The sequence below is a fragment of the Pseudopodoces humilis genome, chromosome 5 (assembly GCF_049639895.1).
Source record: "Pseudopodoces humilis isolate 2021_Gansu_Grassland_sample_001 chromosome 5, ASM4963989v1, whole genome shotgun sequence".
Taxonomy (NCBI): Eukaryota; Metazoa; Chordata; class Aves; order Passeriformes; family Paridae; genus Pseudopodoces; species Pseudopodoces humilis.
In genome coordinates this window covers 58,324,831-58,429,196 of record NC_142204.1, presented here as the reverse complement: position 1 = coordinate 58,429,196, position 104,366 = coordinate 58,324,831, and the positions used below count along the sequence as shown (strand labels likewise).

The following is a 104,366-nucleotide window of genomic DNA, read 5'->3' as shown; positions in this document are numbered from 1 at the left end:
AATATATGTCCTGTACATAAGAACACATTATTGTCTTCTGCATTCCCACTGCTGTTCCTTCTGTTTGCTATGAGCTAATCAGGTGTCGACATTCAGGTTCTCTTGCCATTATTTTGATGTATTACCCGAGATCAAGCATTGAACTTGAATTACAGCAGCAACAATCTAGAAATTAAATTCAAAATGAATGTATTTTGATGTGGCTTTGGAGTTATTTTTTTTTTTTTACAAATAAGCAGATTAAACTTTATTGCCATATGTAAAACTATTAACAGACAGAAGAGTAGAGAAATTCAGTACATGATTTCAGTTTGATATCTTCGACCTGTCCTACATATTGTGCGGCTACTGACATGGCATTTAATTCACCTGCGCTTTAACTTCCCACCTTGTGACATTCTTCAAACTGCTATGATGAGAAATAAATACTGGGGACTACTTAGATGCCATAATAAAGGATACAAATTAAACACATATATAAGATGATGGAGCTGTTGTATTGTCAATTACTATGAACAGAAAAAAAATGGAAAAAAAAAATAAATAATAAGTCCGCGCACGTGTGAGGGAGTGACACCCCCGTTCTTCAGTGTGGCAGTGCACACAGTGACCAAGGTAACTTCACCTCTCTTCTCTCGACTCCTTTGCAATTGGAATGCCTGTTGCCTTTCCGAGTGCAGTTGCCACCGAGCTCTTCCCCTTTCCCGCCCCGAGGAGCGCCCGCCCGGCCCTCAGGGCCGCTCCGCCGCGCCCCCTGGCGGCACCGTCCCTGCCCCGCGGCCCGCTCGTACCCGCGCTCCTCGCGCCTTCGCCGCCCGGGACTTTCGCGGCGGCGGCCCCGGGAGAATTACCCCGCGCCGGGCCTGGAAGTTCGGCCCTCACGCACTGTCCGCAGCTGCCGCTCGCTCGGGCGCGGGGACCCGTACACGCACTAACGCGGAAGGAGGGGATTCCCCGGACAGCTTGCGGAACGGGACGGAACAGAGCGGGAGTGCCCGTGACAGTGCCAAGGGGAAGGCACCGGGGAGGTTCCTCATTCGCTAACGCGTCGGGAGGAGATTCCCCGGACAGCCTGCGGGACGGGACGGAGCGGGAGTTTCCGTGCAGGGACATGGGCAGAAAAGATCAGGAAGGCGCGGGAGTGAAATCGCTCGGGACCGCACCCTAGGCACGCCTCCAGCGGGGCACTTCCCCGCCCCGCACGCTTTGGGGTCGCGACGGCTCCGGTGCCGCATTTCCCCTGAGGGCTCCGGTGCGTCCCGGCCGTCGGGGTCCCCGCGCCCGGGGCGGGCACGCGCGGCTCCCGCTCGCGGTGACGTCACGGCCCGCTCCCGCCCCGCCGCTCCAGTCGGCGGGCGCATCCCGCGGTTGCGGAGCGGAGCGGAGCGGGGTTCCGCGATCACCGCGCTCCGCAGCTCGGGCAGCAGCGGCGTAGCGCCGTGGAGGCCAATAGGCGCCGCCTCCTCCCTCCCTCCCTCGTTCCCGCCCGCGCCGCTCTGTCCCATGTTCGGGCTGGAGAAGCCGGCGGGGCGGCAGGAGCCGGGCAGAAGCGGTGGGCTTCCGAAGATGGCGTCCGTGGGGGATTTTAACGTACTCAGCTCCAGCATCCCGGCCACCAAGGTGGAGCTCTCGGTGTCCTGCAGGTACGGTGGAGGCTTCTGACCGCGCCACCCAGTCTCCCCCCGGCGTCGGAGGGGGCGGACGGGCAGGGGTCCCCTCGCCCCGGGCTTGTCGGCGGAGCGGGGAGGAGAAGGGCAGCACGGGACGCCCTCCGTATGCCCGGAGCTGTGCGAAGCGCTCCCTCTCCTGCCCTCGGGGAGCGCCGAGCCCGGGGAGCTGCCAGTGCATTCTCGGGCAGAACCGGGCGCAGCCCGGGGCCGGCTGCCAGCCCGCTGCAGCCCGCTGGCCGCACACCGGGCGTGTCCGCCGCAGGGGGCTGCCGGCGGACCCCGGGGGCGAAGCGCCGGCCCCCGCGGCGGCTGCGGGTTCTGCCGAGACGGGCAGCGGCCGCTGCCGCTCCGTATCCTGCCCGCGCCGCTGCCGGGGAGCGGGAGTCGCGTCGGTGAGCGCGCAGGGCGCCTTATCCGGCAGGTATTTAACTTCTGGAGCTGTCCCGAGTGCCGTGGTAGGGACGGAGACCTTCCGTCCGGAATTACCCTGTCGTGGGTTCTTCAAGGCTCTCTTTGCAAAACTTAGCAGTACGGGCGTGTTGCGTCGCCTCGTCATGTTTTATCGTAACGCTGCTGCCGAGAAACTGATGGAATGCCAACCCGTAACACCAAATGTAGTGTCTGTGGTTTTGTTTTTTGACGCTTGTTTATCGGTATTTCAAAAATCTTGTTTTCTTCCGTGGTGCGGAGATTTTCTCATTAGATGTCTAAAAAATACTTTTATTTGTGCGCTTTTTTTTTTCATGTCCTCGTTCACATTCTGCGACTTCCTTAAGTATTTCCTAGTAGTTGCAAAGCGGTGACGCCTTTCAGCAGCAGAGTTGGCAGCTTCTAGCGGAAAATTTGAACTGTCAGTGTGTTTCCTGATGGGAAATGAGACAAGAGTTTCTTCTACAATCCATTGCTTCATTTTGTAATGTAGCTTCCCAGAGCTGTTCCTGTTAACCAGTACTACTACCAGGACAGAACGGCAGTGCTCTAAACTTAAATTGTCAGACCACTCCCTCTCTTTCCTTAGTAAATAAAGTGTGATTTGGTGTTTTATTAAGTGTGGATCTCAAAAGAATTCTGAAGCAGTGAGAAATAGAGTACAGTTAAATTTGTAATACTGAAACAGTCACCAGGCTGACATAAACACCCCATTGTACTTGCTGGCTGTCTCTGCCAAGTTCACAAGCACCAACTGTTCGAGGAAGGATGTGCTGTGATGTGTAAAAGCAATCCAGGACCTTTAGTATTACTTTTAAGTTCTTCAAATAGCCTGTCGCAGTTACAGGTGTCAGAGCATTTATGCTGAATTTGACCCAATTCACTTAATATGGGAGTTCCTCTAATTCCAGGTATAATTTGTATATACCTGCTATGTTTCACAGTGGTTTAAGAATCCATCAGATAGTTACAAAGAAATGCAGGTATAGAACATAGGCAATCGATTCTGACCTTACTTGTAGCTCATTTCAGTATATAGTTTACAGCGGCACTTTCTCTGTAGATGTCGTTAAAAGCCATGTCAGTTTTGTTAAAACTCTTTCATTTGTCTTGATGTCAAGTGCAGAAAGATGGGAATTTCCATGGAGATTCCTTTCTTCTGTATGTGCTGGGTGACAATTTTTGATTACAAAATTATGCTTCAAAGCAGAGTATAAAATGAGTGACACTAGGGCAGAGATTAATGATTAACACGTTTGTGATTCATCTGTAAACACATTCATTGGCTAAAGCTTGTGAAATGCGGTGTCAAATGAAATTGTGAAAGACTGCAAGAGCAAACTGCAAAATTCAGAGAATGCTGAAAATTCTGTAATAATTAGCAGTTGTGTATTCATTAATACCTGGAGAGAAATGCTTTTAACAACAGTTTGGATCATGGTGGTTTTTTTCCTTGATACCTGAAGAGTTGTAGGACCAATGTGGTCACTAATTTACATCAACAATTGTTAGTTGATAGCTGATTTTTATTCCCAGATCATTTTTCTTGGTTTTTTCTTTTTGTTTGGCTTTGGGGTTCTTTATTGTTGTGGTGATGTTTTGTGGCATTTTTGGGGAGGGTTGTTTGGTTTTTTGTGGGTTTTTGCTTGTTTTCCATATAGGACATGAGGGAAGTTCTTCCCATTTGTACAGGTGGTGAAACTTGATGAGTGAAGCAGTGCAAATGGTGCCATAAAGTAAACTTGTGACTCTTCTTTCCTTTGTTCTGTCTTTCTGTCTGTCTTATTCAGTAAGGATACAGTTTCTGTTCCTTTAGCTTGCAATTCCATGTGGTTTCTCTGTCAGTATTTCCCAATTTGCCTGCATGCTCATACTGCCAGTGTTGCCAGAGTATCCAGATTCACCACTATGCAGATGGCATTACATAGGTGGTATTCTTCAAGGCACCCTGGTTTAGCCTCAGGGTCACATCAGGTAGCCTTTAGGAGAAATGCATTTCATGGGATGAGAAACTGTGTAAAAATTGTAAAATCAAGAAATATTTTGGTTGTCAGGCAATGCTCTTTCTGGGATTTCTTTATGACTAAAAGTTTTTTATATAATTCCCATGGCTTTTGAATGCCAGCATTAGCTGTAATTTAAAAAATGCTAGAAAAGTAAGAAATTAATTCAACTCTAGTTATTACTACTCAGTGCCTATGAAATAAAAACTTGACAATTAATTTCTGACTCTGTAAGATGTAGTTTATCAGGAAGCAGAAGTCTTTGACTCAAGAGCCAGCTCTAATAGAGCAGGAGAACTTACGTGTGTATCCCAGAGGATCCTCTGGTGCTGGTAATTGTCCACGATTGTCTGGATCAATTGTTCTGGTAACCATCTCCCCCTGCACCCTTCATCACATGGTCTGATGTTGCTGTCACCTGCCATGCAATCTTTATTTGTTGCTGCCTGGCATAAATTCGCACAACTGTCTTGTGGTGAAGGACCAAGACCTTGTCTCTGCAGTCTGTACGAAAGAGTGGAAATAAGCTGCGCTCTATCCTTTTATTCACTACTGTTTTCCAGCCCAAAGGTTCCTCTTCTTCTGCAGGGGTGTTTGCACTGCATGCTGGCTATAGGTCTGTGTCTAGACACAGCTCTTCTCTTACCAGCTGTGTGTGTAAGCTTATGGTCATATGTGAGCTTCAGGTAAGCTTCGGGCCATGTCCCTGTCATCCTGTTTTCCCTCTATTGATGTTCTCCACTGATTTCAATCTAGTTAAGTCTTGGAAAAACTCCATATTCTGTTCCCATCTTCCCTCTGTTAGTGCTGTTACTGTGTGTTGACTGAAGTAGTTTATCTCATGCTGAGAACGGCAAGACTGGTGATGACGTATCTTGAAGATGGTGCTCTGTGTAAGCATACAAAGTTCAGTGTAGTTTAATGGGTTCAAGTTTTTAATTTTTTTGTTGTAATCTATATAATTATGATCTCTGTTTATCATGATTACTATGTGGACAGGCCTAGGTTTTTTTCCTGTAGTACCTGATAATTCTGTAGCTGTTCTGCAGTTTTATGTTAATAAAAAGGTCAAGAGTTTCGTTATATCCCACTTTAATGTTTATTTATGGACTAGTCAATCAGAATTATCTTTTTGAGAGTGTTTTTTTAGTATCTATAGGAAACTAGAGCTGTAGTTTTATAATTCTATGACTTCTGGTAGAGTATCCAAGATAACATGGTTGTTGGAAAGATGGTAGAGTTGTTGTAAAATAGTGACACCATGCAGGGTCACTTTGCTAATTCATAATGTTTGTTGTGATAATACTGCTTTGAAAGGCTTTATGTTCAATCAGGCAGTGTCTTTACTGGTCTGGGTTTATGTAGGATAAACTCTATACTGCCTCTGTTCCCACAACGGGCATTGTGTGCGTAAAGGCACTATAAGCGCCTTGTAACAGTTAATTCAACAGAAATAGTTGTTTGCTCATGCCTTTTTTGGATCAGTCCCATGCCACTTCACAACTTGTACAGAAATCTAACATTAATGAATGAGCTGAATGGAATTAAGCAACCCCTGTTCTCAGTAATTGAAATAATTCCATTTCAAGTTTCTTGCACAGTGGAACAAAGCATACCACTTCAGAATTTTTCGTTTCCTTTGTCAGTCTTTCCTTTTCTTCTCTAAAGAAAAGTTTCCTTTTCTTTAAAAGTCTTAACCAGCCACTTCTGAGTGTTTGCAATACCTAAAAGTATGTTTAATTATATCTTTGATTGTCCTAGGCATTGATTTCTGGCAAGATCATGTCTCTCCAGTCATCATATTTACCTTCTGGGTTTTTTTAAAATACTAACATTTTTTTAGACATCTCTATCACAGAAAGGTACAATGATAAAAAAGATATTCATAATGAATTATTCGAGCTTGTAACTCTGTATAGTACAAAATACAGAATATAAAATTAATTTTGATTGTAAATCTGGTTTCTATTTTCCTGCTCTCTTTGTGTATGTGTTTCTAGGTTGGATTAAAAGTCCACGGAGTTATGTGTAACTGGCAACAGAAGGTTGATCCTACACTTTTTTTTTCTGAAATGAAACTGCCTAGACAACCATTTGGTTTCAGATGAGGAAAAATATAAGTGGTTTACAGTGTTCATAGTCATGGAGATGCCTTCCTGATAGAGTTTAGGGTTTAGTTTTCACCTGTGTGTCTTTGTTGTTTGAAATTTAAACAAGCAGACATGTGAATGAGAAAATTTAAAGCAGATCATTTGCACTGGAAGTTCTGTCTTTCGATAGCTAGTGATGCGAAAGATGGGTGCTAATGTCTTTACGAGCAATTCCATGGGTGAGTGCCTTAAGGGGAAATGGGTGTTGATGTCTTTGAAGTTGGTCTTAGTGCCTCTGCCAACCTCAAGCTACAGACCCCAGACAGTTTGACTCCTGAACTTAAGGGTAATAGACAAATGGGTCAGCACAAAGTCTATGGCAGAACTCACATAGCCCAAATTTCTGAACTCTGGAGGAAAATTCCTTGTTCAAGGGGGGAACGTGACAGTCGGTTTGGGAAGGCTGTACCTTCCTAGTACCGCAGCCAGTGGAGAAAGGAAGAGGACAACACGCAGCCAAGATTTTAGGATGAAAGGAGGCTGCGCCCTCTGAAACCTCGAGAGAGAAACCCCACGGGCATATGGCCAGGTGGACTCTCTCCCTTTATTCGAATAAAGCAGTAGGACTCCTCTGTCTCCTTTGTGGACAGTGGCTTTTCATAGAGTGATTTTTCACACACTGGGGGCAGGCTGTTTTAACCCACCCCTGAGATGGTGTAACTGAAAGTTCTTACTAGATCCCTTGGAGTGAATTAAGGTGAAACAAGATTGAATGACCAGTGTATGCATCTGAGAGGTTTATTTCAGAGCAGTTTGGTTACATTGGAAAAGATGTATGTGTCTGCTTTGGTTATTATTTGTAGGAGTATAATTACGCAAAAGTATAAAAATATCACTTAGGAAAATATACAAGGAAAAGAAAGAAAGGGTAAGAATACAAAAGGAGAGGAAAGATATCACTACCATCCAGCACCGAGATTTCATTGTTGCAATTTCAATGTCTATTACCAAAGTTGTGGTCACAGTCTTTATTTGTTGGGGGTTAATAAAAATCCCTGCTGTGTTAGAGTAAATAAAAATCCCCCCCAAAAAAGATTCAAAGGGTTAATACACATTCAGGTGGGAAAGCCCAGGTGCCTCCCCTGGGAGTGGAGTTTTACTCTGTGGAATAGTGTGGATCATGTCCTGTCTGGGGGTGCTTCAGGGGTCTTTGAAGATTTGTGGCCTTTTCTAAGACATGACCACTGTTTCTCATGACTGCACAGGTTGAGCCAGTTGTGGCTTACCAGAAGGAATGAATACCTTCAGGCTTACCTGTGAATGTCCCAATACCTCCCCCAGGGGGTGGTTTTATACCTGAGTCTCATCAGGAGAGGACATTGGCATGATAAAAAGCATTACCCCAGTGTTATGATGCTTGTATCCCCAATCATCTGTTCTGTTTATGCTGGATATTAAGTTCTGCACCTTTAAGACTGGTTCTGAGAGCGAAGGGGGAAAAGAAGCGCTCAGTTTGTTTTCAGAAATGGCACTGGGTCCCCCTAATTCCGGCTCTTGGACTGTGTTGTCTGCAGCACAGACAGCGTGCTCTTCTTTGCTTTTAGTTAGTTTTCTAGCTAGCTGAGGCAGACAAATTCCCCAGACTGTGGCTTTTCTTTTTCTTGGACCTGACTGGCCCTGCTCTGGGCCAAAAACCCAGACAAACCCCAGGAGCTCACACCTTGGGCCCACCAGGGCCTAGGATACTGCATTTTCCAGACAGGAGGGACTGATGAAAGACTGAGCGAGCCGAGCTGCGCCTCGTGAAAAGGACTTTATGAATTTGCCATCTTCTCAGAACAGCAAGAGGTTTTATTGCTTAATATTATTCATTTTTTATGCTTGTCAATACTTTGCTTGTTAAATAAACAGGTTTTTTTGTTTTTATCCTCCAAGGAACTCTTTTCCCCAGCTGGGGGAGGGGCCGCTTGAATCTGCTTTCTCGAGGGACCCATTTGGAAGTTTCTGCCGAAATTTGCCCTAAACCAAACCTCATATTGCAGGATCTGCTTCTTACTGGCCTTTTCCCTTATCTGGCTTAACAAAGGAGATTGTTGATAAGCAAAACTTGGTTTGTAGCGGTCATCCTCTGGTGGGTGAGTGTGCACCTCCTCTGCTCTGGGCTGTTCTTAGGAAGATAAGCGGTTTCACCACACACCCAAAAATTCCTCTCCTCCCCTCTGTTTAGGGGTGCAAATCCGGCCTCAGCAAAGTAACTATTGCTTTTACAAATCTGATTTTTGAGTCATTAACCTTTAACATTTCAGTTCTCATGCAGGCTTCAGGTTTCACATAACCTCGCAAGTCTTATGACTTTTCAGGTTATGTCTGAACATGCCTTTGCCTATATGGAGCCTTGTTTGGTTTTACTTAGCTGCAAACCCAAACCCGGTATCTTTCTTCTAGTTACTGGGTGGCTACTGCTTTGTTAGTTTCCCTTTGGCTTGTCCTTGTGTAACTGTGTGGTATAACAATGTTTCTTTCAGCAGATAGTAGCAAGTAGTTATTATGTGTAGTGTGATGTATTTGTGACCCTCACAGAATGGTATAGTGCAGAGGAGCATTGTCATGGTGATAGCAGAGACTTTGCATGTGGTAGCACAGGATGGGAGTGTGGCAGCAGAGGGTGAAAGAGGGTACTCAGGATGTCCCCCTTACTGGGGACCCCAGTGCTGTAGAAAGATCACCAGTGGCTGGTAAAGAAGTGCAGTTTGGGAGCTGGGCAAAACCAAAAGTGATGAAAGAGCAGGTCTCAAGCAGGTGTAAGGTGTAATACAGGCTGTGTATGGTGTACAGTAAATGCGGATGTAGAATGGAGTTGCAGATGTATGAAGTCAGAGCATGTTAACTCAGGGTGGGGGTCCTTGGAGTGGGGAGGAAGAAGTCAACATCATACTCCTTCTGAGACCACCTCTTCCACCCCTGCCACCGCTGTAAACTTCATGTTCTCTTGAGACAGGAGGTGGGACACTGGTGGGTGGCTCGCTGTAACACCCTCCCTCAGCTGAAGCCCACTGTCCTAGGCCTCAGAATGGTAGCATACAGAATTTTATTCCGAATTGTACAGAAGGGAATTTTTATTCCAAATTGCCAGGGAAGCCTGGCGGCAGAAAAAGATCTAGGAAATGTGCAATGACTGTGGATTTTTATGAAGACTTTCTGTGGTATTATTTTCCTCATTTTTTTCTCTGCCCATCTGAGCAGTGGCTCACTCACCAACAGTTCTGCACTGGCAGAGATGAATATTACACTGATGGTATATATTTCCTCTTAAAATTACTTTTTTGAGGTATATCTTTTAAAGAGTTGTTTCAGAAAAAACTGCAAAACTGATTAGGTTTTATATGTTGTTATACATTAATGAAACACTGTATTAATTGTATTATACATTCCTAAAGAAATCAGATCTCAAGGAGGGCAGCATATCCATAGGTTTGGATGGTCTGGGTGAAAGTAACTGGAAAGGAGTGGTGAGTTGACACTAGATTGAAAAGCTCTTTTGACCACCACCAGTCCTTAATGCCATTTCCCGGGATACATCACCAGAAGCTCAGAGCCAGAGGCTGTTTACCTTCCCAGCCTTAACAACATAAATTTGGATGGTTTATGCTGTTGGTTTCACATAGAAATTAGGTTGGTACTGAAGCAGAGTTCCACCAGTTTGTGATAGTACTAATTGGTCTTTTTTTTAAAAAAAATTTAAACTGGAATAGTCTAAGATTGTGTTCCGGTCTGTTTCATCTGCACAAGTGTATTTTCATAACCCAGTACTTCCTGTCTGATTCAACAGAGGTCCTGTAAAACTTGCTGTGTTAGAGTAAATAAAGTTGGCCATTCCTTTGGGGTTTTTTAACCCTCAGGAGTAATCAGCAGTTTTAATAGAGGTTTCATCCTAAAATTGCTTGCATACATCTAGCCAGAGATGGCTTTCTGTGGGTTGTCTTGAAACTCATGGAAGCACTGCTGATCTTACCCTTCTCATTGCTTCTCCCTTTCTTTTTTCCCTAATGGCTTCTGAACCAATCTATTCGTAGCTTGACTGTGAAAGTTACCGTGAGGCTGAAAGTTATTTGTTTCCTGGTGAATTACTTCTCCAAAGGTTATGAAGAGGTATTGTGAATGTTTTCTTAGGCTTGCACATCAGAGATGTTTGCTTTCTTTCCAGTTCTTCTAGTGCCCTGAAGAGTGGGGATGGTTTGAACAGAAAGGAACAGGTCCTAATTGCCTGTTAGTCAGTAGAGTCACTGTTGTCTTACCTGTGAGCCTATTCTAAGAGAACCTGTTATTTTGACAAGAGGGTAAAATTCTGAGAGATTGTCTGATCTGCTGCTAGGTTCAGGGAATTTAGAATCTAGAGATGTGGAGGCTAATAGCTGGCTTTGTTGTGCTCTGACAGAATAGAGAAGGAGAGAGTAAATAGCTGTGGAAAGGTGACTACTTAAACTGCCACTGCAATTTGTGAAATTACTCTGCAGGTAGGTCAAGTGGGCTCTTCACTTAAGTGGACTCTTTGGATCGTACGTCATCTTAGGACTGAGTCTTGCAAGTTCAGTGATACCATGAAGGCTGAGGAGCAGTGCCTACTAGATTAATACAGTTATGTTACAATTAGCAGTACTATGGGTACTATTCTGCACATTAAAAAGTGATTAGCATACTCCTTTCTTTATCAGGATCTTCCATGGAAAAGTGATGTGGGCCCATCATTAAGTGAGGGAAGATTTAATGAACTAGGGACAACTCCTTTTCCCATGGATTGATAAAAGTGTGAGAGAAGTAGTGTATGCTTGTAGTATATAATACAAATACGATATACTGAAAATGTATATTTTCTAAAAATTATTTTGCATGACTAATCAACTTCTGTGTTTGCAAACTGCTGAGTGCTTTATTTAGTAACCAAGAAATATTTGCATGCATTTCAATGTAATCTAAAGAGGAAGAGAAACACAAAGACATAGCACCCAGAGAGATTTTGACAAATTGATCTGAAGTGACCTATATACTTATCATTAGAGATTTCAGAGCTGTTGAAAGCAATGTATAAGTAAGTTTTTTCCAGTCAACACAGATTTTTAATTTTTTTTTTAAATTTTGAAACTAAAGAAACAGATCTTAAACTGCTCAGTTCTGTAGTTACTGTGGTCTGTTCTTCAAGGCTAGAATTCTGTAATTTCTGACGGGGGAATTGGTTTTACTTCTGCTTAGCAGTTTGGTGTAACAAAGGTTAAAAAAAAACTTACAGAGAAGGAAGTTCAGATGCTGATGAATAAAATAAAGTAAAATTTGAAGGAAAGTATATGCTACTTTTTAGTGTATATCTGGCGACATACGTACAGCGCATATAGTGGGTGAGAGCTCGTAGGAAGCAGCACGGGCTGTGATGGTTTCTGGTTAGCTACCACTGCTAACTAGATCAGTGAATCTTGAAGCATCTGATTTATACACGTGACTGGTTTTAGATTAAACAGTACAAAACACTCGGCATTAGGAAGTATTTCTTTACTGAGGGTGGTCAGATGCTCGAACAGGCCTCCTAGAGAGCTGCCCCAAGCCTGGTGGTGTTTAGGAGGCATTTGGACAGTGCCCTTAATAATGTGTTTTAACCTTTGGTGAGCCATGAAGTGGTTGTGCTGCTGGACTAGATGAACATTTTTGGCTCCTTCCAACTGAAACATTCTATTCTAAAAAATCTCCATGAGCACTGGACTGTTTTTTCCATAAGTTTTTATGGAGTTTATGAATCTATGTGAACAAAGTGATTCTGTGAGGCATAGTGAAAAATGTTTTAACTTTATCTGTTTACTGATAACTTTCTTTCCCACCCTGGGGAAATTGCTCTCATTATACAGAAGAAAAATTATCCTAGCATTTCCAGCATTATTGCCATGGCTGCTATTAATTTTTTTTTCCCTTAGAAGAAATCTGTGCTGTTGCAACTGTTTTGGAAGGTCCACACCGAAATGGGCAGGTGCAAAATGAATTCCATCAAGGTCTGTGCAGGTAGAATAATGCTTTCTGCACAGATGTTCCTAAACTTGCTTGCTATAGGTGTTTGATATGCATGTTTCTCAAGAAAAAAGTTTTGGGGTTTTTTTCCCCTCTCTCATAATTGATAGAAATTTCTTTTCTTTTTGCATGCTTTATCTGGAAGGCTTAATGGACATAGACAAAAAATATACTCACCAAGCTCAGTTAAAATAAAAGTCTATTTCTCTCAATGCTTTGATTAGGAGAAAGATAAAGAAGTTTCAAATATTTCTGGTTTCTGAGTTTGTGAGCTTTCCTGAGACAAAATGTTTTACTACCAAAGACAATGCTTTTCTCAGGGAAAAAAAAACAAAAATACACTCTGTATTGCTCAGTGTGATTGAAAATTAAGAGTACAAAGACTACCTAAAGTTCTAGACATACATTCAGCCTGCTTTCTATTTTGTGTTGCCATTCCTTGTGGCTGTAGTTTGGCCTATGCTTAGGTACTGTTACATTTAAAGGAGCACTTTGATTGTTATCCCCCTGAAATGAAAACACAAATGAAATTGAGCAGCCTATTGAGGTGTTAGGTGATTAAGTGGACAAATCAGACTCTTCTTTTTTATTTTCTTTTTTTTTTTTTCCTATTGGCACTTTAAAGTTCCTTTTGAAATTGGCTGCATTGCTTGTACAGCTTGCGAAGTTCATATGTTGGTGTTTTGGTTGGCTCTTTATGATTTGGGCAATCAGACATGCTGCAAACTTTGCTGAAGACATTGTTTATTTGCAGGAAAGTGTGTGAAGGGTTGAATTGAGGGTGTTGTAAGTTGTAGTTCAAAACCATGAGTTCATTGCACAAACGGACTGAATTACAATGTTAAACTTGTGTGTCTCTCCCCTTGCAATCCTCTCAGGGATACTGCTTCTGTAGAAATGTTCTTAACTTATTAAACATTCTTTATCTTTAGATTCTTTAAGAACCTGTAGATTGTCATCTACAGATTCTTACCTGCTTTTTATGCTGTTCCCAGACTAAGCTTTACAGTATCAGGCCACTCTTCATGTTAGTATGTATATGGGAAAATAGAGGGGAGCAAAACTTAAGAAGGAACACAAGAGTAGGAAATATCTGAAGAACTCAAAGTAACTTATCTCTGTATGAGCATGACTAAAATTCCTTAATCCTAATATACAGTGACAAGCACTAACATACCAATTATAATGTCACTGTATAGTCATCATGCAGAGCATTTAAAATTGTTTGGAATTCTAATGGTGAGTATGGGAGGCCTGTTCCAAAAATCTGATGTACTATTTCTTACATATAAGTCTGATTTTTGCAGTTTTATTGTAATTAATTTTGGGATAATCCAATTCTAGTTACCAGGAATTAATGGTGTATCTAGGTATATATAATTAAGAAGGAATAGGAGGCAATTTTCATTTTGGCAATTCCAATATTGCAGAACTTGCTGTACTGTCTTTTAAAGCAGTTTGTAGTAGTTGTTGTCAACTACTGACTTGGGTTCACTGATTTTCCTGGGTTTCTTAATACTTCCAATTTATATTTGCATGATTTTCGTTAAGGTAGGATACAGTTTCACTGAGTATAATTGTATGCATAAAAATCACACTTCTGGATGGACTAGGGAAGTTCAGAAGAATTAGTGTGTACAGAATTCAGGTGTATTCACAAGTAGTAATATTAAAGCTAGTGCCTACTTTGACTAGATTGAATAAAACAGATCTGTCCAATGTTCTTTTCAAGCTATTTTTTTTTTTCATATTGCTTGTTCTGGAGTGTGAACTTGGCAATACTTAAATTTGGAATACATATCTTTTCATTGCTGAAGTCTTAATTGAACTTCTTAGAGCACCTGTATTGAACAAAATAGTAATCCACATTTAAGCACTGCTCAGTAGCACAAAAATAATGTAATTTAGATCTGAATGACAGTAGTTAATGGTGACCCTTGAAGAGGCTCTACTAGTTATTAAAATAAACAGCTACAAGGGATGTAAAATTTAATCCTTCCTTTTGCTCTGGGGTAGGGTCAAAGACCTTACTAGTAATTGTAGCTATCTGACATGTTCTTGAAGACAATGGAGATTTCACATAATGTCTCCCACCTTTAACAGTGAAAGATAGTAAAACAGTGGACTAAACTTCAACTTCTGTGCCTGCGGTGCAGAAGATTCAATTTACGGTTGAACCTGTTCCTACTTACTCTGTCTGCATCGAGGTCGGTTTCAATTTGTAGCAGTATTTCCTTCATAGATACAGTCTATATACTTCAGATTATTTCCATTTTCACTGAACTCTGGTAGCTCCTTGTGTGTTTTAGATTGCAAGAAATCAGAGTGTCCAAAACATTATTGCTTGAATTGAGTGTTTATCAGTATTATGAAGACCAGACAATTAATCTAACGTGGACAAAATTTTTGTTTGTATATTCCATTATGCCTTTTTCCCAAAGGTACAAGACTCCTGACTTGCATTCAGTTTGTGGTCAACTGTGATGTCTAGGACTATTTTTGACATAATTACTGTATATCCAGCTTCATGTAGCTATGCTGCATTTTTTCTGTTAATACCTTCCAAAGTTTATTAGCTCTTTCTTGTCCCTTTTCAATGGCATCCTGTTTTCAGAACATTTTTCTAGGCTGTCGAGACAATTTAAAAAATTTGTTTATTTTATTTTTATTTTTTTTTGAATGATGGAATGTTGGTAACTACTCTGATAATGGTTTCTGGTCAGTCCTGATTCTTTAGAATTGTTAATTTAAGTTCATTCATCTGTGCATGATTCTCAGCTGGCTGGAGTGTGGTTACGGTATTGGGACTGCATTCCAAAACAAAATTAAAATTTATTCCTATGTGTGTCCTATGTATGGATAAGTTCTCTTTACCTTACTTGTCTATGACAGATTCTTAGAGATACTTCCTGATGGCTCTGCAGTCTCATAGCCACTCTTTTAAGTAAAGTCTAAGGTTTTTGGGTTGAACTGGCAAGTTAATCTTTGGTAGGCCTTTGTGATTTAAAGGTATTTCTCTTCCTGGTGCCTGTTACATGTATATATAATGTACATTTGGTTATTCTTTGATTCATGGCATTGAAGTGTATGAGCACAGTTTGCTCAAATCCAAAATGGATAATAAAATGAAATGTAAACTGACTCCAGCATTAGTGCTGACTAAGTCTTGTGTATTAGGAGGGGAGAAGACTAAGCTGACTCTTGATTAAAAATGTTGAAAACATATGTGCATTGGTATCTGATTTGCATATTTCACAATTTTTTTATACCTAAGATTATTTTTCTCTTTTTTTTTATAGAAATCTTTTGGACAGAGATACATTTTCTAAATCTGATCCAAGTGAGTATATAGTATTTTTTTGTTTCTTCTTATTACATATTCTAAATGTGCAAACACTGCAGTAAAATTAGGTGGGTGATCTTCTTCAGTGTCAGTTAGGTTTACATTGTCTTTGTGACAATTACTTAGAATAATTAAATTACACTTAAATAAGTTACACTTATAATTAATGTTATGTGAGCTGGAATTTTAAAGACTGTTTTTAATACTACCTTCCTGAGCTAGATAGTCCCTTATGTAGTATTTAACCTAAAGGTTCCTGAAATTAATAAATTCTGTAAGGTTAGGTTGTTTCTTTTTTAATAGCTGTTGTTTTAGATCTTTTTCAAAGCTATTAAACAAAATACTAAATGAACTAGAAGCATTTGTTGCTGCTAGTACACACTGTCCACTAAACTTAGAGTCAAATGCTGAAAAATAAAATTAAGTTAATTAATCTCTGGGAAACACTGTCTTTCCTGATCAAAAGTGGTATGATGGTTTTAGAATTAATCTTTTCAGAATTGTAAGCTAGTGACACTCACTTTCCTTGTAAGCTGTATTATGACCGGATCCTCCAGAACTCTCATGTCTATGAATTTATGATGGGACTTTCAATTTAAAAACCATTACAATCTTCCTGTGTTGGATGCTTTATGAAAACTTTAATCAAGGAATGAGATCACAAAAAATTTCATTTTTTTTCTGATAATATTACTCAGAGGAGTTTCGTACTGTTCATAGTTCGGTCCTTAGGTTGTGGTGTCATCTTTTCTTCTGTACAGCTCTCCATTTGCTTTTATCCATAAGTTCATTTCCTTTCTTTAAGCCTGGGGTTTTCTTCCTTAGGTTACCATATATTGTGCCTGCTGGCATTGGAAATAACCCAAGACACATATGCTTGTATCAAGTCTCTAGACATGCAACCATGCCCTGATATTTGAATATTGAGTTATGTAGGGTTATGAAACATTTGAGTAGTTTTGTTAGAGTGTATGTTTCCATTCTGCATCAAAAATTTCTTGAGAGAGATTCCACAATACACTTTTGAAGAGAAAAGCTTCTACTTCTTGGAGAAAAGCTACAAGAAATTAGGAGTACCTTTGGTGTTTCTAACCTGTAAAGCTTTTTTTAAAAAAAAAACGAAAAACAACCTTAGGAGTTGCATAAGCAATACCGTGCCTCTGGTGTAGGGAGATCACACAGAAACAAAACTGAGTGTTTTACATATTAATAAAAAAACTTTAGTTGGCTAAAAATGATGGTAAAATTTAGTTGGGGGTTGGATGGGATGATTTTCAAAGGTCCCTAACAATTTTGTGATTCATTTAAAAAAACCCTCAATTAAACTGTTTTGAAGACTGCTCTGTGACCCATTGCCCATAATGAATTCAGAGATCTCTCGTATTGGCAAAGGTGATATGGTGTCTGTAGTTCTTAGGCTCAAATATTATTAATGACAAGTGCTTCAAGTTTTTATCAGATAGGACACTATATTAGATATAAATTGGAGGATTTGAGTGGCAGGGGACTGCAGTGTGAGCTGTGTGGGAGAAGGCCATGAACCACCTTGTGACAGTCACAGCTGATTCCTGTCAACTCTGAAAGCCATGTGAGTAGCTCTGGCCAGTTTTAGTACTCTGCGGGTTTTTTAATACCCAGTTTAGTTTGTTTGCTTGTACTGTCCTTTAGCTGGGCACAGAGATACGGCCCTACTGTAAAAGGGGTGAGTAGTATAAAAGGTTCTTGTTCTTCTGTATTTGCAAGTACAGCAGGACAACTTTCCTCAATGTCTGTTCACTTGGACAAAGGCCATTCTCTAGGCTGGTCTGTATACAGTAAGTTTAATCTGTAGCTAAGAAGGTGCCAAAATCAGCATCCTGCCACTGTCACAAGATCCACTTTTACAGCCACTGAATTTGCAGCCATTAGATTTCATACAAGATAGAACCATGTAGAGTCATTCTGTATGCTGAGGTCTCATTGCTTTTGACTAGGCCAGTTCTAATATGCTTTTCATACTCCAGTGCATTTATCTAAGGATCATAGTGGTAGTGAAAATCCAATTTTATCTTCTTGGTCTTTTTCTCAGAGGGACTCACAGGAATGCAGCTGACTTCCATGTTAATATAAATAGCCTTCTCCTGAAATTAAAAAGGAATTTGTGATTTTCCTGGTTCTCAGGAGATAAGCTTGGCCTTTTTTTGATACTGTAATTGCTACTCAGTATTCCAATTCTGACCACTTCCCTGAAATCTAGAATACTCATGCCAAGAGGAATCTATCACTTTGCCTCCCCAGAGGCAAGTGACAGAAGTAACAGTAGAGTAGAGATAGTAGATACAGATGGGATAGGCTTGGATAGCCGTTATTCATGAAGTATTTTAAACAATACTGAAGCCTCTTACTGACAGTGCTTTCAGCTCAGTGGAGTCAAAGCAAGCCATATGTACTGATTTACTGCAGTGTTGGGAGCATTCTGCTCTCCCAGTTTGGAGACTGTTTTTTCTAGGAATATTTTTTTTTTTTTAATCTATGGGTTTTATTGTTTTTTTTCTTGTAGAAAGCCGAGCTAAAGTAGTGGTTCCCTGATGAGGCAGGGATAAGACCTGCCGAGGAGATACAGATTAATGATTTTGGCATGTTTCCTCTGTCTAATAACAGGCAGAATTCTTTTCTTCCCAGGCTCTGATGACTCAAGCTGAGTCCTGCAGAGCTGTGCTGGCAGCAGCACAGTCAGATGAAATGTCCTCCTGTGGAGCCCTTGGCTCCTGAGTATTGATGATCAAAAGAGTCCAGGATGAATGAAGACATAAGAGCTCTTCCCTGGGGAATCTCCCCATGGAGAATAATAACAATAAGAAGAATCTCTTGGTGGTTGGGACAAAGGGATGTTAGGGCACCTCTGCCTGGAAGGTATAAAAACTGGTTAGTGAAGAGTGTTGGGGAGCCCTGCTAGAACTGGTACCATGAAAAGATGTAGGTAGCATGGGGAAAACGTCAGTGTCATTGAGGATAAGTCTTCCTTGGAATGGAATAGATGTGTTGTTGTGTTTGGGAAAGATGGGCAATGTTGATGTAACAGTAATTGCCAGACTAAAGGATGAGCATACATGCATTGAAAGGGAAAGGACCAGAGCAGGTAAGGGAGGCCCAGTCTACCTGGGAAAACAGGAAGGAGCAGGCTGTAATAATCAATAATATTTTGGCAACTGTATCTACAACAGAGTAATAAGCATTGACATTTCCACCTTCGTCTTCATTGCAAGATTTAATTAAATTTACCTTGAATATGATGTTGTGGTAGCAGTGTCCAGAGTTAAAAATTACTAAATATTAATATTCCTGACTACAAATGTAGCTGTATCTTCTCTTGGAGCAACTCATACAGCAAAGCCTTCCAAAAGGGTTTCTCAATTATTGTTCATCAGTGTACTGCTGTGAACTTTCTCATTGCTCCCTCAATTTTTGAGATTATGAGAGAAAAACTATTTTTTCAGCTGTCTTAGGATGTGGCTGCGTAATACAATGGCTTTTGAAATATTATTTATTCCCCTTTATTCCTTCTTCTCCCTCATGACAATGCTGTTAACTGTTTTCTTCCAAAAAAATGGCTTGCCTTATAGAGCCTTTAGTATTTGGTTTGAGCATTCCAAATGCTTTATATCAACTTTACCATGTTTATATGCATTTTTCCAGTTGGATATGAATTTGATGAATGAAGTTTTTGAGTGATTATTGCAATTAGTGTATCAGGATCTTTACAAAACCCTTTCCAAGAGCCATTCGAGATAGTGAACCTTAACATTGATGGAGACCAGTATCATGGTTGGTTTCCTAAAATTTGTGGGGTGCATTTTAGAGGAAAGATAGAAGAATTTTAGAAATTTTTCTCAATTTACAAAGTATTTATCAGAAAGACTGAAAATATGCCTTTTCTATAACTTTCATTAGGGCTGACTTTGTTTTTGGAATATCAGTGTGAGATGCACACGTGTATGTATCCCTGTCAGACTTGCACGTTTTACTTACAATAAAGTGTTGTATGAGGTGATTGCTTATTAGTCTATATTTTTATTATATTTAAAATATTGGCCACATCTGCAGCCTAGAGGGGGAGACATTATTTCAGTCTACAGCTTCCTCTGATTTTTCTCTGTGGTGTCCAGTGACAGGAGATGAGGGAGTGGCCTGAAGCTGTGTTGGGGAGGTTTATGTTGGGTATTAGAAAAAGGTTCTTCCCCCAGAGGGTAGTTGGGCGCTGGAAGAGGCTCCCCAGGGCAGTGGTCACAGCACCACCCTGACAGAGTTCAACAAGTGTTTGGACAATGCTCTTGGGCAGATGGGGTGACTCTTGAGGTGTCCTGTGCAGGCCAGCAGTTGGACGTGGATCCTGATGGATCCCTTCCAGCTCAGCATATTCTGTGATTCTACAATCCTGGATGGATAGTCAGAAGTTCAGTAACCTACAGAACTTTTTTTAGCTAATTTCATAGCTTCTATTTCATTCTGTTTTCTCACATTTTCCCATTTCACTTCATTCTTCACTTAATACACTCCAGCAGCTTACTTCAGAGTGTGTTGTAAAAATAGGCTTTTTGGTTTGGATTCACTCTACTGTCTCCTGAGAATTATTTTTAATTTTTTTTTTTTGTAAAAGCTTTTTTTCATCTATGAAACATCTTACTTAAAAAATGAAAGTGTTAACTTTTAGTTTCTGTGTGAGCTAAAATATTGAAATTGCTTTTTCCTGTTTCTCCTCTTATTTGCTACTGCCTAAGGGGATTTTTTTTTTTTTTTTTGTGTGTGGAGCAAATGCATTTTAAGAAGAAAATGTAATTAGAATGTTGGCTTAATTTCTGCTTTTGTCTGTTGATGATTCTGACTTCACTGAGAACAAAATCAAGCCTCTACCTTTGTTGTTCAAGGCTGCAACCTAAAACAGTATTATTTTTACCTTCTTTTGAAAAATAATGATTGGTACAAGAAAAGAATATGTTGACAAAAAAATGTTGAAATATCTGTATTTCTGTTATTTAGAAAGGATTTGAAGAGGAGTTTCAGGTAAAAATTGCTTTATCTTAGTTACCTGCAACTAGTTCAAGACTGTGGAAAATAAGGTTTATAGTGCTCCTTCAGTGCAAATGGCCTGTACTTAAAATAGTGTTTAAAAGACCTGATTTTAATCACTGCACCCCTGTTACCAGTCCTTGTGATGAAAGCTGCAGTGTAATATGTAGTGAGTGCTATACTGGAAACAGAGATCTGAGTGACACCTGTGGGATAGTTCTGCTTGGTCTTTCAAATTCAGGTTAGGTCAACAAATTTAATTGATTCCATATTTTCAGGCTTTAGTTTAAAAAACTAAAGTATGTGTATGTGAGATGCTTAAATATATATAAATAATGTGAAGTAAAATTGAGGAAGAAAACTCGAGAAATCTTTTTTTATTTTTTCCCGGTTCTATTTCCCCTGTTTCTTTTCAGTAGGGTCCTCATTTGTTTTTTTTACTTTAATTTTCGTCTCTCTTGAAGGAAATGTATTTTAGAGTAATTATGCATTAGATTATCTAGAGTAGTCTGACTACCCACATTTAAAGAACACCTGCTCTTATTCAATTTTACTTTTAAAGATTGTCAAGTGCTTTGCTGGAGGTAGGTGCAAGTGCTGCCTCCCTTTTTAGAAGCACTACATTTATTAGCTGATTTCTGCAACAAGTACACCACATGGTCACCGCTCTGGTTAGGCTTACTGACAGCTGAGGGAAAACATTACCATTTGATTGTCCTAGTTAGTAATTTCCACAGCACAAGAGACTACAAAATTAGTTCACTTAATTTAAGGATATGATAAAGTTTGAAAATAACAAAACTTTTTTTTTTTCTCCACAGTCTGTGTTTTGTACACACAAGCAATTGGAAACAAGGAATGGAGAGAGGTAAGATGCATATTCATAGATGTGTAAACCTTTTGGGTGTATCTAAGGTTGGTCATTTGTCCTAGCAGAAGAGGGCATGTCATAGCCTCTTGAATGCCATGCTAGGTGTATGGGGGTCCTATGTACCAAGAAACACTTAAAGTACAGTTACATTGATCTCAATTTCCATATCTGTATCACACATTTCCATCAAAAAAGAAAACAAAATAGAGAAAATACATGGGTTTCCCATTTTACAGTCTCCCTCAGATAAATTAAACCAGACTTAGCTGTCAATTTGGTTGAGGTTTGTGGCTCGAGAGAGAGGGAGACATTCAAACATGACTGAGCTGTGGTGAGGGTCAGTGTCAGCAAAACTAGCCTGTAGCTGTTAAAGATGTACCTTTGTTTGCTGTGTAGTGTTTCAGACAATTTAGATGCTGCTGAATAGAGTGTACATTATTGTAGGCAGCAAGGGAGGGAGGATATCATGCATAGGTTGGACTTTATCTTCTCTGTGAGTGTAAACACTCTAGAGAGATGTCTTAAGAAACTAAAGCAAGTACCTCAGAACCTGGAACTCTGTTCCAGTACTTAGTCATCTAATTTTTCTTCTCTAATGTTACTCTTTGAAAGAACTGATAGTGTTGGGGGGAGGATGGTCATCTTTCTATGATAAAATACAGTTTACCTGCCTTCAGAGAGGCTTGGTGGAACTTGTTCACTGCAGGTGTTTTTCACTACAGGTGCATCACTCTGCAGCCTTGGGCTTTAAGAATAGAGCCAAGTGTGGAATGTACTATCTTAGTATTTTTCCCTGTAAAAGAGAGGAGGTTTGATACTGTTGTTTTCAGAACTGATATTTTATATGATTTATATGATGCTGTGTAAAATTTCCAGTGGGAGGTGACCAGGAACACAGAAAACAGACCTCTTCTCTTATATTTGGTGTCCTTGCCTGTTGGCCAGAGAATTGTATTTTCTGCTTTGCTGAAACATGGTGAATATGAGTTTCAGTCTTGTCAAGAAGAGATAATTGAATTTATCTCATGCTTGGGGAAAAGCTCATATAACTTTGCAATACATAAAACAGTGTACCTATTTAATTTGTATGTTTTAGCTAAATTGCTGCTCTGTGTTGTTCTTAAGTGGATACTAGGCATCCTCTCAGTATACCTACTGGATCACATTCCTCTGATGATTCGTGTAAAGAAATGTCAGTTTAAGGACTCATAATGGGAATTCCCTAATCAAAGATAAATTAGGAGTTGTACATAAACAAGGTTCTAAATGTCTGGATAGCAAACTGTGAAAACAGCAGATTCTTAATTCATACAAGTGCCGAGGTAGCTTGGAATAGTTTGGTTGTCAAGCTTAGATCATCACTCAAGCATTTGGGTCCTCTTCTGGTCCAGGGTCAAGATGATTTTGTCAAAATTTTGGCTTTTATTATTGTCTAAGATTCATATGCAACTTTATGCAATTTTCATACTTCTCTTGTGTAGCTGTTAAAACACTTACCATTTTTAATATTATAATTGTCCTGATGGTAGAAATAAAAAAAATATCTTACCTAGAAGTACATAGAATTAAAGAGGAAGGTTAGGAATTACAGGCATTTAAACAGACTTTTGACATTGTAGTTGCTAGAAAATCTGAGTTTTTTGTTTTAAATCATAATTATCTCCATCTTGTCTATCAGGAGGTTCAGGTATAAATACTTTCAACTCAGTTTTCTGTTTACAGTTAGTGGAAAAAAGTAACATCCTGAGGGCAGTTCACCAGACCTAATTTAGATGTCTGCATTAGATCAGATGAATCATTCTATATAAATGCCTCCAAGAGATGAGCAAAAGCCTGAACTTCTATGTCAGATGTAGAGTTCAGTGAGTAGAATCCATTCCTAGTATCTGTTACAATAGTCAAAATTTAGAGGTTGGCATTGTGGAGGGGCTTAATCAACATTGTGTTTTATGTGTTCTGATGTATTATATTTATACCATCAGTAAAAAAAAAAAAATTAAGGCGGTAGGTAGAAGATCAGTCCATTTAAATATTTACATTGATTCTGTTACTCTCCCAAATAGTGTTTCTGAAGGCTTTTGCTTCTTGGCCATGTTGAAATTTTAGCTTTATTCAATTGTTATTGGGGAAAGTAGGCCATGTGGAGAACTAATTAATCAGTAGCTATGTTGTTAGTCATAAATGACTGGATTATAGAAGTAATCTCTTCTGTTTACAAAGGCAATAGGTAATTGGGAAAACAGATTTCAAAAGGTGCTTAATTTAGCTGAAAAGTGTAGACTAGTGATTTTTAGAGAACAGCATTTTAATGCCACAAGTAAGGTAAATTCTATTAGTAACTCATCAGTTAATTAGTTATAGTAGTTTAATCACAGAAACATTTAAATTGGAAAAGGCTTTTGAGATCATTGAATCCAAGCATATGGGAAGGAATCATTTGTGTCACCATGTAAAATAAGTAAACGGACAAAAAACTGAAGCCTCAACTAAAACCCAAAACAGTAATTTAAAATAATTTAAAGAAAAGTTAGTAGTGCCACTGAATTCAGTCTCTCAAGTTTTGTAACAATCTAAGTATAATTAGTGGGAGATGAATGGGTTTTCAGTTAGGCCTTTTCTGGTCTCACTGTAATTTGATCATCAGTACATTGCATGTTTATCTTTGGTTACTGATACACGTCTGTAATGCGTTGTAAATCAAGTCAGACAGACTTCCCAAGGGTAACATGGTTGTAGTGTAAAATGAAATATTGCTTATTGAAAAAAATACAGAATTGAAGAGATGAAAAGTATTTAAAAATTTATGATGTTTTGTTATTTAAAAAAATTAAAACTGACACTTAGCCATTTTATAATTTCTTTTTCTTTTGAAGTAACTTTTCCTTTGGATTCATACATAATTCTATTTCTAATGGAGCTATAAAATTTAAACCCATGATATATCGAATATGACAATCATGGATTAATTTAAGAGAATGAACCTGTGTGTTATCCAGCCTTCTATTCATCTGCTGTCTCTGGTTCATCCTCCTGATCCATGAAAAGCCATCTCCAAAGTCAGGCCAGGTTGCTCTAGGCCTTCCCCAGCTAAGGTTTGAATTTTTTTAAAATTAAAATACAAGCTTGGCAGGGGCTGAGGCACCTCCTGTAAACTTCAAGAAGGAAAAGGCATTTTGCCAAAGCTCAGAGAGAAGAGTGATGAAGAGAGAGCTGAACTGAGGTGAAATAGGAGATGGACAGTGCAAAAATGATACATTTGCAATGGAAATACTGTGTTCCCTAATATTTAAAGCTGTCTGAAATAAATAATATATGCAAGCTTTTGCTTGCTCTTGTGTTTGGTTGGGGTTTTTTTTGGTGTGGTTTTTTTTCAGGAAACAGGATTTTGTTACTGATTCAAATTTTTGTGGATTTTAATTGGCTTTGGGAGCTGATGTTGATGCCGTTTAGTTCAAGGTATTTCTCTGTATTGAAATATGAGGTCTTCTGTCACTCTGTCTTCATCCACAGGTAACTGATCTATTATTGTGAATGCAGTAATTTTCTTTCATGGCATCTGTTCAAGAGAAGTTTTTACAGGCTGTCCTATATCTCACATATTCCTGATATTGGCAGTTTAATTATTCTTCCTTATAGCATGTAGCTTAAACTTGCTCTTTTCTTTTACAGTTTGGAAGAACAGAAGTAATTGATAATACTTTAAATCCAGATTTTGTAAGAAAATTTATAATGGACTACTTCTTTGAAGAAAGAGAGAATCTGCGATTTGATTTGTAAGTTAACAACTTTGACTCCAATATTTCAGCCTCTGTCAGCATGTAAAGTTTTGTCCAGCATAAAATTAACTTGGAGATGGTATCTACTGACATAGGATAAATTAATGTAATAAACATGACTGATTTAGCATTGCATCCTCAGAAATAAATGTGTAACATGATAATGACCAAGTTTTAAGAAACTGGCAGATGTTAGCTAGTCAAAGTCCAATTATGCTTACAATTATTATTTTCAGAAAATAGAAAGAAAAAGATGTCAAAATGTTAAAATATTCTTGCAGCATAGTCAGCAAAACAGGTACAGATATACTGTCCAGAAATAAAATACTGTACAAGTAGCACAGACCCAAAATTTTCTTTACTATACATCTAAATATACTGAATTTTAGATTTTAAAACAACAGCAGTTGATCTAGAAGTAGATGGCTTTTGACATTATTCCAGATGTGCTCATTTCATTCCTCTGGTAGAATTTTGACTTTGACTTTATTCTTTGGAAAAGAGAATTGAGAGTCCAGTCACCAGGTCATGTCACCATTGCACGTCGTCTCTTACATTTCAGTCCTTTCTGATTATTTCAGTCTTTGTGGTAATCAAGGTTGTCTTATCTTCCTTAATTTTCCTCCTCTTTTTTTATTAGGAGTTCTTTCTTAACCTTGCCCTAGGAAAGAATATGAATAACCCTCATAGATAATTAAGTTTTTTCTGCAGTTTTGAATCCCACTGTGCATTGTGGCCACAAATTTTTTTTGTATGTCCTTTTTTAGTTGAAGAATCCTTTCCCTGTTTCTTTTCATTTCCTTTGTAAGATGTCCTAGACCACCTATTTCAAGGAATGAAAGGAAATATTTAAAGCTAGGAAGATTACAGGGTGCTTTGATGTGGCAAGGTACAAATTCTTCGACTTCAACAATGGAAGTCTGATGCAGATTTTATTTGCAGTTTTAAGAGTTGGGTTTAATGTCATTCAGTCTGTGGAGTATAACTATAGTGGGTTATTTAAAATAGGTTTTAAGTCAAAACTAAGCAATTTGTGAAATAAGGGATTCTTCTCCAAATACAAAGCATTGCTGAAATAGCCACACAGTGGGGGCTGTGTGGAAATCTGTATCTATTTGCCTCCTGCTTTTCATAGGATGCATGTCCGTTATGGGGAGGGGGCAGTGCAATAGAAATGAGAAGTGATAGAAGTGAACTGAGAAAGCCAAGCTCAGTCTGCAGAAAGAAAGGGGAGTCTGTAAAGACCTTCTGGGTAAGTGCTTTCTGGAGAGGACTTGGACCTGGAAGGGAAAACAGTCTCCTGTTTAATTATTTATGTAGTCAGAAAAATGGATTCCTGTCTGTTAATGAAAAGCTGTAAATATCACACATTCTCTGTAGTTATCAGAAAGACCTGATGGCTTTCTGCTGCTGTCCTGGGTTACCTGGGCACAAGTCTGTTCTGAACTCAAAGCTGAATAGCTGTTACTGTCTTTGCCTGCAAGTGATCATATTGTGGCCATATTATGTGAATTTATTGTAGAGCCCTGTAATAATGATAGATGAAAAATTAAATATCTTAGAACTCTGAGTTAAAAATGTGGATCTCATATAGCCACTAATGGATTAAATCCCAATTCTGAAACTTTAGAAAGTTTTCTGTATTCAGTTCCTTGGTGAAATTGTGTACTACTGTTGGCCAAAGTGTTAGTTTTCAAAGAAATTCCTTACATGATTAATATATTTTGCAGGGGGAAAATAAAAGTGGCAAGAATAGCTCTGATATTTTCTGCTTCAATAAATGTGCATGATCCTCCCCCTAAAATGTACAGCCACCAATGTCACAGGCCCCTTTCTGCTCACAGCTGGTACTTAGTAAGTGATTTTGCCGGTGAAGTCATTCTTTGTTTTACTTCTGTAGCTATCCCTCAGGTCAACTTTTAAGTTGTGTCTTCCTGTTCAATTTCACCAGCGTTTGCTTTTAACTGGAGGATGGAACTTGTGTTAATGGTATTTCTAGGAATTTCTTTTCTTAATAAATATGTTTCTAAAGCTTTGACTGTGCTGCACCACATCCAGCTATGTTATGGTATCTCTGTAATCCTGACTTGTGGTCTGGTCCAGATGCATCCCAGCAACCAGTTGTGGCAGCACAACCAAAGGGATAGCATTCCATGCAGTGGGAACAGAAACATGCAGGGGAGCCTGAGATGGGCAGTAACATAACAGATAAAAACCTTTTCAGTTTTGTTACTGATATTGAACCTGAATGGATTATTCGATAAAAAATATTACTTGGATTATCTGATAAAGATGAAAGACTATTATAGAGATTAGTAATCTTGTATGAATTTCTTACATTATTTTTTTCAATCTCTCTTAAATTTTGAGAGTTTTTTTTTAACTCTTGACTTGATTATGGAAGGGAAACTATGATATTTTCTAGCTGGAGGAAGGTGAAGATGATGATAAACTCAGAAGAACAAGTTGAACTTCTACTAAAAGCAGTTTAGTTTATTGTCAGTTACTTCTATTTGCTTATTCAAATGACTGAAAAATTGTATAAGAAAATAATTTACAAGTTAGTTTGTTTTCTAGGGTTCCTTTTTAATTTTTGGTCTGCTTTTTGTCATCTTTCATTGTTCAAACAGGAATATCAAAAGAATTTCTCTTTAAAGCTTGCACTTTGTTCAAAATTATTTAATTTCAAATAACTAGTGAACCATAGTCCTATAATATGTGATGATTCAGTTTGTGTTCCTTACTGGGGAACTCCCATTCACAAATCTGTTTGTGTAAATTTAATATATGGCGATAGGCGAAAGAATTGTTTGATTTTTGTTTCTTTACATAATTGTCATCAGAAATATCTGAGACACTGGCAACTCTGATATGAGTTTTCTTTTTTTTTTTTTCCTAAGCTATGATGTTGATTCAAAGAGTCCTAACCTGTCAAAACATGTAAGTTCTTCCTCACTATTATAATTTTTTGTGCTAAAATGCTTCCAGTTCTTCAGTATGTTTATTTTCTTTTTACTGTAAGTAATATCAGATACACAGAGACAAATACAGTGATTGTGATATGAGTGAACACATAATCCTGATAAGTATAATTTTAATGGGACATTTCTCTTGCAAAGGACATATTTTTGCATGCATGTATGCCTTTTCAGATATGTAATATGCTGCAATTTGCTGATACTTTTCTGGGTCCTAAAATTGAAGTTTTGATTATGTCTCAATGTTAGAAGAAACATTTTATACTCATGTTGTCTTGAAGTGGGAGTGATGAAGTAGTAACTTTAAAATTTAGAGAAAGGTAGAATTCAGAGGCTTCTCAGTGATGTTTTTAAAAGATAAATACAGGAAGGCTGTGGTAAGAGAACCTTTGAGAACCTGGAGCAAACTAAGAGAGTAGTAGAAGGAATGCTGTGTGTGTGCTTCACAGTGAAAAGATGAGACTTTTAGCCATTTATCTCCAATTACATGCTCCCTGTAGTGACTTAGAATTACATCTGTAAATGTAACCTACTGTTATGTCAAATAGGTGGTAGTGTGTCTGTTTATGATTCATTATTGCATAGTTATTTCTAAGATGTGGTGTTCAGCAGAACCTGTTCTTCAGTAGGGAACAGCTCAGATAAATGGGAAACCAAATTTCATTGTGTGAAATATGAATTCTGAGTTTTTATGTTGTTGCTTTTCAGGATTTTTTGGGACAGATGTTTTGTACACTGGGAGAAATAGTGGGATCACAGGGGAGCAGACTGGAAAAATCAATTGTGTAAGTATTCTGGGATGTTGGATGAATGCATACTGCTGCATGAGGCAGGAGTTGTGGAGCTTTTTTGCTGTGAGGTATCTTGATCTACAGAATTGACAGATATGGCTTTTAAGAGAGGGTAAATAGTTACATGCAAAAGAAGTCTTTCTTTATATATGCGATGATAATTTAGGTTTCATTTTGGACAATTAGCAAAGGAATTGACTAATCCAAAGATTTTGTCAACCTTGTTATGTTTTGCATTAGAAATAGCTTGAGTGTACTAATCTAAAAAATGTTTTTTAGTTTGCAAATTAGCACATCATAAAAATTGTGTTACCTTTTGTTCAAGCATTTGAGTTCCTGCAAAAAAAAACCTTCACAAAGAAACACTGAAGAATCAGATGACCAGATTATCAGATTTCTAATACAATCACTCAAAATTATTAACATCAGCAAATGTTGTGGTTTTAGACAACAGTATTTTGTGATTCTCCCCTTAATCTCATTCTAGATATTAAACTTTTAAAAACATGTCTAGGAAATAACCTTGAGGACCAGTACAGTAAGTGTCATAATAGAAAAGTTGTGTTAGGTTATGTGATTAAAAAGGTTGTGTGCAAACAAATGAGAATTGTCCCAATGGTTGCTGGGGGAGCCCAAATACCTTGCCCTGGCTCCTTTCAGACCCATCCCAGGAGAGTCATCAGCTTATGGAAACCCAAAGAATCACAGAGGTACAAGGCACAGGCAGGGGCATTCCAGTAACACAATTGAGGAAACAATCCCTGCCCAGCTCCAGGGCTGTCCCAGGAGAACCAGAGTCCCAGCACTGTGCGATGGCAACACACAGTCACTGCTTGTTCTGGACATGTTTTTAGTTCTTGATGGCTGCACAGTTTGAGCACAGAAATCCTGTCTTGTCAGTTGGAAAAGGTTGGACCTGTTTTACTTCTACTAAAACAGCAGCTCACTGACTTTTCACTGTCCTGGCCTAGCTTATGCTAGCAGTGAATTGCACTGTCACAACTCCAACCCAACTGGGTTGGCTGATTGCCAGTTGATTATACTGGAAGCCTGTGGTTGACAACCTCTACTTGGTCAGAGAAAGTGTTGACTTTGAAGACACTTATATTTAGTAAGATCTTACCTGACTTTTTGAAGGTCTTCAGATTTGTCTCTGTCCTCAATTAGTAAATTATTCAGTTCAGTACACTTTTTTTCCCTGAGAAAATTCCTTTTGAACATGTAGATTAAAAAGCATCCATTCAGCAGTTAAAATTTGGTACAGGTTAAATGAAGTCTGAAATGAGTAACAGATGAAGTTTAAAGTTTGAAATTCTCTATGAGAAATGGAAAAAAAAATCTCTGAAGATTCTGTGGAAAAAGGGTCTTCGTAGTTGTGTTGGCCTGTGTAATATATTTTCTCTTGGGTAAACAAGCATTTCTCAGGTCTGGGTTCTGATATTCTCTTGTGTGGTAGTTACTAAGTGGACCCAACATGTGGGTATGCACAAGTTAATGAGAAAGTGTTTGACTTTGTATCAGTTCTTCATAGTGTCCCTGTTTTATTTTGTCACTGGTACTTTTGACAGTGCTGTGATTTGACAACTGTGCCGGAGTGATTGTCCATTCTGGACTCTCTGAAGTCTGGACATCTTGGTGTCTAGGAGACATTTCTGTTATTCATTTAACTATTGCATTGCATTTCAGGTTTGTTTGGTTATAGAAGTGTGTTTAATGTCTTTAAATATTCAAACAATGAGAATTAATTAAATAGACAATATTGCATGTCTTCTTAAGGCTATTTACTGCTTTGAATTTACTATTCTCTTTATGACGTCAGGTCTGTGTTTTCATAGCATGAATGCTCTTTATGATCTATGAGTTACAAGAGCTTTATCTTTTCGCCATATTTCTGAAGTTCATTAACATTTTCCCTCTTCAGTTCTCTGCCAATGTATGTACAAATTAGAGAATGCTTGGTGCCATTTTAGTCCAAATCAGCTACCCTACAGAAGTAGCACTTTTTATACTTAAGCAGTTTGAGAAGCTTGAATTCCATTCTCTGATTGGCATTCAGGTAAGCTCTGATGTTCTTTCAAAATTAAAATTAGAAAGACTTGAAGCTTATTCTTCAGCTCTATCTATTTTAAGCATTTACAAAAGTCTTACACAATTCAGGACTCTGTGGCTGCTGTGAGCTGTCCAGCTTTGAGTCTGATTGTGTATCATGCAGGAAAGTTCCCTTAGGAAGTCTACAATGAAAGGGTAGTCTTGTCCTTCCTCAGAGTCAAACGTCTCAAGCCTAGAGGGTCACCATTGCTGTGGTCAAGCAGGAAGGCTAAAACACACCTTGCACTTCTTCATGCCAAGTACAAAAGTTCACAGTTCACATTTTTCCTTGCCTACATGGCATGCATGCCGTGCAATTTCATTGGTATTACAAGCAGCAGTGGATTACAGCTCTGAGGCATGAACCTGATAGTATTTCTTCTTGGCAATTGTGAGATTGTCCCCTGAACCTCCCTCTCTGTTTCTGATGCCATTAAGGACTTGGAATTTTATGCAGTCTGTTACAGGAGAGTCTTGCTCCCAGTATTGTAGTGTGATAGCCTGTTGCACTTCTGACAGTGAGCATTTTTTGTTCAAGGACATACTTCAGTGTTGCACTTTATTTTACAGACTGGTCAGGTACATATGTGAACATCTCCTTTGGATAATTTCTATTGGAAAATAATTCTAGTAATTCAAAGATGAAATGGATAATGTGACATTTTAATAGTAATGTTTGTTCTCTTTACCTGTTGGGTTACTAGATTCATTAAATGCCTTCTAAAAACAGGCTGTCTGTGTAAGATTTACTCTGACTGGCCTCGCATGTTCCAGCTGTATTGACATGAAAGGATAATGTGCAGATACATCTACTTCCAGAAATGGTGTGGTTTCATTTTTCTCTCACGAAAATGTCACCTGCTCAGACATTATCCAGAGTTAGATCTTTGCATGTTCTGTTTTCATAGAGAGAAGATGCTAGCCACATTTATAACTGAGCAGTGGCTTTTTTCAGGATCTGCTAAGTGCATTTCTGTAGGAATTCCCTTTGATTAGGAGATAGGGCTATTGCAAAGCTTAATGAGTGTTCTATGCTAGTTATTCACATCTGAATGTTGCCTGCTGATGAGGCTGTACTGGAGCCAGCTGGCCTCTTATGTAAAGTTCTTTCTCCTGTCATCTTGCTGTGAACATAACTGATAGAAGAACACCTGAACTGACTTCCTACACATATTTGTCCTGTCCTTTTATCTGTGGATGTGACTATCAGAGGGCTAGACTCTGCAAATTCTGGGATAAGACTGTAAAATTTTGAATGACCTGAAAAATGTTCCATCCACTGCCTCATTGCAATTCCAGCTTGCAAAATTGGACGCTCTTTTTCACCTCTCAGATTTGAATTTCCACATAAATTGTCATCTTTTACACAGACTCCTTTCAGTCCTTGTTAAAGCACAAGTACTCTTCAGAGTGTCCTTTTAAACTTCTCTTGGTGCAGCAGATGTGGTGTGTCAGTTGTGGAATAATTTGTTCTAAGGAGACAATAGTTACTTCTTAGGACTGTATCTTATCTAGACATGCAGGTATTGTTGAAGACCTTTCATTTGATAATGGTTGTCTCTTCTGTTCCTCTAACAGTGAAATTACCTGCTCCTTCAAATACTGTGCAAAAAGAGGTGATCATTGTAGAGAAAATTACAGGTTCTGGACTCTCAAGTCCAGTAGGACCCACTGAAATGTAGATTTTCCTACTTTGTTTCCCTTTATTCAATTTGCACCCTGTTCACACTTAGACTGGCACATTTTCTATATCTGCATTTCAGATAACTAGCTCTGAATGGTGGAGTTGACTGCAGTTATGCTATACAGATTACAGCTAATATCTATCTATCTATCATCTATCTATCTATCTATCTATCAATAATTAGTACCCCAAAAACCATGATCTGTAACTCTTTCCAGAGAAACCCGAGAAACTAGTCTGAACATAAATTTTCTGTTGTAATTTCAGTGCAATAGAGCCAGTTGCAGGGTTGCTCACTACCAGCTATCCCTTAGAGCTATGGAAGATGGGCAGTGGCACTGCATTCTGGATTTAAACAGGTGGAACTCTTACATGCTTGTCTTCAACATAGTATTAGTCAATATTTCTCTGGCAATTGGATAGACTGGTCTGTAATGATGAATCACTAAGTAATGATTTTTTTTTTGTACTTGAAATTTCAACCAGTTTGAAATTATTTTATTATTTTCTTACAGGGCCTAATTACTAGTTAAAGTTTGTTCCATTTGCCTGATCTGTGACCACTGAAGTTTTTGTCACAGTGCTTACTTTACATTTAAGGATTTTTTTCTTAATGAATGATTTGTAAGGGAATTTATGAGAGAACAAACCCTTTGGTGTCTGCAAATGGTCCAGTACTATTTTCATGCATATATATTTAAGCATACAAAGTTTGTACCTAATAGTATCAAAAGCTGCACAAGTCACTTGGTAGAGTTTTTAGTTCCTGAATAATGAGAACTTTTTGTTCTGTAAAGAAATTTTGTGCTAATCTTGAAGAAGTATTTCACCTCTTTATCAACCATCATGTTAATATTGTCCTCCTTTTATAAGGCCCATGGCCTTCTGTGTTGAATGTTTTCCCCTCCAAAAGGCTGCTGGCACTGAATGCTATCAGATTATGTGTGGGTTTTCTGTTTCTCTGCTGTTTTTTATGCTGAGGAACTGTTTTGGGCTTTCTGGTGTGCAGCATATATTTTAAATCGCTGCTTGGGTGAATAGTAATTTATTTTGCAACTCCTGTATCAGATATGATGGTGAGATAATTATGTGTCTTCTTCAGTAGACATTTCAGAATAAATGCTGTAAAATAATGCTGGTGTTTACTTTTAACTATATTTTAGATATTTTGTTTAAGTAAAGCTTGAAATAGGATGTTTTTCACAAATCAATCGTAGAGTCATCTCTAAAGGATACATCAATGGGAGGCTGGACAGTAGAATTCTGTTACTATTTCAACCTATTTAAACTTTTAATGCTGTTTTCTTTAATATTAAAACTGATGTGTTTCTTTCTAGTTAGAATAAATATGCAACTCATTACCAATTTACTTAAGGTAAATCAACTTTTTTACACAGATCAAGTGGCAGAAAAGGGAAACTGAATTACATTCCATCAGCTTTGTGACTTGAAAACTTACCATGTGCTCTCTGTGTCATTTGTAACTTTCATACATTATATTAAGGAATTAAGGTGATGTGGTTGTGTTTTCTTGCAGCGGAATTCCTGGGAAGAAGTGTGGAACTGTCATAGTAACAGCAGAGGAACTAGGATGTTGCAGAGTAAGTGTGCTCATTGCTTTTCATAAATAAAATGAAATTTATTCCAAAACTCATTATTTAGGAATCACTGAGTTGCTGAGATTGGAAAAAACCTTGGAAGATTGTCTAGTCCAATACTCCTGGCTTTCTTAGGGAAGGTTACTGAGGGCTCTTTGCAGTTGGGTTTTGGGAGTCCAAGCAATCTACACAATTACTCTGTTACAGGGTTACTTTTCAGCACACTTAGAGTAAAAATTTTCCTTATATTTAAGTGGAATTTCTCATATTTCAGGTATATACATATTGCCACCTTTGCTTCCACTGGATGCCACTAACCATAGGCTGTTTATGTGTCATATACTTACACAAATTGATAAACCTTCTGTTCCCCAGGCTAAATAATTTCAGCTTTCTCTGCCTCTCCTCAGATGAGAGATGGTCCAATCCCTTAATCATTTTAGCGATGCTTTTTGTGGAATTGCTTCAGCATGTTTGTGTCTTCCTTGGGGAGCCTAGAACAGTGCTCCAGGAATGAGCAGTACTTCAGGAGCAGCCTTCACCAGAGCAGGGTCACTTCCTTCAACTTTCTGCTAGCACTCTTCCTAATGTAGCCCAGCAGGCTGTTGGCCTTTCCTGCCAAAGGCACATTGAACAACTTGGTGTTCACCAAGCCCCTTCAGTCCTCTTCTGCCAATCTGCTTTCCAGCTGTTTGGTCTGCAGCCTGTACTGGTGCATAGGGTTATTCCCTTCCAAGTACAGTACATATCCTTTCACTCTGTTGAACCCCATGAGGTTCATATTGGCTAGTTTTTCCAGCTTGTATCAGATATCTCTGAATGGCAGCACAACCTTCTGTTGTATAAACTGCTAGTTCTAGTTTTGTATTGTTTGCAAACTTGCAGAGGGTCTACTCTGTCCGTCACCCAGCTCATTGATGAAGATGCTCAACATTCTTGGCCCACTTTTGATGCTTTGGATACACTGCTAGTGGCTGGTCCCAGGTGGATTTTGTGTCACTCAATATGACCCTTTGAAGCCCAGCAGTTCAGCCATTTTTCAGTGTCCCTCGCTGTCCATTTGTCTAGTCTATAATTCATTAGTTTGTGAACAAGGGTTTATGGGAGACGGTGTCTAAGGCCATGCTAAGATTAAGAATAAACAGCATCCACTAGGCTCCTCTCATCCACTCAGCTTCTCATTCTGTGAGGAAAGGCTTCCAGTGGATCAGGCATCAATTTCCCCTTTGTAAATCCTTGCTGATGTCTTAGCCACCTTCTTCTTTTTCATGTCCTTGCATATGTTTTCCAGGATTATTTGCTCTATCATCTAAGGGTTTGGGATAAAACTGGCTTGGATCCTCTTGCCCTTTCTCAAAGATGTGAGTTTTCCCTGAATATCATAACTTTATAGAGATAGCTGAAAGTGGCTCCACAGTGATATTAGCCAACTCCATCAGCACTCTCGGGTGCATCCTACCAAGTCCCATGGACTTCTGTATGTCTGTTCTGTTTTAAATGCTACCTTTCCTGGTCCTCCTCTACCAAGTGCAAGTTATCCTTGTTCCAGACTTTCTCAGGTCTGGGTCTCAGGTTCCCAAGAGTCTTGAAGGCAAATCTTAGCAGTAAGACCAAGACATAGAAAGCTATGAGAAACATGGACCTTCAATGTCCTTTGTCACCTGGTCCCCTGCCCCACTCAGTGGTGAGTCAACATTTTCATCCTCCTCTAGTTGCTATTGCATTTCCAGGTCCATGTATGGAACAGTCTTCCAGCAGGCCCTGCCTCAGTTAGCTGGTGAGTCTGCAGGTTTATCTTTGCATTTATAATCCTTTTCTCATTCTTGACTTTGCCCAAAATGTGACCTCTGTGACTTTCAGTTTGCCTGATCACAGCAAAGAAACTTTTCTCCTTATTTGTTGTCCGATTGGATGAACCATTCAGGCTCATTTTATTGAAAGTTCCAGATTCTTAAGAGCCAGCAGCCATTTGCTGGACAGGCAATAGGAGCAAACAACAATAGGTCTAAGTCACTGAAGGAATGACACTGAGTCATGTCTGACTTGAGTTTTTAAAATTAATTCTAATATAATTTCCTTGTCAGTGCATCTACTTCTTTCAGAATACAGTTTTGGATGTCAGGAAATCCTTGAAAAATCCTGAGCCATTTTAGCGTAGAAAATTGTTCTTTTTCTGGTGTCCCTACAAAGGAATTCTTGGTTCCAGCCATTCAAACTGCACTATGAAGACATTGCACAAATGTGAATATGTAGAGGGCATTCAGAAGACAGACACTCCAGTTTATTTTGTTTTCTGTTTGCATAGTTCAATGAATTTGGTTTTTTTTAGTGTCATAGACTGCTTGCTGTATGTAATTTTTCTTTATTACCGATTTCAGGATTCAGTTCTAATGCAATTTTGTGCAAACAAGCTAGACAAGAAAGACTTCTTTGGGAAATCTGATCCTTTCCTTGTATTTCATCGAAGCAATGAAGATGGCAGGTAGGTACCTGTTGAGTATTTTTGCTGCTAATCATTAGTCAATTATTTACAGATAATATAGTTTTTATTTTTTTTTTTACACTTTTCAGATTAAGCTGTGTTTCTTTTATAGTGTTTGTTGGGTTTCAGTTTGTCATGTTGTGCAGTACAGGAATAAAACTTGAAACAAATTGATCAAATACTGCACTTTAGGGTTCTAAGAGGTACACGTCTCATAAATGTAGAGCACTATGACAATTAATTGTAATAAAATAGCTAAACAGTGCTACTTTTTATAAGATATAGTATCCAATTAAATTGAATTATCAAAGGAAATTGGAGCTGCAAAATAGGTTCTTGCTTAGAAATTGTGTTAGATACAAACATTGTATACTGCAAATTTTAATTAGGAAATATCTTTTATCTTTTTGACAGAGTTCTAGGAAATTGAATTTAAAAATCCCCAAAATAGAATTTATAATTTTTACGAACGGCTGTTTGCTATATTCATGCTTTAATTTGTTAAAGTAGACTAATCTCTTCTGTTCCACTGCTAAGCCTTGATGTGCCGTGGTCAACCCAACACTCTGCCTTTGTGGGGCTCTACTGGCAGGTTAAGATTTCTTGGAAACTGAAAGTCCTCACATCTAACATACATCAAACCTAAGGCTACATGTATGATACTACTTTTTTTCTGTAGCTTAACTGGAACTGGTGACATAAATCTGTGTATGGGTGTGTGTCTGTTACCTGCTCTTTTTCTCTTGGAGGAAGATTACAGGGACAGTTTCCTGAGTAAACACTGCCTGTGTAAAACTGCAAGCCTAGAGGAGTTACAGCTCCTTTGTGAGTGGCATTAAGGTCACTGGTGGACTTTCTGTGGGTATTACTGGGAGTGCTGGTACATGCAGCCTCTCTTGCCCTCTTCCTTCTAAGGGGTGAGTGTTGAGCCACTGATGCTTTATGGGGTCTCCTGAATCCAACAAGATGTTGGGGCAGTACTTCTGCACCTGTAGCAAAAGGATGCTTCATGCTTCCTTTTTTAATTTTTTTTGGCTTTGGTCATGTCTTATGAATCACAGCCAGGATAAAAGTGTAGGCATTTGGGGCACAAGGAGGACATTCCCTCAAAGGATAGCTTTAGTTGCAACTGCATGAGGAATTTCAGTAGTAATTTCACCAGTGACCTTGTCTCTTGTTTTCTTTTGAACGATTCAGTCCCCAAGATGGGGGTTCAAAAGAGGTATTTTAATTTTGCATCATTTAGAGAAAGCAGAATGTGCTAATACAGCTCATGAGTGATGGTGATAATGGAATCTCACAGAGGCATATATGTTTTACCTAAGACAGCTCTGGTTAAAAAATCATGGACAGAGTGGGGAATAAGAATGTGAAAGTCACCATTCCCTTGGATCAGTTTCTTAATATCTAAGCAAGAGTTAGATCCTCACAAGATCATTTTCTTTCTGGATCTGTGACTAATTCCTGTATGTACAAGGTCTGTTTTAACAAGTGGGATGGAAATACTCACCGAATGGTTAAGTGGCTGTTGAAGTTTTGGGTAAAAACATTTAGATAGTTGTTTAGCGCTCTAGTCTATACTATCTCTCCAGTGGATCCCTTCAGTCTTTCCTTCCTTCCGTTTTCACCATATTTCTTTTTTTCTTACCTTATATTTTATATGGACATTGTAGGTATGAATGATTACAGCTCTTTTAATTCCATCTTCAATGACACAAAAGAAAAAGTAAATAAATACAAAATGCATCTTTATTTTTTGTTTTAATTACAGTTTTACAATCTGCCACAAAACAGAAGTTGTAAAAAATACATTAAATCCAGTGTGGCAGGCATTCAAGATTTCTGTCAGAGCACTGTGTAATGGAGACTATGACCGGTAAGCTGTGGCTAAAACTTTTTTAGCATATACAATTTTTTACTCCCTAACTCGTGTGTTCTTTTGTATGTAACTTTTTCTATGCAGTCCAGGCCCTGGTGTTATCTAATCAACATTTTGAAAGGATAATAGCTGCTTAAAACAGTTCATCTCATTAGAGAATTTAGAAAAATAAAGCAAATATGCTAAATCTGTAGGAGATGCTAGTGGTGTTTTCTGGAAAAAATTCTTTGCTCTCTATGGTGTGAATTAAAAAGAAAAGACTAATTTAAAGCATGGTCTCTGTGACAAGTGTACACAAGTATTTTTTAGTGTTTCAATGAAAAACAATGATCATGTGTTTTCCTTGGGTGACAATGTAATGTCAGAGGATGCTGATAATGGAAAGCCTTTAAATACATAAATCAGTAGAAGAGAAACACAGAAGGTAGTCATCTTCAGATCTGAAGTTTTCAGTGGTTCCATGCAAAAGGATCTATCTTTAGGTGGTAATACTATCGTACTTTTAATCAACATTTTACCACTAATAACAAACAAATTAGTTCAGTGGAAATAGGTATTTTTGGACTTCTTAAAAATGGCCATGTTGGTTGCTCTTTCACTTAGATGCAGTAAAAATGAATCAATTTTGTAATGAGCATATTCAGACAGAATTTTTTACTTGTAATTGGGTTAATGTGCATAATGCATAAGCAAAATAGTATTCATTAAGCTAGTCTCTGGACTCTACACTGTTTATCATATTTTTAAAAAATCGTTTTCATAATAATTAGAAAAGATGTGTGGGTATATTGAAATAACTCCAGCATTCCAAATTAAGGGAACTTAAAAGTGCAACAGCACTCCTCAAATTATTACTGTGTATCTGCTGTTGATCTGCTTTCAACATAATGTGTCCAGTGAATAAAGGTTCCATGAAACTTCATAGTCCTTGCATGCAACAATCATGTTTCAAATTAAGAAGTAGTCATTAGCGGTTATTTAAATTAACCTGCTGATAGTCCAGAAAAACTTCGGAGGTTTGAGGTTTTTTAATTAGAAAACCCTTCTTTCTACAGGTTAGGATTAACTTGCTAACATCCTCGTGATAATGCATAAAAACAGAGTCCCCAAAAGTCTCTTTAAGATAGTGATAGTTTCACAGATAAAATTTTGGTGCTCTGGATTCTGTGATAGATGTGAAAGGTGGGAATAATGTCATTAGTAGAAACATGTCACAGTAAATGTTTATTCTAGTGTTGTGGAGACTAAATCTTCAGCTAATGCATGCTTCTGAATGAACTCTGTCCACCTTTTCATTTAAAACATGGATACCCATGTCTAACCTTGATTATTTTAAATGAAAGGTGTTTTTTTTTTTAATACTAAAATAGGAAACCTATCATCTAAACTGTGTCCTTTAAGGTAAAGGTTAAGTTTCAGTATGTGAAGATTGGAAAGGTCTTTTAATATCTTGCATGTCATGCAAAATAGATAAAAGTCAAGATCTGTAATTAATCCTTTAATATGAAATAAATTTCAGTAGAGAGGAGCTTTATTCAAGGATGAATTGCTCTTACTGCAGTTACCTGTCTGAAGATCCTTCTCAGGAATTTATCTTGATATTCTTAATTATTTATTTTAATAATCCAAGTTTTCTCACTGAGATGATTTTGCTATTTGAACACAGATTTGTAAGACAATTCAAAACTTAAATCCCACTAAACCTCATGTAAATCTTAACTTAGTAGTGTGTTCTGTCTGTTACAACAGGTTTTCAAACATCAGTAAAATAATGATTGTCTAGGGGAAAAAATGTGATAGCGCCTTTTTTTTGCTGAATTCATCTGAATGTGAAATTAGTTTCCTTTGAAGGTTGAAATACTTGGTGGGATAAAAGAGGTTTGGGGTTCTTTTTCATTTTGTTTGGCAGAACAACTTCCATTTTAATCAGTTTTCATTGTAAGGTTACTTAAATCCAACCTGAATTATGCAAGAGCTATAAAATATAACAAATGGTGTGGTTAGGAGTCTTTAAATTTGAGTTGAAAAGAGGTCCATCCAGACAAAGCAACTCCTTTACCTATTTTGGAATATCATAAAAAATTAATAATCCAGGTGTGAATTACTTGATATTATATTGTATATAATATCAGCTGTTGCTCAGCTTTATCCCAGAAGAGTCCCTTCTTAGTAAAGAAAATTAATCAATATATATTTGACTGTATGTGATTGGAAGAATGAGGATCAGCTTGCAGGGAAGCAAATTATAATGCAGTTGCTTAGATTCTTGTCCCCTCTCTTAATAAGACAGCCCTGATGACTTCACATGAAACTGTTCTGAAGAATAAAAGTAGGCTAACCTGTTGCTTAAAATACAGGAGGTCTGGATGTGTTATTTTTCTGTCCTGTGTTCAGTTCATTTTAGGCCAAATAGGATTCCTGTTAGCGACAGTTGAATTTGCTTACATATATATACTTTCTGTAGTAAAAGGAGATGAATAAGCTTACATACTATCTCTAACCTCTTATATCTTTCCTGTTTCATCAAGGATGTTGATGGTAATGTGCTCTGTAGTATTTGCATTTTAAGAAATCCAGTCTTGAGGTTTAAGGAATATGATTGATCTTTATTCTGGAAATGTCTGCTTTTTCCTTTTTATCTGTTTCGCAGTCATCCCTGAAGCAAGTTTAGAGCTGCCCTCAAGGGTTCACTTTACTCATAAGGAAACAGTTCTTAAAAACTTTGATAATACTTTAAGGTTTAAAGAATCATTTTATTCAAAAAACCACAGAAAATTCAGAGCATCAGCAAGTAAAAATGTATTGGTTAAACTTCCAATGTGTTTTATTGTTTCCTTAGTTTCCACTGTATTTAGCTATTGATTTATGAAGATGTGTTGTGTTATCTGACAGGCTATTCACTGCCCCATGAGAAATGACTGAAAAATTCTGCTTTCAGGATTTGGCACAACTGATGCACCCATATGCTGTTAATCTTAAAAGCAATCCGGGTACATACTTCACATTTTAATAGGGTTGTATTGTTTTGGTTTTTTTCATTTTAGGACAATTAAAGTAGAAGTGTATGACTGGGATAGAGATGGAAGGTAAGACAATATTTCTGTTTAACTTAAGGGTTATCCCTTATCCTGCATGTTTATACACTTTATAAATGTATATATACATTTTATAAATGTTTTTAGTGTCCAGCATAATAATGAGAAATATTAGAAATATTATTAGCATAATATTAGAGAAAGTTAGTTATTTGTCAGTACTTAGAGGTACAGGTACTAGAGAAAAATTCTGCTGTGATACAGCTCTGTGGTTTTGCAGTTGTGGTGAATACTGATGAATTAGGCTATTTCAAACCTGCTGTGTGTATATATTCATCCCTGAAACATGATAAAATGCATGTCCCTGCAATGGCTGCTCATAGTGACCTAAATATTGCAATGTAGAAGCCACCTATTAATTACCTTAATTTCAGATTGGGTCTTAATGTTCATTTCTGTGTCTGTTTTCATCAAAACATTATTGTGAACTCTGGAGTTGGAAGACCTGAGTTTTCTTTCACTCCCCTTGAAAGAAGACACTGGAATATACGTGGGATTTCTGTTGCTAAATTCAGGAGGGATATCTGTTTTTCTTAATAGCTGTAAACCCCAGTGTACTGGCTCTACATTTTTCTTTGAAGAAATGAACCTTTCAAATTGCCTTTATTTTGACAAGGTAGTATTATGTTTTAACACAGGGACTAGTACGTCTTGTTCTTTTAAAAATGTTTGAGCTTATATCTTAATACTTTGATTAGAAACTGTATTCATAAGTCTTGGTACTAAAACTGAAATGTAATACAGTAATATGTTTATTTCCATTTAACTTTAAGCTGGTTTGTCTTAATTATTTACTATTAATCTTAATTTAGATTTTAAAATATATAAAAATTCACTTGAATTTTGATTTTTAAAAGCATATTATTTATTCCACAGTAATGTCTTTAATACTACAAATGCAATTTGCTTCTAGTATTATAGATAATGATATTGTGCTTCTGTGGCAACATGTCTTGTAATCATAATAGGCAAATTTATCTTGTGCTAGTGTTCATTTCCTTGCTGACAAGACCCAAAAGCCTATTTAGCTTTCTCGGATTGTAATTTCATCTTTCTGGTTTTCCATCATGAAGCCTGTTGATTATTGAGCATTCTTATCTCACATTTACCCTCTATGAATACCTGCCAGTGTAAATTCATCCTGCTTGATCAGATATTCCCTGGAGAGACAAAATAACACATTCTAGCAATTAAAATAAGTGTATTTAAATTTTAAAAGCCATAGTAGCAAAAAATCATTGCATCCCAGTTAGAATTTCTATTAACATTCTTTCCTCAATGAGATTTTGCAAATCCTTAAAAATTTTATGTATTTGTGTATAAACCACATTTTTTGAAAATAAGCTAGCAGTGAACAGTTAAATCATATTGCCAAGTTGATAAAAAATAAGAATTATCTTTTATCAAGGTATCAAACCCCTCATGCTATCACTTTATCCAATGTCTGTAAGAGTAGAAAGAAAAGGAAGAAATCTGACAAATATCACTAAGTAACTGCAAGTCTGAGTGAAATCTTGAACATGCTGTAGATTTTAGGCAATTAGCCTCTCCAGTCCCAAATAGTTTCAAATACTATCTGCGTCTGCTGACATCACAATCTAAATATCTATAAAATTAATATCTAAAAAACAAAAAGTGGAGGACCATTTACGTTTTTCCTTTTTATTCTAATGGTATTTTTTTTTTCTTTTTGATTTCTCTCTGAGTATAGAGCATACCGAGCACTGACATCTTATATGCAAAATTTCTCTGAAAGATGAGACAGCACTCATCTCATGTGACTGTAGACAATGCAAAAATCAGACAAGTAGATTGAACTAATCATTTAAGCTACTTCAGTGGCTTACAGGGGAGAATGGTCTGATTGAATCCATCCTACCTGGAATAAAGTGCCAGTTGGTGGTGCCTATTAACTTACAGAGTGATGATAGCAAAACCTAAGTGCCTAATTCAACTTTGAGATTGCCAAGTATATCTGAAATGAATCCCATTCAAGAGTTTAATGATTTTTTATACAACTCACCTGTTCCTCAGTTTATATTAATTTCCATTTGTGATGGACAGTTTTTATAAGCTGTTGTTACACCAGCTAGACACCTCACCACACTGAATCTGTTTGATCCCGAGATGTGCAGACTGGGCAGGACCAATCTTTGAAAGATTGCCTGCTCTCTAGGTATCAAAGCAAGTTATTCTGAATATTACAGGCTGTTCTGCAATCAGGAAGACAAAATTATGGTGCATATACTTGATTTCTGAATCATGACTTGACTTGATTTTGACTTCCTGAGTCTTGACTATGAAGTTTGTTTTTCCTTTTCCCCATTCTGCGTTACCTGTGCTTTGAAAAATATCACCATGGTGCTTTGTGTTCAGCTTCTTCCTTCATATTCCTACATTAGGTTGTTAGAGTAATTGTAATGTAATATCATGATCATATTATCATCATCAAATAGCTCATATATTTTCAAATATCACATAAAACTTCTTGACAAAAAGTAATACATGCACTTGGTAACATTAACACAATTATGTATTAAACATCTGTGTCAGACCAGTTTTTGCACAAAAATTGTCAACATGTGAACAACTTGTTCTGATACCTTTTATTGCTTCTAAGAGCTGTGACAAACCCCAAAATATTTGATGCTATAAGAAGTCACAAAACTTGGTTTTGTTACCTGGGACAAGCCCAGTTGTTTCACAGAGTCATATTTTTAGGGTTTTTTTATTGTATGTCCTTATATATGAAGCACTTGCAGACAGGTCTAACAGAAGGAAAAAAACAAGACACTGTACAACTTCACATCAACAATACTATGATGTTTTTAGTTCTCTCTGAAAGCTTTTTAATTTAATTTTAGAAAAAATATCACTTAGCATATGTGTTGCAAAAATCATTTCACAGTCTTGATGTTTACAATCTGTTACACAAAAAAATGGGGGGAGGTGTTGAGTTATAAAGCTGTAAATATTGTCATGCTAACCTGGGGCCACAGAAGCATTCATCTGAGAATACTGCAGGAGCAATTTTAAATTTCAGATTCTGAACTCTTCCACCTTATTTTTTGTCCTTCATCTTGCTTCTCCAGATAGTAGATTTTTAAATTCTTGCATTTTCTCTTTACCTGTTGACATGCTTCTGATTATGATTGACCTTTCCTCTGTTATTTTTTTTCCTTTAGATAATAAAAAAATTTCAAAGTTAATACAATTTCAAAAGTGATTTTTAGCACTTCAAAATACAGGGCTAAAAGCTGAAAACTTAGGGAGATGGGCTTTAAATGATAGTTCTGTGTGCTAAGACTTTCTGGTTCAGTGTTCTGATGTGATGCTCATGAATGAGTCTGTAAGTCTAGGAAAATTTGATGTTAGGCAGGCAAAGAGAATAAGTACTTTGGATTCTCAGTCCAGAGACTAATGAGGAGATCCATTTGCTAAAGTGTGATGACTAATATTGGAATATTTTATTATTATCTATTATAATATACAAATTATTATTTATATAATTTATATAATATGTAAATTATTAATACTTTATTTTAATGACTTACACATCTGGAAAAGGCATATTTTATCCAGCAGGCACTGAGCCTTCAGAGGCAGCCTAGTGCTGGCGTGTGCATCTACCTGAATACTGGTTGTAAAGGTCCAGTTTGATGCTCTTTTAAGTGCAGAGGGTTCTGAGACTGGTTGTGTATGCCCATGCCTTTTTAACATTATTCATCAGAGTAATCATATCTTTCTAGCTCAGGTCTTGTCAGTGTTTGTATATAGCCATAGGGAAAGGAAGCTTTCCAGTGTCTCCTAGACTTAAAGGAGCAATTACTTTTAAGCTCCCCAGAGACAATCCTGTCTGGAATGGGTCATGTTTCCTGTTTGCTGCAGCATGTTTGTGTGCAGTCATTGAGCTATTGTTTGGATTTCTGCCATGAGAATATACAACTTGATTTGAAAATAAAAGGTTTGAACTGTTACAAAAGGGAAAAGTTCCATTTTAAGCAATATATCTTTTTCTCCAGTGCCATGGTTATCCAAGGTTAAATACACCTTGTGGATGGCTTCCTCTGTTCCCTGCTTAAATAGGCCCTGCAGTCTGGAGAGAGTTTAAGCAGAGATATAACTTCAAAATACATTTCTTAAGAAAAGTCTTTGTTTTGGAAGCAATTTGATGATCTCCCAGCTGAAAGGAGAGTGTTTCATTTGGGGTGGTCCCTTCTGAATCTGGGTAATGAGGAATATCTTTAACATACAGTATTTCTCAAGTTTTCTTACAGTATGTTTTGCTTATTTTGTATTGCCATGATGACTGAACCTTTTAGTTATTTGATTTACATACTTTGTGAATTCATGCTGATGTCAGAAAATGAGATTTATGTTTGAGCTTCTTTTTTGTTTACTTTCATTATGAATAAAGCAAGAAAGAAATTTCATGTTACTATGGATTGTTTCCATTTTTCGTCTTGCAACATTCAGATTTACTTAAATTTGCTTTTAATATTTACAGCTTAACAAGAGGTTTACTGAATTTCTTAAAAGCAAGTTTTGCAAGTCACAAAGTCATAAAACTGAATTTCTATTGTAGTTTACTGTTGGAGGGAAGGTAAAACAGTTAGCTTCATAGCTCACCAGATGTGGAGGCAGAGCGTAGAGGAAACACAATGCCTTCTTAGGGCACAGCTGGGAAAATCTGGAGCAGCAGTGGGGAAGGTTCAGTTGGGCAGACCAGAGAGTGGGAGCAGAACTTGTGACTGCTGGGAATTATGTAGTTGATAGTTGGGACACTGACTCCTGCAGTCCTTCCATTCTGGTACCTGCCTGAGATACAAACCTGCAGCTCTGGCTGTGGTTTCTGTGCCCCAGTTTCCTGACCCTGGCACCTTCCTCAGCAGTGCTTCCCCACTACAGCTCCCTGCTGTGCTCACAGGCTCCTTGTAAGTGTGCCAGCCCTGTTATGCATTGACAAAGTTTTTAAAACATGAACAGCACAGGAGTGTCAAATGTGTTCTTGGAGCAGGAATAGAATTTAGAATTTAGAAAGGAGAAGCTTGATAACCCCTGCTTTCTAGTAATAACATAAGCTGAGTAGCCTCTGTGGATTGTTTTTCTCTTCCCAGATAGAAAGACAGAGGAGCTGAAATAAGCTTTGGGTCTTCCCCTTAAGAGTCCAATGTCATTTTACACAGATTGGGAGGCCTGGTCTTTTCTGGTTTAAGTTGCTCCTTTCATGCTTTTAGAAACTCCCTTTCTCTTACATAGTCTTATACACAGTTCTGAGATTGTAGTGCCAGTGGTCATCCACTGAGGAAATGGTGAGAGTCTTTGGTAGCCCACTCTGTTTTTTCAGATTCTGTAAACTTATACTGGGGTAAATCACTGATTTACAACACAGTCCTCATTGTTGGTAAATTAAGCAAAAGCCATCAAAAATATTTAAGCTAATACTTTCCAACTCTAAATTTGCATTACTAATAGGATGAACACAAAATGGAGAGAGTAATAAAGATTTTTAAGCAAATTATATCTGTGGCCATTGCTTGTTTTTTGGGCGTCAGTTCATATTGGCTGCGTGTCTCTTTTGCATTAATTGATAAAATACATGTTTAAATTCCTAAGTGTTTTGCATTTGATTTAAAATATTATTTTTCAAACAGCCATGATTTCATTGGAGAATTCACAACAAGTTACAGAGAGTTGTCAAGAGGGCAATCTCAGTTCAATGTTTATGAGGTAAGTATTATGAGTATTTACTCACTCTCAGGAAATAAATGAGAAAACAACAATGAAAAATACTGAAAACAATGGAAAGCTATTATTGCCACTAATGAGAAGACAAGCCTGTGTGGCTATAATCCTCTTTTTTTTGCTTCTGTATGGTGTGGTGATCTTTGCTATTCCTTAAGGTATCCTTTAATTGGTCTCAGACTACTGCCACTGAACTTCAGTATTTTCGTAGTCCTAATATAGATGGTAACAAATATAATGGTTTAGGTAAGCACTAAAGAAGGCAGGGAAGGAGGGTACTCCAATTATGTGCTGTACTTTTATTTTGAAGATGTGCAAAGGTGTTGCTGTGCAGAGCAGGACAAAGATAACTGAAAGCCATGGGTTTTTTTCTTATTTAGATCCAAGATGAGCCCCAGAGTTACAGTAAGTTGCAGTAGTTTCCTGTGAATAGTGTCATAACACAGATTACTGTGTGCAGTGAAAATCTCTCCTGTTGTATCACTGACATGAATCCTACCCTACCAGGAATATTCTGTCATAACATCTTAAGTAATTTTTCAGTTTCTTAAATTAGTGCCAGTATCATACTCCCAGCCACAGCATGCATTTCTTAAGCAGCTCATGTTTGTCTCCCCACACTGCAATCCTCCATACTTGGGTACTGCTTCAACTTGATTAGTCTGTGCAGTATCAGAACAAAAGATACTGGGCAAATTCTTTTTAAAAAATGTTTTGCTTTTACAGATTTAACTAAGGCAGGTAGAGAAGTTTGAGTGAGTGCGCCGTATTTAAATATTAGGAACCTTGCTAGAACCATCTCTTTGCAACTGAGCTTTTTTTAACAGGTTCATTATAATTCCTGTAGCTTTCTAGGTTCCTGCAGGGATGTAAAACTTTGAGAGGCTGAAGTGTTGTTTAATTTCTAAAGTTATCTGAAATTTGAAAAAAAAACCACATGTAAATACTATAGTAATTATAGTACTATGAATTGCAGGAGAGAAACAATCTGTCATTTGATTCATCTTTGCTCCCAATTAGCTGCCTTGTTTCCTATGATATTTCACTCCAAGCTCTAGTGCAGTTCCTTGCAATTTCTAAGAAGCCAATTGTCAAGTTACCTGAAGCAGAAAGTTCAAATGAATCTTCTCTTTGGCATTTAATGACTGCTAGCAAGCAATATGCTGCTAATTCAGGCCTGACCATTGAATTCTGGAGAGCAGTGAATGAACTGCCACAGGGCAGACAGGCAGCCTGTTACCTTCATCTTCCTCTCTGGGCAAATGTCAGCAGGAGTCACTTTCTGGCTAAGATTTTGCTTCAACAAGAATTGCTGCATTGTTTAATTACCACCATTACACAGGTTTAATCTATTGCTCATCAGACACTGTTAAATTGAGGGGCAGGAGTTACTTGGGATTTTTTAAGTGTTAATGGACTTACATGCGTGTAAAGGAGTAAAAGCTTTGCAGAATATTTGCTGTATAACATCAGTGTGGTATACTGGGGGGAAAGACTGAGTCACTTGTTTAGTCTGTTTGGGAAGACCTCAAATCATAGTTGTCTCTTCCTGCCTTACATTTCACAGGTGTTCTATGTTGTGCAAGGAATAGAATCTTTAAATGTAATTCTATTTTGGTTGGGCTGAAAATCTTTGGAAGACACGTATTACTAGTTTGCCCATTTTCAGGCATAATTCTTCAAATATTTTATACTAGATAAGTGACTAAGATTTCAATTGGGAATGTTTTCGTTCCTTATCATTTGCAGAACATCTGTGAATAGTTTACAGTAAAACTTGGCAGTAAGCCATAAGGCATTGGATTTCCTAGATACATAGGAGAGAGTTGAATGACCTAATTAACAAAATAATGTTTTGCTTCCAATTCCATGTGCATTTCTGGAAAAGCAGGAGTATGTTTTCATGTGTTTGTAACAGAATTAATGAGACTTGTAGGTATTCAAAAGGGAAAAAATTGTATTGGTGGCTACAGTGACAAATTTTATATGCGTGGGTTCCAGACATTCAAGAAAACTGTTTAATGCTTTGTAGTCCAGCTCCGTGAAGATTCTTGGCTATGAGGAGTGCACTGAGCCCTCCCCCTCCACTCCTGTATGCCAGTCAGGTGGTGATCTTCAACATTTTCATGAAATTACCTATTTCATGAAATTCGATCTTCCTGTCAGCCAGATGCTGTCACCAAGTACAGAACTTGGGAGTAGAAAAACTCTCATGTTTCTCAGGTGCTATGAAGAGCAGATGGAAGCTGATTAACTGGATTGTGAAGAGATGCATTGTGAGATGACAAAGTAGTGACACCGTACACTGAAACACTGCGATCAGGAATGCAGAAAAATGCAGAATCTTGTGAAAATTCAGAGTGTTTCACTGAGCTCTCAGATTTATTGAACATTCTCACCTCTGTTGTCCCCATCCCTTATTTGTCAAATATGAGTACCAGCTCACCTGACAAGTACCATAAAGATAAATTCACTGGTTTTCAACATGCACCCAGCATCGAGATGCATCAGTAAACAGGATGCTAAATGCACTTAGAATGCACTGAAAATAGAGTACTTTCTGCATTGAAGATACCTTGCACTTACCTTTATATTGGATCATGCTGCTTTAATATTTGTATCTGTTTCTAGGTAATAAATCCAAAGAAAAAAGGAAAAAAGAAAAAGTATGTTAATTCTGGAACAGTAAGTAAATATATTTTATGTTACTGGATGCTTCTTGCTTCAAACAGTGTAGTTGACTCGTAATTTAACAGGATTAGAGTAGAGCTTTCTGTCAAGGCCACAATAAACTATTTACTTCTACACAGCACTTATTTTCACATATTTTTTTAATTTGAAGAGTTTGATATAAAATTTGGCCAAGTATGCTCTCAAGTCACCAGTGGTTTTCAAAATAAGCTCTACCAAAATTTCCATCAAATAATTGAAACTATTGGTCTGAACACTTATTAATTTTTATCTGAAATAGACCTGTACTTTTACAAATAAATTTTCTTTTTAAATTTATCTGCTGAGCTAGCATCATTAAAAGCTAGTATGCTTGCCACGGCTAAATCAAAAAGAGTCAACAATTTTTTTTACCAACAGGTTTTCTGTAGATTTATTTTTGAAAGATCTGTTAGTATTGTTTGGGATGAGAATTTCTCTTTTTTTGTTTGCATTCCATATTCTGTTCTCATGTGTATGAACCATTTCATAGCAATTGAAGTATTTCCTTTCAGCAGTTGCTCAGCTTTGATGGACTGGCATCCATGGTATTCAGATCATCATTTACAAAAAAGTGAAGATAAATATTGAGGATTGGTATATTGGAAAACCTAATCAGTTATAACAGATGTTTTTTGTAAACATGTCCACCATGTGGGTTTTTTCCACATGAACAGTTCCACTGAAGTCAGAAGGGCTACTTTCATGCTGAAAAGTAGCCTTGAAGGAATATTTTGACATTTTCACATTCTTTTCTAAGTCTGTTTATCAGTAAGAAAATAAACACTTACTTTTCTACCTTTGCTTTAAATTATGAAAAATTGGCATAAGTAGCTTGCCTGTTAAAATTTGCTATACAATATCTAATTCATTAGGTAATTTATTCTTTGCTAACATATTCCTTTTACTAAAATCTATCATGTTAAAATCAAGTTCTATTGCATTAAATTAGTGAGTGAGACACTTAGGTAAAGTTGTTGTTTTCAACCAGTGCTAAAAGTATACTCAAAATTTTAGTTATGAAATCTGGCTTAGGATACTTAACAGCAAAAAATGTATTTTCACATTCAATTTTCATGTTGATTTTGGTTTAAAATGCTTTCATTTTAATACACCTTCACAAGTATCTGTCTGCATTTGAAAAAACATATTTTACTCATGTTTGAGCAGGCAAAATCAACTGTCTGGTTGTTCTTTACTTCCAATTACATTAAAATTTCCAATAAACAGTTAATATATATTTTCTTTTTCCTTTTTTACCTTTTCTTTTTCCTTCTATTCTGTTAGTCTTGTAAATTCTTTTTGATATCAAGTCATCTCTGTCCCCGTTTGCCCTTACTTCTATTAGTCCTTCAGGCTTCCCTTCTGCTTCTCCACATGGTCACTTTATGTGTTTGCCTGCAGTTGTGTTTTTCTTGTCCTCATCATTTACCCAAGATATTCTTTATTCCACAAATTTTTAAATTTTCAAGCCAGGCACCAGGACCGTAATTTTCATTAATAGGAGGTAGAGTTCTGGAGAACTTACAGTGGACATAAATCATTGACTGCTGTCTCACTACTGCACTTAAGGTCTATGTACATACAGTGCATATCTCAATTTATTATTACTTAAGGGGTCATTTTAAATTCAGATAGTCAAATTACATACTAGACAGAAGTGTTTCAGAATACATGGTTAGTTTTAAACAAAGCCTAGGAGTGAAATAAAAAATTCACAGCATAAAGCTTGAAGCATTGGTAGTCATTGCCTATATGTAAGTAAATAATTCAGCCACTTTAGGAGTTGTTTCCATCCATTTTTGAACTTCTAAAATCAGATGCAGTGAAAATACTTCCTTAAATTAATTATGAACAAGATAACCAGCTGTAAGAAAAGATCAGCCATTAATATTACTGTGTCCAGTGGGAAAATGAATAAAATTTTGGTCTTTTTTGCAAGGCTATGCTCCTGATAGCCTGATAGAACACTGTTACGGTCTTCTGTTCTCAGCTAGAAGGGTAATTTGGTGATTTTAATCTTAGCTAATCACTCAATCACACAGCACTGTGACAAAGGAAGTTGGATAGAAGACAGAATTACTCCCTGTAATCTCATTCTAAGTTTACAACATAGGATTATTTTCAGTTTTTATATTTTGCTGTAATTGGACACAAAATATTGTGACAGACTTCCATTCCCTTTTTATTCCTTGTATCTTTATTCATGGATTTGCTCTGAGTAGTTACTTAAGCAGTTTTCACTGACTGCCCACTGCACTTACATAATGAGAGAATTTGTGTAAATAAAATTAAATTAATTTTAATTATTTGCTTCATAAATATTGCACAATATTTGAAGATCTTAAATGCTAGATCTTTTCTACTTGAGTTTATTCCTCTGTAACTTGATTGCTGAAAATTCCAGTAATGCCTTTAGATTACACTGTGTTATGGATCTTTGTCATTTCTGAATGATAAAATCTGCAAATGCTGCGATTTCTTACCTTTGCATTTTTATATATATAGATATGTGTGTATACGTACATATATATATATATATACATATGTACATACATATATACATACTACTTTAAAACTTTTTTATATTTCCTATACCTGTGTACTTTACTAGATTTTTGCATTCTAGGCTTGTATTAATACTCAGTACCACCTTTAGTGTGAGATGAGTAATTACATAAATGTGTTCTTTAAATAGTGTTAAAGTGCTCTCTTTAAATAGTGTTAAAGTGCCCATAGAATAGATGCATTATCATTTACCCTGTAATATTATTAAATTATAGGTGTAGTATGCAGAACTCAGAAAATATGTATGTGGTAACCTGAATATGTATGTGGTAACCTGCTTTGGAATACAATCTTCTGTCCCTTACCTTCTCCTTAAACAGGAAAAAAGAACGCAGTTACAGACTTCTCAATCTGTCTCTTCCCTTTCAAGAGCTGCCTACTGAAATTATTTAATATCTTTTTTAATCTTCTTTTTTCCCTTAATACTGTAGGAAATTACGTCCTAAGGACAGAGCTCGAAAAACATTGTGCTTATGTCTCTACTTGTTCAACTGGGAAACACACAATTCATGTCTGACTCTCTTTTATTTGCTTTCAGGTAACATTGCTTTCCTTCCTAATTGAAACAGAAGTTTCATTCCTTGACTATATTAAAGGCGGGTATGTGATTAGCAACAAACCTTTCTTGTTTTCACAATTTGTTTGTGGCTCTCTGTAGCATATGTAAGGAGCTGTATTATTTCCTCATTTTAGGGGCTGTACTTTCCTACATAAAGCATGCAGATAGTAACTAAGTTAAGTAATGGAACTTTGCTTATACTGTTGAACTTGGTATACAAAGCAAGTATTGGAATTGGAGTTGATATTAAAGCACTGAGAAAGAGTGACCTCTGATCAGCCAGAGGAAATTTGATTAAACAAAAGGGAATTGTCCATATGTTATTAAATTATTAAAATGCTCTCTATTTCTTCTGATTATACTGAGCTTTGGTGTATTTAATATTGGCATTTATTTAGAGCTTTTCCCCTTCAAAGGCATTTTTCCAATACTAATTAAAATTTTTAACACATTTGATTTCTCATTTATTGTCATTTTTTCTAAAGAGAAGACAAAAGTGTCAAGTGTCTTACCCTAGAACATGCTGGGAAATGGGACTAAATCTGAAAAATTCCTGGCTCTTAACATCCCTGCCAGAACTTCTCTAAAATAAATGAAAATTTGTTATGCATTCCTAGGCACTTATTTTTTGGGCATAAAGTCCGAGTATACATTCTACATGTTCTTTAGAGCATTGATTACCTGTGAGGAGGCAGGTTCAGTTTTTTGGGGGATTTTTTTCAAGTCTTCAGCCAGAGTTCAGTGGAAATGAAAAAGAAGTCTGTGCTGTGTTTTGACAGTAGCTATGCAGGGCTTTGCCTTTGGTCCCAACAGTGGCAGTCCTACATTCCTTTTGTGGACTTTGACAGAAGTTGAAAATTACCATCCATCCGTTTACCAGAAATTTCTATTGATTGAAGTCTGTGTATACACAAATGTATGAAGAAACAGTCTTGCCTCTAGTGCAGCTGTTTGCTATGGAGTGTGTTGTACAAATATTCCATGACTGTCCTATTCCCCATTCATTCAAAATTCATCTATACAGAAAGAGCAGGTATAAGGAACTAAGGAATTGAGGTTTATGTCTACATTTGAGAAGAAATTATGTAGGAGCTGCTTATGTAATCTTTTCAGGATGGTCTATCACATTCCTTGCTGAGATGTTACAATACAAGTTATTAAACCTAATTATCTACATTCTTCAGAAAAATTGAATAAATTCTGAATACAATAATATTGTGTTGTTCATATTGATATTTTGTATATATCTTATTAACTGCAAGTCAATGAAGACTTGGGATATTAATAAATTCCACTTAAACTTTCTTCTGCTCTTTTTACAAAAAAGATAATATAATTCATTAGAATGCTTCATGTTTAAAAGTATGAGCATTAGTACTTATTTTATCATTTTATATAGAATCTTTTTTAGTGATGCATGCTAGTGAAAACTGTAGAAGTATTTGTATAAAATCTTACCTGTCTTTCTGCAACGTATGTAGTTATGTAAACATGACGAGGCTCAGATTCAGAGTTCTTTTCTAGGCTTCTTCCTTCCTTTGTTTGTCTCATTTAATATTGCTACATATCAGTTAAAGTCCAGTTGACAAATATTTGAAGGAAGGGGAAATAGAAGATTCTGTCATTAATCAGTCTGTTTTCCCATCATGCCCTCCAAAATTGGGTTTAAGTTCCCTGTTTTTCTTCCATTTTTATAGGCAAGAGGTAGAAAGCAATGATTCTGCAATAGGGACAATTGCATATTTGCTCTTCCATAAACGGGAATATAAAATACTTCATGTTCAAAACTTTCATTGTAATTCATTTGAGGTGTTTAGAATTAATGCAGATGTCCTGGAAATCTTGACAGCTTTAACAAATTTTGATTACAGTATTGATTTCATTTATGTTTTGAGACTGCATATGTTTAATTGGGATATTCCATTACCAGTATCATCTATATGACTGTTGTTTTCTTAAAGAACTTTGGAGAATGTAATAGAGGTTTGTCCATAAACTCAGACTTCCATTTTACTCCGTAAGACTGGAATTTAGAGCAGTATGGCAGAAAAGAGGAGAATGTCTCTTTTGCATCTGAATATTACATCAAATAGTGCCATCTTAATAGCTGGCTTTTCCTTGCATCTTGATAGTTAATCATATTTTGCCACACTGACCTTCCCACATTTAAAGTAAGTACATTGTGCTAAAAATAATGTGTATTTCAAAATCACATTTCTCCTGCCACTTCATACAGCCCCAGCTGGTAACATAGTGCTATCAGAACACCTCCAAATATATGAATAAATTCAGCAGTGTAAGGGATACAGTCTTGGAAAGAAATGCAGTTGGACTTATGTCGCTCTGTTAGGAACAGCGAGAACGACACAGACTCTCTAGGAGTCGATCAGGAGAATTTCTCTCGGTTTATTGCTTCAGATCTTTTTTATAGACCGATATGTGAAAAGTACAGAAAAGAAACTCTTATTGGTTAGTAAACTAACACATCACCATCATTGGTCAATGGGGTACACTACCCCTCGACCTTCTCTTGCCAGAAAACAAGGAACAGACAAACAGCACCTGCAAGGCTGTTTTCTGTCTCTGAGGATTGTTTTAAATCCTCCCCATGATTTCCCAGGCCACTTTCTCAGGCAAGACTGAGAAGGCTATGCGGCCTGCTATTCCACAGGCACTATGCTGTCTGCTTCAGAGTTAGCATCCATAGACTTACAGGAATGACTGTCAAACCTAGTTTAGCATCTACTCTTTTTTTTTTTGTCTGGAAGAAAGACCAGAAGCCACAAAGCTCCAAGACTTTGTGGAAAAGACATTTCTGTGCAGAAGTTTCTAGCCTGTTTGGCTTATTGGAAAAGGCAGTGAGATAGTTATTTGTAAATCAGTAAAATTCAGGAGCTGACTCCTTTTGCAACTGAAATATCTTGTCATCTCTTCTGTCCCAGATTAGTGGAAGATAGGAAGAAATGTTTTCCTGCGTCATGTTAAAAGCCTCACCTTCATCCAGGTCTTTAGAAAAGAACACCCATACACTTTTTGGATTCATAAGGATTTAGACAAATATTTTTAACTGAACTATATTGAATGATTTATGGTCAAAAGGGAAATTCAGGTCTCTTTTCATGAAAGCTGTTTTAATCTGGGTAGTAATAGTAAACTGTTACTATCCACTGTAATGGGAGGCATATTTGCTGTTCACAGGAGGCTGCCATAGCTAGGTATTGTGGAAGCTTTCCCATGTGCTTCTTGTATCCTTGGAGACTATCAAGGAGTAATAAAACTATGTAAGAGGAAGATATTGAAGAGACTTTATCTGAAAAATCTTTGTCATGCTGTAGCAGCATTTGACTCAACAAGCCTGTGCAAAGGGGAAATTGTAAGTGGCATTGGGGGTTTAGATACCATGGAGAGGATGCAGCCTCTTGGTAGAATTAGTTACTCTGACAGCTCTGGTGTAGACTTCTGTGCAGTAAGTGGTCCTCAAACTGCTCCCCCCTGCTGACAGACCAGCCAGTTGTCATTCTGAAGCCACAGGGAGAAGTCCATGATTCCTTCCAGTGTACTGTTTAAAAAACTAAAATCAAGCCTAGTCAAAAACTACATTCGGGCTTAATTTGTTCCCTTATATATGTCAGAACTGATGGAATTCATATTAAAAGATGACAGGTTTCACTTTGCTCTCTCTGTGGCTGTGAGGTGAGGACTACTGTTCCTTTTAAGATACTTTCTTAATTTCTTGTGCTATATATAGGAGTATAGGGCAAATAAAATCACCTGTCCACTTTCAAGTAGATCCAGTATTTCTATATCAACTAAATTAAAGTAGTAGTGATCTATGCAACACTGAATCCATAAGGCGCATTGCTCTGTTTGTGTATTCCACCTCAGCTGAGAGAGGACATCTTGCATGATCAGGATTAAAATATGTCCAAGGAAAAATCGGTATTACTGTTAAAATGAATTAATAATATTTATGGAAGTTCTTACTAATTATTTATTTAGTTTTTTTTAAAAGAAAAACAGTGAAAAAAAGAATGATGGAGTCAAGTAACTGTTTTCAGCATGTTAATAAATTAGTGTTGTGTAGCCCTTGGCTTGAACCTGATATAAGTGTATTTTCAGTGTTTATTTCCTCTATTAGAAAGTCAGTGTCCTACAGTTTGTCCACAAATGATGTTACCATCTCTTGTTTAGCTTTCTGCATAGCAGTACAACTAATAATAAGATTTGTGTTTGCTTTTTCTGCAGAACCCAAATCAATTTCACAGTCGCTATTGATTTCACAGCCTCCAATGGTAAGAATAAAAATAAACATCTTGTGTGTGTTTGTGCTGTGTTCAGTTTTAAGTGTACATATGTGTGTGTTTGTAACAGTATTCAGCTGTCACCACCTGGACTCAGGATTCCATTTTGCTGAGCAACAGAAGAAAGGTCAATTCCTATGCAGGAATGCAGGACAAACAGAACAGATAAAAGTGTGAAAAGCTACAGATAAAATTTAAAATCAGAAGCAGTTTTCAAATATCTGTAGTATGTGTAGTAATATGTGTAGGTTTATGATGATGATGATGATGATGGTTTTTTTATAACTGCTGGGAGAAAACTTAGAAGAACCCATTAAGAAGGGCCAAATAGTTCCAGGTAGAGTGAGGCTGAAGTAGAGTGAAGCAGAGATAAGTTGTCATCCTCTCCAAAGCTTTCAAAATGTCATAGTTTCTTTTTTTTTGAAGTGTATAAATTGCACAAATCTACAAGTTTCTTGCTGCCCTTTTAATGCTGAAATGCAGCTACTTCTGCTAATACGTATTTAGAGCTACTAAAAAACTACTGCTTTTAAAATTTATTCAGAACACTGAATTTTTACCTGATACAACTTCTGATTTTTTAAGAGAAAAAATTCTGAAGTGATTCCATTTTGAAGTTAATCTTATCCTTGCTTCAACAGGTAACCCTTCACAGCCAACTTCACTGCACTACATGAATCCCTATCAGCTGAATGCTTATGGCATGGCACTAAGAGCTGTTGGTGAAATAATTCAGGACTATGATAGTGATAAAATGTTCCCAGCTCTAGGTTTTGGGGCTAGATTGCCTCCAGATGGAAGAGTATCACATGAATTTGCACTGGTAAGTAAATAAATATATATTTTTAAAATTTCTCTACTACAACAGAATTTTGGGAGTTAAGGTTCTAATCTTAAGTAGTTACTGGACAAGTAACGAATGGAGAATGTGCTAAGTCTTCTATGCTGACTATAAATAGTTGTTTCAAAACTTTTCATCATGGTGAAATTACTTCACTTGAAGTTATGGAGAGAAATCTGGAGTCAAGAAGTCCCTGTAGGCCAAAAACTGTAATAAAGAAAAGTAATAATCTTTAACCTCAGCTGTAGCAGCTTGAGAAACAGATGCTTTAAAGACTTCAGACTAAAGCTCATCTCTCTAAAGAAGCAAACAAGTCATATTCCAAGATAATATTTCATTATTATTCTTATTATTCTGTCTCATTTTCTGGGATCTCTGTCTTTACAGACTGCTAGTTCAGAGACATAGAGATATCTAAGTGAACTAAAAGATGATTTGATGAGAACAAATCTGAGATTGGTCCATGGTTCAGTTAAATTGCAAACCTAAAATCTGCCAGGATTTGCCAGAAACGTTGATCTGGTATAACTGATGCTTGTGATTAGTGTTGATATTTTATCTACTTGCTTATTTTGAGGTTTTTGTTCTCAGAGTAGGATAAAGTTGTCAGAATTACAGCAAATGTCAGTACATCAGGGGAGTTCTAATCAGATACCATCAAAGACATGGCAGAAGATTGGTGACTGTAGATGTGTATTTCTTCTGTCAGCCTATGCTACAAAAGACTGCCACATACCTTACCTCAGGGAAAGATTTTCCACATAGATAATAATTTAAAATGGGCGCAATTGCAAATACTCATTTAAATTGCAGACTTTGTATAGCAAATTCAAATATATTGATACATCTTTCAGTTTTAAGGATCTTTCTATAATTAATTCAGTTAATTTATGAGCCATTGTGATACCTTTATAGAAGAAAAAGCACCACATATATATATATGTCTGTGTGTGTTTTTCCTTCCTCCATATTTAAGCATATATAGGTGTCTCCCATACAATGCTAAGCAATGTTTTCAGCTCTCTCTTTAAATGTTTTAGACAAATTCTGTCAAAAACCCCCTTTGGTTTTCTAGATGCTCAGGCAAGTATACTTTACCTTAGAATGAGGTACTAGCACACTAGGCCAGTGAGGAGTTGGCATATGAAGGAGGGTAGGATGATTTGAAAGGTTTTGAAACCTTGCATAGGTCATTTGCCTGGCCTGACATTGGTCTGGAATTCAGCTTTTATGTTTGCATTACCATCTGTAAATAGGTATCCTCATTAAAGAGTCATTACAGAGATACATAGTAAAATGCCTACCCTAAGAATTTATAGTACCAGCCATTTCACGGGCTCTCAAAGAGAAAACTCCTTTCTTCATTTCTTTATACCAGGTCAAAAATAAGTTTTTCAGATCAGAAATATCAGGCCAAAACAATGAAAAGTTTGTTGTTTACCTTACACTCTTATAAGCGTATGAACCTCAGGGTCTGACTACCATTTCTTTTTTTCCCACATTTTTAAAAGAACAAATCATTGAGCCTGAACTGTGCTCGTAAACATGCTTCCAGTTGTACATCTGACCTGTAATTTGTACCTTAAATCCACACAGGGGAGTGCCTGTTACCGTTGTATGTATGAAGGAGTATTTAATTACACCAAAGGTGGTGTTTATGTTGATTCAGGCTGTTAAGGCTGGTAGAACTTCCTTACCTCAGCAGTTAACACTCAAAAGCAGACATAGGATATACACTGGGCATTTGTAGTAAAATCTCTCAGTAGATCATAGAATGCTGCAGGACACCTTAGGTCTTGACCTTTTAAAAATGTACACTGGCTACTGTTCATTAACCTACATAAAACTTTTACTTCATAATTACATATAGTGATTAATCATCTCTTGTTTTCATTAGAATGGAAACCCTCAAAATCCATACTGCCATGGAATTGATGGTGTAATGGAGGCATACTACAGGAGTTTAAAATCTGTACAGCTTTATGGACCAACAAACTTTGCTCCTGTAATTAATCATGTAGCCAGGTAAGCATCACAACAGGTGCTGTGCAGAAACTTCTTTGTGTCAGAACAACTACTGCATGTAAAAGGCTGACAGTTACAGAGAAAGGTATTTATTGACGGTTGTTCTGTTTGTTCAGTCCCATGATTACCTTGTGACTTGTAGGTTTGAAGATCATGTGCTGGTATTGTGCAGAATTTAATTGCTGATTAAAAAGAAATACAAGTGTATTGCAATTTAACTTACAAGTTGACCAGCCTGAGTCAAAATCATAAGGATCAGAAATCATAAGGAAAGAAAATTTTTGTCGTGTCATGTTCCTTTTTTTGTCCTTTAGAGCACAGAATTATTGCTTCACAGAAAATACGTGCATCTATCAAAATTTTTTATAAGCTGAGTTTTTTTAGGTATATGTAGTTTCTCGAATCTTTAAACGTCCCAAACGTCAACAAAATCTTCCAGGTCTCCCTGTGCCAACAATTCCCAGCTAGTAGGTATTTCTAAGGCAGTGATACAGCTGTCATCATTGGGGAGCCATGGTGCTGTTATGAAACACCTCATCTAACACCTCAAAGTAAAAAACGTCCTGTGTTTATAAAAAAGTTTAAGAAGGATAATGTTGCCTTATTTTGGCAGACAAGATCTTGACTTACAATCTTGAGCTCAAGACCTTGGCAGTATAATACCTCCATGAATTTTTATAGGAAAGTGATATGGCTTAGGTGAATTGCTGAACAGATTTATTTTATTTATAGACACAAAGAACTACTGGTTACAAAATAAAGAAGTAGGAGTGTATAAATCATTGTACTGGTAATGTTTATTTATGAGCTTGCAAAACAGCTAATTTTAATAGCAAGAGATATTTGTATACTATCTGATCTGCTGTTGTTAGTTCTACAGACCAGCAGAAAATAATTTGCAAATTCTGTGGTGCAAAGAATTTTCTGTTCCCCCTAGCATGGCTAGATAGCTGATTTCAGCTATTTATCATTTGGGTTAGTTGTTTTGTTTTCAGTTCATACCATTAAAATTATGTACACGTATATTACATTGCTTGTCATCTGAGAGTAGCTGTCTCCTTTAATCTTTTCCTTTGACATGATCTCTTCAGTTGCAGTTTTCTGTATATGTGGCACTCAGTGTCTGCATTAGCCACGTTATCTGGAAATCTAACCCAACAATCTTTCTGGCTCTTTCTGTTTCTTCAGAACTGGTCATAGGACCTGAGATGCCTGACTCAGAACATGGCAATTTATCTCAAGCCTTCTGTTCACTGCAAAAACTGAAATTTTTGATCCAGTGTTATCAAAGCACTGGCATAAAATTAGTTCTTTTTCTCACCAGTTGTTTTTCAGGAATATTTGCCAGCTTTTGCAGAATAACAGAAGACTGTCCACCAGTATTAGTAGTCCTTCCACTGAACTTTTGTCTAAATATCAAGTTGTTGCAAACTTTGAGAGTTCCTTCTGGTAGCAAATCATACTGCATTTTAGTGGGAAAGCTAAGTATGTCTTCACAAGGATTTCTACCACATGATCATCCCTAGAGAAATCTGTGTATCAGACCAGTTCTCAGTAACACCATTTTCCTTCAAGGTTCAATTTTTTGATAATTCTTGTGACTCTCATAGACATGGTACTGCCCTACAGTTACTCTTTGAACATACCTTCAGCCTCAAAGAAATTTCTTCTTTCCACATCCCTTGTACTTAAAAGAATGCCTCTAATGAAATCTCTATAAACAATGTCAGATATTAATATCCTGTTGTGATCTTGGTATTCTTTGGAAACTCTTTAGGCAGATAATGATTTTTTTTTATCCTTTCCCCAGTTATAGAGTTATCTAAACTACAGCAGATTCAACTTCCTCTCCTCATATAACACCTTCCTTGCAAAAGGCTTTGGAGCATTTTAGTCTGTGAAAAATTTGAAATAACCAAATTTCTGTTCTGTTTCTTTAGTGTAGATATGTAGGCAGTGTTAAGTGCTCAGATAGGCTAATAATGTTTATTGTACTCTCTCATCATACCTTGTCAGTGCACTCATCATTGAAGTTTATAAGCATTGTGGAAAAGTGAGATAAAAGAAGTCTTTGCATGGCAGTGAAAATGTGTTCTATGGTTGGTCTTGCCAATCTCTATAAAACTCACTGCACAAGGTTCTACTTTTTGATTTCACAGCACCAAGAGCCTTCATAAAAGTTGGAACTGTAGTGGCTGTGAAGCAGCAAACAACTTCCCACAAAAAAAAGTTCTTCTGTTCAGGCCACAAATTTAGTGAGGCTGTTTGGACTCGCTTTCTTTCAGGACTGCAAACCTTCAAAAGCTGCTCATTTTCAAAGAGTAGTTGCTTCTTGGGTCCTTTGACTGAGGTGGGAATGGCACTGGGTGTATTTTATCTTGCATTCCTGTACATCACATGGAGAAGCTTGAGTCTTGAAGGAAAAGACATGTGCGGGTGGTGCAAAGAAATTAATATCTAAGCCAGGGTTGCAGGGTGCATGTTCAGCCATTTTATAAAAGTGCACATAAATGTGAACTATGTGAACTATAAAATCTGCAGTCCTGGTCAACAGTAAGTAACCTGGATTTGTAAGACAAAGAAAGAAAAAAAGGAGGAAAATATGCAACATGTTGATTCCTGTTAAGTTTTATTTGTTCTATAAACCCAACCATTGTATACCCTTCATATGTTCCCTGTAGGTAATACCTATTAAATACCTTAGGCTTTCTAACATCTCATGATTCAGTAAAGCACATTCTGTCCATGCTCTTTTTGGTAGTGATGCAGTTCCCAATTTTCACTGATGCAACACATGCGGATTATCAATATTGTATTAGTAATGTTTTTTCATTGTTCTCATTTAAAAGTAGAATGTCCGGTTTAGTTATGAATATCTTTACTTTTGAAATTCACTGTGTTATGTTTGTTAGTCCTTGGTAGTCAAATTTTATACTATTATAATGTTGGTTTTTCTTCCCTTAGGTATGCTGCTTCAGTAAAAGATGGCTCCCAGTATTTTGTTCTTCTGATTGTTACAGATGGAGTTATATCTGATATGGCTCAGACAAAAGAATCCATAGTGAATGTAAGTTTTACTGAAAGTGTTAAAATTATCTTTCTAGAAATTCATATTTTAGTCAATAAAGTGAATGGATTAATGCTTCAAGCACTGGCGTTGTTCCATAAGTACCCATTTTTACCGAAGGGGAGAAGTTTTTTATGCATAAAGATAAAAGAAAGTAAACGTTGAACTTGAGCTAATTAGATAGTGTTGTCTGGTAAATGATACTCTTCTCTCTAGCACTGTAGGTTTGTATGACTTTCCTCATCTACTTCTTGCCTCTTCCTTCCTCAAGCACACCCCACCATGCAGTTTTGCGTAGTGAACTCTTTTCTATCTTATACTTGCAGACAGCTTTGATCCCCACACTTCTTAAAAACCGTCCCCAACTTTCTGACCCTGAATGGCAAGTATACCAGTTATCTGATTTCCCTCAAAACAGTCCCCTAAAACTCTGTAAGTTCCTTATTTCTTAGGTTCTGCTTTACTTTCAGTGTTTTTCTCTTCAAAACTGCCATGTGTATAGGTAATATTTGATATTATGAGCAGGTGCTATTGTGCTTTTGTGCATGGAAAATTTCAGATGAAAGTACACACAGAAACACTTCTAGATGTGGCTGGAAAAGTCTCTACCAATAGTTTTTAACATACCACAGTGGATCTAGTTAACAGCAAAGTGATGAGTTGAAAACCTACATTAAAGTAATTTAGCATTATGTCCAAGTGAATAGTGTAGAATTAGGTGGCATAGTTTGGAAGACCCTCTTTCAGTACCACCTGTAGAGATTTGATACTGTTGCAATTTGTGGGGTGCCCATGAAAATTCTGCTCCACTGCTCTGCCTTAGCACCTACACAGAATTTGTATAGTAATAATCTTGGAAAATCATTCTCTAGCCCAGCCTAGAAGTTTGAAACAATTTCTTTTACATGAGCTACTTTTAGGTCACAGAAAGGCTCAGTGGAGAAAAAAAGAGCAGCTCTGGATTGTGAGTCACCCTTCCATGTGAAGTCTGTGCATAAGAGACCAGCAAGTGCAGTTGGCTGGTATCTTGTAAGATTAATTCATTTGCCACTAAGACATACAGAAAAACCTTGTTTTCAGTAATAGTTCATTTCAAGGAATAATGACTGTTGGTCTACAACTTCTGGAGACACAGCAGATGTGTTGTTAGCTTGAAATAAGTGGAAGTTTGGGAATATTTGCTGTCTTGGTTTTTTATGAAGACGCCTTCATTTTTCTGCATATTTCTTGTAGTGTGAGCGCAGCATACCATGACAGAACTAATTAAATGCTATTCAATAGCAGTTTTTTCAGTCTTAATAATATCCATAATACTAAAAAGGGCAATGATGTCCAATGCAGCTTGATGTGTATAAAAATCAGAGTACATTTCAATTTTTAGCATTAATTGTGCTTTTAGGCATCTTTCTCATTACAGCATATATGTCAGGCGCATTCTGTTTTACCAAACTGTTTAAAGGTTATGCTGTCATTCAGGAAATGCCAACACTTAAGTTTATATGCAAAAGTTTAACTCTGTGTCTTTATGCTGTCCTTGCCACTTACTGTTTCATATTTCATTGTATCACATAATTCTGTGTCTCTGTGAGTAGGAATCTCTTTACTTTCTTTACAATCAAGAAATAACATTCTAGGAAACAACTGAAAAGAAGAAGGTTCTGATCTAAGAGATAAGAAAGTGTAGATCTATGATTTTTTTTACCAGTTTATACTCCTGTTTATGGTTTAAAATGATTGTAGACATCAGAATATCTCAATAAGCAACAGAATTATCAGAATTATCTCAGTAAGTTGTCAACCCTGACATTTGCTGAATGTTCTTTGGTTTTAGTCGATACTTTCTTCATCAGAGGCAGATTCACATTATTTTTATAAACTGATGCTACTATCATGTCAGGAGAGTCCAGTATTTAAAATAGCATCTTTGTAATTTTAAAGATTTTACAGAGTTTATTCAAGGAAAGACAGATACCATCTTTGAATGAAAAAGATAAAGTAAAATTAAAAATCTTACCCTATACAGGCCAATATTGCTTGTATGTGGCATGGATGATTGACTAGAGTAAAATTTCATTAATGGGTTAGATGTAATATACATATTGTTCAAATAGATTATTTATTTTCTTTTAAAAATTGGCATAAGATCAATGTACAAAATAGTGTCCCATAGTTGCAAGCAGCTATGTAATATCAAGAAACAGCAAAGCACATTTAAATTAATGTCAGACTGTTATTAGGTACATATTTGCAATTACTGTCAGTTTATAAAAGTTTCTGAGAGAAATTTGTCCTCTTAGTTGTCAGTATTAAATGCTAACATAGTTTGTTGTTTTTAATTAGCATCCTATATGATTCAAAGTCTTGGTGATGAAAAAATAAAATAGTCATGTGCCTTTCTATCTTCATCCAAGATGTTTTGTACCACTTGAGCAGACAGTTTACATCACTCAAATTTTTAGAGGGGAAAAAAATTGTTCTTTAAAACATCATTTCTGCATGTTTTTTGTTCACTTTGTTCTCAGATCTCATTTTGTTGGTTAGAGGTTATATAATGCATTAAACCTCTTTTTCTTCTCTTGAAGGCTTCAAAGCTTCCAATGTCCATAATTATAGTGGGAGTAGGACCAGCAGAGTTTGATGGTAAGTGTTCTAGTGTTTTTTCTAATTTTTTTTTAATATTTGCTTACATTTTAGTAATATGTGGCTTTTCAAACAAATATTGGTCTTTAAAAGAACATTATATGAAGCAAAGAGTGAGTGCTGTTGGCATTTCCAGCTGGATTGATTGATTGATAACTCAGTGTGATTACAAGCTACCATGTAGAGCTGTGTAGCCCCTCAGGCTCTCTGTTCAAGTCAGAACCATATGGGGGCTCAGCATTTACAGTAAAGTAAGTATACACAAGAAATGTTAAATTTCTTCAACACAAATATTTAGATGCCTCGTGAAGTGTCAGTTGAGTGGAAATATTGATCTTACTGCAATAATAAAATCTTGAGAAAAATAAATACATTTGAGGTGATGTGGATTAAGCAGGGTTTCACTTGGTAACAGGAGTGAGCCCTGCTGTGAAGCAGCATTGACAGGATGTTACAGCAGGAGAGAAATTACCAGGTTATTTACATATTCTTTCTGTGATATTCCAGAACACCATTCACTGTTGCAGTAACTAAGCTGCTTTCATTATTTGTATTAATTGTTTAAGTATGTATCACTGCACTATGAAGTGTGGACATTGTGTGTATCTGTTCTTCAAAGTCCTAAATTCTTTCTTTTTTAATTCTAGTACATCTGGTTAGACAGTATGCCTTCTGTTGTGCATGAAATATACATAATACTACTACCACAGATGTTTAGTGTTGACTGATGACATGTTAATTTTTGTACAAATACTCTAACTGTAGGAAAAAATAAGAAAAGATAAGACATTATTTTATTTAAATTTTATTTTGCTTTTTTACAAGCATTCTTAAGCTGTTTGGCAAGTGGTATATTAGTCATAATTTTAAGTATCTTATTCTATGAAGAAATTGTCCTGTTACATTTCAGATGATTGTATGCCACAATCAGTGAGAAAAGACAGTTTATATTCATAAATGCATATGATGGAAATTAGTAAACTTCATTTTTACTCCTGAGAATTCCAGCATGGTCCTGTGTTACTTACCGTTCTCTCACCCCTCCATTGCATTTTCCCTTTCTCCCTGTTTGTCTAGTCCTTGGATTTGCCCAGGATTTGCTACCTTTCTCAGGACATGTTCTTGGGGTGTCATCTCTCCTCCTTCCCTGAAGTTGGGATTCTGTTTGTACTGCAGGATACTCTTCCCATCTTTGGAGCCACAATTGTGGCGTGTACTGCCTCAGTGAGATTCACCCATTAGGTGTATGCCAAGTCTGTAGTCCCTCAGTGCCCAAGAGGACTGAGATTACTTCCATCTGCAGAAATCCCTTCTGGAATAAACAACAGGCTGCATGTCTGCTATGGATGCTGAAGAAGTGTGTCTGCAGGAGGGTGATTGTTAGGCACTGGCTCTGTCCCTGAAGCTTCAGTTCTGCCAGAGGGAGACCAAGCTGCTCCTCTTCAGATCTCCCTGTTCCCTAGATCTCCCAGCCCCTTGGGGGATACCGGAGGGGCTCTTAAAAGTCTGAAGCTTGGGTCGGTAACACATTTGGCAGAGCTTTACTTAAAGGATATGAGGATGACTGTAACAGGTCACAACAGGACTATTTTTGCCCAGTATTCTGTACCTGATGTGGCCATGGGTAGTTTCCTAGAGAGTGTTAAGAACAGACTAAGCAAATACGGTACTTCCCTGAATACTGTTTTTCGATTTGGGTTTCATGGGTGGGATGTGCTTTATGTCTGTTTTGGAATTTTTTTAGTGACACTCCTCCAAATACTTGTTCGGTCTCCTGGTTTGAACACATGTGTGTTTTTGCAGCAACAGCATCAGGCAACATGCTCTGCAGACCTACTGATTTGTTTCTTTGAACAAATATGCTCTGTTCAGCTTGGCTTCTGAGAGTGTAATTTATACTTTCTAGTTCTTACTTCAGAAGAACTAGGTTTTGAAGTGCTGGTTTCAGTGAATTCAGCCCAGTTTGTAAACCCCTGAGAAGCTGAGGTGCAGGGCTTTGGTTTTCATAGCATGCACTGAAAAAAGGTTTGTAGAATTGCAGATTCAACATCTGAGCAGTAATCTGAGATCCCAAATCCTTCCATTTCAATACTGACAAGAGAGCAGGTACATCTTTCTACCTAGAATAGATTCCAGGTATCTGGACAACGGAGCTTTCTTGTATTCTGCTCAGAAGATACAAGAAGAATTGCCCAATAAATTTAATAATTTTTTTAAGCGCTCCTCATTCCTTAGCATTAGAAGATACTGCTTTTTCACTGTGAATGTGAGTTATTACCTTTGTGCTGTATCCTCTGATATCTTTGGTAACAATAGCTGCTGAAGATGAATTCTTCTCCACCTCAGAAAGTGTATGTGTGTGTGTGTGTGTATATATATATATATATATATATATATACACATATAGCCTTACAAAACCAGATGTACTTGCTGTTTTGAGAGATGAAAAGGTAAAAACTTTCTCATAGTCTGTTCTTTCCTGGAGGTGACAAGAGATAAAAGTATGTATTGTCACTATGAAAAAGTGCAAAACAGCTACCAAACATGATGTATTTTCTATTGCAAATTATCTTAACAGAGTTACCTAAAGAAGAATTGTTGGTTTTATTGCTTGGAAGTGTAAGTTGTCTAAACAAAATCTTTCTCAGTAAGAGTATTTTATTGTGTACGTGAACTCATAGATTTGTTTGTTTTTTGTTTGTTTTTTAAGCTATGGAAGAACTGGATGGGGATGTAGTGAGGATTTCTTCAAGAGGAAGGTTTGCAGAAAGAGACATTGTGCAGGTGGGAGAGAAAATATATTCTCATAGATAGATTTTACTGTTCCTCTTTGTTTTGAATTCTTATTTCTGTCTGTATTCCTGGCTTTCATTTTACCTTAGCATTGACATACTTTATCTTGAGGTGTTTATAACAACCTCAGAAGCACTCTGTGATAGCGCTAAGCCTTTTTATAACACACACAGTAGTGGATCTGCGTCTGTTAGGAAATGACCCCTAACTGGCAGGACACTGTTATAAAGTCTTTGTGTGACACAGCCATGGAGAAGAGTTAGCTATTGAAAATTTAGAGAAACATGATGTTTCTAGAAAAAATGGTATCTGTCTAAAAGTAAATCGTATATGGAAGCCATATTTTCCTGGTAGTGGCTGAATACATTTATAAAATAGAGTATTTAAGTTGGAAGGGACCTACAACAGACATCTAGTGCCTGGGCACTTTAATAGAGGGCTGACTAAAAGCTAGAGCATGTTAATAAGGACATTGTCCAAATGCCTCTTAAACACTGACAGATTTTGCTCTTAGATCCTTAGATTCAAACCTCACCTGAGATCTACCATTTCTTCTTTTTCCTTTATTCCTCCTATTTGTCAAACTTCATAGTGTTCACTTATTTTTCCTCTTATTTTCACTTACTTCTCTTCCAGACAGGTTGGATTTTTATATTGTTTAGTGGAATATATATAGAGGGAGAGTAACTGAGCCATATCAATTGCTCATACTGCATGATAATTAAGGTCAGATAGCAGTTGATGAACTTTGGGATACGTTTATTTGTTTCCATTTATATATGCAGGAACTCAAACTTTTCAAATGTTTAATGCTACAAATACTGATATGTGAATGTTTAAGGATTGATTGATAACTGCTGGTAGATGTAATATTTCAATCCAAGGACATGTTCAAAACATGCATTTGTGAAAATGCTTTGCATCAGAGATTACTAACCTTTGCTGAAAGATAATTTTTTTAAAAAATGCAATGAATACCCTTTTGTATTTCTTTGGAATTCATTGCATATCAGAATTGTAATAAAACATGTATTTATTATTAATATATTTTAATCAGAATGTTGTCCCATGCCATATTGAATTACCTGAAGAGAGTGTTTTGTGCTCTTTTTCTGTCTAAATGCTAACAAATATTTACTTTATAGACTAACTAAATAAAAAGGATTCTAAAAAGCCCTCTAAGTTTGGTTTGATCTTTATTTTGTGTATAGCAGGCTAAAAGTGATTTGCCTTTATAAAACTAACTACTCAAATATAAAAAGTTTGTATTTTTTTTGTGTATTAGGTTAATTAAAATTAACTAGTGAAATTATTACCTATTAATTCTAACAGTATTGTGAAATATTTTTATTGAATTTGTGCAGGATAAGTTTGTGTGTTAACAGTGAGTCGCTTTATGTGTTACATTTACTACTGACTGCAACTCACATAAAGGCTCATATTTTTCACAATTTCCTCCTCACTAGTATGTATACATATTGTATACTCTGTATTACATGTGTAGAAATTCTTCCTCAGTTTTTTTTAATTTCTGCTCCTTCCATATCCTTTTGCTGTTTAAGACATTTTAGGAGAATATTTACTTGTAGTGATGCACCTGCTGTTTCTCCTGAGGATTTTGCATATTAGCCTTTTTAATTAAACTCTTAAATTATAGAAAAAGCACTTGACATTCCATCAGTTTCCCTTTGGTTTCTCTTATACCTTTCATTCTATTCCTCTGCCATCTCCATGTTAGCTGTCCTTGTACATCCCTAGGTTTGCTTACCTGTCCATAGTTCCTGCAGCTCCTCTGACATCTCTGCAGTGTGAGGAGAGGCAAAAAAGAGCTAAATCAGGACATCTATATTGTATAATTGCACTTCAACAATTACACTGTTGAAATAGCCCCAGTCTGCTACACAGCAGTGGTCTGAGATTTCATGTGTGCAGACTGATGGGTAAGGTGATCTCTTAGGATGGGACACACGTTCTTTAACTTAGACTGGATGTACTTTTTACACAACTAAAAAAAAAATCAAGGAGCCTGGATTGCTTCTTTTTGTATGCCAGTAGCACAAGATTCTCATTAGGTATTACAAAATTCAAGCCAGGGCTGGGCAGGTTACTGGTTCAGGTGTTGAACATCTTGACATCACATAGCAAGTTCTTTTTGATCCAATTCTTTTTGCTTAGCTTCTTTATGCATTTGGTAGTATCATATTGAAAGTGTTCAGGTGGTTCATAGTTCTGCTAGGTACAATGCAAAATGGCCAAAAATTTAAGTCATCCTTTCTGTTTTATTCACTTCAGAGGTCAAAAAGATCTATTCACCAAGTGCCAGAGTGGAGGCAGTCTGGTGGGTGGCCCCAGGAGCAGGGAATGGCAGCTAAGAATAGTTTTCTGAGACAAAAATTACGTTCTTGCATGGAAAAAATTGAGAGATAACCCAAATACATCAGTGAAGCATGTCATCAGCAATACAAACTAGACTCAAGTGAAGGGGTTCACCCAAGTGAAAGCATTACACCATTTCTCTTAGAAGACAGACCTACAAAAATTGAGATACAATGTGTATTTATAAAATAGATAGCATAAAATGCAATGTATGTATATGTACATTAAAACTGTGTGAGATAACATATTTGCATACTCTAACTCCCTAGGTTAAGCATTGTTATTTTTATGTTTTAAGATGCATTCTGTGTCTGCATAATGGCCTGATTGAACATCTCTTTTGTTTTGTAGTTTGTGCCATTCCGAGATTACATTGACAGAAGTGGAAACCATGTGTTAAGCATGGCAAGACTTGCTAAAGATGTATTAGCTGAAATCCCAGAGCAGTTTCTGTCCTACATGAGAGTCAGAGGAATAAAGCCATCACCTGCCCCACCACCCTACACACCCCCGATTCACGTGTTGCAGACTCAGATATGACTGCTCTGAACTGTTTGGCATTTATCACAGATCTCTGGATGCAACAGTAGCTTCTGATAACTTCTTGGAGCTAGAAAAGTTCTTGTCACATACCAAAATTCTCCTATAGTTGCATAAGCAACTGGAAAGCTTTTAAATGCTAGGAGCAAAATGTTGATGTTCTGAGACTTTTTTTTTTTTAATCCAAACACCCTATTTTTTTGATGTACTTCTTGGAGGGGGAAAGCACAAGTCAGGTTTTCAACTCAGAAGGTTGGGTCCTCTCTGAATGCTGTGTGTATATAAATGTATAGGAATGCTATTACTCTGTATCAATGTTTACATGTTACTATTTTTAAATTTCAGTACTTTTGTAACTATTCTTAAGAATAAAAATTTGGAATATTGACTCACATGTCTTCTAGCTTGCAATAGTTTGTCACAAGATAACAAGAGAAGCAATATCTCTTTGAATGTTTGTCCAGACAAATACAAATGAAAGCTAAGAAAAGGACAAATATTTCTATGTGTTTTAAAGTAACTGAAGTGCTTCAAGTAATCCATTCATCTCATGTATTGAAGATTTAAACTCCTAAGTGCAAAAAACATAATTGCATATTATTTATAACTAACTCCAGACTCTGAGGGGGAGGTATGTGTATTTTTTCAGAGATTCTCCAATTTCTAGGTTTATCTAAGTTTACAGTTTTTTAAACTAGCTACTGAAACAAATCAGAATAGTTACTTGCTATAATTAATTAAAGAAAATTACCTCAATCCAGAACTATCATAGTGTTATAGTTGAATCACTGAGCTCGTTAATCATATCATGCATTCCTTAAAGCACTGGAAATTTTGCTTTAGAAATGTCTTTTGAAGTGAAGATTACAGCAGATGTTTTATAATGGACCATTTTTAACTGTAAAAATTTAAAATCCTAATTTTCTTTTTGTCTAGATTGCCCATTCAAAGGGATGCTGACTCTTAATATTTGGGCTTAATATTGTCATTTAATCACATTTCCATTCAGGGTGCATGAATAATAAAGTTAATTAACTGGTTTAAAAATTGCACAACTATGTTGCTTTGTGCAAAATTTTGTGTACGGAACTACCCAAAAAATTTATTATATGCCTGTTCGTATATAATTATAAAATGGTTTTGCATGTATATTTTGTACAAAATACACAGTTTTGTGAGTTTGTGTCAGATACATTTTATTTAGAACTAATGGCCTTAAATTTCACAAAACTCCTGAAATGATTGTGAATTGCCTTCAAATACTGTTTAAACAGAACATTTTATTTTTTTTGTGTCACAGTTGTAATTGTCTTGTATATGTAACCTTTCTCTTTGCATATAACCTGTTTACTAATTCTGTTTCTTACTACTGTATGTTGTAATGTACAGTATAAAACTAAGGTGCATTTTTTAAGCATGAGAAGTTTTTTGCCAGAAATGATATCTTCAATATTAATGGTATATAACTATGTAAATGCAGAATCTTCCATTTTTAAATATATTTTACTTCCTTTAACTGGTTCATGTGAGAAATTACGTTTTCCAAATAATTATTCTGTTAACAAAAGCAAAAAAAATCTTTTTTTGGTAAAAAAAAAAAATCTTGTTTTATTTTTATTTTGAAACAGTTTTTACATAAATATGGACTTTAATTTTCTCACCAAAGTATGTATTTCTTAGTGGATAGGTGTTGCATGAGTGAAGTTTGATACTTGGCGACTACAAATTTTGATGAAAGTGCATCATAAAGAGTAAGTTTAAATCTATTATATGGTGGTGGTGTTCTCCTTTAATCTTCTACATTTTATTTTTTGCGGACAGTGTTGGCACTTTGGAAAAAAACTGAAGCTGTACTATGTTTCTGTTGTTCCATTTCATTAGACAAATCTTTGTGTTGTTTTTGTATTGGTTCCCAGTGAACCATGTATTCAACATATCACTAGAAGGCCAGAAAACAAACTTCCTCAGTTGAGAGTAATTTATTAGCTTTCATTTAGCCAGTACCTTTTATTAGTTCAAAGATTAGTCTCAAAACTAATCTAGCAGTTCATTTAACAAGTGAAAGAACTTTTAAAGAAGGCTGTTACTTCATCAAAGTTTTGTCTATCCAGCCTAAGTACCAGCCTATTCTATTCCACACTGTTGGGGTTTTTTCCTTCTGTTTGGCATTGGGTGCTAAATATAACATATTTAATGGAAAGGAATAGTTGTGATGGGTGGACCTAGAATTCTAGTGGAAAAGGGCTCTTTCCAGACCTGTGAGATTCCCTGTCTATGTGCCTGACATCTTGAATCTGTGAGAATCATTATGTAGACTCACATATTTGTGAGGCTCACAGTTTTGGGATGAGAGTTAATGCTCAGATCTTGAATTTCTCCAGAAGATCACCTACAGCCATTTTTACCCCTGGCTTTATTCTCAAGAATAATGGAACACAAAATTTGTATTCTTCTCAAGAAATGGTATCTGCTTACTTACTAACCTTACTAATTTGACACACCTGAAGAGTAGCAGAGAGTATGTTTATGAAAGGTAAAACGTGACATATTATGTAACAAATCAGTTGTTCTGAGAGAAACTGTTGGCCTTGACAAAAGCTCTCTTCCATTGGTATCCATCTTGGAGTAGATTATTTTCTTCATAATACATGCAGAAGATTTTCTGGTAGGGCAAACTGCACAAATGTTCCTACAAAGGAGTGGGGGACACTGGCTCATGGAGTCTAATTCAAGAGTGACCCTTAGGTTTGATTCAGACTAGTGAGAAATTGTTAATCTGGAAGAAGAAACTGGTTTGATCTTGGCCACAAAATAGAATTTTGTAATTTTAGGCAAAGATGGAAAGCTATACAGTAAAATTTACATGGACTTCAAATCAGCTTAGTGATCTACCAAAAGAGTTTGTTGTATGGTGCCACAGAGAGGTGTCTGTAGGAGATTTGGGAGGGCAGTGTTCTCTGAAAAGTTGCATTTTGGAAAGCTGGAAATTCTTACCTAAATAGGAACAGATGAAATTCACTGCAGCATACTTAATAAAGTGGCTGAAACAAACAGAATGATAAATTGTTTATCATCTTTAAGAACTAATAAAAGGACACATAATGAGAAATTACACCAATGCAATGGGAAACCTGGGAGCATAGTAAGAGGCAATTATAATTGTGCCAGAAGTTCTTTAAAAAGAAAAATCAACAAGAATAGAAAGAATATAAATGTACACGCAAGATATGTGTAAAAAAGAACTGAAAAACTCAAAAAAATTTTGACTGCTAAAGCCTAATGAAACATCTCCTAGAAATGGAAGGGAAATTAAATCAATTATTTAACAAAAGGATGAGCATTCAGTCCATTAGGGATAACCTAAATACTCAATTTTTTTTTTTTTCCTTCAAGCTTCACAGAACAGGGATAATCATTGAATTAAATAGTCATTTAAAAAGAAATAAATCTAGATGAAGGTTTACCTCTTCCAATAAAAATTTGCTAGTACTACACCATTTTGAAACAATTTTCTTTAAAAGTAATATAATGAGCTTCAGGATAAAAAAGAGAAACAGCTGCTTTAACAAGACATTTTAAAAGCAAAGCAGAACTGGCATTGTTTGAAGTGTTGTGAAGTACTGTAAGGCTGGTTAGATTGTTCAGAAAAATGCTATCAGTCTTCCACCATCAAACTCAAAAAACAACAATTGCTGTTCTACAGGGACCTGTCTTGCTTTTGGTATTATTCAGTCATTTCCACTGATGAAGCAATATATATAATTTTGTTTAATATTAAAGTATTGGATTATATCAACTAGAAATAGTTTAATCATTTCCAAAAATGGAATTAAAAGTTGAAATTATTTTTATGAATTATAAAAATTACCTGAAAGAGGAGCAAATTCTATCAGGACAAATAGATAAGAGTACGGGAGTAACAAAAACTTACTGCACAGTTACAGCCCTTTTTGGCTGTGCAGCAATTCTTTAGGCCAGTGTCTGAGGTAGGAGTGGATCACAAAACAGATATTGAGGGAAGGTGTCATAACTGAAAGCGCTGCATAATGGCCACCTGAGGTAATCCAACCACTTGTGCTCGGAATAATAAGCCCTTGGCTCATGTACTAGGTCCAGTACATGATATCATGTGGCTCAACTGGAAAGACTGAGGAGCACTGAGGACTGTCAGAACAATTTGGGCAAATGATCAGGGAGGATTTCTGTGGGGTTGCCCTCCCTACCAGAGGTCATTTCTAAACCTGAGTGAACTACCAGGGCAAGGGTCATGGGTGAGACCAGGACCGGCCCTACTGAATGAATGCGTGGGGAAGCAGGTGGATGTCATCACAGCAAAATATCTTCAGAAGGACAGACAGTGTCCATTCCCATTGTTGGGTTGCTGTTTCTTACTGCTCATTTTTTACATATGAAATGTCCTCTACTTTTAAACTGGATTATAGCACTTGTACACATTTTCTGCAGCACTCCGTGGTGGATTTTTGCTGCTTGGGCACTGAGTTGGTAGGGAATTATTTCAGGTGTTCCTTCCAGCCAGCATTGTGCATTGCCATGAGTGTGCAAGTGACTGTGGATCACTGGTATTTTCAAGTTGGCCATCTAAAGAAGGGGTGTAGAGTACTTCTGTTTGGAGCATATGCCTACAGCCAAATACTTGAAAATAATCAATGTCATCATTGGAATTTTTATTTGATGATTTTATTTTGCAAACCATCGAAGGCATTGAAATGACTGAGTGTTGTAACAGATGTCCCATCCTGCAGAAGGTGTACAAGTGCTGTGAGACACCTGTCCACTAACCATGCAGTGTGGATCCTGGGGCAGTGCGTGCCACAGCTGCTGGGAGCACTTCCCAAGCCACAGCGGGCTGTGCCTGTGCACTCAGCAATTCCAGCACTTCTTCTCTGCTTTGTTTCCCAGGGAGCAAAAATTCTGCCCGGCCTTGAGAGGAACAAGATTGCCAAGATGACTGAGGGGCCTGCGTGTCCCTGTGCCACAGGCTGCTTTGTGGTTTGCTTGCTTCAGGCTGATCATGAAATCAAAGCAATTGACTGGATGTGCAGAGTGATTAGCACTGAATGCTGTGTTTTAAATTGAGTGGGCCATCAGGACACAATCACAGCCAGAGGGAATTCAAGGATAAGAAAATTGTCTCTCTTCCATGAGCAAAGGGCTACTGCAGACTGCAGAGAAGATTAAATATTTCCACTGGTACAGGCAGAAAGGCCCTGAAAGTACAAGAGTAGCCAGGCGGCCTTGGTGGATGGCTTTCAGTGAGCAGGAGGGAATGGAAAATACCAGTAGGTAGTCAAACGTGGAAGAGGGTCCAGCAGGAGTCTCTCACAGCTATTTCTGGCAAATGTCATTAACTCAATAAACAAAGGAGTTAGAGGCTACATTTTTGAAGTGAATAAAAGTATTAGCTCATCAGGATTGCAGGCTGAGAGGCCAGAATAAATGAAAAAATGGTTTTGATGAATTGGAGGGAAGGTCAGGGGGAAAAAAAGGTGGAAAATACTACATTCAGGAGGCAAATAAATAAGCACAAATGTAATGAAGATAAAAGATACCTTTATAAGCAGCAGTTTGGGAATTAGTAATCTGTGGATTATAGCTGGGCTGCAAACAGAATATAAATCAAATTGCGATCCTGCTGCATAAAAAGCAAAGATCACCCTGGAAGATGCTGACAGCACTTGTGTTCATATGGCAAGACAGAATAATTTCTCCAGGCTAAGCTGTACTGAAGCCTGAGCTTGGCACTGTGTCTGGTCCATGGGGCCACGCTTTAGGGACAACACAGACACTTTTGAAACAAGAGTCCAGGAGAGGAAAAAAGCAGATGGTTTTTAACCTGTGAGGAAAAAATTAAAGCACTTGGGTGTGTTTTGTATGCAGATTACCAAAAGGAGTGTGGTAACTGTGTCTGTGCCAGGGGTCCTGTTCTCAAAGGGTGGCAATGATGGGTGATGTTGCCATCTTTAACAGCAAGAGTGGCTTTCATGGGCAGATTAGACAAACCTCCCAAACTGTCTGGAGGCCCCTTCTAGTGCATCTCAGGGAAATTACATCATCTTTGTCTTAGAAATTTGTTTAGAACACTCTGGAGAGTTGCTAGGGATTCCCTAATTGTGCAGTCGTCTTCTGAACAGGGAAATAATACATTAAATAGTTAAATATCCTCCTGAAGCCCCCTTTGTCAGTCCTGCAAAGGTAGGCAGCCTAATTAAGAAAGAAAAAAGGATAATGCAGAAGGAGAGAACTGGAGTGGGTGGGTGATTAGGAAGGCACCAGGAGTGCTGAAGAAAGCCCTGGTGAGATCTTGTCTGAAATACACGTATGCTTCCAGTCACCTGTTTCCAAAGTAATGGACTCAAGGGGCTCGTGAAGACAGAGACACTTGGGAGACTTGAATCCAGTGGGCAGGTGAGATGTCCAGCCCCTGTGTGTGACCAAAGGCTGTGAGGAGGAAAGAGTCTTGTGGTGAAGGTCAGGTAAGGAGCAGGATATGCCAAACAAATTGGTACAAGTGGACAGCAAGATGGGAGACCCCATCTGTACACCTGGGATTTTGCAGTAAAACTGTCCCATTTTTAAGTACAGTCAATTCTACTGTCATGACACCTTGACTTGATGTACTCAGTCAACTGCTGTTACCAACCAAAACCCAGAAATACTCCCTGTAATTCCTTTAAAAGGAACAACACAGAACATGCAGTTGGCTCCTCGAGATTCATAGCACTAGGCTATACTGAAACTATAAACTATACTGAAACTATGCACTTCCTTCAGTAACAAGAACTTGTATTTGCCTCATATCTCTGATTGACTCACTGATAATAGGCAAATCTCTGGATAAAAGAATTGAAGAATCTTTAAGGGATGTTGGAATAAAGCTATCATTAGAGTAACATTATCAGTGTCATGGGGTGACTTAACCTTTAAGGTGGTTTTGGGAGCTAAGGAAGTTGAAGCTGCTGGTGACTGATGGGAGTCTTTCCTCCTGACCAATTATCAGTCATTTCTAAGAATTGGCAGCAGTTTTAACCGTTGAAAAGTGAGATCAACTTGTGAACCCTACCTTAAGATGTAAAGCCAGAGCTCTCTTGTTCTCTGTGTTTCCTAGCTGTGAAAGGTAACAGGGCTCCGGCTGGCCTCCCGTTCCCTGCCCGGCCATGCGGCCCGGGCTGGGGCTGGGCTGGGCCCAGCGGCTCCCGGCGGGAGATGGGGCCTGCGGGGCTTGCCCCGGGCTCTGGCCGGGCCAGGCCGGTCCCTGGCTCGGCTGCAGGTTTTGCCGTGACTGAATTCACCAGAGACTGCTGAGTAAAGAAAGAAAAAAAGCTCTGGACCTGCGGCAAGCTGAGACAGCGACCACACTCTCCAGAGCAGCTATGAGGAATCTTCTATCGAAGACAGCTCCAGCTCCTGCTCCAGCAGAGATCACAGAACCATCTACAAAAGCCTGGGCAAGATTTTAACCCTTTCATTACCCAGATGAGACTTGCAGATTAATCCTTTTATCCAGAGAGAGAAAAAGAGAGTAATCAACATGTAAAGAGACTTTATAAACTATCAGTGACAGTAAAGAAGAGAATTAAGCTTCAGAAAAGGTAGAGAATAAGGAGATGCTTTATGAGCTGAAATACCTTTCTGTTGAGGCTATGGAAATGGACAATAAAGTCTTGAAAAAACTCCTTTAATTCATGACAGAGTATATAGGGAGGAATATAGTGTTCAAAGTGTAAATTTTGAGTAAAAAGTAGAGTAATTGTGATGCAGTGAGGTGCTGGAACAAGGTGAAGCGAAAATTTGAGGCCTTGGGGGGCAATGAGAAAACTGTTTTCCAGTGGAGCTCACAAAGACAGATGAAGAAGACTTTTGCTTTTGAATAACTCATCCTTAAAATGACATCCCTAAACTCATGGCCCATAACACACCTCAGAGTGATGTGAAATGAGAGGAGTGAGCTCTGATGAGAGCATTTCTGGGCAGCTGACATCAGGGCAATAGAAAACTATAACAGAAATAGTTTTCTTGTGAGAAACTCCATAAATTAACAGAAAGAGACTTCTGTTTCTCTACAAAGACTGATGAAAAGACTCTAGCAGGAATTGGGATTGTCTTAAACACCAAAGTTCCAAAGTTTTTGTCTCTATGTTGTCATATGAACAAAAGAATGGTGGGTAGTAGGGGATAAAAAGGGTTTTCTGGAAGTTTATTCTGGTGTTCTTATTCTTGTAGTTTGTTAAACTTTCTTTATTCCTTTTAAGTTTTAAGCCTGTTTTGCTCTTGTTCTAATCCATATCTCACAGCAAAAAAAAATAAGTAATTTTTTTTAGTTACTGGTTTAAAACCACTACAAACAGAGACCCTTATATCTGTGCTTTGCATGTTTATCATGTTAAAATTGAGAAATAAATGCCCCCTTGGTGTGGAGGGGAAATCCCTTTACGATGCAAGCTGTAATTGCTCTCTCCCACTGACCTTCTGTTGAGCTCATGGTTTGCTCCTCCAGTTGGAGCTGCAGACATTCACTCATTGTGTATGTAACAACATACAGAACAACACTCTTCTTGTAACCATGGTAAGTATTTGATAAAAGAACCCCTCTGGTTTTAAACATGAGTCATCCTCCTTTTCTCCTATCTAGACCTCCTCAAAACTTGTGTTCTTTCTGTAACTCAAAACTATACAAATCTCAGCAAATGCCACTGTGGTAGCCCTACAAAAAGTCTAAAATAAAACAGCTTTTTAGCATTTTACTCAGTGATTCAATCAGTAGAACTGACACTATGGAAAATCACATCTGCTAATGAAATTGGCTATTTACCTGTTGCTAAGTGCCCAGCATAGGAAGAGGTTTTACAGCATATAAAACCCTAACCCCACACCTCAGTTGCAGACGCACCACAGTTGCTTTTGAAGTAGCTTTTCTCATCTTGCTAAGCCTCTCAGAAGAACACAGGCAGGAAGAAGAAAATGCTAGTGAGAGTGTGAAAAACCACTGAATCGCAGCATTTCATTATTGGAGACATGCTGTCAGCTGCACTGCAACATTTCTCACTGTCCTGGAAGAATTAGCAAGAAAAGAAATGTGATTGAGCACACACCCACCGTATTAGTGAGGGGTTTTTTTCTGGCACTGTTAGATATTTCACGGTACAGAAGGACTCTAAATGCTCGTTCATGCATGTACTGTCATTATCAATAGATCTGTCTATTACCTGTCATTGCAAGGAAGTACCAGGTTTCCAAAAACTCTTTCACAATGGAAAAACCAACTGAAATGTTGCTTTATTTAAAATATGTTAGACTGAAATAGGAAAAATAGGGTGTTTAAAGTATCACTGTACTTTGTGGGTAGGTGATCCCCTCCTCTCCCTCCTTTTCCTCCCTTCTCTCCCATCCTCATACCAGTACCATGGAGGGGAGCTCCTTCCCCCCAGCTCTGTGTGGGCATCTCCCCTCACCCCAGGCCAGATGGAGACCCCCACAGGCACCCCCTCATCAGTCAGGGACTGACGGAGAGGGACCACACGAAATGAATGTTGAGTTCTTGGTGCCACAGACGTCGCAGAGCGTGGGACGCAGACGACGCAGAGCGTCCCATTGTCCGTGGTCTCCTTGCAGCTATGGCAGCATTTGCAGAGCCAGATGTTGCCCAGACAGGGACAGATCCCGAGGTGCCAAATGAGCTCGGGCACCAGCCAGCACCGAGCCAGGTGTCCCTGAGGCTGGGTGGCAGCTTGGGGGTGTGCACAGTCCCAGCTCTGCTTCGGGAAGGGCAGGACAGAGCTCAGCTCTGAGACCACTCCCGGGAGCATCGCAGCAAATGAGGTACAAGCCAATCATTTAGGATCTTTGTTTCCATGAATTTTCTCATGGAAAATTCCCTGTAAGGCCAGCCTGGAGAAGCAGTGTCATCAGTGAATACAGAGGGCTTTGGGAAAGAAGGGGAAAAACACCTACAGGCACCAGGGAGACTTTTTATCAGTAAAAGGGACCTTTATCTTTTCAGAACAGGAGTCGGTGAGGATGCAGCTTGGCTGAGCTCTGCGCTGCATATTAGAGAGCTGCTGCTGCAGTTCCTGCCCAGCTGAGCAGCACCAGCCCTGCCTGGATGCAAAGGGAGCCTACCGAGAGCTCACCGTCCAGCCCAGGGCAGCACGGCCTTTGTTCGTTTTGCAGAAATAGCTGCAGACAAGTTGTGCTTAAAATACATAAGCAGGTGCATAAGCTCTGTGGATGGTGTCTGGGTGAGGTTTCCCAGCTGAAGGCAGTCCTCTGCCATTCCAGCCAGACTCTCCACGGGCAGATGTGCCCCCGTGCTCTGGGTTCAGCACTGCGGGGTGCTCTGGCTGCACGGGGCACATTTGTGCGTGACCAAAGGCCCGGCTGAGTTGGTAGGAGCTGAAATATGTGCTTTTCTTTCCAGAAGGTGCTGGCTTTTGCTGGGTGCTGGACTACAGGGTGCTGTAAGAGGTGCAGCATGCTTGATCCCCGAGGACAGCAGCAGGCAGCTCTTCCTGCAAGCTGGGACTGCAAAGCTGTACTGCTAACACGGCAGGACAGGGCCCACTGTGCTGCAGCTCATCAGGCCTGGAAACCAGAGAGCTCTTCCGGTTGCTGTTCCCTTCTCACTCTTATTAAATTATGGACCATCTAAATTGTGATTACTGTAAAGGAAACTAAATGATCTTGTCCTCCAGGTGCCTCATTATGGCATCTGCTAGAAATAAGGCAGTGACAGGTGGAGGAAGCTCCAGACATCTCAATCGCTTTCTAAAATTTGCATGAATTTCATTAGGAGTTGGAGTGCAGGGGTTTGGCCATGCACTCCTTTGCCTTCCCTGCTGTCTTGTGCCTGTGCCCAGGCAGATGTCACAAGAGCTGAGGAGGGAAAAGTCCCTGCGTGATTTGAAAACTCTCCCACCAGTCTCTCTGCAGTGTTTAACCTCAAATCCGAGCTTTAGCAGAGACTCAGAGCAGAAGCACCTTCCTCTCTTCCCTTTCTTCCCACTGCCATGCTTTCCATCCCTCCGCCCCCATGGCTTGTCCAGCACCTTCTGCTTGCACACAGGGCTGGAGTGTGAGAACACTGCAGTGGCAGCCACCCCTGTTTCATCATGACCACCCACCTGAGCCCCACAGGCAGGTGCCTGAGGGAGCAAGCCCCAGTGGGGACTTGTGGGCCCTGGGTGAGGCTGGCAGGGCTGGCAGTGACCTCCTCTAGGACTGCCATCTGCTGCCTCTGCCCTGGCCCTTAGGGTTGGTTCAATAGCCCTTCTCCTGGTGTTAAGGGCTTTTCTAAAGACTGAATCATTGTCTATGTCCATCATCCGGACAGTCTGTTCTGGGAAGAAGTAATAGCCCTCTTTACCCGGAGCAGCCAGCTGTACCTAAAGTCAGACTCAGCAGGAGTGTGAGTGACACATGGCTGTTCAAAACCACAGAGGGAGGCACTATTTTTGGGAACATATTTGTTTCCTCCAGTATTTCCATCTGGCAGAGGCAGAAGAGTTGATGTCTGAGGACCTGTGGTCCAGGTGCCAGCAGAGCCCCCTAGTCAGGGAGACAGGGCAGGTCTTGCTCTGGCAGTGGGCACAGGTACCCTGGGACATAAGAGGGCATAAGTGTGACCTCACAGATTTTTGTTTTAAAAGACACTTCTGAGAGGGGTCTCTGACCTTTCAGCCTCCTCCTGAGAGCAAGAAATTTGTGCTGCAGCAGCTGAACAGGAGCTCTTGCCAAGTAGGATATGTGGTGGAGTATTGGATGAGTCAGGCATGGAGATATTTCTCATTTATACCTGAGTAGCTGCTGAAAAACCTTCAGTTAAACCTAAGCAAAACCTCAGGAAAATGTAGGCAGAATCGCAGCTTTGATGGTTTTTGGAAAGCACTTTTCTTGCAAGGAAATCACCATTTTCCCAGCTGCTGATAGGAGTTGACAGGAAAAGCAGTAATAACCCCCTGTCCTGTTGCATCAAAGAGAGGGAGGCAAATTTCCCAAAGATCAAAGATATGAAATGGGTAAAATTCAGTAACATAGATATTACCTGCTGTCAGAAATCACCAGGCTCACATTTGCCCTCACAAGGAACTGAGAAAAAACCAACAAAACTGACACAAAAAGAGGGCATTTGCCAAATAGGTGCTTTCAATTAAGAGAACATATAGTAATGATAACCATAAGAAACTGTCTTGTGGTGAGCCTCCTTCCTTGGGTTCTCTGCTGGAAGTCTGTCCTCATACAGGCTGTCCTTGGATACTGCTCTCTGCAGAGCTGGCAGCCTTGACTGATGGCCAATTATCACTGGAGGATCCAGAAGTGATTGCACAGAGTGCCTTGGTCTGCAACGAGCCTCTCCAAGAAGTCTCCAGGTTTAAATTAAAGCACTTGTCACTTGAAGTAATGCCATGACAGTGTTCTGTGAAGCTGATGAAAATCTCTTTCAAGTCAAGTGTTGGCTGTGATATGAGAAAAGGTCGTCTTGCAGGATTTCATCTATTGCCATGGGCTCTAGTGGAAGAAGAAGGACAGAGCAAAGATGCTGGCACCTGTGTGTGAATGAGCATTCATTTTGGGCTTAGAGGAGGACAAGGGCATTTGCAAACACAGTCACTCTGCCAAAGGGACCCAACTACTCCTCTCATGTCTTTCCCAGATCAGAAGGCAGACACACAGCTTTGGCTGCTGGAGCAGGGCTGGGCTGGTGTCTGGGGGCGTGTGTGGTCAGAGAGTAGTGGCAGTGGGCACCATGGCAGGGATGTGGGAAATGGGTAGAGGAACAAGCAGAGCACAGGATGGGTGTGCAGCCCTGCCACCATTGTCACCATTGGGCACAACACTGGTGACACCACTGGGCAGCGCTGGAGATGCCATCCCCAGCAACCCCAGCCTGTGGAAGTGCAAGTGGCCACAAGGAGCTCACTGATGGAGATCCCATGGAAATATTAGAAATTCTTTGCAGTGGTAAGGAAAGGAACTGGACACAGCACTGATGCCCAAAAGGAAGAGCAAAGCTGTGAAGAGAATATTAAAGGGATAAAACTGATGAGCCGTCACTGACCCAAAACCAGTAGTAGTGAAGGTGCTGTAACATTGGGTCCTTCTTCTGCAGCCTGGTTTTCAGCCAGGTATGTGTTCCTCCTGCAAGGGCAGGAGACACCTGGCTGAGAAGCCGATGGTTTGCGAAGAGCAGAGAGCTGTTCTAGGGAATTAAAATTTCATATATTTTATTATATTTTTTCTATCTTTTGGCATAATTGTGCTTTGCTGGAATCAATACTAACCTCAAAAAAAAGAAGTGTTTGTGTATTGATTACATATGTTATTTTATATATTTAAATTTTATATATTTATCTATAAAAATAAATAGGGATAAGCTGTTCTAATAAGTGCATTTTAAGTTGTCCAAGGTTGGTGGGTCAGTAAGTCAGCAGTTGGTTTTTATCAAATTGATTATGTCAGTGCCACTACTTTTTTATAACCAGATCCAAAAGGAAGATTGCATACAAAATATTTCCCCTGGCAGCATTGCATGTTCCTGCCTAGGAGGTACAAGGCTGAATTCCTCTTATGGAAGTCTCATCATTTTCTTAATTAAGAATAAATAGGGAAAAAAAGACAAAAGAGCCTTCTTTCATCTGATTAAGTAGATAATAAAAACACAGGCTACCCTTAAGCACAATTGCTGATTAAACTCCTGGATGTGGAATAAACAGGCTGAAGAAAATTTTAATATATAAACATGGGACTGATCTACTAAACAGCCAAAAAAACTATCCCTAACTGGGAAGATTCTGCACAAGGGAAAACAGAGACCGAAGGGGAAAATACATAATTTCTGTAAGCAGCGATTTGTGTCAGGGCGGTGAGGCTGGGGGCAGGTGGCTTGGGCTGAGGATGTGTCTCCAGTACTGCGGTGGGGAGGCACCAGGAGCAAGCCTGGGGGAGCCTTGCACTGCCAGGGCAGCTGGTGTGGGCAGGGGGCTGGGGGCTGTGGCAGGCCTGCAGCCCAGCGGTTTGGGCAGCAGGAGAGGGGAAAAGAGAGCTTAGCATTTTCACTGCCCAGCAGTGGGACTGCCAGCAGCATCCTTCTACTCTTCACCCACAGGGATGACTTACTGTGGTCAAGAGTGGTTTTGTAATACTTGGAGAAGCTCAGGTGGCAGCATAAAAATCATTTAGTCGGAAAAATAATTTCAGTCAGAAAAGAGACCTCCTTCACTAATATTTCCCTTGGTGTAGCATTTATTTGTGGCAAATGTGATGTGACTAAACCTTACAAACTAAAGATCTCAGAAGTGTTTATCTGCTTGCAGCACACAGCATCGCCACTTGCCCAGAAGTATTAAATAGGCTTGGATGCACCAGCAAGCTCTTTTCCCTATTCCTGATAGTTCTGCTTCATTCCCAAGCTCCAATACTCAACCCTGCCCTGCTTTCAGGTCCTGCTGTTCCATTTTTAAGCATGAGTGTGGCAGATGTCACTGGCACCAGTAGTTGCTGTCCTGATAGAGCTGTCAGCAACTGCAGCACTGAGAGGTTTGTGAGTGAGGGGCTGAATCCTGGGCTGCACCAGTAATGCCATGAATCACATTGGACAGCAGTGAATTTGAAGGCAGTCTTGGCAGCCTCCTGGCTAAGGGGTGCAGAACAAAACCTCCTACAACTATGGTTATGTAACCACTTAGGTCTCATGTAGCTGAATTCAATTGCATGTTTCCACATGCTGGGAAAACAGTGCTAGTTTTCCTTTCAATTACTAAACATATGTTTTATTTATTCTTTCAATAAATGAACTTCAATAGCAAAAGTCTTAGAAGATGTGGGATAACTGATCAGATACAAACCCAAACCACTGATTTTGCATAATTTATTCCAAAGCCTATCTGCAAGGACATTAGCCAGGACAGATCAGCTGGGAAGACTTTATTTTTCATCTGGGTAACAGCTAATACCCCCAAAGAAAGTACTGTCTGGTTCTCCTCTGCAGCTCCTAATCAGTGTAATCTATTTAGTCTGCTCTGTTTGATTTTTCACCCACAGAGGCCATGAAGCTTCTGCTCTTAAACTTGGACTTGCAGTTACCTCCCCTGGGTAGAAGTGAGGCCCCTGTACCACACAGACTCCTCTTTGTAGGAGCTGGGAACGGCAAGGAGAGCACTGTAACTCACTGCCTGCTTCCTGCTTCCTTCCCTGTCAGAAGAAAAGGGTGATGGGGCAATCCTCACTGAGAGCAGGTGGATGCTAAGGCAGAGCAGGGCTCAGACACAGGATGTGGCTCTAAATACGTGACTTAAAATGACCACATTCCTTTCATGTCTTGGCTAATCTGTGTTTTGAAGTTCCTACTTTGCCCTCAGTGAAGCAGTGGAGGAAGCACTGCTGCCATTTACATTTGGGTCTGTGCCTTTGTGGCACATCCTCCCTCGTGTGGGAGGCAGAGCCTTTTCCATTTGGAGGTACAAGGACAAAACTCAGGTGATGCTGTAAGTAGTAGGAGTTAAAAGAGTTAAAAGAAACTCTCCTTTGAGCGTTGTCTTCCTTCACTGTTCATGTTGCCTTCGCTTCTTGTATGTGTCCCTCTTGTGCTTCCTCTTACAGTCATGTCCTATTTTCAGCTCTGAGCTCTTCCATCTCTTTAGTCCTCTTTCCTTTATCAGTTCATCCACAGGAAAAAAAAATTCTGAGGCAGAATCTCACTTTTTAGGGCTTTTCAGGCACCTTAAAAATATTTCAACCAGAGGAAACAATCTGAATGGTTTTAGAGGCTCACAGGATGCGTGGGGAAGTGAGCTGGCAATGAAGAGCAGCCCAGGTATTACTGGCATGACTCAGAGCTCAGCTCTAGACCAGCACTGCCCTGATCACAACCATCCAGACCAGGGACCATCCTCCAGGCCAGCTCAAACCCTACATGTTTTGCTGAGAGGAGAGTAGGTCTCCTTTGAACAGTCAGCCTCTCTCTTGGCAACATTCTCAGTCAGGTGTTACCTTGAGAAATCTGATGTAACCTGAGCAGGACAGTGGAGCAGCTGTCATCCAAGGACCCCTTCCATCACAAAGTGCTCTGTGAAAACATGATCTTGAGGAAATGTGGAGGTGAGTGCCAGGAAGGGAGTAGATTGATGTACATTCTCAGAAGTAATCTCCTGGTGCATTTAACTCTGTGTTCCTTGCTGAACTCACAGGACCATGCTGCTTTAGAATAAACAGAGCAAGGATGATAGGAGAATATTTGCTTCAGCACAACAATGGGGTCCCACTGAGAGTGGCCTCTGGGTTGACTTCCAAGAAACATCTGGGATATTTCATAGTTTCAGTGTCATCCCAGCAGTCATCAATGCTTGTGGAGATGGACATCTCTCTGGGCACCGTGGCTGCCCACAGTTCCTCACAGTGTGGGCTGCATGGCAGCCAGAGCTGCTGAGGTTCCATCTGTGCCACAACACTTTGGATGCCTTGTTCTCCTGCTGAAGGAGGCAGATTTAGGGCTGAGCAGTGGTGTCTGATACAACAGGACCACATACCTTTCATGTACCACAGCAGCAGCATCCCCATTTTCCAGGCTGGGGAAAGGATCTGCTCCCAAACTCTCTTCTGTGCATTTGAGAAATCTGCTTGACTGTATCTAAGAGGCAGGGAGAAGCACTGAACAAGGTAATACATGGAGACTGCTCTACACATCAGCCAAATACAGGAAACCCTAATGGGGTGCATTCTCCAAATTCTCTCCCCTGGAAGCTCTTCACAGGGTAGTTGAGCCTGCCAAATGTGGCTCTGACACCACCATGATATGCACAAGACTGGGGCTGGGGATGGTGTAGGATAACAGTGCCATAACTCTCTGGAGCAATCTTCAGTGATGAATGTCGCTTTTGTTGCAGCTGGGAAAGCCAAGTGGTTTCAAGGTATACTGTTTAGTTATGTCACACCTGGACATCATGGACCTCTGGTGACTCCTGGGTTCTTGCAGCCCTTGTCATAGGCCGTACACTAAGCACTGGGTAACTTGAGCACTGGAGTGGGAAAAGCTTGCTGTCTTCAAAGACCACATTCAGATTTCATGCCTGTCTTCTCCACTATACTAAAACTGTGCATTTCATCCAGTGAACGCCAAAGGGAGAAATTCAGTATTACTTTTATGTATGGAAAAACTCACATATATTATCATGAATTATTTGGACTTTCAATGGGGATCAAGAGGATGTCAAGACAGCAAGTCTGGGGTTCACAGATGTTGAAAAGTATAATTCCTTGTATATTGAGGGGAAGGAGATAAGATACAGCAAATATATCAGAGGCAGTTGTACTTTACTGCCTTGCTCATTTGGTTTCACAGGGAATCCTTAATCCCTAGAGATTAAGGATTATTATAAACTAGATTATTTTTAACTGTTTTGAGAATGAATTTCAGGTACACAACTCCTCTTTCCTTGTAAATCCTTAATACTTGCAAACAAGCAGACAAATGTTTTTGACAGGGTTGCAGAGGTAATAGTTGCATTATTTAGAAGGTGACTTTGGAAAAATACAGAGAGGAAATGGCTCTAGCAGCAACGCTTTGAACATTTCAGCTGTTTTACTTCAGCTTCATGATTTCTATTTTTTTGAAATGCTATTAAAAATGGCCTTTTGTTCTTTCGCTTTTTGTTCCTTCCTTGTCAGGTTTATTCAGATTACAAGTCAAAACAAAGCTTTTTCTTCTTTTCCATGATGTAGATTTACTGTCAGAGAAAAATTTGCCTTCCTTTTGTTATAAATGCTATAATAGAAAACAGGCAGATGGTAATAAACCATGTTGAATTTCCAGTGGTGGTGCAAGAGCCACATCTCCGTCTGCAGAGTCAGGGGTCACCCATGAGTGGAAAGGTTTCAGCTGAGACTCTGCTGTGCTGGGTTTGGCCATCACCATATATTTCAGGTTGACAGCTGGTTCTTGGCTCATTTGCTGAGCCTTGTGGGCTGGCCCACGTTTAATCTCACTGTCAGCTAAGAAGGATTTAGGAATTGTCTTTTCTTCACCAGTGATATTAGACACTGAAAGAATACATTGCTGTGCTTGGCTGCCTCAAAGAGCAGTGTCTCTGTGGCAGTAGGAGCTCTTCCCAGCTTCTGGCTGAGAGATGATGATGACTCTACCAACAATGGCTCCTGGAGGATATTTTCCAAACAGAGCAGGGGGCCTTTTTTTGTCTTCTTTCCATCTGTATAACTGTCCATCAGGAGTTCCTACAGGAGACATTACTGTTGTAGTAAAAGGACTTAATGATCTGTATTTAACATAGGTCAGAGAAATTCTCATAAGAGTGCCTAAGATTACCTCAACAGGTGAAGGCTGAAGTGTCCTGTATTTTTCAGAAGACAGATTAAAAATCCTTACACAAAGAAGAAGTGCTGTCACTCTTTCCAAGTACAGCCATGGCTTCCTGAAATCCTGACACCCAATATTGGTTTCAGCTCAGGGTCAGAGCTTTCTGAATGCTGATAGTGACTGCAGGTGTTTGCTGTTCTCTTTTCTGATACCTGAAACAAGGCAGATTCTTTGGCTTGAGGAAGAGTCCTTTACTGGAGCACATGAGAAATATCCATCAGCTGGACCTGCTATAAGTTCATATGACTTCTCCAAACCACCTTTCCTACCAGAGACACTGCCAAGAAATAGAGAAGAGTTTTTGGGAGCAGATCCTTTCCCTCATCTGAAAAAGGGCAATACTGCTGCTCTAGCACGTGTGGGGGTTGTGGTAAAATGTGGTACCAGATCCCACTGCTCTACCTTCCTGCTTCTCCAACACAAGCACACCAAGCTCTCCAGGTGATGTCAACACATATGTATCCTCTGAGCCTATGAGGCACAAACCCACTGCAGTTCAGGGCTTTTATCTGCCCCTCTGCCCAAGGATTTGGGTGACTCCTGGGTGAGCACCAACTGAAGTTTAGTAGCACACAGGAAAGCAGGGGTTGCATATCTTTTAACATCTGGACATGAAGATGGACCTTCAACAGCAGCTGCCCCATCCATTTGTGTCTACAACAGCCCTTGCTGTTGCTGAAATCCAACACACCAGCTCTAGATTACCCTGGCTGTGAAGTAGTGAACTTACTTGGGATACTCAGAGTTTAAAATGCAAACAGAGCAGTAGGGTGGTTGCAGACAAGAGCATAAACTCAAAACCAGCTCTACAAGTCTATGAGGGAGATACCAAGTATCTGGTCTTCCCTTTGCCATGGCAAACATGATAGTAGTTTCCTGTGGACTTCCCTGTGATAATTGATTTTTCAACTAGACAAAATAATTTCCAAAGTATGCAAACCTGAGCAGGGAGAAAAAAAATACCAAAAACAACAACAAAAAACAACATCAACAACAACAACAAAAAAAACCCCAACCAAACAAACCAACCAAACAAACAAACAAAAAACCCAAACAAAACAAAACAACCAAAACTGAAAATAAACAAGGAGCCAGTAAAGGAGAATTCCCACATAGATTTAAAGACCAGAAAAGAAATTCAAGCAATTCACCTCTCCAGAAGGGGACACCTCATCTTCAATTACACTGAGTATTCCATCATCCCAGCCCAGCTATTTTACTGATGATTTACTCTGCTGAAAGTCTTTGTTTTCCTGCTAACTTAACTTTATCCAGGATCAGCTTCCAGTAATTAGAGTCCCATTTTAATGTCTTTGCACAAATTGATGGTACATATCTTCTAGATTCTTCTACTTTAGGCCTTCCCCGGATCTCAAAAACTTTAATGCCAAAATATAATTTGTTCTCATTAGCAGCGTCTTGGGACTGCTGTGGGAAGGGACCAAGAAAGTTGGATGTATTTGGCTTTAGCTAAGACACAGAAGAGGATGCAGCAGCAAGCACAAAGCAATAAGAGCTGGAAGGAAGATAAATCAGGTACTTCTGTGAGCCTTCTCCCCCAAGAATAGAGTGGTACAGTGAAAGAGCATAATGCAAGCCCTGTCCAAATTCAAACTGATAACATAAAACAGGCCTTACAGGCTAGAGGATAAATCTTTGCAGCTCACTGTTCCCAAAGTGCTACCAAGAGTTTGCCTGCAGCCTGAGCCCCACTGTCCCCAGCAGGGTGATGCCTGCTTTTCCCCCTCTCCAAAGCACATGACTGTCCATGCAGGGGGAGGGAATGGTCCTTCAGGGCTGTGGTGGCAGAACCACCCCTACCCTTGAGCTGCACTATGATCTCAGGAATGCTCACTAGGCCCTGATGAACAGCACCTGCTTTTGCCAAGACCTTTGCTGCTGATTCTTGGAGCAACCTAAGACTGTTGTAACAGAGTCCCACTGACTGACAAGCATGGGGTTTTTTTGTGAGGACTCCATTAACCTTAGACCATTTTTTTCAGGCCAGAATTTTTGTTTCTGGATCTTGCCAAGTGTTGCACTAAATGATATATCCCTGTCCTACCTTTGTGCCACCAGTCAACTGTGAACACAATTTTCATGTTTGTGATTAGCAGTGGACAGCATGGGTTTCCTTTCCCCTCTCAAGCCTGGCTTTAAATTGCCGACTGAATCTGCTTTAATCTCCTTCTGGGATCACAAAGCCCTGTAAGCTGTCCTTATGGGTGTAATGGACCAAGGGGCACAGACCACTTGTTAGTAAAACAACTGTGAAGGTGTTAGCTAAAGACCTTAGATCACACCCCACAAATTTTGCTCTCTCTCTCAGCTTTCAGTCCCATCATGTCAAACTGGTCTCACCAGCAGTCCAGCATCCAGGGATAAAAGAGCTCAGGGCTGATGGAGAGCCACCAAAACTAATGTCCTCCTGAGCAAAGAAGAAAACCAACAAACAGTGGAGGAAAATCAAATCTAGGGGAGTGCTTGTATGATAGGATATCCTGCTGCATTGGGTTACTGCCTATCTTTTCAAAGAGAAATTGTTGGCTGGGATATTAGGAGAATGAACACTTTTACATGATCATTAATACCAGCCTGAGTATTCATTTGGCTCAAACCTCCAGGGAAAGGGAGCTGCTGAAAAATCTCCAAACACTGGGGCTGGGACAGACTGTGGAGACAATGGGGCCTGCCTTATCTCTTACATGAGTGGCCTCAGTTTTCAGGGCAGTCATCATGTTTTCTGAACCCTGCACACCTCCAAAGATCAATTTCTTTGGCAAGAAATTTGCATGTCTGTAGCATGGTAGAAATCAATGACTGCTAATAACAGCATCAAGGGGCCACTTCTGGACTCTACAACAGCAGACAGGCTGCAAATTAGCACAACTGTGCTAAAATTATCATTTACAAGGCCTTCAAATATTGACAGGTTTTTATCTTGTCTCATTTCATCCAAGTCTATTTGCTGTATCAAGAGGGCATAGTTCATTTTTGATCAATTGTGTTTGTTCTTTCCCAAAGAAGCTTGTCTTATAAGTCATAAAATACTTCTGAAGACAGGAAAAAATACACATAGAAGCAGGAGGTGCTGGAACTGAAGCTAGCTATGAAGGAATCAAAGGATTCATCTGCCTTAATGTTAGAAGTCTGTGGTGCAAATATCTATAGATGAGCCCATGACCCTGAGCTCCCTTTCTTGTGGAGAGTGAGAATGGGCTCTTACAGGGTGTGACTAAGCTGGACTGTTTCCGGTAGCTTCATTAGAATGAAGTGAGTTTTCACAGAGGTTGTGCCTGTTTCTCTCTGGTGACTATAAAAGAAGGCCATCTCAGATGTGGCCATATACACACACAGACTATGGCTGCCCTCTGACACCTCTGGGTCTTTCATCCCTGTTGAGACAGACTCTGTCATTCTCTTTCATCTCCAATTCTAGTTTAAAAATAGTGGCTCCTAAACCAACCATCCCAATAATGTAAGAGGATTGAACCTTTTCTACAGGTGCATGAAGATGAGAGCTAGCTGCAGGATGAAGGGCCCAGGGCAAAGTGAGATGCTGTGTTTTCTTACAATGCTGGATCTTTCCATTGTGCAGCTCACTGGGCTCTACCTCTGCCTGCAGGCAGCAATATTACAGAATCAAAGAACTGTTGATGGGAAAAGACCTTTAAGATCATCAAGTCCAGCTGTTAACCCAGTCCTGCCAAATCCACCACTAAACCATGTCTCTAAGTGCCACATCTACATGTCTTTTAAATGCCTCCATGTATTGTGACTCCACTACTTCCCTGGGCAGCCTGTTCCAGTGCTTGATAATCTTCCAGTGAATAAATTTTTCCTAATATCCAGTCTGAACTTCCCTGGGCATAGTTTGAGACTGTTTTCTCTGATTCTGTCAGTTGTTACCTGGGAGAAGACACCAACACTCACCTGGTTACAACCTCTTTTCAGGCAGTTGTAGAGAACAATGTCTCTCCTGATGCTCCTTTTCTCCAGGCTGAACATCCCCAGCTCCCTCAGCTGCTCCTCACCAGCCTGGTGCTCCAGACCCTCCACCAGCTCCATTGCCCTTCCCTGGACTTGCTCCAGCACCTAAATGTCTGTTTCGTAGTGATGGGCTCAAAATTGATCTCAGGAGTCAAGGTGCAACCTCACAAGTTCCAAGTAAAGGGGATTAGTCCTAGTCCTCCTGGCCACATTTTTGCTGATACAAACACCACTGTGGAAAGCTGGAGGTAGTAAACCCTGAAAACAAAGTCAAAGCCTTTCTAAATAGTGACTAAAAACTTCTTCTTCTCTCAGTTGTTCAAATGTCATTCTCTTTGTTTTATCAACGTATTTGGTATCCAGTCTTGCAGAAAAATTAATTGTATGATTTGATTGTATATGCACACAACAAAAAGTACACAAATGCCTTGTGAAAATCAGTTAGAAATTTCCAAAGCACAATGAAAAACTAAAAATATTGAGAACAACAAGAAGTGTTATATACCCTTGGTGTATGACATTAAGAAAAAGATGCTTACTTGGTAATGAAGCAGAAGTACTTCCTTCCCTTGCAGGTCGTCTTTAAATATGTCCTAAACTGATTTAGTTATGCTTAATCCATTGAAATTGAGAGTGGTCAAAAATCTAAGCAAGAAAATTTTCTCGGTTGAAGATCTTAATAGAAGATAATGGTTTAATACAGAAAGCAGCAATTTGCAATATTCCTCCAATATATTTCCTTTTAGTCCTCACTGCATCAATGCATGTAGAACATTTGCATTTTATCTTACTATCTTTGTTTTCCTCATGCAGCTTTTTTCTTTCACACAGTTTCTGCACACCTGTACTTTCCTATTATGTTACTCTTTGGTGTCATTTTTCAGCACTCAAAAGCTCTGCTTTTTGATTAGTACATTTCTGGAAAAAATACAGTGTCTTTCTCTGCAGCAGACAGGCACCAGGGATTTGGCATTGCTTGGGGGTATTCACATTTCTTGGTCAGGAGAATGTTACTCCTCCTTTTTTCTTCCATATCCCCCAAACAAAGCAACTGATCTCCAGCCTTGATCATGTAAACACAGAACTCATGTCATTACAAAACACAAAGCCCAAAATCTGCTGAAAAGATTGTATAGTTCAACTCCAATACATCTGCAAGAAAGGCACCTATGAAAATATTAACGGACTTAAAAGCCCTGGGAGGCAATTTGACACACTTCCAGGAGAAAACAGCAGCGTTACCACATAAGCATTAGAGAAGATAAGATACTTTGCCATGGTTACAAATACAAGGACAATAAATATGTCTGATCCTTTTCCAAGAAAATGGGAGAAAAATAACTGGCAAGGTGCCCTCTTCTAAAACCAATTTCAATATAAAAAGGAGCCTGTGAAAAGGATTCTGACTAATACACTGCCAGGCAGGGAGAAGGAACAACCATTTCTGAATGTAAGAGGCACTGAAAGTGTAACCAGAAATAAAATGAAAGTTCCTTTTGAGCTTTTTGAGAGTAAGGGCAACCAAATAAAACTGATAATTCCCACTCATTTCAAATCTGCATTTTGTATAACTGAAGAAACTCACTTGACACCATCAGGAGCAGCTTCACTGCTGATGTGACCCAGAAATTGTAAATTTGGCCACCTAATTGCCTTCTGCCTGGGAGCAGGAGATTCAGCCGGAGGCCGCACAGGCATTGCGGGGAGGTCATTTCTTCTCCTGGGGAAGAGCCAGCAGGCATTTCCCTCTGAAGAGTCTGGACTCAATTCTGGTAAAGAGATGTTTATAACAAGGTTAAGTTTAGAGGCTGATTATTTCCTTCACAGTTTCTCTTGGTACATGCAGAGGAGATTGCTGTAGCTGTGTTGTGTCAAGCTGACACACTTGCCAGTATAGAGCTACTTGCAGGTAGCTGTCATACCTATAGATAAACACTGACTCATGTGCTGTTTTCAGTCACCTGCACTCAGTTTAAGTAGAGGCCAAGAGTCCCTCTTTGCCTGTGTGCTCCCTGATTCCTCGTGTGTGATAGGCTGTAATTCTCCCCAGGGGCTTCAGTCTTGTCTGTTCCAGCGCATCAGGGACAGTTTAGCACTCTAACCCCTGAGAAAAAAAACCAGGACACCCATGCCAGGTCCTCTGGGTGCCACCCCACCCAGTTCTCACAGCTCAGCTCTTTGGGGCATGGCCAGACCTGACACTTAGGGTTCCATTCAGGTAAATGTGGTGGTAAATGTGGTGGTTGCTGCCCCAAGCTGGGGCTTCTGGGTCTCTGCAGATTCAAGGGAACAACAGGACGTTTTTCAGAGTTTGCGTTGCAGACAAAAAGATCTTGGAACAGCATTCGTCTTATGCAAAAACTGGGGAAGAAATTCTCCATGCCACTTACGGCAGCAGGCTGAGTGACACCCATTTTTATAATGGGGATAAAGGCTTTTAATCCTCAAATTCCCCAGCTGAGCATCGTAGGCCAGGCACGCCTAACAGGTGTTTTAGGCTCTCTTGTTGAATTAGTTGCAATGGTTAAAGTGATTAAAAATAGTATCTGTGATGGGGGTAGCTCATAACAACCCCTAGGTCAGAGCAGCTGAGGAGCTGCATCTTTCCAACAGCCATGTGGTGCTGGGCTGTCCTGAGCTACCTCCAGCCCCTCAACACTGGTGTCAGGCATGTCAGCAGCAGCTCCAGCTGAGTGGGAAAACCAGAGCCACCTCTGCCCTTACACAAGAGGGTACAAGAGGTGCTGGCTCTTCCTCAGCTTGCTGCAAGCTGGCAGGCAGCAGGGATGCAGCCACCAGCACTGAGGGTGCATGTCTGAGCATCATCGAGAGCCGTCCTGCCAGAGGGATTGAAATAAAATAAATGTGATGATGCTTCCCTGCTTTCCAGTGCAAAAGCAGAAAGGGGATAAGTTTCTAAGAAGTCCTGTTACCTGCTTTCATTTTAACTCAACTGGATGATTTCCGTCAGGGGTACTGGGGATCCCTTCTCCAACAGCACAGGACAGTTTACAGAATCCAGAATCCTGAATCCTATTTCAGCAGCCCAGTACCATAGATATTAATCTTGTCATATATAGGAAGTTGGGATGAAACTTTTGTTGTTGTTTTAATACATCTCCCATTGGAAATCTCAGCTTGCACAGCAAATCCAGAGTGAGGTTCATCATCTGACACAAAGGCAATTGCCAGGGTTTTTTTGACTGAATGCCAGGTACCATTGTAGGAGGGAACATGAGCCTCAGTTGCTTGTGGGCACTCATTTGCAGTTGTAAACAGTGCAGTGTTTGGAAGCAGTTCAGAGTACAGCTGCTATCAGACACCCTCAATATTGGCTGTTCAGGGCCAGACACAGTGATTGTGTGAGTGCTTGGAGCAGCAGGGCTGAGAAATGCTGGGAGCTCAGCCTCTGCACAATCCCCCTACAAGTAAAAACTCACCTGTAGCCTCTGATCACACTACTTTCCTATAATCCATCGATCTTAAATGTCTCACATATTTGACTCCATTTACATAGGCATCTATTCCAGGAATAATTCCCTTACAGTGAGTGCAGGATTGTGTGTTCTGAGGTCAAGAGCAGCAAGATAGCAATTACAGAGATAATTGTTTTTAATGCAGTTTTCACCTACAGAGTCCCATTAAAATGTTCTTTGCAGAAGAACAAAAAGGAACAATGTTTTAATATTAGGTTTACAAGAAACACTTTATTTCTCCTTTATTATATCCAAGTTCCTTGACAGCAACCATGAATTAATCTTCACATTGTGCAATCTGATTTTTTTTTTATGCAGCAGGCTTTGCTTACTGCATCTGAACACTGAAACTTGAAAAACTCTGACTGTGTTTATGGTAATTAAAATCAGTTGAAGGACACTGTTCTGTATGCTCCAGATAGGATTAAAATTCCTTGTCTGTGTCTTAACAATCAACTAGAAAGGAAAGCCCAGAGTGTTAAGACCTGTTAGAGCAGGATGTATATAAAACATGTTTTCCTCCATCATTTTATCGATGGTGTTTGACAATCCCCTGAATTAATTCCTGTATGTCCTGCAACAGCTTTTGTCTCAAGTGTCACCTACATCCACATTGAACTGGTGATATCACAATGCTGGTCAGGTCACCTGCAGCTATGGTCCTGCTCGTCCCCACACCAGAGAGGGGAAGCTGCTCCTCCCATGCCTGCCATGGCTGGGATCAGGGCAGGAGGATCTCCCCTGCACTACCCATGGATGCACATGCTGGAGCAGGGAAATGGCCCTGGCCCTTTCAAAGTCATTCCACATCAGCTGTTGAAGAAATCAAAGAGCTGCCACTATCCTTTGTGGATTGATAACACCCACTCTGCAGGGCAGAGAGGTGCCTGGAGCAGCTTGACACAGGCTCATTACCAGAGAAGCACCTTTCCCACACTCCCCAGGGACAGGCTGGGCAGTGCATCAGGGTGGGATGTTGGTCTCACCCGTTCCCACTGTCCTTTCCTAGGTGATGGCTGCACATTCCCACTGCCTATGGATCTGGAGGGTAACACCCCCTTCTCATGTCTCCTGCCTGTCATTCCTGAAGAGCCTGTATCCTTCCATTCCAGCAGTCCAGTCTCAGGAGCCATCCTGTGACATCTGCGAGATGCCAGGAAGATCACAGCCCAAAAGCCATCAATGCACACTATTAGTGTATGGCAAATCTACAGTGGCTATTTCTTGTATATATGATATATTTGAAGTACTTAAAAGTAGGATGGTTTTATTTCAATTCCTCTTCTGAGATTCAGAAATAAGCAAAATTCTATACATTTACCAGAGCCTCCTTTTGCGTCTTCTTAGCAAGAGATACACTTTTCTTCCATGGAATTTCTTGCTTCTTCATTTCTGCTCAGAAATTTTACATGGACTTCTCAAAGTATCTTTGGAGAGCATCCAACTTTCAAATTCCATGAGGCTCCAACAATTTGAAAATATTTTATGTATTGCTGTACTTTCTAACATCTTTCACGTTTCTGTTCTTTTAATCTGAGCTTGAACCATTTCCCCTCTGTTAGAGTAGCTGCTCAATCACTACCAAAGCATCTTGTAACAATTGACTCAAAAGAGGCATTCTGTCTCCTTGGTATTTCTTGTCATTAGCTTTCCTTCTGCAGTGAGTAGTGAACCAATGTGTCATCTGATATTTCTATTTATGATGCCTCCTCAAATTGTGGGGTTTGCTATTCTTTATTTCTTTTTCTCACAAATTTGATTTTCTCCCTTCCAGCACATGCTGCTCTTTGATAGCCATCCTTGCTTACTTTGACCTCATGCCCATTTTTTCTGTTATATTCTTGTATGAGTTTACTGAAGAGCTGAAGTTATCCAAACTGGTCTCTTGATGCAATTTCCATTGTGACTACATGCTGGTAGAATTTTATCTTAACATAATTTTGTACAAGGAACTGACAGTTCTCCTGAACTATTTACTTTTAGATTGCTTTTCTACAAACTATTATTTATTATCTCTCTTTGGTTACTGAAATCTGTTTCTTGAAGCCAATTGACTTATTCTGTTCGGTTTGGTTCTCCCACATTCTTTGTCTAAGAGCTGTTACACTTAATAATCTGTCCCTTAGCAGTTTATTTCGGCCTATCAGCTGCACACTCGTGATGCTTGAAGAGCTCTAGGAAAGAAGCAACAACATAATCAAAGCAGCCATGAAAATGGCCATGTTAATTTGGTTGGTGAAAAGGAAACCTAAAATATTTCAGAAGGACCTGAACTATTAACTGATTTCCCATATCTGCCTTGGCTCTTTGTGGTACTTTATGATGCACGTTCTCTTCTTGACATTTGACTGACACAGCAGGAGGTAAATTAAAACTTAACCTATCTGCACTAGCAATGTATTCATGTCCTTATTGGTCACAACTGCAGCTTCACTTTCCACTGACACCCAGGGGAAAAAAAAAGCATTTATCTCTACATAACCTCCAAGAGTTGTGTCTCCAAGAGTGCTACCTCCCAGCAGTGATGCACAACAGCTTTAACAGTGGAACCCAAATACATGTATTCAAAGCAGAGGAGCAAAATCCCGCTGTGGAGTAATCCCTACCTCCATCCTGGCAGTGGCACAAACTCCTGGCTGCTGGGAGAGGACATGCCAAGCCTTGCTGCCTGGCACATCAGCCATGGTAATGCTGCACTCCATCGGAACAGTGAGAGACAGGCTGCCCAGAGAGGTTCTGGAAGTCTGCTCTGCTTGAAGGGTCTCAACATTCAGGTAGACATAAGCATTCCTGTGCCTGTTTTGTCCCACTTTTTCTCAAGGATGGGCTGGATGCTTCCACAAAGGCTTTCTAAAGCTTCTAAACCAGTTTCCCTCTGAGCCATCACAAGACTGGGATTAAAGCAGAGAGATGGGCTAGAGTTTGCCTAACTCCAGAAACGCAAGCAGCTAGCTGCTAGTGATGGGTTTGCCACTGGGCAAAATCTGTGTGTAGCTGTGGTTCTTTCTCCTCCCTGCACAGCCCTGCTTGTTTAAAACTTTCTTTGAAAGCTATTGTTCCCTCATTACGTGTGATTTTGTGGCTGAGGTTTACATAGGTCAAGTCAGCAGTATGTTTTTGAGAAGCTGACTTGGAAATGGGACATGGTCCAGGCTGCCATAGGTCAGGACTCAGCAGAAGGTGGCATGCGCAGGTAAGTGGTCCCAGAAGGTGCAGGATTGTACCCAGTCACTGAGACACATCTTTGGGAGGTCACATACGGGCAAGGCAAAGGCAGGCTCCAGGCTCCTCCCTTGCTGTTGCAGGGCACAGGAGTTGCATCCCTGCCAGGCTGTGTCCCGCAGAGTCTCTGACAGCAAGGCAAAGCCTGGTCCTTCTCCTTTCCTTGTCTTCATAGTCACCATCCAAAGATATTTCTCAGCTACTGCAGATGATTGGACCCAGCCCTTCTCCAGTTAAACCACTTCCCATTTCAAATGGCATTACAAAAATGCAGAGACAGAAATGCTGCTAGGAAAAGCTCTGCCATTAACTGACCAAATATTAAAAGGCATCAAAGTACCACAGATAAAGTTATTTCAAAGGCTAATTACTATACCAGTCCTTCTGTCTTTAATTCTAGACTTGAAATATTGCTGTGCTAAGAAAATAGGATTCATAGTACATGAGACACACGGGAGAAGATTCAATTTGTAATGATAATTTGAAAAATTTTAATAGGGTTTCACCAGCAATATGGAGATTGGCAGTTTAATAATTTGTGTAAATTAAGAATTGATTCTCAAGCCCTATATTTAAAGCCTTCCTAAAACATCCAGAACACAGTGCAGTGCAGGATAAGCCAAATATCTGGCAAATTCCTGATTCTCTTTTCAGAGTAAGACCCACTCCAACTACAGCACTGTGGCTCTCACTTCAAGAGCTGAGTGCCTGAAGCTGACAGAGGAGAGGAATTTTAGGTTTAAACTCTCCAAAACCTTCCTACCAAAGCACTCAATATGCTGACATCTTTGCAGTGGACATTTTAGGATGGTGTTTGAAGAATCTGCTTGTGTGCTGAGCCAATAACCTTACAGAAGATGGGAAGTAATTCTATATAAGGACATCCTCAACAGAAGAACAGTGGAAATTATCCAAACTTGCAAAAGCAGTGTCTTGAAAAGCCTTTAGTTTGAGGAGAAACATTAAAAAACCACATGTGAGAAATAAGCTGTGCCTGGCCAATATTTCCTGTCCTGTACAAGAGTCCTGTGTGCCAAGAGCCCAGGCTGGTGCTGTAGTCTGCTCATGGGGTGCCCTTATCCTCAAGTGGGATCCATCTCCACCTACAGATACAAAGAGGGAGGGAGATTTCTCCCCCATTTGCCAATTCAGGACATTTGGCTGCTGCCTCACAAGAGGTGTGGGTGCCAGCTTTTCCCTGGAAAACCTGTCTCTTGGGTTAGGCAGCTGTGGACAGTGGCACCCTACAGATCATCAATGATAGGAACAGCATGTGCATGTTCTTGGGCACAGGCAGTCACTCCGTTCTAGTATTTTCTTATCTCAACCTGCTCATCTGTTCATGGACTAATAAGAGGCAGCAGCAGGGGAGTTCAAGCCTGTTTTGTGCCATACTTACCAATAAAGGCACATAGTAGCTTTATTTTATCTGTATGATAATGAAATGCAATGAAAAATGCAGTCTGGATCTACCACAGGTGCAGGAAAAGTACATGTAATGTCTTTACTGCTGGAAAAGGATAATATTTTGTCATTGTGCTGGCTTTGGCTGGGGTAGAGCTAATTTTCTTCATAGTAGCTGGTATGGGGCTGTGTCATGCGTTTGTGCTGGAAACAGTGCTGTCAATTCAGGGATGTTTTAGTCACTGCTGAGCTTACACAGAGTAGAGGATTTTTCTGCCCATCACCCCACCCCACCAGCACAAAGACTGGTACACCAGGGATTGGGAGGGGAGAAAACTAGGACAGGTCACCTGTGGGTTTTCCAGCATCATGCTCAGAGAGTAGAACTGGGGAAAGAAGAAAGGAGAGATGGAGGCAGTCAGAATGAGGGTGTTTGTCTTCCCAAGTCATTGTTATACATGATGGAGCCCTGCTTTCCTGGGGAAGGCTGAACACCTGCCTGCCCATGGGAAGGGATGAATTAATTCCTTGTTTTGCACTGCTTGTGTGCACAGCTTTTCCTTTACCTATTAAACAGTCTTTATCTCAACCCACAAATTTTCTTGCTTTTACCCTTCTGATTTTCTCTTCCATCCCCCTGTGGAGGAGTGAGTGAGTGACTTTGTGGGGACGAGTTGTTGGCTGGGGTTAAATCATGACACAGAGGAAAATAGGCATTTAAAGAAATTCCTTAAATCCATGTACTTTGTCAAGTTACAAGAAAGCAATAGTGTCAGAGGGAGACTGTAGCTCAGCTGGTGATATGATACAGGCTTTTAGGAAAGAAAAGGAAATAAAAATATAATTAAGTTAACACAAAAAGTTTGATAAGAAGCAATGCTACATGTTAGCAATGGGTTTGGTAAAATGCTGATGGGGAGGTTTCATATCTGTATTTTGACATTTTCAAAAAGTGAATGTAACAAAATTACAGCCTTGTTGTAATGCATCCACCACCTTTCAGTTCTGGCTTTTCAAACTACACAACATGAGAGACACCTAGCTTAATTTATGCAAAATGCCCTATGTGAAGCTGTATTTTGGTACACAAAAGTTAGAAAATAATCTTACCTAAGAAATCATATTTTCTGATTAGTTTTTCAGATTCTGTTACCGCTAATCAAGAGTCTATTCCTTGCAGCTGGAAGACAAGGGGTGCCTGAAAACTGTTCCATTTGTGAGAAGCAGGAGGAAGAAGTGCATCTGGTTGAGCTGGGGTTTGCCAGGGCTGTTTATGCTCAGTACACATTTCCAGCCCATCAGTTCTGAGATCAAATTAGAAGCTTTGTGTCTGCGGCCAGGAATAGTTCAGCAGTGGGTGCGTGACAGGCCACCACCTTCTACAGATGCCCAAACACATCCCTTGCACTGGGCAACAGATAGAAAGCCCACAGGTACCCCAGAGCAGGCTGCTGGGATGTGGCATTCACACCAAAGCCTCTGCAAAAGATGGGAGTGTGATTTCATTTGTAAGCCTAATCAGATAGTAAAATAAAACCAGAGAATCAGCATAATTAATTCAAATCTGTGTCTGGCAAACAGGTTCTCTGTATGAGCCATCTTTTAAGTCAGCATAAATTGAAGGTTAAGCTGGCCTGCCCTGTTGTAATCAAAGCAACCCATGGGTGGTTTAATTTTAATTACAGCTCCTGGGGACCATTTAGGTGCTACTCTGGATGCTGCCTAGGCTTCATAAAAATGATTATTAAAGTTGTCAGTCACCGATCATGGAAGTTCATAAGCACGGAAAAAATTGATTGATACCAGCTTGTCCCTATCCAGAGCATAAGGGGGATTAAAAGAAAGCAATTTAAAGAG

At 38.9% G+C, this 104,366-nt stretch overlaps 1 protein-coding gene across 1 annotated transcript; it reads left to right on the top strand.

Moving 5' to 3' along the window:
• The first annotated feature begins 1,362 nt into the window (after positions 1-1,362).
• On the top strand, positions 1,363-73,767 carry CPNE8 (copine 8). The gene is made up of 20 exons (XM_005519194.3): positions 1,363-1,643; positions 15,540-15,580; positions 21,451-21,497; positions 25,170-25,273; positions 28,177-28,216; positions 28,963-29,039; positions 34,355-34,418; positions 36,794-36,897; positions 38,669-38,773; positions 41,821-41,862; positions 47,526-47,601; positions 50,248-50,301; positions 53,432-53,493; positions 57,698-57,744; positions 58,395-58,576; positions 60,492-60,619; positions 63,584-63,686; positions 66,269-66,326; positions 69,037-69,110; positions 71,847-73,767. Exons 1-20 carry the CDS (start codon positions 1,504-1,506, stop codon positions 72,033-72,035), a joined length of 1,737 nt encoding a protein of 578 aa, XP_005519251.1. The 5' UTR covers positions 1,363-1,503; the 3' UTR covers positions 72,036-73,767.
• The last annotated feature ends 30,599 nt before the right edge of the window (positions 73,768-104,366 follow it).

Bases quoted from the DNA above. Each gene is read 5' to 3' on its own strand.
- CPNE8 (XM_005519194.3), top strand. From the start codon at position 1,504: ATGTTCGGGCTGGAGAAGCCGGCGGGGCGGCAGGAGCCGGGCAGAAGC. The intron at 1,644-15,539 runs GTACGGTGGAGG...TTTTTTTTATAG, and splicing joins GAGCTCTCGGTGTCCTGCAG to AAATCTTTTGGACAGAGATA. The intron at 53,494-57,697 runs GTATGTGATTAG...CTTTTTCTGCAG, and splicing joins CTTGACTATATTAAAGGCGG to AACCCAAATCAATTTCACAG.